Raw genomic sequence first — 143582 nt, forward strand, 5'->3', positions numbered from 1 at the left:
CAGAAATCTTTGCTTTCCTTGGTGTAGAAAAGTCTCCCCAGGGCCTTGGTTTTTCTTACCTGTCCCCAGCTCAAATCCATGCTGCGGGTGGTCACTGTTGGCCCTTACTGCTCTCGGCCATGCAGCTCTCCTCCTCCTCATGCAATTCCCACAGCCTGCGTTGCAATGTAAGACAAGACTTCCAGAAACACTTAAAAGGAATTTAAAAGTTATTCCTCTACAGTTAGAGTTTTACCCTGTTCTTAGACAGCAGCTGCTCAGCACAGCCAACACTCACCTGCCAGGTTTAAGTGTCACCTCAACATGCACACTCGGTTCCTCAGGAGCAGCCTGGCGCGAGGCGCCTCCTCCAGGGGAGGGAACAGCCGCCCGGCTCCAACTGCCCCTCAGCTCCCTGCTTCCATTGGGGTGAATATCGTTGCTCACCGCGGTGGGCATGGCCCGAGCGCTCCCCGTGGCTGGCGAGGGCCGCCTGCCACAGCCATCCGCTGAGCAAAGTGCAGAGAGGAGACAGGGAAGGCCGGGTGGCCTCATGCGGTGATGAGGGGAAGCTGGGAGGGAGCCATGTTCCCTCCTTTGGGAGGCACAGGATTGTACCAGACCAAAGAATAACGATTTTGTGACACCAGTGGGGTCAGCTCCTGCCTTAGGACACCAGCTATTGGTGACCTGGGCGGTTTTGCACCCCATACTTCAGATCAGAAATATAGCCCCTCATTCCAATCATGTTTTATTAGCTGAACTACATGTTAGCTGCTAACACAACCACCGTACAAGGGAACAAAACAGCACTAGTTTCTTAGGAGGTATTAACTATAGCTGTAGACCCCAAACAATATTATCAACATTATGCTCCCCTAAACTACCCATGTCAAGGGAAAATGTAGAAATAGTTGAAAATGTCTAAGAACATTAACTTTTGCACAATATATTTAAATAGGTTATCATGTGAAAAATCCAGTGTACTCCAGAGATGCACAAGGAACAAAATCTTCATTAATTGAGACAAGGATGCATTTGGCCTACTCTAAAGAAACAAATTTTTAAAGAATTTAAGGTTCTATATTGCAATGCAATTAAAGCTTTTATTTTCCCTAGCAGGTGGACAAGTCAGGACACTGTAAAGATACGAGCTGCTCCACAGCAAAGATGGATCCTGTGCCACAGGGAAAAGCTCTGTTGCTTTTGACTAGAAAACTGCTTGCATTTTAACCTCTACTTCTGACAGGTCCTTACAGGCTTTTGCATCTTGCAGAGATCACAGCACTGTTCCTCTTAAGAAAACAAAATCTGTTGCTTATATTCTGAAAATTGAATGTATTTTGGGGTGCTCAAGATGGAAAGTTACTCAAGTATTTACTCCAAATATCACATGTTTCAGAGAAGAAACACCTGGACGCTTAGAGCAGAAGAGCTCAGCTCTAATCCCTGCCTTGCATTGCTAGCAAGACTTTCTCACTTACTGCATGCTGCTCCAGAAAACTACTTCTACTATCTCCCACAGGTTCCCAAGTTAGAGATAAAACTTTTAAACATCTGAGGCCCTTAAATTAACCTTTGCGTCTATAATGCTAGTTATATTTAAAAAGGATACAATATTTTCACATACCTTCAAAGAGGTTATCGCATAGTTTAAATGACTGCTTCAGACTCCACTATAAATACCATTTGATGAAGCCTCATTAATTGTCCACTCTCCACAGCAACGGGTTTAAACCTTTTGACTTGAGGAACGCTTAGGTTTTTTTTTCCCCCCTTCCAATGGAAACATAGCAATTTAAAGCTTCAGACAATGAGCTTACTTTTCTTGGTTAGATTTCACAAATCTCTTCAAGGTAGTCCACAGACCCAAAGGATCTGCTAATCATAACCTGAATGTTTCACGAAGACAAAAAATTGTCCATATTATGAAGAGCAAAAGGAGCACAATGGAAAAACATTTCAGGTTTCAGGAAAATAACGCAAAATAAAAAACCAAACCAGATCCTAAGAAAATTTCTTTAATTTTCATTTTATGGAAATACATCTTTTGTTTTTATTTCCATGATACAAAAATCTTAAATATCAAACATTTTCGGAAATCTAACAAGGCAGATCTTTCTTAAACAAATAAAGGGCTGGTGCAGTTAGCAGGTTTGTCACAGGTACCTAAAACATTTTTACAAAAAACCCCATAAACCAGGGAAGGATGAAGGAAGAATCAGATCAAGACTTAAAAGTGAAAACAACAATAGATGTGAAAAAAAAAAAATCACCTCCCACCAAGACATTCACATTTGAGGAACTTATAAATTACGTTTTTTTTGAAAGGACAGAGTAAGTGGTAAGTTGGTATTTAGATACCAACTGGCTGCACTAAGGCAGGAAGAGAGAGGAGGGAAATGGAAAAGCAGAGATTTCCAGATGAAGTAACTGGTAGAAAGCAGTATGAGATACTGCAATTCTCCTTGTCTCAAGAACGCTGACAGCATATTGATATTGCCCAAAACAAATCTAAAGATTGGAGACTTTTGGTAACTCCCTTCAAGCGTGGAAAACAGCCTAGCACAAAATTTATACAGTGCCAATTCTTGTGTACACTTCATAGCCAGCATGCCGAAGTAGGTGACCACAACATAGTTAGTCTTGCTTTTCAAATCTAACATCATTTACGACAGCAAGGTTTTCACATGACCAACAACAGAATTGTAAACTAGTTTATATACACACAAGTAAAATTGACAGTGATTGTTCAGTAAACAGTTTAAAAAAATTAAACTGATTTTCAGGACACATACTGCTTTGTTAACACCACTTTATTTAAATAAAGTATGGCTTCCAAGAGATGTATTCTTGCAACTGCTTTGAAACAATCCCACTTGTTAAGGCTGTTGTTTCCTACCATGTTTCAGGGACTTCAAAAATTTCAGTGGAACTGCTTGTGAGGCTTCCTACAAGACAAAGCCACAGAACAATGTATTAAAAACTGGAAAGAACAGAAATTAAATCAATCACCTTTTTGATTCTTTCAGAGCATAAAAGGCATAAATTCTCCTCCAGACTAAGGATACATTGACACACATCACTGACAAGCCAGCACTTATAAAAAGAACCCAGCACACTATTTATATGAGTAGGTAAAATAATACAAAAATCAGAGTTAAATTTGTGAAGTTCATGAAGGCAAATTCTAGTTTGAATGCACTAAAGAGCAAAGGAGCAACAAGAGTCAATTTCAATTTTCTTAACAAAAGGCTGAATTTTACAATATTTCAAACCAGATATTGTGTTTTACAATATACAACATAACGTTATATAACACTACCTTCCAAAACACACTTGCTATTACTTTTTTTTTTTTTTTTTTTAAAGTGGCAGAAAAAAAACATTAAAATACTGCAGAATATTTCCAGCACAAAATAATTTTAGAAAGATCAATTACACATATACTGACAAGTTTTGGCTCATAGTAGGGATATCTACACGCACTAAAATACAGGCAGTGCTGAACAAACCCAAGAATTAAAGAGTTTTGAATTACCTAATTTAATATATAGTATTTACTTTTGGAAGTTGATTAGTAAGAAAAAATGAAACAGAATCAGCAAATAATAGATCAATAAAAAAAAACAAATCCTTTGTGGTTCATGTTACCCAACATGATTATTTAAATATTATTATTTTGTACAGGCTGCAACAACGCATCCAATATAGCAAAAATGAATAAAGGAATAGTTTTAATCAGACAAAGTTCTAAAAAAAGTTTAAAAGAAGTTTTAGAATTTTAAAAGAATCCTTAAAAACACCTATACATCTTAAGGTCATCTAAAACACACCCAGGTGAAAAGTTTTTTTTAACTAAATTAGAACAAAAAAGCGCAGAAACAGCACACACAACATTGCATATGGCTATATACAGCTCATAACAAAACACTTTCTAGAATACATGAAAAAGACTATTTGGGTTTATCAGTTCTTCTAGAAACACTTGATTTTCAAGCATAATATCTTGAGTTTGAAACTAGATTTTAAAAAGGAGAAGACTTATAAAATACATTTAGAAGAAAAAGTGATTTTATTTTCTGGGCAAATCCACAGCTTGGCAGTTCATTATAAAAGACCTACAACCTCTTTTGCTTTTCAGAAGCTGCAGCTCCTGGGAGCAGGATTTCTCAAGGTTCAACAACGAGCACCCATGAAGTTCACAGTGTGAACGGTCTGCTTGCGCTCCGGGAAGCTTTCTAATAAACAAACACTCAGAGCGTGTCCTAGACTACAAGGACTGCTGAGGGTGACTGTGATCCACTTGTGCAGAATGTCTGGCACCAGAGCAGGAAGGGATTTTAAAACATACTCACTTTTCACCACTGTCTTGTCAAGTTAACACTGAGAAAAAAAAAAAGTTAAGCAATTCACAAATGCAGAGCGCACCCAGAGAGATAGCCAGACCCATGTAAATATAAGAGCCCAGCAGATCAGCGTTTGTCTGGAATGTTCCTCCCTCACTGAATTGGCTCCGAAAGATCAACAGATGCTCAGAAAATGTTCTGCAGAGGCAGGGATATCGGTAGAGCTGCAGCCTAGTTCTACCCAGGGAGTCTGGCTGGGTCAAACTGCAGTTAAGCCGGAACAGCAGCCTGGAGCAGGCCGCGAGCTGCGGAGAGGCCAAGGGCGGCCCGGCACTGCCGAGGGCCTGCGCCAAACGCAACGGGGCAGGACACCAACGGCGACGAGAAGCCCACTGCTGCCTCAGCATACTGAAAATGCTGACCTCAAAACCTTAAACCACTAATTCAATGAAAGGCACATGCTAGCTTCCAGGGTAGCAGGTAGGTTTATCAAGACTGGGCTCATTTGCAAGCAACAGCTGAGTAGTGGCATGCGTCCCATGAGGCCAGGGCAAGATGTGCACATCCAACTCGGCCACGACACCACCCATTCAGCCTCCAGGGAAAAAGCCTACATCAGGCAAGGCTTTTAATTTGCGACAAACGTTGTTGAATTGACAGGGAAATCTACTCTAGAATCCAGAATTCTTTTAACTTTATATGAGAAAAAAAAAAAAAGGGTAACCTTAACTGGAAAAAAAAAACACATCAAAGAAAAAGATTAAAAACGTTAAAAATATTCAAATGGCTTTATTGATTACTTTCCTTCTGAAAATAAGTTAACTACCTCTTGGTTCCTTCTGTTACGAAACTTAAGGTTAGGCTCAGTTTTTAAAGTTTTTTTTTTTTTTTTTTTTTTTTTTACATTCTGTATGATGCAATCTTCTTCTGAAATAACTTAAATATGAAGATTTACTGCATTACATTCATAAGAGCCCAGAGAAACTGAGAGATTCGATATGAATTATATTCTGTTTAGGCCTAGAGCATTTCCAAATTCCTTTTTTTTTTTTCCCCCAAAACAAACAAATAAAAAACCCCCAAACAAACAAAAAAAGTAGTAACAGTGCTCTTACCTGCTGGAACTTGTTCTTTCTTGATCTTTTTGAACTTCTTGGCTCTCTTCTTACCATCTGGAAGAGACTCTGCACAGGAGTCTGTCTGATCGCCTTCTACATCTTGGACGTCTCCCTCTTCCATATCATCAGAACCAGTTTCTTCCTCAATAGGACTCATACTTCTCTTTCCCAATGTACTTGTACCTGTAAAACTGAAATACAGAAGAATTTTGACTATGAACAAACAGGAATACCACCTAATAGATGCTAGTTGCTGTACATCAATTAAATACTTAACGAAAGTAGCAAAATAAATCCCCTAGAAAGTGGTACAGCAGGAAACGGCATCACCTAGAAGAGCTGACTAGCTCTTCTATAATATTCTGTAACATTCTATAAGTATGCTACCTACTGTGTCACCTTGTGAAGGTATGAATCCTTTGTGGTATAGTTTATTCATACTTACCACTATTCTGATTAAATCACTCAGCTCAATAGCGTATAAAGTTGTTCTTCATTGAGTTTTTATTTTTATTCACTTCATAAGCATCTTCAGCTCTTGTAGGACATTCTTGACAGGCAGATAATAAGTTATCTTAAACTGTTAAGCCTCAAACAGACATTGAGATATTCTACATGCTTACTTCGTTCTCTCCATCTGCATGTAGTTTTAAAAGTATTACATAGAAGTAGAAAAACATCAAGCTCCATGTAATGAACGTTAAATCAGATGCGGGAGTAAAGATCCTTGACCTATCAGTGGGGTAAAGTAAAAGCTCAGAACAGCAGCACACGTTTAACTGCGGGCAAGGCCTGCGCAAGGCCTAACACAGTGCAAGCTCTCGGAGCTAACCCGGCCCTCGGAGCTCTCCCTCCTTCCGTGCACAGGAGTGACGCTGCGCGGGTCAAGTTTTGTCAAGGTTGTCAGGTCTTCTTCAATGCCAAACAACAATATTAAATTAAACAGGAATATGAAAAGAATGCAGTAGCAAAGGAGCTAATTCAAAAGCCATTCCCACTATGGGCTTCCAGGTATATGAAAGTCAGTTCCCTAAGTGTATGATTTAATATTCCTTTAAAACAATGTACTTAAAACTAAAGGTTCATAAGCATAAAATTGGTGTTTCTCTTCAGGAACTAGACAACATAGCTGTATTAATAATAGCCATTCTATATATATAAATAAAAGTCAGTATCAAGTTATAGAAAAATTTTACAAGCTTATTTTTCTTTTAATCAGTAATAGCAGAGGAATATGGTCTTTTACTAAGGTTTCAGCTATGGGGTTGTTATAGCAGTATAGTTTTGGCTTTGAAATTTAACTTTTTCAGACGAACATTTTGCAATTCAAAAACAGGCACTTTCTGGGATGTCCAAAGGCAACAAAAACACAAAACACATGATTTAGCCTCATGCTCTTACTTCCACTTTAGGAGCACAAACAGTGTTTGCTTTGATGAATTGCTGGCTGTTCCACCAGATGTGCACACACAGGCTGCCTGCTGCCACGGTCTCTTGCAAATCAGCATTTTGAGTCACGCCACGACCACCACCAATAAAAAGCTGAAAGCCAAAAAGATACAGAACTGCTTCCCCTACATTTAGTCTCAACATTGTAAAACAAATGAAAACTAGGTTGTGGGATGGTCGTGGCAGAATTCATTACATCTAGTAATGAATTAAGTTTTTAGAAAACTAAGAAACACTACTATATAAAAAAGAAGAAAACATTTGTAGGAAATCCTCTTCCAGAAAAGGTATTCTGAAAAAGTACACAGGGAAGAAAGACTGAGCAGCTACAAATGATTCTAAGAGCTTCTTAAGGAAACTGAGAGTACCTGGCTCTTAGAAAGGGACTTGCTCTCTCACTGCAGGAATATGCTCCCTTTCCGAGAAGAGACTGAACTTGCAATTTTTTTTATTTTTTTAATTTTTCAACTTAGACTTAGTCAGGAAGTTATTACAAATAAGGAGGAACAAGTTCTTCACCTTCAGCATGTGATTAGCTGCGTACCAAGTAAGAAAATTAATTTTAGGCCTTGTGTGTTTCCTGCAAATACCTTTAAAAAGCCATAAAAAACAACAAAAAAGACTAAGAGGCAGCACAGCCCAAAATACAGATGTTTTATAATCAGACCCTGTACACGGCTTGCTTCTGCCTGAAATATTAATTTCATTCTACATCCTTTCTTTGACTGCATGGATTCTACAGCATTTTTTCTTTAAGAGAAAAGAGGATTCAAAGCCTACAGCAACATTATTCACTGATCCAGAGTAGCAAAGCAGTATGGTTAAATATGCCCAAGTTATGGCATTACTCAGAGCAAAGACCAGTTTTCTACTTACACCAGCTATTTTGAAATATGTCCCTATTTTTGTCTCAGTTTCCTTCTCTGATGAGAAACAACTAACCAAAGCAGAAGTGCCAAACAAAATAAAAGTGTTTAATTCAGATATGCTGCTTTAGGATCTTCAACTATTATGTTATCTGCAGCATATTTGGAGATAGAGACTTAATTCAACAATTTACAAGGGCAGCGCTCCACAAAGTTTCAAAACATACATAAACAACAATTCTGCAGGCAACCTTTGTTTTTGATAAGATATTTAAAGAGGTTCCGAAACTTCTCTTGCAGGCTGAAATGGATTTTTGTTCTCATTTCTCCTAAAATTACTAGCCAGGTTTTTCTGAGAGGAGGAAGGAGCAAGGGGAAAGCTGCCCATGCGCTGCCCATCGGCGAGGCTGCTCAGTGCTCGCTCAGTGGAGTTTCCAGTCCTCTCCAAGGAGCGTGGGCCCAACCAGCCCTTCTTCCCTAACCTCTTCCTCCCACTACCCTCATCTCACATCAGCCTTCAGACACAACCGACCCAACGAATGTCAGTGGAAAAGGATGGTAGAACTCCAAAATGTGGGGTTTATTTTCAATTTCCATTCATAAGAAGTTTAAGATCAAACAAAGAATGTGGTATTTTTGTGAAATTCCAGCAGTATGACTAGCAACTTAGTGCTAAGCACAATTTGATGAATCAACAGGATGTGGTGGACTTACAAAAGCTCTCTGCTGGCACAGAAAGCGCCGCCACTACCTGGTCCAGCTGCTCGTGCGCTCTGCGGTGTCGTTTCAGCTAAAGGACAGCAGCCGGGCTGCTGCTACACGGATTGTTTTAAAAGAGTCGGCAAGCGGCACTGGGTGGAGAGGGGGAAAACAGCTGGGACAAACAGCATGAAACTCTTGCTGTTTTGGAAGCAGGGTGTCCTGCTGGAATCACCATGGATACGTGCAGGCCTCAAAGGCAGCTCGCTTAAACCGGGATCTAGATCCCGCTTCCTCACCCCTTTGGGCAATGGGGTCGGGCAGGTGAGCGCCCATCCTCAAAACCTGCCATTTCTGCTTCACAGCAGATGAAATCACCTCCAGCAGCACTAAAACACTAGAATATTATAATAATTTGTTTCCAAATGCATGAAATGCATGAAATGCATTTAGAGATGAGGATCAGAAAAACTAGAAGCAAGTACAAGTAGAGCAAAATATCAAGTTTTATATAAAAATTTTAAAAAATAACCTAACCTCATTTTCCATGCAATGGTTTAAAACTGTTTCACCACGGAAAGGATCGTCACCTGCGAGGGCAGAGCTGCCGGGAGCTCCTGATGGAGCACAACGTACTTGGTGCTGTACAGCGCACAAGGGGCCACGGAATCATTACGGATGGAAATGACCTTTAAGACCGAGTCCAACCATAAAATGAGCCAGGATGCAGCCCCTTTTACAAGGGATTGGGATACTGGCTTTAGAGGAGGAGAGCTTAACTACTTAAGTTGTGTTAAATGCATCAGTTTTCCCACCATTTCCCTATCTGACATTAAGCATCAGGCATACTTTTTTTTTCCAAAGATGACTTTTCATGAATACCAATTATCCTATCTCCTCTCATGGAAAAGATGGGCTATTCTATAGCTGTCCTTCCTAGCAGATATTTATGCAGTACATTTATTTACTAGTAAATAAACAAATAAAGGATGCAGTAACATAAAGCTATTATATGTGACCAGCTACAATACGAAACATTAAATACCAAAGAAGTTCCGCCTGTAAACAAAAGGAGGCTTTCTATCCAAACAGGATGCTGATCACCCGAAAACAAGGCTGCATACGTCAGCAGGCCAAGAAATCGTGTGGGATTTTTCAATTGCATAAAAACAGAATAAAATTATTCAAGGAGATTAAGTAATCAGGAAGACAACTGATGGGGGAATACCATAACCTTAAGGACTCATTCAAAGCTTCATTCAGCCATTTTCAGAATTACAAATTTACAGTAGTACTCAGCCTTATTTGAAAGGCAACTACTCTGCTTCACTTTTATCTGCATTTAATTCTGAACTGTAGGTAAATCACAACAGCATTTTGATGAGAGGAACAAAACCAGAGTGTGTGTTAAATAGCAAATAACATTTATAGGAAGATGTGATGAAAGCTCCAGTTTATCACACTATTCCCAGAGAAGAGAAAGCAGAAACAGCTCAGCAGCTCCAAATTGTTTTTGCACCCTTCTAATACGGTCTAACTCCAACAAGCTAAAAAAACATGATTTGCACTCCACTGCAACTTATTTGTAAATAAAATGGATAGAAATTAGGTGGAGAAAAAGAAACAGCAATAACTTGACAGTGTCTCTCTCTCTCTCTCACACACACATAAAAAATGCACAGTAAAAAGCCTTCCCCATTCACAGTCACACGGATCACTTAAAAGAACAAAAAAACTGTTACTTTCACATCAAAACATCTCATTAAAATGACAGGGTAAAGATGGAACAAGAAATGCATATGGCAGCTTACTGCACCTGAACCAAAAATCAAGGTCTCTACAGTTGGTTCTCTATTTATAAATGTAATTCAACTCCCTTTCAAAGTTTATTCCAGGCACTCAAAGCCACAGAAGAATCATTTATGCTCCTTCTTCTGAGGCACAGGAAAGGCTTCATAGGGCTAGTAGAGACAGTGGCAGCATCACCACCACGCAAGTCAGCCAAAGAAGAAAGGCATTTACAGGAAGAGTTTGCAAAAATGTTTAACTTTCCAATGACAGAAGCCACTTGGAGGTGCAAGCTAAAATGAAGCTTTTTTTAAAAAAAAAAAAGAAAAAAAAGAAACAATATTAGGTCAAGCTCAGAAGCTGCGAGTTGACTCATCCCAAATCCCAATAGTCTTGCAAGATGTATAAACATGTTTTTGATCAAGCTCCCTCTCTGCTCTTCTACCAATGCTAGTGACAGATGAGGTACCATCACTGATTTATAAGCAGATAAGAAAGCAATATGTAGAGAAAAATGCCACCTAACTATCCCGCAGCTGGTAGACTGGCAATAACAATGCAATAAAAATGTAAGTTGACAACAACAAGGTCTCACCTGTTAACACAGTAGTATCGACTCTGGGAAACATAAGGGGTGCATTGAGTTTTTAACCGCTTTCTCTCCATCTCCTTCCAACTATCTTCTGTACATTTTCTCTTTGCCTGTTTTTCTTCATGTTTTTTCTCAACATATTCTGCATATGTCTGGATCCTATAGCTTTCAGCATACCTGCTGGTGTTTACAGCTATGGGGAAGAAGAGTGACATTATATACAAAACACTGTTGAATGACAGTATTTCCTCTCTTTAAAAAGTTCACTGACCTCTGCTTTTCAAAATAACTCATTTGTTCTGTTCATATAAGCAACCTCAAGTACTTTAGCTAAGGGAGAGGAGAGAAAAAAAAAAAAAAAAAAGTACTCTCCTAAGCATAGTATTTTTGAATTGCATATTCAGAAAACTTCTCAGTCAGACTGCATACAAAGAAAGGGTTAATTCTACCAAAACTTCTTGCTTTTAAATTGGAAACCATCAATTCTTCACTCGAAACCCTCTCCCAGATTGCAAGTTGGCAAGAAAAGATTTCCTGGATTTTTTTCCCTTTAAGCCTCCTTACTTAAACCAGCAGGTTTATTTTGCAAGTCTGCCAGGAAAAGACGACATTTGCAAAGTTGTTGCCAAAACTTTGTTTGATTGCTGTGAAACATAAGCTTATTTGAGCTGCATTTTTTGTTGCACAAGATATCCATGGAAGCAGCCCTCAATTAATACCCAGCTGTTCTGTCCTCACATCTTTTTAACAGCAGGTCTCCACTTAACTCAAAATGACTGCTAATTCAAGGTAGAAGGATTTCTGTCAATGCAAAATTAGGATCACTTACAAAAACACTTGCACTGCTTTCACTTAGCAGCAATTTACCAACATTCCTTCAAGTCCCATCATCTTTGCAGCTCTCAGGCTTTCATGTGCAAGCCAAGCTGTGGCCCAAAGCCATCGCTTCAAGGGATGAATCAGCAAATTATACCGGCTGTCGGCTGGGGTCCTCTGCTGTCTGCAGCTTAATTCATTGAAAGAAAGTATTGTAAACTAACCAACACCCCCAGCTTAAGTACAGAACAAACTGACCATTTTTTAGCTGCAAAAGGAATTACCTACAAACCAGCTGTGATAAATAGACACTGCTTGCTGCTGAAGTAAAACCTTCCAAAGAACATAAAACTAGGCAACAGCCTCATATACTCAGTTTTAATCCCACGAACAAATAGCAGAATTTCTGATTAATAGTTTCACAAGATGGTTGCACTAACCAAAGAGATGCTACACAACCCTCCTTCCACATTCCTCGTATTTGCTTTCAAATATAAAGTTACAGGATCTGCCTGTAAAAATTGGGAGTGTATTTATTGCCCCTGAAGTTAGGGGACAGGCTCCATGAATGGATTAACGAGGCTTACTTGCGCCATTGCATGCCAGCTGACATCCTGCGAGTAAAATTTGTTTAGTTAAACCTCAAGGATGTTTTTACTCTCTAAAATCAAACACAGTTACCACCAATCACCAGTGATTTGTTAAAACACAGCCATCATATCATATTCATTTCTTTTGACCTAAATGAGGAGCCAAAGATGTCGCTCTTCCGTTTAATTCCCTGACAAACCTTGCCTGTGTTTAAGGTAAAGATCATCACAAAAGCCTAAAGCACAGCCTAAAGAACTTCTGAGGAAAAAAGGTGTTGTCAACTCTGCCTTCTTGAAATAAGGTCTACATTTTACATCAACTCATTCAAAAATATCATTTGCTTTATTAATTGGGCAAATGAAAGGAAGGCACATGGATAATTTTAAGGAGCCCTGCAGATAAATCAATCTTGTGTGGTCTCGAACCGAGTAGCTCCTTGTAGAAGTTGAAAATACATTCCCTCTGCAGCTCTTAGGAGATGTACTCTTCGTATCGCCAAACAAACCGCACGAAGCTCTCATTTTGCACGGCCAAGAGAAGCATGTTGCTAGATGCACTATGAACCAAGACGAGCTAGGAAGAAGGTGGCCTTTTCATTTGCATCTTGAGAGAAGACAAATTTTCCTGTCAGAAACCTGAGCTAGTCACCAGCACCCCATGGCTGCATGCAGTTCCACTAGCTGCAGCCATGAAGTTAAGTATCTGTCTTAAAATAGAATGATTGTCGTTGCACATTATTTTAGGGAGAACATTTCTAGACCACAGCATCTTCCCTAGTTACTGGGCGAGCTATTAAACAGGCTGGTGGAGGCCGAGTGATCCAGGAGGCATGGGTGCAAAGATCCTCTTTCACCAAGTCACCATTCTTACACAGAATGAAATTCTGGTACTCACCACGGCCATGTATCAAGTCTACTAGCCAGACAAATGCATAAATACGCTGTATGGATAGAAAAAAGTGCATATAAATTATATATGCACACAGAATTACATGGATTAATACACAATCTGCAACATTAAGCACACAAGTTTATGAAAAGCTAAAGTAAAAATTCATTTATGAAGCCTTAAAATGCTTCAGGTAGGTCACTCTGGAGACTATGCATAGGTACTGTATGTTAAACTTATCTAATAATGTACAATTTAAAATACGGGACACTTCCTCAATCAGATGAGCAGTGTTCAATTAATGAGCACCTACTCCAATATTTTGTTTTATTGGTATTACTCAGTGCATGGTTCCACAGTCTTATTGACTTCTAGGCCTATTTATGAACTGCTTCAAAATCAGAAATTTGACTGTACATTTTTTTCCTCACGATGTTTCCTCAGTGTTTTAAAGCAAAGCTCATGAGTTGAAGCAGTGCTTCATATGCCTGTGTCATAAACACAAAGCAGAGGTAAAGACTGAACACCCCAAATGAAAGAGTGTCTTTTAAATTAGCCTAAAACCAGAATTAAGCCTTGCAGGAAGCATTCAGTAAGCTGAGTTCTTGCACAACTCTGCTGAGATATTACCAGAGAAGGCCCAAGGCAGCAGCATGGGGATCTGCGCCGGCAGTTGCTACCCGCGCTGAACTGGGTTCCCTGTGCTAGGTTAGGTGCTAGTGAAGTTATACTCGCCAATACTGATGTGCTTTGCTGCAATTTCTGTGCAGTTTTCCAGAAAATTTCCAGTATACCTGGAAAATCTCTTCTGTAAGATAAGCCTAAGTAGCTGCAGAAGAAGTGTTAGCTGCATTTCTCCAACCTCTTCCATGTGAATTTAGGAAATTGCCGATAGCTGCTAGCGTTGACTCAATAGAGCGGATTAGGCACTCGGTGGTTCTCGGCATTTCACAAGAACGTGGCAGATTCTCCTGACTACAAAACAAGGACATTTCTTTAGCAGGCGAGAATGGCTCCACAAATATGTGCCGTACATCTACTACTCTTAGCTCTGACAAAAGGATAATTTAAAAGGGAGGAGAAAAAAAGAAAAAAAGAAAAAAAAAAGAAAAAAGACAACATTGTTGTCCAAATCCATCCAAAGCCCCACTACGTTAATTTACCAGAATAAGATAAATACGCATAAAAATAGGATTTTTAAATCCTTGATCATCAACCCATACTAGGAAGGTTAGTAATCTTCTAAGCTGGATACATTCAGGATACTCAATGTACTCAATGTTAAAGCTTTTATTGAGATGAAACTTCATGTTATAAATATTTTTCTTCACTTTCAAGGGCTGTATCTGTCACGAGTATGTTTCCAACAGAGCCAAACAAATATATTTCAGTGGTGAGCACTAAGGCTCATCACAGATTTCCATGAGCCTAAAAGCTGTGCTGGTGCATTCAAATCATGTCTTCCACATACAAGGCGGCTACAGCAAACTCGCACGGGATCACTAACACACTGACACTTCTTGCTTGAGTTTCAAGGCCCTTGTCCTCATGGAAAGTAAAATGAGAGGGGGAAAAAACAAACCAAAACCAAAACAAAACAAAACACCTTGCTGCTGACAGAGAACTAGAAATTAGAAAAAAGGCTCTGCAATCTCATGGGTGACTCTCTAGGATCATCCTACTCTGGAGCATCATGGAGGGCTTGCTTTGAGGTCAGGAGGTAGCAAAACTTCATTCAAAGTGTGTTTTAACTGATAAAAGCATAATTAGCTATGTGGAAAATGGACCCAATTGGTAGAAACCTGTAATACAGTGTAATTTTGGATCGCAGCATCATTTTGAAGGATCTCAAAAGCCTTGGAGAAGTTAAAAGTAATTACTTAGTCAACATAGTTCCAAAAATATAACAGGCCTTCACTACTTGACATATCATCAGAATGGTTTATTCTATCTTTTATTCAGATAGAAGGAAAGCAGTCTTAATGTAGCTATTAGAAAAAGAAGTTCTCAATCATTTCTCAGCATGCCTGCTTCCCGCCCTGCTCCCCTCCCCAAATAGAAGGAAATTTATTAAGCCTCTGTACTTGCCTCGCTTCTCCTCTGTGTCCCAAGTACTAACCAGACTGCAAGGTGCTGTATTATGAAAGTACCAAGTCTCACAGCACTTACTTTTATTAATCACTGTCACAACTGCACTAAGAAAATACAGTCCTTTAAGATCATCTGTTGTGCATTTACTAAAATAAAGCAACCAATACTTGACTGATCATTCTCACATGCTTAGAAATTCAGATGTTTAAAATTAAAATTACACATCATCTAATTTCCTAATTTGAATGCTGACTGCACAGAACCACAATTAAGGATGGTGAAGACCTACCCCCTTGCTCCAAAGGACCTATGGAGCAGAGCCTGATGATGAGGATTTTAACTGGGTGAGTTTATAGCCTGTCAATTGCGTGTTATTACAAATTACCTGCAGCCACCCCGAAACCGAGCACTCGCTCTGTTTTCCTCTCCTCTATTGGCCTAGGACAGCGAGAGGTGGTAATACAGATTTAGAAATAGACTAGAAACAGACTTCTAGTTTTAGAGACAGACTTTTAAAACCCACTATCTTGTAATGAAGATTGTTATCTCTTTTGACACCCGAACCCAGGTGACAGGAGTAGTAGGAATGTGGTGACAAAGCAGCCCTTCCCCTCACCACGGATGCCCAGCTGCTGGGACTGGTTGGAGGACAAACCAATCTGGAGGCAGTCTTTGCCTCTGAAAACTGTTTACATGCATATTCAAATATAAATTTAAAAAATGTAGAGCCCCGTTTGCATTCTTTGTGCAGCAGTTGTGCAGTTTGCACAGCTACAGCTTCCCACTGGACTGGAGAGAAATGCTTTAGCATCCCAGAGGGAGCTACTGGGGCGAGGGGGAGGAAATGTCCCTGGACAGGAAAGCAGATGACAGCACAGTCCCCGAGACATGTCACACTGCACACACAGGGAGGTTGCTATAAGGGTTTTTTAACTTCTTAAAGACACTGGTCTTTAAGTATTGGAAGAATTCATGCATTTAGACTTTACATCTTGTTTAAATACCTCAGTAATTGAAAAATGTGCCAAAAAGTGTTAACCTATTCCTCAGAAATCCCAGTCAAATGAAGAGACGGCCAAAAGAGATTCAACATTAAATTGCAGAAAAAAGAAAGTAGTATTGTATTCAAATTTATAGGATACATATATAAAAATGTTATTTACTTATTTTTAACCGAAGAAAAGAAAATACAGCTGCAGGTACCAGAGGGCAAGTCTATAATCTGTCCTCCTAATTCTTTGTCACAAGCCCTGGAAGTTGTAAAGCTATCTGCATTAGCATTTATACTAGGTTTTGCTCTAAGACCAAGATGAGACTGCACCAACCAACAATTCATTCCGTTAAATTCCAGATCTCCTGAGTAGAAATTCACCTCCCCTCATTCTCAGTATTTGCACAACGAGAATTTTGTTTTCCAAAAGGATGATGACCTGTTAGATCTGCTCCCTTACACCGCAGACGGCGATCGCAGCGGGGCGCTCCCCTTGGAGGGACGGGAAGCCTCGGTGTCTGCTCCAGCCTCCCAGGCGAGAGGCTCTTCAGGAAGCAGCAGAGCCCAGTTTGGCCAGACAGCTACGAGGTAACAGCTTGTTGCTACTAACCAGGAGATCCCATTCCCTGTTCTGTGGCCGCTGCTCCAAGCTCCCGTATGGCCTTGCTGGTGTTAATGGACCTGCTGATGAGCCAGTTCACCTCCCTGAACCAGCAGGGCTTTTCTCCCCTCTTCCTCAAAACACAGGATCAGCAAAACAAAAGCAGAGAGTGCTGCTGCTGCAGGAAGAATCATCCCCTTCATGCAACCGTGGAGTCTTAAGAGTGGCACAGACCACTGCGGGTATTTGAATACCATCAAGCTAAATATTTCAGCTAAGGCTGAGCAGATGCGTGACACTTCTGACACCAGCTATGAACTTCAGAACACAAAGCCAGTGAAGAGAGCTCGGAGACATCCTGAAGATGAGCAGGATGAAGACAGCCCGTTTATCAGCATCGGAGCTGCCAGTTCAAGCCTATTAATGTCCCGTTTGTCATTGCCAGATGCTTCAGAAGTAGCTGTCCAGATAACGAGTTCCCTCCTCACACCAGCAGATACTGCGAAGATGGTGCCCAAGTGCCAGAATTAACATTCTCGCTACTGCAAACAAGTGCATTTATACTCTCCTCTAAATAATCCCTGCAAAGAAAACAATCCGGTAACTTCTCCATTCTGATAGTCCTTGTTACTTCTGAGGGGTGGAAAAAACCTACAGCCATCCAAAACTCTTTCTATCCATCTTCGAATTCCCACCCAAACTGGGGACTCTGGCCCTTACCCGCTTTTCAAAAGATGTAAGTGATTTCTGCTATCTCCTTTATAAAATTGATGTACGTTAAAAAAATTCCAGCTTGCATTCTGATTGATGAAAATAACAGAAAAACACGCATCAGTAAGGAGTATGTATCTCATTACAAAATCTTCCTGCAGTAAGTTCCATTTTGATGCAACAAGCATTCAAACACTCAGTTAAAATTTAGAACTACCAAGTTTTATATACTCAAATGTGCATTCATAATATTCATATAACTTAAGAGTCAACACTGCAAATTTGTGTCAGTGGTTGTGCTCATGATGCAAAAGTTTGATTTAAGCTTTCCTACAGCATCAGAACTTTGTGGATCTTGAGAATCCACAACGTAATGCAAAAAAGTCACAGAAAACTAGAGAGCCACATTCAAGAGAGCACAGAGCTTGAACCAAAAGCAAACGTCCAGGAACAGAGAGCAGCTGAGCTGCGGCTGTCCTGCAGCTATGCTGGACCATGCTTAGGAAGCTCCCTGCCCGGAGTGCCTGCAGGGAGCTTCCCAGCACCCGAACGGTCCCAACAGGCACGTACAACACAGCTTCCCAAGCGACCTGGCGAGCAGGACAGATACTCCCTACCATTTCCCCAAATTACAGAGGAAGAAACCGATATCCACACAGCGTCCACGGCTGCTGCAGCTCCAGCTGCTGCACCTGCCGCGCGGCTCCGCCGCTGCCCAGCGCACTGCTGCAGCCAGCCCCGCAGGACGCGGCTCTCCGGCACGCAGACACTCTGCGGGAGCTCGTGTAGCAGGGCCTTAACACATGGAACGAGTTAACGTTACTCAATGCTTGCCATTTATGAAAAACAGTTGCTCTTCATGTGTATTAAGAAGTTCAGGTTCAATATACTTATTACATTTTAACACAGCAAGAGAAAATTCCCAGAAGATTGCAAAGTTAAGTCAATCTTAAAGCAAATCAGTGATCTTGAAAAAATATGCAATTATATATGTAATAGATGTAATTATATAAGTATATACAATGTATATAATATTTTTATATATAAATATACATATTTATATTTTCATGTACGTGTGTGCACATGTGTGTATATCTCTCTCTCTCTCTCCATATATATGTGTATATATATATATATATATGTATATATCTGAAACTGCAAACAGAACATCCATCTCGTCAAACTGTGCCTAAATCCTAGGTTAAGAGAATTATAAGCAAGTGTTAACTGCTAAGGACAAACAAACCACATACTTTTTTCTAGTCAGCTATCACTAACTTCGCCTGTTACTCCTATTAACATATAAACTAGGGAAGCAATGGAGACTCTGGAGATTCTTCATCACTCAAATGCCTCAGAACTGAAGTCCTCCTTTACTTTCAAGCATTTAAAATCTAACATTCTGTAAGGCTTCTTCCCTATTTTAAAGTTATCCCCCACTCAAGCAATGGAAATGTTTGAGAGGACGTTTTAAATGGCCTATAAAACCTCCATAAGCACACAGACCTCTCAGGAAATCCCACTTCTAAGAGGGCTTTCTGGTTCTTTTTAAACCAGTCATTTGGAGTTCCTGACACTTTGCAGACAACACTGGAGGGAATCACAAATAACAGGAACACAGAATCGATACAGAGCATCCAGGTTCCTTGAACTGAGGACTCATGAACACCCTCTGACTAGTTAACTGCACACAGCCGTTACCAAAACACTCCAGGTAATGTCAACAGAAGCTCCATTGAAACAAAATACCAATTCCACTCCAAAATAAAGGCAAGTAGAACTCTCACCACCTTCCCCGCCACTTTCAGACTATTTGTATGAAGGCTAGAACGCTCTAAGATACAAGCACGTAAACAGGACGAGCAGGCGAAGCTGGGAGCTTGCCAAGGAAAGTCACGCGGCGAGCGGCGGTGCCCACAGCCGGGGCGCCTCGCGGAAAGCAGGGGCCGCAGCTCCTCTCACTGCCCAACAGCAGCGCTTTATCTTCACACACTTCACAAGCAGGTGCTTCGTGTTCCACAGAAGTTTCAAGACCAAACTAAGTACAGTTTGGCAACAGTAAATGTGGTCTCCAATACATCCGGGAAAAGGAGGATCAATCACTTAAAGGCCTATTAGTTACCTGCTTTGAATAGAAAACCTGATCAGAAAATAAAACTGTTTTCACTGGGTCTTAACAGTTACCGTCCATGTTACTACGTAATTCAGAAACACTGCTTTAAAGACCACTACAATGAGTATATATATTTTGTTACCTAAGTATTCACAATGGATTGCCATGCATGTTAACTTGAGAAATTTAACATATTCCCTGTGTGCAAACAAGTTTTGAGTTTGTTTAAAGCATTCAAAGCCAAGAGGCTAGAAGCAACAGAAACAGCACAAAACAGCTTATACAAGACACAATTTATTAGTCCATCGTTTGTTTGATGTAAGGGCTAAAGTATGAGTATGAAAATTAGTTACATTGATCTGAAATGCAAAAGAAAAACAAAGAAAAAAAACCTTCCTCCAAAAATCATCTACCTCCTGCAAGGCTGACATGCAGCACCTTTCAAACCCTGAAGACATTGTTAAACAACACTACTAATACTAATCATTCTTCTCAAATTCTCTTTTAACACCTACAAGGCCCAACAGAAACAGGCACAGGAGAAGAGTTTATGTCAGATTCATCAGCTTTGGTTAGGCTGAGTATGAACCCTGTGACTGCAGATCACTCTTTAAATGATCTGCTGTTTTTTTTTTTTTTTTTGCACACAGTCTCTGGTTAAGGGGATTGCAAAATAAACCTGAGTATTTTTGCAATACTCAGACTCACATGAGGCCAAATCTGAACACCCTACCAGTCCAGGAAAGCATCTCACACCTACTCTCACCATTCTTGATTTATTTTCCACAGATGTTCTTGTTGCACACGCGTGCTCTATTCAATACATGTATTAGCCATAAGCACACACCCACAGCAACACCTCGCGCAGCATCATATTGTTTGACGGTTCTCCAGGGCTTTTTATACAGTCCAGAAGATGCAGACGTATTTCCATAAACAGGTTAAAAACAGACCACAATTAGTTCTCCTAGGTTCTCTGCTCGAATACAGCTCACTAAATCACAAGTACAAATAGTGGCTTTTACTGTCAAGGCAGTTCATTAAAGAAGTTAAAAGCAGGAAATAGAATAATAGAATTGACTTTACAGTGAGTTTATTATAGCAAGAAACAGGAAGTTTAAGCCATTTTACAGTAAAAATGGTCATAGCTCTTTGGTAATTGAGGTTGCTACAGTTTATCAGCTTGGCTGGCCACGTACTTCCCGTGTATGAGATTTTACTATCTCTATTGCATAATAATCCATGAAAAACCATAATCAACTGAGCTTTTAAACAAAAAACGTTGTTTCCTAGCACACAGCCTGCAGAACAAGCCTCCACCTTCATCAAAGCATATATATAAGAAGCAACAGTGCCAGAAAGACTAAATTTTAAATATTCTGCAACCGTGCAGTTCTTTCCACAATATATATTTGCTTCAACAAAATTATCAGGAGAGAAAGGAGAAAAACAAACAAAAAACCACACCACTTTTTCTTAGTCTATATCCTACGTTATGAGGCCAAACTCTGAGCAAGATTTACCAGGTCTGAAATAAAAAGCTTCAAATATTTCAGATAAGTTGCCGCTTCACAAACACAAAATTTACAAATGCCTGGATCAGAGCACATTTTTACTGAAGATGTTTTAGATTAAGGCTTATTGCCTCTAACCTTGTAAGGGTGCACTTATTACTGAAGATCCTCATGCACAAGTGACTGAATGCTACAGAATCAAGTCTTCAAATATACACCAAGAGGAAACTATAAAAACCATTAAGGACTTGTGCATTGAATAATAACCAAAAATCTAAAACCAAAATATAATTTTGAAATACTTAATTCATTTCCCTCATAACTGCTTACAGCATTTTCAATAAATTCAGAACGCCACCAGTGCCTCTGTGTCTTTTCCGGTTCACATCAAAGCAGAGAAGCAATGCCAAGCACCATATGGAAACCTGTAGTGCACTACACTTTACAGGACCATCATGACCCATAAAAGCCACAGTCACTTTTAACCTCTTGAAAAAGTAAATCAAAACAGCCATAAACATGTTCAAACTAACTATAGACACTTGATCATCAGCACTTGATAATTTGCCCTTAAAAGCTTACTCAGCAGGGCAGCTGTCCACCCTCTGTTCACCCACACAGGTGTTACTCCACTTGCATAGTTCTGATCTTGTTTACAGGTAAGCTCTCATTATCTTCAACAAGACACTTAATCACGTTTCCATCATTTCCTTTTACTCTTCAGGTAAAAAGATCTGAAATCTTAACACTTTCCATAGCATGAGATACTACCCCATCTACGGGGTAGTCATCACGTGTCTGACTAGTGTGTAAATCTGAGTCTTTCATGTAAAGAGTTAACAACAACATAAGCAGATCTGAAAATTACCACAGCAGTTTATCCCTTCCCATGAAAAGCCAAGTAGCCTGGCTAGCCTGGATGTCAATTCTGCTGCTGAACGAGTAGGAAACGGGGTTCAAATGAAATTAAAAAAAAAAAAAAAATGGTTGTCTGGAAAGATCACACAATTAACAAGCAAGCTGTAGAGAAGGTCCAACTGGGATTGTTGCTTTTGCTGCAACACACACTAATACTACAAACCTTTCATTCCTCCTATAGTTTCTTGACCAATTCAGTGATTCTGCTGCTAGGATCACCCATCCCACTGACTTGGAGAATTTTACAGGAGCCCACTTAAGTCCAGTGCTAACAAGGAAGCAACTGAGGAAGCACGTACCTATTTGAACTTGTTCTGGCTGGCTGAGCGATACAAACGCTGATGTATCATCAATCCACGAAACCTGAATGTTACCTAGAAAATGCAAGAGAAACAGTTGTGACTACTTTTGCCCCAGGTTTATTCACATCTTTTGTCTGATGACAGATAAGAAAAGTAGGTAACTAGCAGTAACTTCAGCCCAGAAGCTCTTGCCGAGCAGCTGTGTGGCATGCAGGCCGTCCTGCACGAGCTGGAGCTGTTCCAAAAGCACCTGTTAGACCTGTACACCCCCACGGAGAGAACACCCACTAGAGAGGGCCAAAAGGCAACATAGCTATTACCTTCCTAAACCCAGAATCTTTTTTAAAAAAATCCTGTTATATTTCCTTTCCTTTTTTTTTTTTTTTTTTTTTTTTTTTTTTTTTTTTTAAGATTACGTATTCCTATATAACCCTGCAACAATAACCGAGGCATTTCTTTTTCCTGAGAAATTTCACCTATGCATGAAAACCAAAAACAGCTCTTGGAGGTTTAAAATCTCTCCAACCTTCAGCAGAACAGTATTTCCTAAAGACAGCATAGACTAGCTCCAGCTCCCATGCACTCCTCCCTCACTAGGACAACCTCCCAGACTAGGAATTCCAATAGAGGAATCACAACCTATAGCGAGAGTGGAGAAAAAGGCTCCCATCACACACACAGACACACACACACACACAGACACACACACACACACAGACACACACACACACACAGTCTTTATGCAGTCAGAAATCCATCTATATTTCCTATCCTCATTTAAGTGTTCTACTGTCTGTACACTTCAGAGATTGAAAATTGGTGCATTTTTTTTTTCTGGCAGACAAGGAAATCAAGTTATACATAACGTTACACCACCATTTAACCTCCAACCATTACAAGGTTAGACAGTGATGCAAACTGTCTTAAAATGCATTTTATTTAATCTATTGAAATCTAATTTCATCTACAGGTTGCAAGGTTTTAGAGGTCTCTTCTGAAATCCAACCACATAATAAAAAGATTTTCTAATTATAAAAAAATACAAGGCTAGATAGATTTAGCTTATATGCTTTACATTTGAGCAGCCAGCCAGCTATTTTGGACATTAAATTCTAATCATTTTGATCATTGCCAAAACCATAGTTAATTCAGTATCTTTTCCTGACATTTCCCTACAGTAAAGGGCTAAAGTCTGTTACTATAAAGACCATATATGAGAAGTGTAGGCTTTAATACTTCATAAATATTTATTAAGGTAAATAAATTCAATTTCTAATAATTCAAACTTCTAAGAACACAGATGTTTGCTGTTCTAGGTGAAGGGCCTTTACTGTGTAGGGAACGTGCTCTTGACAGGCATTAACATTTGACAGGCATTAACATTAACATGACAACATTTCAAAACCCATAAAAAATACAAAGATGACTATTTCAATTCAAAAATATAGTGCATTTGGTAGGATAAATATGCAAATATTAAGCACTGGAAACTGGACTATAGTCTGAAGAGAACTGCAATAAATGCTGTTTTCATTCAGTTCTTCATGCTTAACAGCCTATTCAGACTATGTTGCATTTCATTATTATTATGAAATAGAAATTTTAGAGAGAAGATTAATAAACAAGAACATCCAGCAAGATTGCTGAGCACTCAGTAAATATTGTGCATTGCACAACTATGGTGAAAGGACAATAAAGGTCTGTAAAGCAAATGCATCTGGACTTGGAAGGACAGTGTGTAGCAATCAACACAGCCACGTGCCAATTCAGCAATGCTAGAGAATACCAGCTACACAGAAATAAGGCACATGATGGCTTCTCCCACACCTGAACAGAATCAGAGAATGGCTGAGGTTGGAAGGGACCTCTGGAAAGCCCCTGGTCCAAACGCCTGCTCAGGTAGGGCCACCTAGGACAGCCTGCCCAGGTCACATCCCATCGGCTTCTGGGCATCTCCTGCGGATGGAGCTGCCCATCTGTGGGCAACCTGCCCTGGTGCTCAGCCGTCCCCACATTAACCAACCTTTCCCTTCAGAGGGCCTGCGCTTCCACCTGTGGCTGTCACTCTTGTCCCGGCACCGGGCTCCTGAGGGGAGAGCGCCTCCGTCCTCCGGAGAGCCCTTGTGTATTTGCTACTTTAGGCAATAGCTCCCCTTGCAAAGGGGAAAGATTAACATTAAGTAAAGAACTATGAAGCAAAATAAAAGAAAAATCATCCAAATAGAAGCAGAAAAAAAAAATCTATTCTTTGCTTTTAACAAGAAATTAAAAGCCCTGCACAAATAAATTTGAAAATTCTCTCAATATGAATAACAAAAATGCAAACGGCACTAAAATCCACATAAAGCAATACTGATGAATTCCACCATTCAAGCCATTCAAGTAAGATTTTCTTCAGCTTTTTTACTGGAATGATCAAAGGTATGGAAATGCTTCTGTAGAGGAGAGCAAGTAAAGTGAGACTCAGCCTTCAAAAGAGAGTCTAGAAAGGAAGACAACCCCTATACATGTCTGAGGAAGATACAACAAAAGAACAGAAGCAGTATGAAGGACATCAAGGGAACTCATGGTTTCTTCACAAAACAGCTAAAGAACATCTCAAACTATGGAGAAGTTTTAAAGTCATTTTTCACATGTTTAATTACAGTTAGCCACGGCACGTTGCGTATGACAAGAATATGGGATAAAGAATGATTTTAGACGGACTTACAGAAAACTGCAAAAGGCTGTTAAAGACGCAAGTGTGACCTCTGGCTCATGAGGCCCTAAGTTGCAGATTGCCACAAGGCAGGAAAGTTGTTTTATTTGTCTCTGTTCTTAAAACGTTTCCTAAACAACTGCTGCTGGCAACTAATCACCTAGGACAAGATATTAGTATTACACAGCCATTCCTCTGTCCAAAAAAAGTTTGAGAGCTTATTCTACTTTCTTATACTAAAAAGAAGTTAACCACACTTACAATTCTTGATCAATAAATTATTACACCATGAGAAGATTGCAAACATTTTTTGGACATTCCTTGCATCAAACAATAGAAAGAGCTGAAGTTTTTATTCTATGAGCAAGGGATGAAGCATATAGGAAATGATCATTTGCCTGCTGAATAATCAGGAGGGTTAACAGACCTTCAACCCTTCTGGCAGGAGGACAGACTGGCAAAGAAACAAGAATAGCTGGAGGAAACACTGGCATGAGAGCAGGGAAAGGCCAGAAACGCAGAGAGAAAAGCAAGATTACAATAAAAAGCAAGTTACCACCCCCTTCACCTCCAGGTGAGCTTGAGCTACTGGCAAATACTCAGTACATTCCAGCAGGCTATAGCTGAAAGGAGGTTATTTTCATACGGGGGAGAAGGGAGAGCTGCCCCCCCTGCCCCGTGTTAGGCACAGGGAGTTTGCGGGAGCCTGCAGCACAGACACACAGACATCATATCCTCAGAAAGGCATAAATGAGCATTTAAGTGGCAGTAAAGAATATACCACAAGCTATTAATTCCAGCAAATGGTTTTAAGTACTCTCACTTTTTCTTTTTTTTTTCTTTTAAATTCTATCAACATGACTAAATAACCTACACAAATTTAAGAATTTAGTTAATATTGGCATTTAAGAGACTGCATTGTACCCTGCTGAGGGGATAGCAGTACTTACACAGACAAACCCAGACTGTAACAACATCCTGCACCAACAGGTGTCCACTTGGTATGCAGTACTGAAAGACCTCAAAACCCCAAGCACCCCCTTCTAGGGTAGCAAATGCAAAACAGTTCCAAGTTTAACACTGCAGCCCCTTCAGCTGTTTTGGTGCTTTCATTAGAAGCTCCATGGAAGATTACAACTCTGTTTCAGCACTTCCTAGACTAATGTGCAAAATATTTTTCTATAAAATTAGTTTAATATTGCTACTCACTTTAACAACTGATCTTTAATCTGCACGAGAGAGTTGAATTTAAAAACATTTTGCTTGGCTAGTGCAATAAATTTGGAAATAATTCATGGCTGCCACTGGCAGGATCTGTGGGGCCTTTGGAGTATCACAACCTCACGCTGCCTGTTCTCCGTCCAGTTACAACTGAAGCGGTCTGAGTTCTCCTAGAACTCTAGGAGGCAGCATCTGTGTTTTGCTTGGAGATGCCCATGTAAAAAGACCTAAAACAAAATCTAGATTTAGTCCTATCAATCAGCATTTTCCAAATCAAATTTTGAAAATATTACGTTCATTAAAAGTGTACAAGTGAGAAAACCAGTAATTTTAATCTACAATAGTGTCTTCAGGCATGTAAGTGTGACCTCTGGTGGTGTGATCTGTGCCTGCATTTCATGCCATCACTGAAGAGGAGCTGTTAAAATAAGATCAAGCTCTGTGGCTGAGTACCCATATAAAAATAATTAAAAAAAAACAAACAAAAAACCAATGTCCAAGATGTAATACTTCTTGCCTTCATAATTTTTCCGCTCTTGCATTCCAGAATGCCAACCACGAGTATTGAATTATGTCCAGCATTCTACTGGTATGGTACTACTGGCATTCTACTGGCAAGTACAGAAAGTCGGAAGGAAATGGGTTTATATCAATTTTATATACACTCAGAGACTCTGAAAAGACCACTGAATTGCAATATGATAATATTAATAATAAGAAATCATCACTAGGTAAAGCGGCATGGTGATCCATAAGGACAGGAGCCAAGGGACAGCTATCCAAATTGGACAGTAAAGCCTAGTTTACACAATTTCAGAAAGACAAGATGCACAGGTGTCTAAGATAGAGTAAGCTGTTTTCAATACTCCCTGTGGGCAAAGTATATCTAGAAACTCGAGCAAAACATTATTTTAATAACAATACACCATGTTCATTTTATGCAAAACAAAAACAAACAACAACAAAACAAAAATACCACCATATAGTTTAAGAAATGGAAAGAATTGCCTGTGTTTTGGTTTATGCCCAAAATAAATTATCTCTTTGCTTTCTAAAGCAAACTCTAAAGCAAACAAGCAAACTAAACAAAACTAAAACCTTTTTTTTCCATTTATGCATAGATAAGGCAATGTTTCAAAAGAGTACTTTAAGTCTTATGTAGTTTAAATAATTTTTCTATGATTTTTTGCAAACTGCAATGAAAATAATGAAACTAACACCCGAGATAGGGCTATGTTCATTATAATAAATATAAAACAACGCTCATTATTTTGTCTGCTTTGGACCACAGTCTTCTGCTGTAAGAGGTGGATATCAGGAAATCAGTATGAACTAAGCAAGCTCTTAATGGTTACATAATTATAAATCTGTCACCTTGCAGTAGATACTGAAGAAGATTCACCACTACTGAAGCCAATACCACAGATTAAGAACAACCTGAAACACAAAAGAACTTGCTAGAGACAAAGAACAAGATACAAGGAAGGACAGACTGTTTGACTCACCAAAGGCACTAAAGAGTTGATAAAGGTCACTAGTCTTCCACTCTTTGGGAAATGTAACATGAAGAACGTGATCGCGTTTTGGCTGCACTACAAAAAAAAAAAAAAAAAAAAAAAAGCATTTGTTTTTGTGAATTGCAAAGATCTCTCCAAGTCACAAGTTTCTGGAGTTAGTAAAAAAACAGCACATAACCTGCACTATATATCTGCCACTTTATACACCTCCTCTATACATCAAGGACAAGATGCTGAACAAGAAAGTCATTTAATCTCATGCAGTAAAGATTACTTGCATGTAGATCATCAGAGAGTAGATAAAATGGAGGTTCCTTTTGCTAGCACCTGAGCTTTTAAAATCTGTGAACTCCTGTCATATTTAAAAGTGAGCTATATACTACATTTTAAGGTGCAAAGAACTTGAAATGTTTTCCATTTTTCCACCTACTGATAACCAGTTTGGTCTCTCTACAGGTATCTGCAGAGTGGTATGTTTACACACGACATCTCACTAGGCTTTGCATTATCATTTGACTTTTAACACTACATAGGCTGAACTATTGCAGTGTCTTAATTCACTACTCCAGTTTGTTAAGAGGTGACAAAAGGGTTAACTACATACAGCTTTAGACTATAAAATTCTCACTTAACCACAAAAAAGCACTTTTGGGAAGAGCTTCTCTCTTCTTTGGGTCTAGAAGAAGCTCTGAGGTTAACTGCTAGACTGACTTCTAGCTTAGAGAATTTCCCTCCCAATTTTTATCTCCCTCCCCTCGCCCGGGATTACAAACGTCTCTACTTCGTGATCTCCTTTGCTTTGAGCATTAATGTAGGACTAGTTTCGCAGAGATTTTTTTTAATTAGTATTTTGTTCCACATTAGGAGATGCACACCCCTCCAATATCAGTATATTCCTGATTTTACCACATTTAGAATCCTATGTCTTACATATAAAAAAAGGTGATAAATATTTGATTCATGACATACTTTACAGACATTATATGCAGCAATTGCATTCTTTTTAAAGACTTATTAAGGCACAATGTTCAAATCACACAGTGAAAGTCATTTTCCTATGTTCAATACTGCCTAACACTGTGTTATTGGACTCCATTATTTCTGCAAGAGTCGCACAAGCTTGCTCTAACATTACAGAACAAAAACTGACAATAGAGCAAAACTTAGGGTAGATACCTACTTAACTGCACCTGCCTTTTTCAAAATGCCCCCATTTGCACATAAAACAGCCACCCCTGTGCAGTTTCGAGAGCCTTCCTGGTTCACTCTGCTGGCCTGGCTGTGTCAGTCTGCCACAGGAGCCTCTCTCTGATAAACACCTCTCCCTAGACAGATGCTTTTTGGCTCCTCTTCCTGGCAATCTAGCAAAATAAATATTGCGAATTGGGTAGCAAGTGGAAGTAGCATCTTCACAGCTTGGCAGCTCTGACACTCAACAAGCCAAAGTATGTACTGCCCTTCCACTCAGCACATACAGCCAGAGAAATAAGGCAGCACCGTAATTAGACAACCATTCCAATGGCTCTGCAGAGCACCGGCACGACGACGTGCTCGTGTATGGCATTTAAAAGTTAAATGTGCATCCTTGCAGCACACATTCTCCTCTCCAGCAGATACTTCCATCTTTCCAGAAACACATTCCACTACTATTTAACTTAAATTTATTAGACTAGTATCTATATAGAGTTGTTCTTCAGACAAAGCTTTTCAGTGGATAGAGTAGAAAAAGGTCTTCAGGAAAAAATGCCACTAAGTTGAAAGTAACACTAAAGACATTTGTGTACCTTACCATTTATCTAAAATTCAGTTTTTATGTAAGGCTTCACGTTTTCATAAACCCAGACATAAGTGGTAACACCCAGCCAACACTTTCTTCCTCGTGTTGTAACATCCCGTAAGAGTAAGGCTCTTTACGTAAGTAAAACCTGCTTTCATTTAAATATACTAGCAATCTGTTGCAGCCTGAGGTCTGTAATCTGAAATAACATTATCAATAAAAATATTTCAAGCAATACTTTTCTGTTTTATCTTATCACAATCTCATGTATCAAAAAAACATGATGTTTTGGTTGAAGTTAAGTCCGGTACTACTGCAGGCAATTTGTGAAGGAAGGTAACTAAAAAAAACATTAGCCAAAACCATTCTCAGGATCATTTACTATTCACTATTTTGCATTCTGTATTTACTGCAGAGCTCTCCCTCCTCTCACTCCCTGTCCCATTTAGGCATCACCTTTATTTTGGCCGCTTCCTGTACTCAACGCCACTACACTTCATTTTCAAGAGTTTAATCCATTCTATTCAGTCTCCTCTGTAATGTAGATTGGTCATTCAAAGTTGAAGGGAAGAGCTTATGGTTGGCCATGTCATTCAAAAGCAACAACATTTACCATTTCTTAAGTGGTAAATAACCAAAGCACAGCTGAAATCACATATTTTAGAGGCAAGACAATGAAACTCCACAATTCCTCCTTCAGAAAAATACTGTCAGAAAATAAATTTGTCAGCAAAATGAAATACTTACAGTCTGGTCCTTCCAAATTGAGATATGGTATGTCCATTACTCTCATGAGAAATAGCCTGAAGCAAAAGAGAAACGCAGCATTAACAAATTCATGTCCAAAGAATTTTTGAAAACCTTCATATAGTTATATATTGTATGTTCAAGGTAATTAGAAGAATAATTAATTATCTCAACCTTATCTTAGGCTATATGAAGATGAAAATACCTTCCACTTCAGTCAATCCATAATTTAACAAGTATTCCAGATTTAAGAGTTATTTAACATTGCGCTAGCAATTCTACTGATCCAACGACACAAGAACCATCCCCCCAAACACTCATGTAGCTGAAAATATAAAATAAAATGGAGAAAAGAACATTTAAGAAGTAACTTCGTGCAGTAAGAGCCAGTTATATTGTAGAAATACCTAAAGCTCTCATGTCACTTAAGATCCCACTTAGGCTTTGCTTTCCGAGCACTGCTTCATGCTCTAGACAGAAAGACTCTTAAAGTTCCTAACACTGTGCAAGCCACCATGACATGGTGACAACAAGCAAACAAAAACCAGGGTTTCACCCTTTAACATGTAATTACATTCAAAAAATACTTACCAAGTAAGATAAGCTCATGTTCAGTTTACAAAACTATCCTCCCCAGAATAAGAAACACAAGTAGCCCAAAAAACCTGTCACACGTATGTGCATGAAATGCATCTTGTTAACTGGAAAGCTGGAAAACACTTAAAAAAAAAAATGTGACTTTGGAAAATGGACACCTAAGACAGAGGATGTCCACAGAAGTGTCACCTACTATGGTGCACACTGTCCCATCTAACTGCTCCTCTAACTCTCTGGACAAACACAGGATAATGTGGTGCTGTGCCCTTCAGCACTGAAGATCTTGAGAAAAATCAATAAACACTAGAATTGATTAGCTTTAGGAACTTGCAACATTTTTACAAACGAGATTGTGTTTCTTCTAACATTTTGCCTTAGGTGACACTGGCTTGGTGACCTAAAAAAGGTCAGTGATGAGTGTGACATCCAAGCAAGCCTCAGAACACAGTTCGACAAGAGAGCAGAGATAAATGTCATGACTGACATCTCCCAGAGGTCCAGGATAAGAAGATACAGTACTCACAGGACAACACACATGGTGGCTCAAAATGAAATAAAACAAAAACAAAACAAAACAAAAAAAAAAAAAAAGAGAGAGAGAGAGAGAGAGACAGAAAGAGGGACACACACAACCAGCATTAAGTTGGACTTTACTTCAGGCTATATAAAAATACTAAATTCTGTTTATTGCTTAGAATTTGTCCAACACTCTGCTCAAGCAAGGTCACCGAGGGGAGGCTGCCCAGGCCCATGCCCAGTCGGGTTTGGGTACTTCCACAGGGGGAGGCTCCACCACCTCTCTGTGCAACCCGCTCCTGCGTTCAGCCACCCTCACTGTAAAGTCATGTTTTCTTGCATTCAAGTAGAATTCTGTTTTTCATCTTGTGCCCATTAGATCTCCTCCTGTCACTTGGCACCATAGAGAAGAGCCTGGCCCTATCCTAGTGCTGCCTTCATCCTCCCCATCAGATACTTACGCACCTTGTCAAGGTCTCCCTGAGCCTTCTCTCTTGTCCAGGTTGAACAGTCCCAGCTCTCTCAGCCTTTTCTCCCATGAGAGATTTTCCAATCCCTTCATCATCTTTCCAGTTCTTTGCTGGACTCACTCCAGCAATCGCAGAATTGTCAAGGTTGGAAGGGCCCTCTAGAGGTCATCTAGTCCAACCCCCCTGCACATGCAGGGTCACCTAGAGCACATGGCACAGGACTGCGTCCCAGCAGGTTTGGGAGATCTCCAGAGAAGGAGACTCCACGTGTTCCTTGTACGGGAAGCCCAGCACTGAGCAGGGCTGAGCAGGGAGGAAGGACCACCTTCACCAACGTGCTGGATCCTGTTGACCACCTCTGCCATGAGCGCTGCTGGCTGTGCTGCTGCGGTACCCCTCAAGAGCAGAAGTGCAGGGGTCAAGCACAGCATACAGGATTTCAGCTAGTTCAGCCCTCACTACTTGCATGTTCCACCACCATACAGGACAGAAAAGAGTTAAAGAAGAAAGTTTGTTTAGGCTTAGCTTTATGCAGAAAGTTTTCATAGAACTGTCGGAGCTTGCTATTATAAAAAGTACTCAAAAACATCTGGTTTATTCCCCTAGATAGCAGCTTTGATAAAACTCATTATTACAGATGAAGCTTACCGAATTATGCTAAAAGATCCAGACAAATAATAGTAAAAACACCTTCCCCAGGATTAATTGTTTTTAGGAAAGATAGTACTGTGACTGATGACAAGAACAGACTTATGCCATAAGCCACATTAATCAAGATCAGGTTTGGGGGTTTTGTTTTTCTAAATCTTCTGGGGCACAAATCCTGTATTTATTTGTTCAGTCAAAGAAACAGCACTTGCATACACACATACACACTCTAAAGAGGTAGTATAAGCACCGATTTTAATATTAAATCCATTTAAAATATGTTACAGCAGTGACTTCATCTATTACTAATAACTTACAACACGGATTTTGAACAGAGCTGCAGCATCCATAATTATGGCTGCCAGATTCCTCATCAATTTACAGATAATTTAAACTAGTAAGGTTGTTCTGTAGGACAACACAGTCCCAAATTTCATTAACTTGATTCATACCATCATTGCTGTGAGGTTGCTTTTTATTACATTAATCCATACTTACTTGTAAAAAGCTATACTAATCATGCTTTGTATTTCCTATGCTGAAATGTGCTTCCTACCTTGCTTAGGAGCTACAGCTAGACTACACAGTCAGTGGACAAGGACATCTATTCCTCAATATATGACAGTGTCTTAAGAACTTTGATGGTTTTGAGATAGACACCTGAAAAAGGTTTGTTTTTGTGGCAACTTAAGTAAAATATGGAGAGCGAGGTCATGACCATGACACTTCACAGCAATACATGAGCAGGCTCAGTTAGTTAAGATTACTGCTCTGCACTGTGACAGAAAAAGAGTTTTCATGGATAAAGAACTGGCTAGAGACACTGATGTAACTTGAGAAAGAGCAAGTGGTCTCTTCAAGAGCAGGACATCTCACCAATCCAGCTCGGAAACTAGCACGGCCTGGTGCCTTGAAGCACAAGGACAGCAGTTGTTTAATCCTACTTTGAGACTCGAAAGCTAGTTGTGAAACTGCAGAAAAGCATAGTAAGGGTCTTCTGGAATACTTTTGCCAAGAAAATTAGTCTCAGATAGAAAGAGAACAGATAAATAAAATCATTTGCAATACGTGCCAGAGAATCCAGATCCCTGGTAGGACATTCTTCACAAACATATCACAAAATCAAACTATTAGTACATACTTCAAACCAGTTCTGATATTCTTCATATGCAAAACTGTTTCCAAGTTAATTTGTACTTCTATAGAGCATAATATTACTCAGCTCAGTCTAATAAGGCACTCTCATTCCTTTAAACGTCTTTCCCCCTCCTTACTCCCCAAATAACTTCCTTTAGTTTTGATGTATCATTAAAAGTTAGAAGGCTATTTTAAGGGTGCAGAGCAGAAAAGGAGGAAAACAAAAATGTTGCAGTAAACACATAAGTCGAAGCTCCAAAGCAGGTAATGTGATTTAACATCCTAATGCAAGAATTAGATAGCTTTATATATCAAAATAGAAGCACCTTCATCTCAAATTGAGTGGTCATCAAGATCAGAAAGATTATTCATGAAAGGTGACTTTAGAAGAATGTATACAGAAAATGAAGATTAAAAGTAAGGAAATGCATTCCTGCAGAATTCTTGGCTTGCTGCTTTGTTTACCATGTAGCTTACTGTACTATGCCTAGAAGAGCCAGACAACCCCAATGCAAAGAGTGGTTTTAGCAAGTTCCAGTCTAACAAGAAGCTGAAATTAAGGATTTTACCAATGTTTCTTGCCTATGAAGGACACGCTGGTCACCACAGTTAAATGGTAGGCCAGGAAGCTTCTTACTGACATAATTAAAAAGCTCAACCAAAGAAGTTCCAAGTAAACAAACCCCCGCTTCCAGTGAATGCTAAGTTTGCAAAAATCAACACTTGCATTTTCAGTTTAGCTCCCACTGTTCACATTAGTAAAAGCTCTATTTGAACAGGAAACACTTCCAAAAATTCTGTCAGATATGCCCATTATTTTTAAATTTAGCTTAGTGGCTATAAATAAGTATCAAGAGTATTCCGAGATCTTGAACTTAAGCCTTTATAAACAACCCAAAGAATCATAAAGAAGTGTTTTAAAGAACATTTTCCAAACTTTACCTTAATTATAGTTGAAATTAAGAATGATGCTTCTCAATAATTGCTTAAAATAGAGAAACTACACTCTTCAGCTTCTTTCAGGAGAAACTTTTGTGACAGATCATGCAACTTTCATTTGTTCAGCTTACTGTTTGCATGTTGGAGTTTGTGTTTTGCTTGAAGAACATGACTACAGCACAAAGGAATAGGTTTCCTTGTTCTGACTGCTGCCCACAGGATCAGGTGGAACTTCTGGAGGAAGGAGGAAGATAGGTTTTTTTCTCCCCAGGAGAAAGGAGGATGCTCAGCTAAGGAAAGCTTCTAGAGCACAAGCTGGAGAAAACTAAGAGTAGCAGGAAGCCTGCTTGCAGCCCAAAGAGTACCTACAAGAAGGCCTCAGAAAACATATTTTCTACAGGCAGAAAACTGAGAATTGCCCAGCCCTGGATGGTACCTACAGTTACTAAACAGTGCTGGAAATAGAGAACTGGTATGCAAGGATGTACTGAACACAGCAGAAGACTTGTTCACTTAGGTATCAAACAGATCTAATTTTTGTTACTCATTTTTATTATTTAATAAACGAACTTGCCTTATTCTGGTTTGTTACTTTGTATTCTAGCAAAAGATAGCTTTGCAAAAACAGAAGTGGTGGCCTGCTCGTTGGAAGGACAGGGCAGGAGAGTCTCATCTCCAAGATGCAGCTGTGGTCAGATGACAGCCTGGCAAAGGCTTCTAACATCGCGCACAAGTACCACGCAGCACGACCACTAGATTCCCATGATTTAAAAATAATACATAAGCCTCCTGTAAGAACCACCTACCCACTCTGAATAGCCACACAGTGGATAAACACCTTTCATATAAAGTTTTTCATTTCTTTCCCCCACCCAACACACAGATACCTTTAGTCATTTCCCCTACTATTTATTGTTAACTTTCTCTTTTGGCAGTGTTGATTCTGAAGTCAAAGAACAGCAGTTTTACCCACAGGGCTTATGGACACTATTAGAGGACTTACATTTAGAGTGCTCAAATTAAAACTTGAAAAGTATAAATTTAATCCATTATTGTAACCGCAATATAGTAGTCTCAGTTTGTACTTGTTGCAGATACCCATCTCTGGAAAGAATGCAAAGCAATTTAGGTAATAATTGAAAAATATAAGTATATTTAACTACCTCAAATGGTACCTACTAGTTAGCTCATAATAGCTGGTGCTACGCTGATTCTGTCGCCACCTTTTGTTTAACTGAGTATTCACATTCAAATGAAATGGTCCATAAAGGTCTGTGCTGAATCTGAGAAATTCATGCACGACTTAGGATGCCTAGATCATAGGAAGCTACTGTCTTAAACACCTCATGGTCAAGCAGCCATTCAGCTTTCAGGCCAAAGAAAACAGAAGGCTCCGGGCCATGGTTGTTCTTTCATTTGTATAGACCAGCTGAAGGTACAATAGCCATTTTTCTCCAACTCCTATACTATAGGGCAGGATTTGAATAGATTCAGCTTTTCCAGAATTGGAACAAAAACAAACAAACAAACAAAAAAAACTAGCATTTTTTTTCTTCATTTTAACTCTTTTCACTTTACACGACAGGCTATACTACCTTTTGAAACTTCCAAAGACAAATTTACAAGCCAGCTTTAATCTTTTGAAATATTTGCAAGAGCACACAATTCAAAAGCAAAAATCATAGCATCATCTTATAAACTACCAAGTACATTTGTCTGCTGTGTTTGCTGTGCTTCCTGATACCATTAAGAGCTTTCTGCTGCTTGGATAGGCATATTTTTTTTTCTCTAGACTACTGGAGTGTGCTCTGTTTTAGCTACCGTGATTTTTTCCACAGTGCCCTCCAACACTAAGAACACTTAACCAGTTTTTCTCTTCAGTTCTAGTGTCTCCAGCTTTCTAAAGAAATATTTTCTAAATGTGGACATATCCAAAGCAATTCAGGTTCCAAACATCCCTTAACAAGTTAGTGGAAGGTAAAAGCATTTCCCTCATGAGAAAAAAAAATTATTTACTTTCCAAATTTTGGTCTTTCTGTAGCATTAATAGCATGAACCAGAAAATCAAAGACTGAGGTGTCAAGAAAAATGTCATCAGTTGTTGCTTAGACAACTCGACTTAGGTATTCTGAGCATTATGTTTCCATATTGTAGCAGGCTTTAAATACAGCAATTACTTACTTGTTAAAAAAAGGTTCGATGAGTTTTGATCTAGCAGACACGTGAGTTTTTGGAGGACTGAGGAATGAACCTGATAAAAAAGAGAGACCCAGCATATAATATGCAGTTACTGATAGCACTAAGGAATAGATTTGAAGATGACAACATAAATACCTAGAAAATTAGCCATGGAGATGAAGCACAGTCCAGTAATATAAGCATCGTAACCTGCTTCATGAAGTTGTTCAGAAGCTGTATCATAACTTGGAAATCCTTCTGCACTTTCTGAGGAGAGAAAAGAAAAAAAAAAAGAAAAAAGAAAAAGAAAATATACTCATATACGCTACAGCATAACACGATTTTAAGTAGCTCTCAACCAAACAGGATACTTTTCACAGAAATAGGTTCATAGGATAGAAACTCCTTCCTATTAAAAACAGGATTAATCTTCTATATAGCAGTTCACTCCCACAGACCCCTAACTACTATGGAATATTAATGCAACAAGAGCAGCACTTCCCACGCAGCATATTTGTCTCTGTCTTGCACTTAAGAGAACAGACATTCAGGCTCTACTACTGATTTGCTTGCTAAGCACCCAACTGACCTATGGCCAGATTTTTAAGGTATCTCAATAATGAAAAAGAGTGATTAAAGGTGTCTTTATTGACAACTTAGGTGTCCATATTTGGTAAAGACTTTAACAAGCATCCCTTGATTCAGCTCACAGTGGAAATCTTAACAGGTATCTGTCTGAAGAGAAGTGTGTGAGAGTGTGTGTCTAAGTCTCAGTAATAGAAGGATGCTTGAAAATCAAAGCAAGCTGAGCTTAAAAGGATAATGCTTAGTGTTCAGCTTTATCTATTTCCTTTACAGATGTACATCCACATGTAAAAACAAATATAAATGAACAGTCAAGAAGTATTTACAACATAGTATTTTAAAAGATGTTTTGCCTTAGATGTTCTGAAGTACATTAACCATTTCACATTACGTGTTAACACTTCAGAGTTAACTTTCATAGTCGCATTTTACTTAGGAAAACAACCAAATTTTGGAGGGAGGGGGCAGGTGTCATAAAATAGTTTTATCACGAACAAAATCACCCAACAGACACCAAATTATATTACGTTTTGAGAAGAAGTTTCTGTGGATGCACCAGTACAAGATATGAATTACTGTCCGTCCTGGCTGTGTGGCATTACTCAGGTCTAGGCATCTGCTCACTGCCCGAGAAGGCTACAGAAGTCAAATCTCATCCATTCTGCTATCCCTCCATCTTATGAGGGCTTAGGTACATCCACTCCACATATTCAACAATATGAAAAAGTAATGCTCATCTTCCTTTTGATTAAGCATACAGACTTCTCCTTCCAACGTTCAGTTTTACTGTTCAATTTTACCCTCCTTTTTTCAAGTCACAAGCTCAAGAAACAAATTCCAGAACCTTGATACAAACCAACTCTTTGTTTAAACATCTTTCCATTCCCCTCAAAACAGAGTAAGCTGTAAAGGACCTTAACTATTTTCTAGGACTCACAGTCACTGCTATGTAAATTTTCTTGCTTTTGTTTCTAAAGTACCTACTTGAATATTCTGTCTTTGATCTGAACAGTATTAAAACCCAAGTTTTGCAACAAAAACAGCTAAAAAAAATTAGTCTCCAAAATCTAAAGGGGAAAAAAAGTCACCACTAAAAGATGACAAAATTGTCCTCTGAAATACTTTCATTTTTCTGTCATTTCATCCAAAATAAAATACAAAGACTCCAGCTGACTGCATACAACTGCATTATATCCATATTGCATAAGCTCATGTTTAAAATCCTTGTCATCAAAATGATAATATTAACAAGAAAATTTCCATTCCAGGCCCAGAACAATCTTCCCTCTCAAAAAAGAAGCTAATACGTTAGAACGCAGAGCATCTTCAGGTATTCTTACCAACTTTAGGAGGGCTGAATGGCACCTCTTTTAAACGCTTTTCCAGTTCTGCGAGGGATGTGTTATTAATGATCTCCTGAAAGGAAGAACAGCATTAACGGCCAGTACATTTTCCCTGGAAACCGAAATCAAACAAGACAACATGGATACTTACTGCTGCCACCTTGTGTCCTCTAAGGATTTATGCATAGCCCCATTCCAAACTAATGAACCAGGATGTCCATCAAGTTTAAAAGTTAGCTTGCCTTGCCACAGAATAACTTTTATGAGCTGCAGGCCCTTAGCAAGACTTCTCGGAACTCTGCATTAACTTGGATCTGGTTTCTGACATAACATACGCGCAGGGGAAAAGATGGCACAAACAGCAAAGCAAAACATCCTAAACACTGATCCTAACATCTGAGGCATTCGGGGTGCTGAGCTAGCGGTTTCTGCTATAAAAATGGTTAGTAACAGCTTTAGGAATGTGATACAAAGACAGGGAAAGAAACCTGGCAATCTGAAAGCAGGGTTATTTGGCAAATTCTAGACTTCAGCTTGAGCTGCACTACTGAATGAATATAAAAAGTCATAAAAAGATAGATTATTATTATTTTCTTCAAAAGTCAAACCCAATTTGTGAATTTTCTTTGGCAATTAGTTTAATGCAAAAATGTGCAGAATCAACAGTAAGATAAACTCAAAATCTAGTATAGTCCTTATTAAAGAAAGTTGTCTGAACCAAAGTTCACTTTGATTCCAATAGACAGTTCTTAACAGTTATTGTAATCAACTCTACGGCCTGAACTGTGTCAAGAACTTGTTAGAGTGAGCAAGCAGTTAGTAACAACAGCCTAAAACTTGAGCAGCTACATAAATGCAAGGATCTACATAACTTTAACAAACATAAAACTCATGATGGATTATTAGTTTCCAGACTGCTATATTACTACAGTAATTGCAGCAATACTATCAACACAAACCTGAAAACATCCAAGTAACTTTTACTGAGATTTTCAATTAGGCAATGCTCTAAAATCAGTAGAGAGAGAAATGCTAAACAGAAGTTTTCATTTGAAAATACTCATTTATCCATAAAGCACAAAGGAAAGCAAGAAAGAATAATTACTCAGTGCTTATTCTTTAGAAGATAAAACTCACTCTGAAAGAATTTAGAGAAACCTATATGTATATTTTTTTTTTCTGCAGATCATCCACCAAACATGGTACAATAGAACCTAATGATGCTTGAAGATCAGTTTTTCTAGACAAATCTAAAATCAGAAATTGACAATATTCTACAGCTTTTGATAAGTAAACCAACTTCCAGGACCCATTTTCTGGGTCTCTGGAAGCTGCATTTTAAAGAGCAAAAAATTGAACATAATTTGAAATTGCAATGTGAAGGTAACTTGTCTGCTTTCAACAACTGCAAATCAGATGTATGTTATACTAGTAAAAATTTATATACTATTTTTTTTTCAAATTTGAATACAAAATGGATAAGATTTTCTTAAATCAAAACAAAGCATCATCCATCCAGAAAACTATATTCTGTTAGTCACTCTCCTCTATGAAAAGCATCATCTGTGTTTTAATACACACTTAAGGTAATTTTTTATTGTCAAATCTTTCCATAATTTTAATTTACCTTAAAAGGTTGTGTACTGGCCATCAGTTTAGTATCCAATAGCCTAAAAAAAAAAAAAAAGAGTTAAACAAGTTGAAATTGAATAATGCCCATTTTGCCAAATCAGAAAAAACTTCTCATGTATTAGCTGCGGAATAGCTAATTTCACAGCATTTCACACTACTGAAATGTTACTCTCAATGGCCAAAGCTCTCCTCAGCTTCGCACATCACAAAAAAAAAAAAAAAAAAAAAAAAAAAAAAAAAAAGACAATGACTAAACAACAGTAAGAAAAGCAAACCATAAGTAGCAAATAAATCTTGTCCTAATATAGCGTAGATTCCAAACCTAAAATACCTTGTCAAAAGCAAAAAGGTAGCTGAGCAGTATCTTTTGTCAAGATGTTGAACAATAACACTTCAGAAAATAAATGTTATAGAGTGCCTTTTAAGCAAAATTAGCTAACTTGGTCCAAATAATACTTCTGGTCACAGCTCTGTTAAATTGAACAACCGAGATACTGTTTGTCCTGTCAGCGTGATAAAACTGAAGAATATGCAGGTTTAAGCTGAGAACTTACCTGGGAAATACGCATGATGTCACTTCTTTAAAGTCACTGAGGTCCTAAATCAACATTAAATCAGAAGATAAATTCCTGATAAGTTACCTACTAGCCTGAGATTGACAAACTGATAACACCAACTACTACTACCCAAACAGTTCCTAGAATAGAATGACTGAAATCTCTTATCATAAAAGATGTACTCAGTCAGAATGACTTAAATACCATCAACAATTTTACCAAACTATAAACTATTTCTGATTTGCCCATGATTTGTAAGAGAAAATGTTCTACCAATGCAAATATTGAATCTTATTTTATATTTTATGCTACCTTCAACACCAACTGCATAACTGTTATGTCTTAAATGTCTTATACCTTAAATTCCCAGCATTTAATAAGTCAGTGGAATATAAATAGACACTCAAGGTGGGCAGGTTCTACTTGAGGTTGATTAAAACTCATGGGTTTAGACCACTGCCAACTACTTATGTTCTAATACAGTCCAAACAGGTCTGAAACTACATCTTCCTGCCTCAATCAAGTCTTTCCACACCACCCATGAGCCTTCATGCTCACAAGTAACATATGCATGGGCTGTACATCTCTCCAACTGGACCGTGGTCTTCCTCGGACACTGTCCTCGCTGCCAACAGTTGCTTAGTCTATCAGTTTAAAGCTCTTAAAGATGTTCTTCTCTCCTCCCAGTTATCCTGATATGCCCGCATTTCACCCAGTGAACATTGTCTTTAATTTCTGCTCTTAGCTTTCTTATTTTCTGTTGATTTTTTCTGTATGACTAACCCCCCACACACCATGCACCCTTTTCCACTTTGTAAGCCACACAGGCACAAAAATACCACACAACGCTCTAAGCCAGGATCTAAACAAAAAAGGTAGTCAGATTTACCTCATTATCCAAGTAGTGGCTGAAGGACTAACAGACATGACCAGAAAGCACAATTCAATTCCAACATTTAATCTGAACATTTTCAAAATGTAAAGGAGAAGAAATCAATCCAAGTGAGCCTTCTACATCCAGATTTAAGAAAAGGCAGCACTGGCCAAGCAATAGATCACGGTATGCTTCTATTCATCAGAAAGTTTAGAGATTAGACTGAAAGTAAATACTTTATCAGGAGACATTTATGCCATCACGTGAGCAGTGACACTTACATCAGGTAGGGGACAATAGAACTGGTGTATGGTATGCATGACGTCCAGTAGCATATTGTGTCCAATAACAAGTTTGCCCTGTGAAAAGAGGGTTAAGTGTTCATTACATCTCCATCTTGGCCTCAGCACAAGCAATACGTGACAAGCACTTGCCCCAGATGCCAGCTGGGCACAGTTGGGAACAAACCAAATCACATCTCCACACTTGCTCTCAACCTGCCCCACAGCTTCTTTCAGCCTCTCAGGGCAGCCATCCCTGCTCTTTCCTTTAATCGCTCCCCACTGCTTGTCACTACCTCCAGCAGCAGCTTGAAACTATGACAAGCAGGAGATACATTAGAACAGATGCTTACAACTTTGTTTCCAAACATAATCTATTTACCACTAAAGTCAAGAGATGTGTGAATCCACTACCTTTTAACTTACAACTTGTATCATGAATAATGATTTATTCTTCAGGGGTTTTGAGGACTTGACAAGTGTTAGCCTTTGCCCTAACACACACCAGATGTTGTAAATCCAAATTTCCTCTTGCAAAGCACCTGAAAGTTCTTAAATGTCAGCTCTGCTTCATCTAACACAATAACGCTTTTCTGCTTCCTTACACTCTCCACTTGCCAGAAAAAAACAAACCATTGTGCATAATTTTTTTTTAACAGCTGTCTTACCAAAATAATCAATCTTGAATTCATCTTACAAGGGGGAAGGAGAGGAGACATATGTCAAACTATAGCCTATTTTAAGTGCATAAATAGAAGAGACTTGGGTTACCTCCTGGGTTAAAAAAATAAAAAACAGCAACAAAAACAACACCAACAAAAGCCAACAATCTCTTTAGGACAGAGGGAAAAAATGAAAACTTAATTATACTTCACAGAATCTTGTTAACTGCCATTAGACATTTTTTATTCTCGACTCTTACAGAAATTAGGTAGTTCATGTCATTTATGAGCTTACTTAGCCTAGCATACTCTATCATCATAAACCATGAAGTACATAAGTTAAAAAAAATAAAATAAACAGAAAAAAATCTTCAATCTGCATTTCATTTCATCTCATCTCTCAAAAAGCAACAGTAAAATAGCTTATTGTAAGATTTTTTTTCTCCTTACAACTAAAGGTACATTTAAATATATATATATATAAACTCACAGAATTAGCAATGGCATGAACAACTCTGGAAAATCCTACAGCATCATTCAGTTCTTCCTGCAATTAAAGTTTCTGGCATCAGTGAAATATAAATACAATACTGTCATAATTGTATCTGAGATACACTCAAGATAGTAAATATTTTCAGCTATTATTTGTTAAAAATACCACTACAATGCACAAAAGGTTCTATACTGATTGTTATTTTTGTTAATCAGATTGTATACTTGCATTAACAGCGAGCCTGAGGAAGAAATACTCTTCATTATTCTTACAAGCATATTTAGATAGAAACAAAAACATGACAGGATTACATTTTAAGATGACCCAGAATGCATTTTGAGGAACCTGACTACAGTATCTATCTAGGTTCAACAACTTTTTTATAACAGTTTTATTTTTAAAGTTTAGAGAAGTAATTCCTACCTTACATACAAGAGATTTGTCTCTTTTTTTTTTACCAACTATGAAAAACTAATAAAAGCACTTATCTTTGTTCAATTGCTGGCACCACTAGTCTGAGTGACTAATGTTCCTTTAAAGAGTGCTTTAGAAAATCCACTGCACCAATAAGTTGTTTCTAACTTGCTTTTGAGAAGAGGAGTTCTTGTCAAAATTTTTGCAATTCATCTCAGGCAGTAAACAAAAAAAAGTGAGATCCATCGACAATACTGAGAGTGCCTGAATACCACACATGATCTTGCAGTCAGTTTGTTACTACAGTAGTTGTGTGCAGCACTTATCTACTAAGAAAAGTCAGATTATTTATAATTACACAGTATAGGTTAATTGAAACAAAGAAAGTTTCAAAATAGAAATACTACTCCGAAGACAAACTGTGAATACAAGTAGTGCAAAATTTTCTCAAGAAAGTTTATAGCAACAGCCATGACAAACTTCTACAAACAGCAGCAATACATGCAGTTGTAGTTGGCTGATGTTTCCTATAACTAGACTTTGCTTCTCTGACACAGCAGATTCACACTGCTCCTGAGGTTAAGTATTCTGCAATTACTCATACTTTAAAGTAACTTGCAGTACTCTCTTTGCTCCATTGTAGAGCCTAATTTATCTATGTAGAATTTAAAGGATCACTTTTGGTCATAGCCAGAACAAGAAGCAGCATTACTAAGTGTCATCATACACTATGTTGCATAATTAAAATTCCCACTCCTCCTTAAATTAATTCTCCATAAGTTCTCTGCAAATATTTACCTGTTCTTTGGCTTGTTTTTGTTGTTCTCTTCTTTTTCGTTCTTCTTCATCTACCTTACTAATGACAATGTATCTCTCCTTCTACAAATCAAAAATGTATAGGTTATGCAAGGAATGACAAGATCTGCGAGCTTTTTAACTCTAGATTGCAAAGAAAAGTAAAATCATAACTGCAATACACATAGCTTAGAAGTTGCTATGTGGCAACATAACTCTTAAGTACAACATTATCACCCACTCCCAAAAGCCTGTCTTATAAAGCTGTATTAAATGTATTCAAGCCTATTAAGTCTAAAGTTAAGCTTAGTAAATAGGCTTAATATAGCTTTACACTACATTCACCTTTTCCTTCTGAAGAAAATGGTACTTATAATTACAAATCTGTAGTGCTTTTTGAAGTCCACACTCATACTGTGAGGACATGCAAGGATACAGCATGCCATGCCACCACTGTTGTCTTAAGGTCAAGACTTAACTTTTCATCACCACCAACGGCGAGATCCACTACATTTTAAATGTTTAAGCCACACAAACACATACTTACACTTCATATTTTAGAGTCAGAACTAATGATTAGAAACAAATTAATTGCATTTTATTTAAAGCATTTAGCAAATGTCAGAGGCACTTCGTGCCTTAGTTTACCTTGTCTGATTCCAGAGTTTCAACATGGATACCTTTCGGATATCTACACCAAAACAAATGAAAAGTAAACATAAATAGTTATTAAATTGGGATTCTATCATACTGAGCCACAGAAATAACTTGGTGAGATTATGTTTCAAGATTATTATAAAACTTCAGTGCAAAAGAACTATTAAAAGTGATTCAATTTAAAATATAGAAAAATTTGACAAGTGACTTGATTTAAAACACTGGAGAATTTTACCAGTTAATTTTTCTTTACATATTTAAAACATGTTAATGATTATTAGCGTTAAATCCATTTGAAAAATGTCGCTTGCCATGCTGCTACTGCTGTGGAATCTCTAACTTCTTATTTTACTAATATTAAATCAACATCAACTAGGTATTTCATCACAATTTACAAGCAGCTTTTGAGGAACCCAAAAACCAAATCAGCGGGCAACTAAAGCTTTCATTTACCTGGAGCCACAAACTAACTTCTCTGATGATTCTATACCTTTAATATGTCATTTTTTCCTCAGATTTATAAATTTCCTTGAACTTCCTGCTAACAATAAGTGCAAAAGAGGAAATACTAATGCAAATGCTGTTACCACCATTACTGAGACTCATCACTCTACCACATCTATGTTTAACTGCCAAAATCCCAGTACATGCATCGCCCCAGAGCATGAACTGTTGGCAAGGTTAGAGGACAGCATCACCTTCCACTGCCTAACAAGCAGCTGTTTCTCACAAACTCCCAATATCATAAACTAGACAATTATACAAATAACCCACAACTACCATCTTTCTTTGCCACTGCTACTGGCTGCTACTGTAACAGCAGAATTGTATTCTTTCTGCCCTACTTCTTTAAATTCTTCTTTATAGGCAGGAGCTTTATTTTATTTACTTCCAATTCCAGTAACAAAGTGCCTAGATACTACAGCAACACTGAATTAAATATGTTGTACACCAGTACAATGAGAACACAAAGTCTCACCTCTACTGCCCTATTCCAACAGCCTTAAGAGATGTATTTATGCAGAAAAAATATAAAATACGCCAAAAAGTGAGAAAATAGCTACTAGAAATAGGACTTCAAGTCAGAAATGCTTAAACTTGCACACATAGATCACTTGCACAAATAGAGCACAGAAAATGCATGATATAACACTAGTTTAAGTAAATCCCACAACATACACAAAAATGTTCAGTTATTGTTTACCAAAACCTGTCATGTTGAATTTGTTTTGTATTCACTCCAGACACATATTGTGCCGTTCAGTTCACAGATTTTACATGAGAATAATAAGCACGGAGTTTTAAAATATTTGAATGAATCATCAAAAATGAGTATAGCGAAATTCATCATTATAAAACAATCTTCTCCTAGAGGAAGAAAAAAAAAAGATCTAAACGAATCATCGCTGAAGTTAAGCAGACCAGCTCTTAACAGGTTTTCTTATCATAAATAAGAAAGATACTGATACTACTTCCTTACTGTAACTTACTTCCAGTTCAAGGTCTGATAAATTAATTTCCTCTGAAATCTGAAAGTAAAAGACAATTGTGCTATTAATATTTTTACATAAGTGTTTCAAAGCAATAAAAGTCAATTAACGTCTGTTCCACACTCATTTTTGGACGTACATTTTTAAGCATATGTCACTGCTACCACAACCTGCAACTTTGAAAGGTATTTTCTGATATCCAGATGTCAAGCTGTAAAGGTGTTCACATCATTTTGCAGTTATCCACACAGCACTCTTCTGATAATGTTCTGAGACATTCTGTCTCTGCTATGATTAGTCCATACGGGTATTCACACAGTCTACTCCCAGCTCAACAGTTTTCTAGAACTTCTAAGCCTTATATTTTTTAAGCTCCAAACATCTGGACTTCAAAGCAAAACAGACTTTGAAAGGACACCAATTAAAAAGTTTTGACACAGCATCAAAGACTGTGACAGCTGATAGCTCAATAGATTTAACCAAAATTATCACAAAATGCATCTCCAAGGCTTATAGAGCTCTTCTACAATGGCAAATGTTTCCTTAAGTATGGAATACACTTCTTGGCTATGCTTAAGTATATTGACTCTGCCTGCAAAATTTATGGCCCTTAAAGAGGGCATAGCACCCAAGCAAATCATTGGGTTTTCGCATATTTCAGGATTTAGTCAAACAAGTTAACACTAGCAAGAGCTGCAAGTACAAATATTTATTCTTCTTCCACCTCCCTTATCATTCCCGTAATTCCCTATGACAAAGGGTTTTTTTTTTTTGTAAAAAAAAAAAAAAAAAAAAAAAAAAAAAAGACACACAATTCTAGAAACTGACCCTGTACATGGTTCCAGTTCTAAACTTTCATTTTCTTCATTCTTTAAGAAGTCTTCTATTTGTTCCCTGGTGAAAATAAATAAATAAATAAACCCAGATTAAATAGATTATATTTTGCTCCTATAGCTATCATTATCATTTTAAAATAGTATTTCTAGTTGTCTAAAACACAACAGGAACCTCCTGATTAAAACAAACAGTCACAACAAATGACTCTGCTGATATCTTTACTGCATTTTCAAATTACAAATCTCCTTTCAACTGATGTTTTATCATAGGTAAGTAGTTTGATACTGAAGTATGTAAAGTTATGACTGACCTGTACTGCCACCACAGGCATAATAAACTTCATTTTATACAACATAACTTTACTTACACTATTTTATCTATGAATTTTTTCTGATCCTCAGGAACTGTCACAGGACATTTTGTGGCATTAGGAGAAATATATGACAGAGCTCCTGCACCATTGGCTTGAGAACGTTTTTCATCATACTGTTCCCTTAACTGTCTTTCTTCTTCCTGATTTAAATATGGAATTCCTAAAACAGACATTTAAAGTATCATCATCAAAAAGAAGTTAGTGATACATAAATCGGCAAAGCCTGACTACTAACCACGCATTTGTAGTGCTACAGTCCTCAAGGCTGAAAACACATCCCTCCTTTTCAGCTACCTCTTTTAGATCTTATCTGCAGGCACAGTGGCTTTCTCTTAGCATATGCCAGTTAGCTGATACCTCTGATCTCCTCAGAACTACACATCTCATCTGGGCAGCGCATCAGCCTAAGAACTGTAGAGCTGTAGATCACGAACACTTCTCCTCCTTGATATCTGCAATCCTTGAATATTAGATTGCAGCTGCATCCATTGCAATGCATCGATACCTCTAAGATGCTTATGTTTGTGGACCTTACTACTCTCAATCACCAGCTATATAGCTCGTTTCTCTTATCCATCTTTAGTCACAAGAAAGAAGAAAGAAAAACAAAAAAAGGCTAGGCACTTATTCAATAGTAATTCTAGTGGATAGAATTCTTTATCAGGAATTTTGGAAAGGTAATAACTATCACCACAACTATTAAATCAGATAAGAATTATAAGGACTTTATTATGTGAGAATATCATGAATAGATGACTTTTTCTTTTCCCAGAAAGCAAAAAAAGAAGATGCTATCATAAAAACTCACCATTGCGAAAAACTTTATTAAAATCAAATCCTTGGTTTGCTAAAAAGTCTATACTTGAACTCTGTAACAAAAGGAAACAGTTTTATGATTAGCAAGACTATCAGTAGACCAATTAAGTTTAAAAAATAAATAATAATAAAAAAACCCAGCGTAGAGGACAGATAGACAGGTTTATTTTGGGGTAATCATTTGAAACAGAATGTTGCAAGATGAATGCACAAAACATGGCCTTCATCAGGCAAAGATTTTTGTTAAAAACAAAAGAAAATCCTACAGAATTATTGGTAGTAGCGCAGAAGCATCCTTCTCAAAACAGAGAAAGCGAGTGAGCAAGAAAAATCTATCACATAATTTTCTCTGGTGCCCTCTTGAGCTTTATCAACCTGCAGTAAAAAGCTTCCATAACTCACCTATTTGCAAACCTTACTTAGGCCAAACACACACATAGCAGTTTTTCCTCAAACTCTAACTTTTGCTCTAACGTCCTAGCAATTTTTTTATTTATACAGGAACAATGATACATTAAAGGGAGGAGGATGAAAAATGTGAACTGTATGGAACAAAAGAACTGAAGAGAAAGAAAACATGGCTCAGGAGAACAAATTTGAGGAAAGAAAAAAATGGCAACAGTCTGGAAAGCAGTGCAAATGAGATAAGCAGTTGGGAATAAAACATCAAACAGGAGCAGTGAAACAGGAAATCATAACAGAAAAAAAAAAGGAAATAGAATAATATTGCTAGATTTGGAACATTATCTCCAATTACAGAAACCATGGTGGCTAAAATTTAACGTGTACAAGGATTTAAAAGCTGAACTCAAAGACAAGCCCTTTATTTTTAGGGATTGTTCTAGGAGTAATCCTAACCGATACTTATATTTCTTTTTTCATAAAACAAAACAATCTCCAGAAACCTTATGCTTATCTGCCTTTTAGGATCTTAAAGGAACAAACCCGTTTTCATTCTGTGTGTACTGTTCCTGACAATATTCTACTGGCATACCTTAATTGGATAGGGGGAACAAAAACAGAACAAAATCTCTTTTTCTACTAACCTGACAGACAAACTTGACATCTGGTGAACTTCTGTTAAAGGGTTTTGGAAAAATATAGAAATTAAATGATTTCATTATATACCTGTGAAAAAGATGAGTTGCATATCAGTACAGTTTTTAATATCACATTGGAAATTTCTCAATTAAGAACACAAGTAACAAAGAGAATAACATACTTCTCTTCTTCATGGTCATATTTAAAAGTGCAAAGGCCAAACTGAAAGAGCAAAAAATCCATGGAATGCTGGAAAGAAAAGGAAAACCTTGCATGAGAATAAAAATCTTGCACATTTAAAGAAAGTTGAAGTGTACCTAGAAAAAGTATGGTATCCATTGGTTTTAAAGCTAACCAAAACCAGCATCTTCTTAAGCACTGTTGATTCTAACACTAATTTTGAATTAAATATATTAGAGCTTTTCATCCAGCTTTCATCCCCATGTAAACATCTTCCTGCTCATCCTAAGGAGATTCACAGTTCCCATTTGCAGTCTCTAAACACACAGAACTAAGGGAAGATTCATCTGTCTCCATCTCTTGTTCACACATAAGAAGGGACACTGTATAAGCATCATGATTTCACTACAGAAGCTGATCATCATTCAGGGCAAAACAGTCCTTTTAAATGCAAAGGGGCGGATTATTCAATTCGATTGCAGGCAGAGAGAAATCAGCTTGTCACCGAAATCATCTTGTCTGGGCTTCTCATAACAAATTGGCTACAGGTTATACAAAATTATAGTCAGCGTAAACATTTTACCTTTTTAAGTTTCTGATACCTTTCTTCTGGTGTGTCAAAGCCGTTGGTTAATGCGCTAACAGAAGGCCCATCGCTGATCCCTGAAAAAGCAGATTGGATTTTGGTTTTGACAACCTTTTCAAAGGTAGCCACAAAAAAAGAACTGTAACTTAAGAAAAATATTCTCTTTAAAATACGTGCTAAGAATACTCCACTTGAGAAAGATTTTCTAGAGTATAGCAGCACGCATCATCACATTACCCCTGTATTTTCTTTTCATTTAGTTAAAGAAAATTGCAGCATTCTAGCAGCAAGGTTCTACTACAAAAGTCTTACTCTCATCCTACATGACAGCAACATAAAAGCATCTTCTATCAGTAAGATGGTACTGACGGATCTTTACGGCCCAAGACAAGTTGTGAGCAGGGACAAGGGCGGGCGCAGCGGTGGCTGCAGCTTTACCACACTGCCAGGCCACCCTTGACAACATGTAACAGCAGCTGCATTTCCATCTGCACCACATTTAACACAGCCTTATTTTGTTCATATTTGCGTTTCATGGTTGACCAAGCTCCATTTTCTCAAAGCTGAAATATTTATTTTTAAGGCATTTTCACGCACATATCCTCGGGGCTTTATGAACTAGAAGCCCACACTGTGGTGTTTCCCTGCCAGGCTGCTCGCAGGCCCTTTGCTCTGCCCAAGCCCCCGGCTTTGGTCACACACACAAAAACTTCCTTTTTTTTCGGAAGCCTTTAGCATTTGCAGCCGGGAATCGATTAACCAATTCGAGTGTTTCTGTGGGGAGGGCACACGCAGAGCGTAGGCGCCGTTACCTGAGAACTCTCCGTCGATGGCCAGGAAATCCGCTTCTTCAATGGCTTCGTACACTTTATTGAGGTTATCCTTAAAATCTGCGGGCAGAGGGGCAGGGCACGGCTGAGGCGGATAACGGCTGCGACACGCAGCGCGCGCCGCGGGAGGCGCCGCCAGGTCCCTCGGGGGCGCTGGCCGCGGGGGAGGCGGGGAGGGAGGCCGCCCCAGGAGGGAGGCAGGGGAAGGGGCCGGGGAAGGGCCGCGGCGCCGGTCACTCACTGCTCCTGGTCACCTCCATCCCTGCGCCCGCACCAGCCCGGCCGCCGCGCGCGCCCGGAAGCCGCCGCTGCCCCGCCCGCCGCACGTGAGCGCGCACGTGACGGCGCCGCGCCAGCCGCCATCTTCTCGGGGGCCGGGCCGGGCGGGGAGGGGAGGTCATGGCGGCGGCCGGGTCCGCCCCGGGGAGCCGCCCTGCGGCGGCCGGCAGCGCGGTGGGGTCCGGGAGCGCTTAAAGCGGCTGGTGCCGGGGGGCTGTTTCTGAAAATAGGCGGGAGGGCACTGAGAGAAGCGATGTGGTCCGCTGAGGAGATGCGGGAGGGCCCGGGGGTTTCTCCTGCTACAGCAGGAACGGGCGTTTTCACGCGTGGCTGTGGAACAGCCACAAGGGCAGCTCCGCGGCCAGCCAGGTGTCCCCCCACTGTGGAGGACACGGCCAGGCGCCAGAGAAGGCTTCAAAGTCGTAGCCGTGGGCAAGGATGGCGGCTGGCGTGGGTGTGCACCGCAGGTTTGGGAGCTGTGGGGCGGGCAGCGTCTCCAGGAGGCTGTGCCGTGCAAACAGGGAAAACCCGGCACCGCAAAGGCAATTTCTGCACAGACCAGAAGATGAAAAATTAGGAGATATCAAAGCTCATCAGTCTTAAGGTTTTGCCGTTTCAGTATAAGCAATTTTATCCTATGCACGCACACACTCCACAAGGCCATGTGTGCTGTTAAATGGCGCTCGATAGGAGGATAGCTGAAATCGCAGCAGAGGTTGTTATACGGTTGCACTAAATGGGCCCAAAGCCTAACATTGATCTTATTTTACTTTTTTTTTTTTTTTTAAGAAACAATGCAGGAGTCTCAGCTTACAGAATTTAAAAGATTAACTGGTAGCAGCATTCAACAAGTAATTAACAGGCAAATAAAATATTTGAGATTTGGAGATAGGGGTATTCAGCTAGTAATTAAGAGGCAAATGAAGCCTTTCCAATGCTGCTGCTTGTGGCACGGTTCTGTCCCCACGCATCCCGCTCTGGAGAGGGCAGGCAGAGGCCTGTGGAGGGACAGGGACGGAGCTGGGTCTCCAGCGGGAGGACACCCGCTGATCTCCTTGCTGAACACACCATGTTTTTACTGAGTTACATTTGTTTGCCTGAGCTCATGTGCTGTGCCTGAGCACATGAGCTATTTTGTCTGCACAACAAATTTGAGAATCAGTAGCAACCCAAATAACAAAACTAACCATCCCTCATGAGCTGCAGATAGAAAAAGAAGAGTCTTAGATTTAATACCTAAAAAATGCAGCAGTTGTTCCAAGAAATGGTGTGTTGTAGCTTTGCTTTTCTAGTCTCTGAGATCCTCAAGGTGGTTACGGTGAGGATTGATTTGGTGTTTTTTAAACGGTTTTTTGGAAAGCCGTGTGGCTTTCACATGTTAACTGCTTACATTTTATTTTACAGTTACAATGAAATGTTTAATATTACTGCTAAAATACTGGAACTGCTACATTACTAATAGGTAGTGAATATAATTTTACTTATTTTTGTCCTCCCTCCCCCCCCCACCCCCCCAAAAAATACTCGGGGTTGTACTGTGTATTAAAGTAACTAGTATTACAGGTAACCTGAGTGTAAGAATGAGCTGGTGGCCTTACTTATGCCAGAGATTGCTGGCTGCTAAGTTTATCATAGTTGAAACAAAATCTGTTTTACTCCCTCCTTCTTCACCTGTCAAGTATATAATTCATTATGGAAAAAATGAAAGCAAGGTTTGGTGGATGTATTAGAAACCTAACATTTTTTTCCCCAAGCAACTAAAAAATGAAATCTTAGCTTCATATATTCACCTGTAAAATAACAGTGAACTGCAAGTACAAATGTAAACTGCTGTAAACAACTGCAGTTAGTAGGAATTGAAGGAATAGGAATTGAAATGCAGTTACTTCATAAGAAGAGAAACTGAATGTATTATAGATTAGAGAGGTTTTCTACTTAAAGGTATGTTTTGTTAGGTATTTAGAAAAAAAAATCAAACTTAGGTAAATCTTTTGTGTTTTTTTAAGTCATAAAGTTATTCTCAATATGGACATAGAAAACAATGTAAAATCTCAAGAACAGGACTTTTATACGTCTAATTTTAAATTAAGGATTGACTCCTGCTGGTGACAGTAACTCCAAAAATATTTACATGGTACAATAATCTGCACAAAAAATTAACCCAGCTTTACATTGGGCATAGTATTGTATTTTTGGTTTGTTTGTTTTTTACCCTCATTTTAGGAACGTGCCCTACAGATAGTTTTTCTTTTTATGCTAGTAGCAGAATATTTTGTTGAATGGTGTGTTTGTGGTGTCTGGCAATTACTCATCCCAACCAATTTGTACCTCAACCTACATAAAGTAAAGCTGCCTATGCTCCATGCTTTGCTACTTACTTAAGTTAGGCAAGGGGCGTGGGATTTTGAAACCTTACACACTTTACTTGGCATCTTTTTTGTTGTCTTTTTGATCCTGTAGTGTTGTTATATTGCTCTTTACAGACAGTATATGAGAAACTAGATGACTTCTTTCAGCAAGAACTACTTTAGGAGAAGGCTATGATGAAATAAATCCGACTTACTTGGACCTGAACCTGGTAATTAGAACTGCTTTTTGATATTAAACCACATCTCTCTGAAGGCCTGATATCAATTTAATCATTTAAATCTATTTAATCCCTTTGGAATTACTTCTGTTCTTCAGATTGATCATTGCTCAGTTGACAGCACAGGCTCTTCATTCTCTGGCTGACTTGTTCCTCTTAAGGAACATGCTTTATTGTCTGACATATATAATATATTGCAATAAAAAGGAAATCCTATTAAGAGGAATTTAAAATTTTATGATGCTTTTCGAAGTCTTAATACTTTTTACTGTGTAGGTTTTCCTTAATTCTCTATCTGCAGTAGTATGTAGTGAGAACTATCTCAGACTGTGCATATATCTTAATTTCTGCTTAGCTTCAGAAGGTAACATCAAGTTAATTAAGCACTGGTTTGCTTCTTTTCCATATATACTAAAAAAGCGTTAACATGAATATATAGTTTGTGATATTGCAATTAGAAAGTTCTAAGTGCTTCAAATCTCTAGTTTTTTTAGTGACTAAAAAGAAAAAACAAAAAAAAATCCAGAGCAGTTATACCTAGAATTTTGTGCTAAAATATCTGGAAATGACACATAGTCTTGAATATAAGTGACTGTCCCATGTTGATGGGAAATGTATTTTGTTTAGTACATTTGATAGGTTATTTTAAAGGCAGCCAGGATCTTGATTTTTTTATCAAACAGATCTGAGCGACTGTACTGCAATGTGGAAAACAGAACTCCATGGATAAATAAAGAGGTTATAAGTGTTAAATAAAATAACAAAGTAAGTGTGATATTCATTACTGCTCAAGCAATTATGTAAACTTGGCAGCTATGTGGTTTTCTATCCTTTAAGAAATCAAACTAGAACAGTTTTAAAGCAAAAAAAAAAAAAAAAAAGCAACATATGTGTCACCATAGTAGTAATTTGCATCTGGAGGAATCTGGATGATGTGGAGGAGGAAGTAACACTTATTACTTTAGTGAAATATGCTGAAATAATGAAAATTAATTATCTGCTTTAGGCATCTCAGACATTAGAACAGAATTTCCAGATTTTTATGAAAAACTGGAAAGAACAATTTATTTTAGGAAAATATCACTTTGCATTTCCTAGTGAAAAGAACATTATCTCCCCTGTACTCTTAAAAAAAAAATCAGAGTTCGTTGTGGCCTCGAGGGGCAGCCGCGTAGCGAGGCCGGGCCCGCAGTAACGGCACGCGGCTGTTTGCGCCTCTATTTATAGAGGAGACGCGGCGAAGACCGCGGCCGCCCGCGCGCAGCCCCGCTCTCGCCTCAGGGCCGGGCGGCCCCGCGCGGCGGCGCTCGGGCCGGGCGCGCCCCGCGGGGCGGCGCGGGCACGCGGAAGTGGCGCGGGGCGGCGGGGCCGGTGCGTGCGGCGGGGCCGGGGAGCGGGGCCGCAGCATGGAGGCCTTCCCGCTCCTCCGGGGCGGCGGGAGGGCAGCGGCGCCCGGGGAGCCCTCGGCTCCCTCGGCGCAGAGAGCGGCGCGGGGCGCGCCGCTGCCTCCCGCCCCTAGGGAACGCGCCGGGGTGCAGCGCCGCGGTTCCGCTCCCCCCGTGTAAGTAACGTTTCGGGTTTGTCTTCCAGAAAGGCAACGAGCTTTGCTTCCCTAGGAAAGGCCGTGCCTGCCAGCGGCTAGAGGAGCCTGGCTGCACTGCTGGTACGTGTCTGTGCGCCGCCTGCGGTTGGCTCGTCTGCCGTTAGCTCCCTGCCTCCGCTCGGGAGAGGGGGAAGCGCCCCGCCGCGTGAGGAGGCGGGGAGCGCCGCGGGGCGCCGCGCGCGGCTGCCCACGGGCTGTGTGCGATGGCCCCGCGCAGGGCGGCCCTGCCGCGCTCGGCTCGCGCTGGGGCAGCTACTCTGTAACAGGAACAGGGAGCAAAGAGGTTTGTAATTGTATTCTAGTAAGCTGGGGAGGGGAACTTTAAATTCTGTCCTAGCTTTGTGCTCTCTCAAATACTAAAGAGTAATTACCAGTTAAGAAGTTAGTTTGGAGCTCCGTTCTTTACAGAACCGGCAAGCAGGCCAATCCCATATAATTTTGAATCTTAACGATTTTGCAACATTGGAAAAGTTTATCTTCTAGTTAGGAATGCTAGTACTGACCTATGTTAAAAAGGTTTTATTGCATATGCTTGGAAAGAACAGTGACACTGAAAGTTAATCATTGTGTGTGTGTGTGTTTTTTTTTTTTTTTTTTCCCTATGACTTCTTATTACATTTCTTTGGACTTGCCATCTTTCACTAAAACCTTGATTAAATATACAGAGAAAATAATAATTAAAAAATGTGACTCACACAGTGAGTCTTTTTGGTTTCCCTTTTATGTGGTGTGTGTGTGTATATATATATGTATCTATATATGTAACCTAAATCACTTGCAACAATGGACAAGAAAATACATGGAGGGTAAGCCCAACATCTGGAATCTGATTTTGATTGTACCTTACAGTATTGTTGCACTGAAATGTGGGAAGTGATGTTACAGTTTGGGAAGAGCTAATTTTGTTAAAAAGCCAAGGAGCTTAAAGCCACCTGAGTGATAAAGGCCATTCCACTGATAAAATATGTTGCTTTCAATTCTAAACTTATACAGGAGTTTTTTTCTTAATAAAATTTATTTTGTTGCTTTGCAGAAGCAATGACTTACCTGATCTGCTTTCAGTTTGAATAAGGTATAAAAGCAAAATGGATGAAGACGAAACTTTACAAAGTGAACCAGAGGCAGCGAAAGTCAAAACTCATGAACTCGGCCGCCGGGTATCAGTTAGCGAGTTCCTTTGTCACTGCTGTTACGACATTCTGGTCAATCCCACCACCTTGAACTGTGGCCATAGTTTCTGTAGACATTGCCTAGCGTTGTGGTGGGTGTCCTCCAAGAAGAATGAATGTCCAGAATGCAGAGAAAAATGGGAAGGATTCCCCAAAGTCAACATTGTCCTCAGGTGATTGTAATATGCTTTTAATTGTATGGTTTCTTGAGTTTGCTGTGGATTTTCATAGCTTATTGGTAATTAAGTTTTCACAAAGATCTTCAAAGCCTTTCAGGTCCTGTAATTGTTCTGAATTTTCTTCTCTGTGGAACTGAGCAATTTATTTTTGTTTGTTTTGAAACGCTTCCATCTTTTAACATAACTGATTGTTTCCTAGTAATTCTAAATTAGAATGATCTTTGATAACTGTGTGGTTATTTCTTCGTTGGAATTGTGTATAAGAATAAATGAGATCTTACTGTAGAACAAAACTAAAAATACTAATTTGTTGTTTTGAATTATCCCAGAAATTCTTGTGCCTTTTTAAGGCACGGTTGATTTATGTTAGTAATATTTTGTTAAATATTATGATTCCAAGAATGACAGTGGGCTTTTATGTTGTCTTTTGCCTAACATTTTTGAATAATCAAGGGTTGTCAGTAGTACACAATAGCAGTTTTATAAATTAAATAAGGACTATTTTCATGCTTTCAAAATTATCTCTGCTAGAGGCTGGAAAACAAACATCTAAAATGCCTTTTTTTAATGTTAATCATCAATGGATTACAGTACAATGACAAGTATATTTCCCATTAGGGATGTTATTGAAAAGCTATTTTCTGATGCCATTGAACAAAGAAAAGAAGATATTCAACAAAACAGTGATGTAGCACGCAGTTTAGCAACCTTCCAAAAATACGGGAATGACCAGATTCCTACAGCTCCAAACATAAGAAGAATTAATCCTCGAGGAGGAGGATTTTTCTCAGGCGTTCTGACAGCTTTAACTTGTGTAGCAGTAAGTTTCATCTCGATGCTTTTCCATGTTTACTTCATTAAGTGTGCAATCAAATATACTTAAATTACACATACATGAAAATGTCATTAGCATACAAGAGACTGTCACTGAGCTAAGTAAATAAGGTGGTGTTCAGAGCTGTTTGTCAGAAACATAGAGCAAATAGAAATCAGACATAATCAGGTAAAATTTCAAGTCTTTCTTATAAGCTAAATATTCTAGGGCCCTTAAAATGGATAATTTTACATGTTGGGCACTATAATACACATCTGCTTTCCTTGTATCACTAACATATTTGCCTTTTAGGTAAAGAATCTCCCTTTGTCTTTTATTTATAATGTATGTGTAGGTAGTTCTGCTTGGGTATCACTGGAGTAGCAGAGAATTTGAAGATGATCTTCTTGTCCAAAAGCCTGTTGCTAAATGGACTGCTGAAGACGTGATCCTTTGGCTAGAGCAGCTCGGCCCATGGGCATCACTTTATAAAGAAAGATTTTTGCGTGAGAAAGTCAATGGAAGGTGAGGAGTCTCGCTGGCAAGAACAGCTGTCGCTTGGTTGGGCTCCTGGATAACATTCTTTAGGCATGGAGTATTGCAAGTTTGGCCTGCAGACTGGGGGAGTATTCTGTTGATGTATCAGACTAAAATTCAGGAGAAGTTTAACACATCTAGTTAAAAAACTGCAAGTGGTTCCCTTAATATTTATTACTGAAGTTCTTCTAATATGTTTAAATGCTGACAATATGGATTGAAATGATATTGAAAATTCTACTTAATGCATCATCAGCACCCACAGTGTGCATTTCCCCCCCCCCCCCCCAAAAAAAAAAAAAATACATATGCTATTTGCATTGTTGTAGTCCACCCTAGAGTTACTGGTTTCATGTCAGGAGGCCAAACTAGGTCTGTGAAGTGTTGTGTTCAATAATACCTAACATGCAGATAAATGTGCATGCTGAGCACAAGCAAGAGGAAAGAGGGAATATTCTTGAAAAGAAGGATATTTAAGATCTAGGTGCTGAGATGCAGTTGATTCATAATGTCTGGTATGGAACGTCTCATTGCTAATTGTGCTAGTCATTGTGGGTTTTTTTGGAGGGGGGGAGGGAGGGGGAGATAGTCACTGTTTACCTTTTAAATTCTTCTGTTTTTGAAGGCTACTTCTAACCCTGGCAGAGGAAGACTTCTCAAAAGAGCCTTACAATATAGAGAACAATAATCACCGAAAAGCGATTATGTCAGAATTGGAATGTGTCAAAACTTTGGGGGTTAAACCTCCACAGAACCTTTGGGAATATAAGGTAATTTTTGTATGAAGTCTATCATGTATCCTAAGAATCTTTTAAAATAATATTTTAAAATTAGAAGTTAAGTTCAGGAGTAGAATTATCTCTGTGAAAACTTCATAGTTAGTTACCATTTCTTACTGAAAGAAATGGGTTGTGTTTGAACAAAAATATAAAGATCACCAGAACGGTCTAACTGCATTTTACAGTGTTTTTGTTGTTTGAAATTTGATACCTTTCAGGCAGTAAATCCTGGAAAATCACTCTTTCTTCTATATGCGCTGAAGAGCTCTCCGAGACTCAGTATGTTATACCTGTATTTGTTTGATTATGCAGAAACCTTTTTACCTTTCATCCACACAATTTGTCCTATGCAAGAAGATGAATATGAAGATATTGTCACAAAACTACTAGTAAGTGTTCAAAACTTTAAATCCTCTGCTTGTTTTAATTTGAAGCATTTAAGATCTGGCAAAAAGCACATGACGTAATTCTTCACCATTTCATCTTTTACAATAGAGCTTTAAAAATTCTTTTTGAGTAAGCAGTTCCTTCGCTTCATGGTCATCCTACTGGTAATCCCATGCAATAACCCTTGATAAGATTAGCTTAAGGCTTTTAAGACTTTAAATATGTAAAACTGATATACACACACACACACATATATATATATATATATATGTATATTTAACATTCAAGTGCCTAAGGAAAGGCATTTCACTCTAAATATCTGCTTTTTGTGAATGACAGTGTAAAGCCTGACTGTGATGTTTTATGCTCGCCTTAAGGAAATTATCATATATCGTCTACCAGATAGTACAATAAAGGTAAAATATTGCTTTTATTGTAGGAAAAAACAAATGTTAAATATTTCAGTAGTGGAAATAAAACAGTGGTTTATTTAATATGAAACTGATTCACAGTCTCTTTATCCTAATTTATAGGACCTTAAAGACCCTACATGGAAACAATGGAGAGAATTCGTTGTAAAGTATTTATTTTTGCCATACCAGCTGATAGCTGAATTTGCTTGGGACTGGTTGGAGGTGCACTACTGGACATCAAGATTTATCATAGTAAATGCCATGTTGCTTTCTGTTCTGGAATTACTCTCTTTTTGGAGACTATGGTCAAGAAGAGAATTGAAGTAAGTCTCACTGAGCTTGTTGAAGAGGATAAGAAAATAACTATTTGTCATGGTTTCATGATTGCTTGTTGAAATGGCTAAACACACCTCTGGGGTTGGTAAGAATATATTGATCTGAATCTGCACTAGTACTCATGCTTGGGTATCTTTCTCCTGTGGATACTTTAGGATTCATTATAGCTGGTGTTACTGTTTAGGTGTAGCAAATGCATTAATAGTGATATGCACATTTTTAAGTGTTAGTTATATAGTAACTGTTACAGTGAGAATCAAGTTTATGGTATTTGGAATAAGTTGTCTGCTGGGAGATAAACATAAGAATGTTGTTTTGATATGCTTATCATACAGTTATTGAAGAATGCTTTCTCAAGATCATAAGTAACAGACTAGTTACAGTGATATTTCTGAGACATGATCAACAAAGTGATCACAATTACTGTTTTCAGTCATTACTACTATTTTTTTTTTCCTAGGGGTATTGATATTACTTCATAATTGCTTCATTTTGGTGATAGGTGTGTTAGAATCTGCTTGGGAGCATTTCTTGCTTTGGAGTACAGGGCTTAGTTTTCTCTGCTTACAGTTAGGGGGCAGGACATCCTCATAAGAGAACAAGGTGTGCGGTGACCAATCTGGAATACGGCCACTTTAACTTGTTGTGTTTTGTGGTCAGAATAAATTAGCTTAATGCTTCTTCATATAAAATTTAATATTACTGTGATTTAAGAAAGTTTTTCTAGAGTGCAAAATGATATTTTATAGATAAGAGGGTTAATTTGAAACTACAGCACATATTAGCTCTTCTCAGAGTGGTTTAAAACAAAACAGAAAGTCCCTCTAAGACTCTCCCTTTCCTTTTTCACAGGACTATTCCTCACAGAATGTGGAGGCATTTCTGGAAATTCTCAACCCAGGGTCTTTTTGTTGCCATTTTTTGGCCTTTTATTCCTCAGTTTGTCTGCAACTGTTTGTTTTACTGGGCCTTGTACTTTAACCCAATTATAAATATTGATCTTGTGGTTAAAGAAGTGAGGCGACTGGAAACACAAGTGCAATAACTGGCATTGGAACTATTAAGGTGTTTAATTTCTAAAAACTGGTATTTGATTTGCTGCTTTTCTTTATATACGTAGTAGTGAGAGTGATTCAAACATGCAAAAGAAAAAAAGGAAAAAAAGCCTTAAAGTAAGTTACTGCTAAGCAAGCTAGATTCCAAGCTAAAAGTGGGCTTTATAATTCCCCCTCGCCCCCCCCCCCAAAAAAAAATCTGAATTAGCCTTTAAATACTGACACTGGCATGTCCAAATTTAGATTAACAAAATCAAACTTTTCCATTTTGTCTTGTGATATCTGATTATTTGCAAGCCTGCTGGGTAAAGCCTTAAAGCTATTGTTTGCTGAACAGCTACAGTGGTTTTGTACGTGAGCATTTCACACCAGCACCGTGTTTCTCAGAACTGAAGTTTGCCAAAGGAACGCTGTTCCTGGGTAGGCTTGATATTGAAAGTACTTCAGGGTTTTCAGTTGGCTATAAATGTGAAATTCTGACAGTCAAATACAAAAATCTCACAGTAGCACTTATTTTAATATTTTTCCCTGTTGAAGGCAGAGAGTACTTGAGAGTTGTTTTGGAAAATGTGGCAGTTGCCATTGAAAATTTTCTTTGTTCAGATCAGTGGGACTTCATCAATAGCATGTTTAATGCTGTCGTCTTAAGTGCTAATCCTCAAAATAAATTCAGGGTTATCCCTTAGAGGATTATTTTGGGGAAGTGACCTGACAGTGTAATTATGCCTTACTGCAATATAATGTGTGTATCTAGATCTGTGACTACATCCTGATGGAAAATTTATTTTGTATGATCAGAATTGCCATTTAATAATGTATGCTTTTTGACTGAAACAAAAGTTAACTTGTTTTTTCTTTCTTTTTTTTAATGCCATGTCCCCTTACATTGTCTTGTCTCTTTTTTATTTGTATCATTAAAATGAACTTCATATTTGCCTATGAATATTTATAAAGATTAAAGATCTCTTTTAAATCATAGTCCTTCTTTCTAAAGAAATTTTATTTACATTTTTATTGAAATACTTAGCTTTGGGTTCTGTAAATTTGTCATCTAGCCCTCTAGCCTTAAGTGAGTTGAAAGGAGACAAAACAGACTTGGAACATTCCTAGTTTTAATCTTACAATTATTGCTAATGAAAACTATATTATTCAGCAACTCTGTTTTCTTTTCATAGAAGACTTCCAAAAATTTTGAGATGACTCTAACTTAAACCTTCTCTAAATCCTTGTGAGTTCTGAACTTTGCAAACTCTTCTTTTCCTGTGAGAGCAAATGCTTAGGGGAAAGGTAGCTGGTCCCAGTAGCTTCTCCTCTTTTCAGTATCTGTCTTGTTGCCAGTTTGCCTTTGCACTCTTAATCTGCCTCTGAAGTTTTATGGGTACAGTTTTTAGTCCTGTGTCTATAGGAAACTCAAGGTGTTCACAGAATGAGGAGCTACAGGTGTACCAAATGAACAACTTTGAAGTCTTAATTTTACTTTAAAAAAAAAAAAGGCAAAAATATATTAAGCAATGTCTCATATAGGTAAGACTTAAGTAGAATGAAATGCAAAAGGTAAATTAGGCTTAGTAGCGAGTGTTTCATATAAATAAGAGGACTCTGACAGTGTCGCTTCATGTTTTTTTTTTTTCCTTGTCAGCTAGTTAACAAATTTTTTTCCTTGTCAGCCAAGTTAACAAATGGTAACACGTCACAAATCAGTGTTAAATGTCAGGGGAAAGGATGATATCATGCACCCAGTGTGGGGAGTGGATGAAAGATTTCAGGGAATGATACAGTGATATGAAGGTAAACCAGATAAATTTTAAGTCAGTTATTCCTTAAGCTGATTAAATTCATATTTAAGCAGTAAAAGCTTACTTTGAACTTGCTTTTAGTCCAATGAAAGTTAAACAAGAGGACAAATTTTTGATTTGGCTAATCTGGGCTGGGGTGGTAAAAAAAAGAAGATTAGGAAAGAAGGGGAAAATTCATTTGTTTTCTACGATAATAAGAAAAAAAATGTCTTTTTAGATTTAAATACGTATAGAGTTTTCATAAAGACTGCTATCCTGTATCTAATATCTACAGAAAGGCTGAATCTCACCACAATTGAAATCTGGCCACAAAAGGTACTTTGCATGGTAGGGAGCTTTAGAAAAACACTTGGCAGCTTCACGGTCACATTCACATGCCATTTTTTGACATCGGTCTTCTAGTGATTCTGAAAGAAAATAAAGGTTAGTCTGATATTAGTTTGAATTAATACAAAATATTAAAGGGAAATATAATGATTATTACTTTCCATTCAATGTTTGCCACTTACAGCTGTAATATTTTATAAAATACTGTTGATGCTTTGTTTTGCTCTCACCATTCAAGTGTAATATGTTCTGAGTTGTAGTAAGATCTATAGCTCCTTCATGTTCTTTAGATGAAGCTCCATGGTAGGACATCTCATTATTAGAGGGTACATAAGCATTGTTTGGTTTAGCAAAAATTGCTTAATCATATGAACTATCTCAACAGAAGAAAATGCAGTCATTGGGTAAAGACGTTAATACTCTTTTTTCCCTTTCCTAAAAAGAGGAAATCTGACACCTAATTCCTCTTTCTGAAGTGACGTGACCTTTCCTCTGCCAGCTGCTCTTGTGAATCTTGTGTTTGTGAAGTTTTCTGTTCTCCATACTCTATTACCTGTTGAAGGATGTAGCATTAAAATTACACATGTGAAATAAGAAGTGCAAATATGCTCAGCTGAAATTGCCCACCTTTCTTCCTAAGGTGGGCAGTAGAAGGACAAGATATTTTTTTAAGTACAATAAAAATCCATTTCTGGATTTTTTTTTTTTTTTTTTACAATATAATTGTAGTGTTATAACTGAATAGATTTTGTGGTGTGAACGGTTTATTCTACCACAATAAACTTTGGTTTAATTATGCCAATCCAGACGTGTGATATTTTCTCTCTGTGATTCTCTGTAAACTAAAAATCCATGGTAATGTCTTACCTGAATATGTAGCATTTTGAAAGCTCGGTAAATCTCTGCTTGAGTTTTGCCTTGGAGCAGAAATAAGTGTTCAGTTTGTGACTGAATTTGAATCCTGCTATAAAATGGAAGTGTTCTTAATGTATATATTCTCAAGTTGTAACTAGCTACCTTAAGAACCTCTTAATAGCATAAATAAAACATTAACTAGGAGCAATAAAGGCGAACTATTGCCTTTCCTCTTTTTGCTCCGATTTAATCTTCTCCATGGTATGGCAGGTACTTTGTTTCAACTTCTGTTTATTGATAACATGCTTGCTGTCAACATCTAGATTGGAATAGGAGCAGTAATGTTTAAAGGCAAATATAGGCCGACTGTTACTTGACTGTTAATCAGTTTGAGAGGCAAGATGCAGAGGAGGAAAGTAGAAAAGCTGTACATGAAAAGGAGGAAAGGAAATAATGTTAAAAAGCTTGATGTAATTTTAGGTCAGGCAGATTCTTACTTGGGTTGTGAAATGGGTTTTGAGATTTGTCTGAATTACTTTCTTTGCCTTTAAGTATGGGGGTCAGAAACACGGACCCTCTGCTGTAAACAGCTTTATGTAAAGGTCTGTATTTTTGTGGTGCAGTCCTCAAGCTGATTTGCATTATAGGTAGCAGTAAAGAATTACAAGCAAAATAACTTTGATTTGCCACCTGATTTAAAAAACAAAAACCAAAAAACCCCCTGTAATTTTAGCAGCTTTTGATAAAAGACAGTTTCAAGAAGTCCTTCAGGTGTATCAGAAAATTTTTATGAAGACTGTGTTTAAAGCTGGTGGGAATTGTGAACCAAATCATACTTTTTGTTTGTTTTTTTAAATCTCTTATACCTTTCCACCTTGTTTCTTTGTCATATTTTTGCCCCTATCTTTTACACTATAGATTAATAGTAATAGTATTACAGTTGTATTTTCAAGCAATTAAACATAGCAGGATGCAGTCACTATTGTATGGGCACTTGTACACTGCTTATATAAATACTGCATTTTAAAATTCATGTTTTTTGGCTTGTGGACATGTTACTTCCATAAATAAACTTAGTCATCAAATACACTATTACCTCAGTGTGTTGGAAATAGAAGTTGTAATTGCAAATTCATTCATAAATTGCAGCTACTAACAGTCAGACGATCAAGGAGGAGTAGGCCAGAAACTTGCCCATCAAACTTACAGACAGGTTGAAGTATTTTCTGTATAAAGTATGAAAAAAGATCCTTTTAAAAGTTTTTCTGGCCTCCTTTTTGTAGTTGCCGTCCTGCTGAAGACTTAATTTGTGGCCCATGGCAGTGTAACGTAATGAAAGAATCCGTTAAGTTACAGGGCATGTCCACGGGTTAAGCAGGGAGCTTTTTGTGGTGCTTTCTAACAGGTAGATGGGAACGTGGCGGAGCTGGAGGGGTGTCGCTGTGCTTCCTGCACAGCCTACGCTGCCCAAAACGCCCTCGGGGCAGGGAAGGCAAACCAGGAACCCAGGTCCTCAAGGAGACGCTGCGTGGGGCCCGCAGTGACGCCCTCCAGGCCGGGGTAAGGCGCGGAGCTGCCACTCACCGCACACGGGCGCGTTGTCGTCGCACTCCCAGGCGTAGCTCTCCACCTTGGGGTGGCAGCCCGCTTGCTCGGCCCTGCCATAGCAGCAGTCGTGGTCAAAGCAGCACCTGAGAGGTACACAAACAGGCCTGGCCTCAATCATACTGCGGTACTTTACGGTTTTATAATCTGGATATTTTGTATCACCGTGTTTCTACAGTGTGTGAAATAATGATTAATTTATCTGTGTGTTCAAACTGCTCCCTGTGGGGGAATTGAAAGAGGAAAATAATTATTTAATAGATCACTTGAACAAATTAATGTAATCAGTGATGATCAAAATTAGCGTCTGATGTACATTGAATTAGGGGAGGTAATGAGGACCTGAAATTAGCTTGTGACTCCTTGCTGCAAGCTGTAACTCTGCCCTGATTCTGTGGACAGACCAGATGCATCAGCAAGTTCTTTGGATTCAGTTACATGTTTCCTTCTGGTAGCATAAAAACAGCGTATTACAGAAAGCACACGATTTCTGGATGGTGTTTAGATTGCCCAAGGAACGTGTGTCTGCATGAGAAGTAGTTAATGCTGTGAGCTCTCACTTTCTCCTTATGCTTATTAACTAGTTACTTGGTAATTCCACACCTATCATCATTTAAAGACCCTGAAATACTTTATTTATTTATTTTTAAGTGACTCCTAGAGGGCCTTTGTGGCAGGGCTAAGTAAATCAACGGGAAGCTGACTTGTTTTGCTATCGGGGTCTGTTGTCATGAGTTTACAAGGAAATAGTAAACTCTGTAAGAAAATATTGCTTACTGAAGTTTTAAATAATTCTGGTCTTCGTTAAAATGTAAGTGCAGGCACTTCAGGATTTTACACTGCTTTTGTAAGATCAAATGTAAGGTTTGTTTTTGTAAACAATTGATGCCTGCCATTTATGCAATTATTCCAGTGGAGCTACTGGAAAGAGTCCAGCGCAGGGCTACAAGGATGATCAGGGGCCTGGAACATCTGCCCTATGAGGAGAGGCTGAGGGAGCTGGGCCTGTTCAGCCTGGAGAAGAGAAGGCTGAGAGGGGACCTGAGCAGTGTCTAGAAGTACCTCAAGGGAGGCAGTGAGGAGGATGGTGCTGGCCTCTTTTCCCTGGTGGCCACTGACAGAACTAGAGGAAATGGCCACAAACTGAAGCACCAAAAGGTCCCCAGGAACTTAAGGAAAATTTTTTTACCAGTGAGGGTGACAGAGCCCTGGCACAGGCTGCCCAGAGAGGTTGTGGAGTCTCCTTCTCTGGAGATCTTCAAACCCGCTTGGGCGCAGCCCTGTGCCACGTGCTCTAGGTGACCCTGCGTGTGCAGAGGGTTGGACTAGGTGATCTCTAGAGGGCCCTTCCAACCTTAAGCATTCTGTGATCCGTAAAAATGTCAACTGCAGTAACCTACTTGAATAACTCAATTATAGTTATTCTTGCTTGAAATGAAGTATTCCTGAGATTTCATTTAATTTGTTTTCAAGGATAATCCTTAATGTAGACAGCTCACAATGCAGACCAAAACCAAGAAAAGCTGGTAAGCATGTTGGACTCTGGGTGTTAACTAATGCAGTTTTTTTGGTTGTTGCAGCTGCTGAAGTAGATCAAATACACTGACTTTGGACTTTTTCCTCACGTGCAGTTACTAAAACCTAGACAACAAATAACTAGCTGTAATTCCTGAAGCTGGAAGTTTTTTGCTGCTTTGGGACTGTGGTAAAGTGAAAAATATACCCACAGGGAAGATTTGCAGGCTGCAGATACTCCAACATTTGTCTTTGGGAGGAACACAAGGATCGGGTTTAACAACAGTCTTCTCTTTCCATGTGTTCCCAGTCATTAAAATAGCAACTGCATTTTACAATATTGTGTCTAAAATAACAGATTTCATAAGCAAAAGCCTAGAATACCTAGACAAAGATTATAGGAGTTCTAGTGTAATGACAGGTAGAATGTCTAGGCAAAATGTTCAAGTGTGATCTTTCCATATATTCTACCCTAAGTATGAGTTTCATGTTTGTTTCTTTTTTTGTCAGTCTGTGTCTGATAATACAGCACTTCAGATAAAATACATGATAGGTAAGTATAGTCCTATAAACTTGGAAGTATAAAACTGTTATTTAACTAATCTAACCAGGAAACTATCTTCCTCACAACTAATTTTCCATTATAAAATAAATTCATGGTTGTCAGTATGCTGAGATATAGTATTAAATGTGAAAGTTTTGTTTTTAGAACTATTTTAGGAACAATTCCTAATTCCTTCATTCAAAAGCTGTTTTTTTTCAACAGGCTGATTTTATGCATAATTCTGGGTGCATTATTTTGAATACTTATAAAACAAGGTGGATGAAAGTAGCAGGAGAACAGTTTCAATTGTGGGTGTTCTCATAGCTGGCTTGCAGCTGCGAAGACCCGACTCTCCAGGGTTGCTTCGGGTCTTGCTCTCGGCCAGCAGCAGCAGCCGGTACCAGTGCAGTCAGAGCTGGGGTCCAAGGCAGGCTCAGGCAGGTACACAGCAATACAGTTCTAATGTTTCAGATTTTCTCAACACTCCCGGGTGCATTTAAAGTCCAGTTCTCTCACATTAAATAACTTAATTCTTATTTTAGTCCTTTTTACTTGGTCCTCTGTGTAAATTCAGCATGTAGCTAATCATGTAAGTGGATACTCTTACCAGTCAACTCTGTCCTTGGGCCAGCCTCTTCCTCCCAGGCCGCAGTAGCAGCCGTAGCGCAGGTAGGCAAAGGGAGAACGTCCCGTAGTGCATCTGATGGCTCCAGCTAATTCGAGAATTCCTCTTCGGTTCCTCGAATGAGCTTCTCCAACAGTGCCTTTATAAATTGTGGAGGGAGGGAAAAGAAACTCTTTACTTGGTATTGGATCATTCCTCCAGTACTGCAGTTACTTTTTTTTTTTTTTTTTTCATAATGTTAGTAACAAATGCTAGTATTTAATACAGCAATATGTTGTTTTGGTTCTGGCTGGCTGTCCTTGGCCCTGCTCTTTGCGAGCAGAATACTAACTAGCACTCTCAGTAGCTGCAGTGGTTTCCTCCCATCAAGGCAGGATGTAATAGCAAGGTTAGTCATTCCTATTCTTAAAACTGTGGCTACAGCAGGCATGTGTTCTGTGGTGCAGATCAACTAATCTGCTAAGACCAGATGCCATGAGCATTACAGGATTTTCTCATAACCCTAAAATGCTATTTTGCCTGTGTTGTTGTTCTGCAACGGTGTCAGTTTGCAGAATGTAGTGCTTTACACTTGTTAAATTGTCTTCTGTAGATGGGTGGGTGCTTTCCAACCATGGAATCCTTGTGTCTGAGCTAGCAAGTGATTATTTATTTATTTTGTCTTGAAAACATGGCCAGGGAAATTTGAAGAGGATTTTCCTTAAGGGAATTGTCTCATCATTATTTCTGCAGAGCAAGGACATATTCAGCAACTTTTGTTTAAGCCATGTCACGTTGGCACTAAAACCATAGGTCAAAGGAAGTGGATAAATGTTCAGACACCCTTTTCTTAGGGCTACTTTCTAATTTCCAGCAGTTTGGCAGTGGCATGTGGATGGAAGTTAGAAAATGTGTGTTATCAAACCCTGCCCTGCTTGTTTTTCACGTTGATCCAAGACCCTCAATGGTTAAAGGCATCATTTCTCAGCTGTGCAGGTCTTTTCCAGGTTATTTGCATCAGTTTTTACAAAGTCAGATGAGTATAAACCAAGTTAATGGAGGGCTACTAGAAAGAGCTGTCTTACCAAAATAAACCCTGAGCTTAATCAGTGTTAAGTGGAACAGTGTATAAGCCTTACCCGTCTGTACTGGAAGAAGGCTAAGTTGTTGAGTGACTGCCAATGCCCATGAACGACTGAGCGCAGAAGAACCCTTTGGACTTTGTCATTGAGGGCTTTGATATTTATTTTCTTACAGAGACTATCATCAGGTACTGGAAGATCTGTCAGAAAACTACTGTCCCCAAGGCAGCTTTTGCAGTTGAGTAGCTTGAGTAGCTTGGGCGGTGAAAAACCTCATGCAATTCAACAAGGCCAAGTGCAAGGTCCTACACCTGGGGAGGAATAACCCCAGACACCAGTACAGGCTGGGGACCGACCTTGTGGAGAGCAGCTCTGCAGAGAAAGACCTGGGTGTCATGGTGGATGACAAGTTGACCATGAGGCAGCAGTGTGCCCTCGTGGCCAAAAAGGCCAATGGGATCCTGGGGTGCATTAAGAAGAGCGTCTCCAGCAGGTCGAGGGAGGTGATCCTGCCGCTCTACTCAGCCCTGGTGAGGCCGCATCTGGAGTATTGTGTCCAGTTCTGGGCTCCACAGTACAAGAGGGATGTGGAGCTGCTGGAGAGAGTCCAGAGCAGGGCTACAAGGATGATCAGGGGCCTGGAACATCTGCCCTATGAGGAGAGGCTGAGGGAGCTGGGCCTGTTCAGCCTGGAGAAGAGAAGGCTGAGAGGGGATCTAATCAGTGTATATAAATACCTCAAGGGAGGGAGTGCAGAGGACGGTCATGGTCTCTTTTCAGTGGTGGCCACTGATAGGACTAGAGGAAATGGCCGGAAACTGAAACATCAAAAATTCCATAGGAACTTAAGGAAAAATTTCTTAACAGTGAGGGTGACAGAGCACTGGAACAGGCTGCCCAGAGAGGTTGTGGAGTCTCCTTCTCTGGAGATCTTCAAAACCCGCTTGGATGCAGTCCTACGCCACGTGCTTTAGGTGTCCCTGCGTATGCAGGGGGGTTGGACTAGATGATCTCTAGAGGTCCCTTCCAACCCTAAGCATTCTATGATTCTATGATTCTATGATTCTATGAAATGTATGGGATGTTGGTGACCTCCAGCACTAGCAATTTCATGAAACTAAGGGATTTAAATACCCTGTGAAATCACCCCATTAAGGAACGAGGAGTGTTTGGTGCGAGAATGGTAAAAAATGCTTTAGAAAGTATGCTCGGGGCAAGTCCATACTGACCACCCTAGCTAGACTTTCTGAGACGGTATTTTAGGACTTTTCTCACTGGTGACTATTCACAAATACTGTTTTCTCCTGATTCATAGATGTGACACAGGGAGAGGAGCGAATGGTAAAGCAGGAGTGCTTGAACTTGCTTTTGCCATTAATTACCAGTAATCTCATCTTAAGGAATTAAGCTTTCTTGGCTGTGCGGTCACTTGCAGCTCCATTTGCACTAGAACTTGGGAGAGTGGATAGCATATATGGGGTCACTGCTCTTGCTGCATGGAACAATCATACCATCAGTTGTTGAAGCACCTGATCCTCTCCCTCTTCCCTAAAGAGTGCAAAATGTCCTGAGTCGGCTCTGGGAATCCCTGTGGGTCTGGGTGCCAGATGAGCAGTCACGGTGTGCAGCTGCCACGCGAGCATCTCCCTCCTTCACCTCTGACCGAGCACTTGAGCTCTCGGTAGCAGAAGGGTACGTTTGAGGTATTAACAGGCTGGTACATTTGTGACAGCACTGAAGTGTTGTCCTCGCTGCCAGCTACAGGTTCAGTGAACTCCTGTCTGCAAAAAACTTTGCAGTAGGACTTCAGCATTACAAGTGACAACCACTTGAAAGTTGACAGAATTCTGGCTATGCTGTTGTTGGTAGCTAGTAAGGACTGAAGGAGCCGTGTTAATAATTAATGGCCAAGATGGGCTTATTCTGCATTATGGTAGGAATTTTAAAGAAATCCCTAAATGAAGAACTCACGCAGCCCTGTTCCTGGCTGCAGAGGAAGGGTAGCACTGAAGTGCTACAGGACAAGAAGAGGGAGCCAAGCATTTCCGAACTGCATGCCTGGCTGCAGAGGGCTGCTTGCTAACTTTTGACAAATGCCCATCCCTTGATTTACATCTGTGCAACACAGAAGTCATCAACCGTCCCCTCTGGAGGGCCCAGGTGTAATTCTTTGAAAGGTGCCATAGAAGTTAAACAAAGGAGATAAATGTTTCATCCCTGCTAATTCTTTGTATTACAACATCTGGAAAGCTGGGTAAAGACCACTGTATTAGATGCTCTAAACATGACTGAAGAAAAAATTCTATCGCCACAGCTTTGTAATCTGAGTATAATACAGGAAAGAAGAGACTGTCCTCAAACCAGCAGAACTGCGGAAACAACCAGCATATCGGTACAGTGATGGCACTAGTGTGTTGGCAGCACAACTGAGTTTCTGAAATCTTTATCAGAATTTGCATGGAATGAAAACAGAGCGATGTGACATATTGCTGCATGTTTCCAAACTTGTTACTACTAAGGTACATTTTAAAAATCTTTCTACATGCTTTTCCTGCTTTTTGCAGAGACTTCTCATTACCTTTATGGACAGGAATATTCCTCTAGGTTTGATTATGCATTCCTAAAAAGCAGTATGATATCACCACTATTATCTGCCTTATACAGGTACATCTCTTATTTTTAATAGCAAAACACGTCTTTACTGATTTGTTTTTGCCATGCATCTGGTGTGCTGCTGTACCAGAATGTGGCTGGGGAAAACGGCAGGGATTTGGATTGTTTTTGTTCCTTTATAATGTGCATGAAAAGGCAAAAAAGACGGTATTTGGAGGTCGTAGAAAATAGGTACAACTGAACACGGAAAAATAATTCAGTCAGTTTGCTATGATTCAAGCCTAGTTTTGGTATGGCTGTGTACTCCAGTGGCTGTGCACGTTGCTGCTTTTGTTAAAGGTTCAGCAGTTCTTGTTCTTGAAAGAAAGCTTTAAAGACAGGTATTTGCAAGGAAAAAAACTTGTAAAGTTTTTATGTACAGCAAAGTCTGATATAACTGGATAGAAGGTGCCTGCTTTAAAAGTTGAAGGGAAAGCAAAACTTTACCAATTTTGAGACTACCTTAAAAAATAATTACAGAGGAGAGAAAAAAAATATGAAGTTGTTCTTGAGATTTTAACAACAAAGCCACAGAGATCAAAAGGCAAGAGGCGACTTTCTGAAGACTGAAATTATATAAACATTAAAGACAGCCTGAGAGAAAATAACAGTAAGGAGTCACTATGTTCTTCTGTTGTGCTTAATTTCAAGTCTGTAATTTCTGTTACCCAAATTAGAGTCCTGCTGCACATGGAAAACTCAAACATCATTGGTTCATTGTCTGTATAAGCCCTTGAGAGTTCAGATTTTGCTGTTGTACATTACCATGTAGTAGCTACCATGTCTTTGAAAGATATTTTTCACTATAACTTGCTGCTGTCATTTTTTTTCCCACACTTTTCTGGTCACATAGTTTTGTTAAAATGTAAAGTTAAATCCAGTCATTTCTGTATATGCATGGAGGAAATAATATGTTTTAGAGACATAGCCCTTCACACAAGCTCTTTTGTGCTTCCTATGAGATTTTTCTCTTTGTAATTGGCACAGTGCAAAAATAAAGTACATATTGCAATATTTCCTTTGTAAAGTCATAGCACTCCAGTTCTTCGGAGTTTGAAACGTGGAAGGACTTTGATGCATGTCCAGTGTCCAGCTAGAAGTAGAAACCTGTGAACAACCGTCCGCATTGTGGAAACCTGGATCTTTGCTTTGCTTTGCAGTGGTTTCATGTGCCATCAGGAGTGGCCGTTCTCAGCCCCTCTTTCTGCCTGGCTGACCGGTGTGCTAACTCTCCAGACCGTGGTGATGTGGTAATCTGTTTGAAAGGATAATTTGCCTGTTTTGATTTTTGTGGATCAAGCATTGAGAAACAGGTAAACTGTGTTTTTCTTCCTCCTCGCTCGCTGCCTCCAGAGGGGTGACTGTGATCTGTGACTCAGGGCCGTAGGAGCGGCGCCAGGCTCTCCCCACAGCTGTTTCGAGGCTGGTGGGAGCAGCGAAGCCGAGCGCAGCCCCGCGCCGCCCTCCCTGCCGCTCCTGCCGAGGTCTGTGCGGGGCGGCGGGCGGCTCAGTCGGGTGCAGGAGGGCTAAGAGGGGCAGCCTGCGGTCAGCGAGCGGAGCTGGGGCGCTCAACTGCCTCAAACGGTAAATTGGCCCCACTATGCAAGTACCTTCTTGATACTCGCCTGACTGCGCTGCTTTTCCTTGGACCCTGCTTCGCTCACTACACAAAAAGGATCTGCTGTAAGCATGAACTGAAGCATTTGGCTTTAGGATTTTTCTATTCGCAGGATTGGTTTGGTGAATTTGCAAGCTGGGGGAATGGCTAGAGAGTGCAAGAAGACATAAGAGATCTTGCAATTAAGGCAGCTGAATGGGTTTCTGGCAAACTGGATTTCATCCTTGCACAGAGACTCAATATAAGGCTAGTTTGGTCACTTCAAAACAATATTTACCAGTAGTATGTTCCCAACCTGCTGCATATGCAGGGCTATATAAGATACCATGCTACACCAGTCTTAGGTGGGAGATGGCCTTTGAGGAGGGGGGATTCTTAAAAACTCATTTTTAGTAGTAGGGAAATGCAGCTTGTAACATGTCCCCATGGGAACTATTATCCGTGGATGGTTTTTAGTGTGCCAGCCCAGCTCCCTCTCTGCAAAGCTAAGTTTCACAGAAGTGACAGGGGGAAAAAACGTAATTCGGGTACCACAGTGCTAATGCCCCTCAAAACCCCGAGGCCATCGGGCCGGGCGCCGTTAGAGCCGGCCTTTCACCCTGCTCAGCGCGGAGGGCGCGGGCTACGCGGGCGCTAACGACGCGGAGCGCAGCGCGGCTCGAGGCTCCTCGGAGCGCCGGGGCGGCCGCGCTCGGGGCCGCTCGCACCTCCCGCGCTCGCGGGTCGCCCCGGGACTCACCGGCCGCGAGCGGGAGCAGCAGCAGGAGCGGGAGCAGCAGGAGCAGCAGCGGCGGGGGCGGGCGGCGCGGCGCCATGGGCGGCTGCGGGCAGAGCTCCCGGCGCGGGGCTCTGCGCGGCGGCGCGCGCCTATAAAAGGCGCCTCGGCGGCCGCGCCGGGGCCCCCGGCGGCTCCGCGTCCTGCTGGCGCGGGGAGGAGCTGCGGGCAGCGGGCGGGCTCCCCGCGACCCCCGCGGCCGCTCCCGCCCCTCTGCTCCGGCCGCGCACGGGCCCTTCGGCGAGCTGCGCCTCACGGCGGGCGGCCCCGCGCGGACCGGGGGCGCCGCGGCCTCCCCTCACCGGCAGCCGCGCGCGTGAGGCTCCAGCGCGGGTCTCGCGCTCGCTGTTTTCTGTTCCACCTTCCGTGCCGTTTGGAGAACTCGGCAGCCAGCGGCTCTCCCCCAGCACGGGCTGCGCTGCCCTCGCGGCCGGCGCACGCCCCTCGCGCACCCCTGGCTTCGCTTGCGGCTCCGCGGGGAACCGGCCGCTCCAGCGCCCCGAAAGAAGGGGGCCCTGGCAGGTGCCCGCCCGCAGGGCCCTGACCGTGTGCACGAGCTTTTTTGCATTTGTTTTGTCATTTTTTATAATCCTGGATATGATCAGGACTTACCAAGAACTGTCAGAGAGCAGCTTGTAGATTGGTGTAGTGTCTGTCTGGTATTTTTCTCAGATAGGACTTTTTTTTTTACTTGTATATACCGAAAGCTTCCTACTTGTGCATTAAATGTGATTTCTGTTTTAGATTTTTTTCCCCTTTAACCAGAAGAGCAAATCATACGCGGTCTGATTGCAAACAGCAAAACCATGCGCAGACGCATCAGGTTTGGTTTTAGCCTGCTCTCAGTCTTCACACTGTGAAGTGGCTGTGCTGGCACCGGAGCTAGGGCAGCACAGGGTAGAGGTGCAGGGACACCAGTGTAGGGTAGGACAGTGACATTTCTTTGTATCCCTGTGTGCAAAATACTGGAACTGGTGCAGCCGCCCAGCCAACACTGTGCTGGAAGGCACAAGCAGAAACAGCTGGGCAGCGTGGCAGGCCAGAGGGACGCGGGGTTTGGGAGCCCCTGCTCCAGAGCGGCCTCTGCCTGGGGTCGCGCGGCTCCCGGCCGCAGGGGTGGTGCCAGGGAAGCGCTGCCAGCCCTTATCTCCCTTGAGGCTTTGGGGCGTCGCAAACGTGGTGGCCGCGGTTGCTGCTGCGCTTCCTGGGGGAGGTGCAGGCGTCTCGGGCAAGGATGAGCAGTGTCCCGGAAAAATCGCATTCAGGGTGGCCACAGATGCTGTCAATGATCGTGAAAAAGTCTTGGTAATATACTAATCATACAGAAGTCCTACTCATTTGAGATCAATTTTTTTTTTTAAAGTCGTTCTTGCTATTGCCATCAACTAGGTCAAGGTAACTTAGCTATTACTCATGGAGTCGCATCACTAATTACAGTTACTCTATTTTCATACTGTCACTTACATTGTGTTTGTTTACTGACTCTTCCGGTCCATAAGTCACAGCTATTAGGATGATTTAATAGTGCTCAACACCAGTTTAGTGAAACTTCCAGTTGAACAGTGTCCCATCCAGCATGCCATTGGATATGACAACAAAAACAGTATCCAGAGGAGCAATTTGAATTACATGACGTTTGCCCTTTGGACTGATGCAATGAGTTGGCGCGCTCGGCTTGGGTATGATTTCAAAGCAAGTTGATTATTTTTTTTTAATCTAACTTGGTTAATGTTTATGTAGTTCTTATGGGCTTATTATAAAACTGTCACAAAGTTTCACACTCATGGCATTTAATGATGGTGGTGTGTGCACAAGCTGTACATAGACTACATACAACATGCAATGTGCTGCTTGGAGTTATCTCACAGATCTATTTCAAATACACAAAACTGAGCTTTGATTTAAGAATGTACCAGCCATTTCTTTGCCTATAGGTTTTTCAAGAAATTCTGCCCTGCAGGCAGGGCAAATAGACTGTGCAAATACACTGGGGGAATAGCATGTATGGAACGGAAAGATTTTTGACATTTTATTGGCTGTTCTTATTATCTATATAGTTTTGTCATTAGAAAATGTAGCACCCTTTTGATAAGGAACTACTTTCCCACCACTTTAACTAATTGTTTTGAAATTCCTTTTTTTGTAATAAGCTGTCTTTGATTAGAAAAGGCAGATTCCAACCCTCCTGCTCATAATTTCCATTAGAAATAGAGTTCATGTCAGCTTTTCTGTTAAGTTGTCCGCCATCTGTTTGAATCCACATAAGCTTTTAGCACCAACAAGCAAAGAGCAGCAGAATTCTACGCTTCAAGCGTATGTTGCATGCAGAGATGTATCCTTTTTGTTTGCCTTGCACGTGCTGCCTGCTACCTTAAATTGATTTCTCTCATTCTACAGAAAATGACAATTCGATCCCTATTCACCGTCTTCATGCTGGTCATCATTTTATAGAGCTCTTTTACATCCTCCTTCTGTCATACCTCCTCCAGACTTAGCTGACTGTATGTAAAACACTCTATTACTTTTGTCCATGTTGCCGTTCTCTTAGTCTTTTTCCAGTTCTATTATATTTATTTTCTCGGATGGGGGAAACTGCAGAACTGTATGTGGTATCCAAGATAAGGACTTACAGAGACTGTGTGGACTGCATCCCACAGACAGGGAAGAGCAAGGACTACACAATAATGGGGGTTTTGTGCAGCTCTTTAGTACTGTCTACTGGTTCTTCATCCTCATTTAGTGTTTTAAATTATCATACAGTTTTTGTCTTATTCATCTCTTATTGTGGTGGTCTTCATTTGTACACGTGGATGCTTTAACACCTCACTATTCTGCCTCTATCGTCCAACTTGTACTTCGCTCCACCTAGCTCTATCACTTCCACTGTCTGCAGAAGTTATTACTAGTAGGGAAGTAAATACCAGAAAACTAGTATGTTATGATCTGTGGTGCTAAGGCCAAGGGGGTTTCATAGTGCTGAAGAACAAAATTGTCACTTGTCAAGCAGGTCCTGGATCTTCCTTCATTGTGGCTGGAGTTTTCTCATTTTTTTCTCTTTGCTTTTTCCATGTCTAGCAGCACAGATTAAGGGTTGACCTGCTGAAAAGCAGCTCCGTGGAGAGAGATCTGGGAGTCCTGGTTGACACCAAGTTCCCCATGAGGCAGCAACGTGCCCTCGTGGCCAGGAAGGCCCATGGGCTCCTGGCTGCAGCAGGAGAAGCGTTGCCAGTGGGCGAGGGAGGGATCCTGCCCCTCTGCTCAGCTCTGGGGAGGCACCTGGAGCATTGGGGGCAGCTCTGGGCTCCCCAGGACAAGAGGGACATGGAGCTGCCAGAGAGGGGTCAGCACAGAGCGACAAAGATGATGAAGGGACGGGAGCATCTATGGTGTGAGGAAAGACTGAGTGAGCTGGGCCTGTTTAGCCTGGAGAAGAGGAGGCTGAGAGGAGATTTGATCAACATGTTCAAGTACCTGAGGGGAGTGTAGGGAGGATGGGGCCAAACTCTTCTCTGTGGTGGCTGGTGACAGGACAAGGGGTAGCGGGTGTAAGTTGAAACATAGGAAGTTTAATCTCCATATGAGGAAGAACTACTTTGCTGTGAGGGTGCCAGAGCCCTGGCACAGGCTGCCCAGAGAGGCTGTGGAGGCTCCTTCTCTGGAGATCTTCAAACCCGCCTGGATGCCGCCCTGTGCCCCTGCTCTGGGTGTCCCTGCTGGAGCAGGGGGTGGGACTGGGTGATCTCCAGAGGTCCCTGCCAGCCTCAGCCACTCTGTGACTCTGCGATTCTGTGTAATGTCAATACCAGTCATTTGAACCAGAGAACCTTCAGCACCAAAATCATGGCTGACTACAGCTGAATTAGATCAGATGCTTTCAAGTCACAGAGTGATTTGCAGAAGGTTAGGCACGGAGCAGATGTACCCAACACACAGGTCAACATGCAGTGAAATGTTTGTTTTAGCCACTAGCTGCTGTTTGATTTCCAGTAAGAAGCTGGAACTGCAATTTCATTGGAAGGTAGGAGTATAAATATGTTTTCAAATCTGGGCCAGTCTTCTATGCAGGCTGTTTTTCACTACATCTGGAAAGCAGCAAATGCCAACATAATATAAACAATTTAGAACAGTTTTTATATCCTGTAATTATAAAGACTTAAGCTTATACTTCCTTGCAGTATCAATTACTGGATTAAGAATGCTTTTCCTTAAAATTAGGAAAGACTTTACGATTCTGTAGGCCTACTACTCCTGTAAAAGAGATCAGATGTGGGCCAGACAGAGACATGCTCGGGACGTTTAGAAGAGGAGGCCTTTGGTAGACTCCCTGTCAAAGAAAGCTACGGAAACAGCTGGTTCCGGAGGGAGCACCTGAAGTACCCAAACCTTGTAACTACTCTAGCGCTCTGGGGAGGTGATGATTCTTAGCTCTTGCATAGCTCAATGAATCTTCAAAGAGATACACAAATATTGCATACTTTTCCATTGTACAAACTGAAAACTAGGACACCAGTGACACTTTTAAGTCTTAAGTATTGGTCATTCTTTTTGTTGTTATTTATTTTTTAATACAAGGAAGATGACCTAATCTAAATACACAAATTACTTCCTTGTTAAAAAAAAAATCCAGTGCTAATATTAACTGAATTTAATAGGGAGCAGTACAGAAAAACTTGGTCTATTGGTTTCAATATAAAGAAATCTGTAATACAATGAAGTTTACACTATCCTATGCACATAGAAGGGCTGTATGCGTTAAAAGAGCATTTATAAAGAATGTTATGTTCCTGTGTTTTCACTGCGTATGAGATGCCACTATAAAAATAACACACCAAATGTCATGGAATTGCCAGTCTGTTTGCATTCATTACCCAGAGTCAGGGAGTTTGCTATTCTGTGTGTAATACAATTTGTCAGTTTGCATCAAGAGGGTGAGATAGATAGTATCAAAAATCAGATAAACAAGGAATTAACCATAGTAAAGCTTTAAAAAGAACAGCTTTCCATTCATTTCGTATATGTGAACCTTGCTAAGTGGCTTTGAATTCTTTAAAGCATTTAACTCTAAAACTGTATAACATCAAGTCACAGGTGGTCTCAAAAACAGCACTCACACAAGATGTCCAGTAGCAAAGCAGTTCATTCCTGTGAGCCCTTCTACGTTGCTTCAGATTTATGCAATGCCTTCCACTATTCTGTAGAAAGAAACACCTGTAGTCACAAACAGCCACTTAAACTCTCTTCCGATGGCAAATACTACACAAATTTTCCTTACTCATGATGCAGAACATAGTACATTCTAATTGTTTCAGTTACTTAAACATAAGCATTTCATTAAAATTATTTTAAATGCTAGAAATTGGCTTTTCATGACCATAGCAGCCAAAGTCGGGATACTGTGGTGCTGCATATAAAATTATATGTCAACGTTTCAGATTATCTTTTTAAAAACTCAGCTTCTACATACTTCATGTTTTTATTTCACTGAGCAGAACACTACTGCATACACGGAGTACTGTGAATTTCACATGTGCTGCTCCAGATAGGGGTTGTATAACCACAATGGTGATTCAATAGTGCTGTGAGAATTTATTCAATTCCCTTTTGTCTTCCACATTTGTAATTTTTTAATACGATATTAATGTTTTTATGTTACTGTAGTTGTTTTCAATCTCAGAGAAAAGATAAATGTTCATTAGTTTATGTTCCATGTAATCCTTAGGGAGGATTTTACAGGAATGGATAATCTTTGCTTATTTCCAAGTCTTAGGAAGCATGGAGGGTCAGGGGGAGGCATACCCAAACTTAGTTACATAAGCAATCCCAAATCATATTTATTCTTTATAAAAATATATTGAATTTTCATTTGCATGTTTTTTCTGGTAGTCATCAATGAAAAAAAAAACTACTCAGCATTTATTTAAAGAAAAAAAAATGAATACCATACATCATCATTTCAAATGAATGTTCACAAAGATATCATCTTGAGTTGTTGCTGACAACTCATTTATTTTCATTTCCCTTAGAACAGTATATTATGAGCAATAGTTTACTCCTGCATACAAACATAACTGCATATGTATGCAATGAAGCAGACGTTAAAACGTAAAACAAAGTAGTTAATTCTCTGCAGCATCTTCATCCTCGATCAAAGGGAAAGGAATGCATTCTCCTTTGGATAAGAATAGTAAGCGCTACATGATCACTTTTACATAAAGAAAGACACATTTTATACCAGAACATCTATATTACAGCCCCCTGCAGTTTTCTGTAATCAGCATAATTAGCTCATTACCCAGCAACTGGAAGGACTGGAATTGGATAGGTGGGTCCTTTTATGATCACTATGATCACTTCCTCTTGAGGAAGAGGAGCAGCAGCAGCAGTCCTCATTTTACTTGAAATACTGGACTTGTGAACCCCTGTGAGAACGTCCAGCAGCAGAAGCCTGCAGAGAAGGGTCACCATCAAAACAAGGAGTGCAACTACTTCGTGGTATGTTGCTTCTATCCATTTTCTTGGCTTTTGAATTTTGCATTTTATACCATTAAATCATTCACTTGGTTCCAGCCTCTGCCCACTGTCTTTTCTTCTTAGGTCACTTGTCACTTCCAAGAGCTTATGGTCAGATCATCTCATCCGATTTGTGTGCCACAGGCCCTGAAATTTCTTATACCGGACCACTTTTGTTTGGGCAAGCCATATTTTCTAGCTGCCTAAAGCATACAATTCATTTTGGAGCTGACAGCTTTAGGAGATAAAGAACTTCCCCTTCCATTAGCAGAAAGGCTTCTTATAAGAAAGCTTTGGCTAGAAAAAAAAAGTCAATACAAGATTAGGAACCAGCTATAGGAAAGGATAGCCAATGTAGGAGAGGGTTCATTTAACACTGACCTAGAGTTACATGAGACTATGCACACCTCAAGTCAGTCACTTGATAAAGTGACTTGATAAAACTTAACAAACACAACTTAGGTTTTCTTTCTGCAATCAAAGCTGTTTTATTCATTAAAATATTTGATAATATAATAATTTGCCTTAGCAAAGCAGAAGATGTGACAGTAAATTAAAACTAAAACATTTCAGGTGCCTACCACAGAAACTTTATGTTAAGACTAAATAATATGTCCTCTGTCTTTCTGTCTTCGATTCTGTACTCGGTTAAAACAGCCTATGCCTATTCAGAAGCTAACAGAAAGGAAAATGAATGAAACCAATATCTGGCATTCAACAGTTCTCAAAAGAAAGCACATTTTAATTTAAACAATCCATCACAGCACCAGCAAGGTAATTTTAAAAACTGACATTTAATAATGAGACACAGGAGAGAGAGATGAAGGCATATACAGAGTCAGGGAAAGCAGAGATAGGCCCTTGGAAGCTGGTAGTTCTCTGTCCTATTTCCTATGCTTTAAAGCATATTATTGTTACTAAATTCATTGGGAATAATAAAGCTGTACTTTTTAAAACAGAAGTTGCTGAGGCTGATATGCTCAGTACACACAGTACACCCCCAAATGCATACACACAGGGTAGCCAACATTTTCTTTCAAAATAGCATCTGGCAGTGACTTGGTGTAACTATATGTGCTCCTCGCTGAGGTCTGCAGAATGCTAACTCTCCTGTCAGTGTAAACCCACCTTCTGTATGCAGCCAAGGGCTGGGGTGCCACATTTATTTAGTTTGAATGCAGTACACTAAAATATACCATCAAAAGTTTGTTTCGTTTGGGTCCTGTAGCATATAAATAACCCATTTTGTGCCAGTGCAAGTGATCGGACACTGGGACAGCTTTATAAAATAGATTAAAAGAGGGCGAAAAAATAATAATAAAAAAGGATTAATATAAATGTATGAGAAACAGCAGGACTATAGCTGCTTGGATTAACTTCTGCGTTAAAAGAATTGCAGTTTCCTGAAAAGATTTGCTCCGTTACTTCCTGTATCCTACACCCCGCATTGCAATACATAATACTGGGATGCTCTAAGTTTGTTGCAAAACATTTGGATGCTCTGTCTGTACCATTATTCCTAACTGCCGCTGTGGACTGTCCAGTCATCACCTTCTATACTTCAAAAGGAGAACTCTGTGAAATCAAGTATGTTGTGCTGGCTAATATTCATGCTGTTCTTTAAATGACTTCTGAAATGACACCGAAATTGTTTAGGTGTCCCCACATTTTGTTCTCTATGCTGTCAGACCACAGCAGTTAAGTCAGTGCTGCTAAATTAAGCAGCAGTAACACTGTAGTTGACACCTGCTGACACCTGCTTCCTGAATTCTTAAGCAGGAAGTTATGTTGGGGCAACAGACCCTTTCAGATGAGGAGAAAATGAGCTAACCATATTCTTCCAGATATTAATTTCTTCAGAATAATTCCACATGGAATCATTAACTTGTTCACATTACTTATATTTCAACTTTAGTAGTGAATCAATCAAATTCCTGCGCTTAGTATTTTATAGTTACTGGCTTGAATATAAAGAAAATAGAATGACGACTGCAACAGGAAATTCTTGTAGAAAGTACATCTGTGGGGTATCCATGGCAGCATTCATTCTCGTGTTTTTCTGCTTCACCGATATGATTTTGTTAAAGTGTTAATTCTTATTGTTTGACAAACAAGAAACAGAATACTAGTTTCTAATACTTCTCTTTGGAAGAGAAAGTGAAAGGAAAACGTGGCACAAGTTTCTAATACCCATTTTTTTTTTTAAGTTTACAGTTGAGGGCTATCACTTTGTGAAATGAATGTTGAAGACATTTGATTTACACATCCAAATTTTCTTGAATCCCTGTCTGATAAGCTAGATCGAATTTAGCTGCTAAATTCATTCTCTCAAAAAACAGTTTCTCCAGAAGTCAACATCTGGCCACACAAAGCTTTATTTACATTCACTTAAGAGTTTTTCAATGTATGCATAGGATTGTTAGTTTCCTCAGTGCTGCTTTTGGTCCACTGTAGCAGACTTACTATTACAGTGATTTTGTTTTTTCAGCATGTTCTCTAAAATTAAGTGGAAGGAGGAAAAATTGCCATTAAGAACTTGAAACTCTCAAATCTTGTAATGTCTCAATGTCAGAATTGAAGAATTAAGCCTGTTTTTCAACTCTTGACAACTTTGCCATTTTTACTAGTGCTTACAGCCCTGTGTTTTGGATAGCTACTGAACCTTTTAGTTATGATATGATGATGAGTAACTGCTTATACTGTTTGCAGAAGTTGAGCTATTGGCCTATAACTGAGCATTATGACGCTGCTTCTTTGTGACGTGCCTTGGTTTCCTGCATACTATATGCAGAGAGTTAGATTTTAAAAGCCAATATAGTGTTTGGGGACTTCTAGTTTTAGCCATGTGGATATGACTTAGCAGGGATAAGCTGGGGAGAAATAAAACACTTAGCCATTTCACTTAACGCCTACAGGCAAGCAGACAAGGTTCTGCTTTGTTAATTCCAGTCTTTGAATTATCATTATTATTGTAAATGTGCATATATAACAATATAACTTACACATAAATACATTATTTCATATAATATTTTAAAATATAAATATAGTTATGTATTTTAACTATATATGCAAAAACAAAGCAGATATTACACTTTTTTTTTTTCTTTTTAGAAGTGAGAAATTAGATGTGTGTTTTCTGAAAATCAATTTAGCTATTACAACTTCCAGGATATTAAAGAGATACTAGAGCCTTTAAAGAAATTTAACCTCCTTAGCTTAACTACCAAGAGGATAATCTGCTCACCAGCCTAAAAAGGTTTATACAAAGTTTTCTTCAGGAAGATCATTCCTGCCAAGACCCATCTCTGGTAAAGAGTGTGTGAGGGCTGTGCTTTAGTTTGGCTCAGAAGTACGTTAAATTGATTGTCCCCATTTACAATAGAGACAAACAAAATGTGCTTTGCTTCACTTTAGAATCAGAGCATGTGACCTGGATTCCTTCGGGGTAAAAATCAGACAGGAACGTGTGTTCCTGATGTGCTCTAAGCTGTCATGGACATTCAACCTATTTATCCAGACTAAATGTACGAATTAATACAAAACACCCAATGTCTTCCCTTTTATTTTTAAATAGCTTTTTGTAGCTCTCTTCATCTTTTTACACCTGTCTCAGATTTTCTAGTCCAGAAACAAGTTTTATTTGCATCTTTTAACATACTCTGGACAAGTAATACTTAGCAAGGTTGTCTTATCTAAGTATCTTTGATCGTAGTGATTTAAACAAACAAACAACACACCACTACTGTGTTTTCAGGACAGCCTACTTAGAAGAAGTGGTTTTAGGTAGTTCTTCAGGGTATTTTCAGGTATGGCTTCATGTGGTTCCAGTTTGGCATCCTTCCTATTTAAACAACATCAAGCTAAACTGCAGTATCACTGGCAGCCTAACACACACTTTTTTTTTTTTCTCCTTTTCCTTCCTTCTGCCAGAAGGAGGTGTGCAATTTGATTGTTTCCCAAGGCAGATCTGATTAAGACTCAGATATATTCAGGAATAAAGCTTGCTGTGAAAAACAAACAAAACTAGATAACAGGAAAACTCGATCAAACTCCCATCTATTTGCAGAAAAAAAAAACCCAGCTATTTATCATAACCCTTACTATACATAAGAAAAGGTAACAGCAGTGACATGCACCAACCTCTTCTCTCTTTTCTTCCCAACAGGAGGCTTCTAACAGGTTACCCATTTTGGATTTTGGAAAATGGTAATTTTTTTTGTTCATATCCTCATCAGACCAGTCATCCAAACCTTTGTCACACTGATACATATTTTCCTCATGAATATCCTCATAGTCTATTTGAAAGCCTGAAATTAATGCTCATGGCTCTGGCAGGCATTAAAATATTTCTACTAGCCCCATGCAAATACATTGATCTTCAGTGTGTGCTGAAATTGCTTGTATCTCCTTCTTTGTTAATTCAAGAAGTCATTTCCAATTCTGAACCTTGCAGCTTAAAAGGAATCTTACCTTTCTGCTCTTAGATGGATTTAGATCAGCTGAAGCAGATACACCCTAGAATTGAACTGATCCTAATGGTGGGCATGGCCACCACTATGGAAAGCACAGGAGTGGGAGTTGTGCCCTCTACCAAGCCCTGACTCTGCTCATGAAGAGGGCCAATACTCAGTATTTGATTTAATGACATAGTCTAGATGTTGCTGCAGGGCCTTGCAGAATGACTGCTTACTAGATTTTGCCTTTTACTGCAGATTAGTATTGAAACAAAAACAAGATACTCCACACTGTATACTAACATAAAACATATTAAACATATTGTATAAGACAGATGACTCATTTCTATACTAATTCCAAGACAAAAATCTGTAATTGTTTTACTGGCTTATACATTTTTGAACAATGTTGTAAAAATCAAGGAATACTAATTTTAAAAAATGCTGAACTTACTTTGTAGCTATAGATGAGTGCTCATATCTGTATGATATGAACTCACCTGACATGAAAATATCTTTGATAGTATAGTACTTTACTATGTTGAAATATATAAGGAAAAACTAAAACACCTATGCAGTCAGTGAAGAATTAGGAATAATCCTAAGAGTTCAGATTCATTTTTAGAGTAGTGGACTTACTTTCTCCAGGCGCTAATGCTTAGTATTAGTCTGGTCCACTAATCATAGCTGTCTTAGTGCACATGCAACTCAGCATGTTATCCGGGCATACTGTTGCTATAGTTAGGATTTTCATTTAAAATATGTGCTTAGCATATCTGGAGATTTCCACCTTCCTGGGCCAGATTCAGTGTATCCTGGTTATTTTCAAGCCATTCAATTACTGATAAAGTTCCTTGAATATCACCAAAATTTCTTTACAAGTTACGTATTTCACTCAATAAGTTGTACTTTACCTAAAACCAAAAGGTATACAAATAAGTCACACACAGTATCAATGAAATAATATCATTTTATGAAGATTAGCTATAAGAGAATTTATGAGCTTCTCACAGCAAATCTAGCATTCCGAAAAATTTCAAAGGCTCCCTCTCTTTCCCTCTTCCTTCTCCTTTCTCCAAATAATCGACTGTATCTCCACAACCATCAATTGCTTAGCAACAAAAGAAATCACTGTTTTTTGAAGACCAAGTCAGAAACACACTTTTTAACATGCCATTTCTGTAGGAAAATAGTATTTTACTATGTTAGCTCAAGTCTCTGGGTGACTAAATAATGATATATAGATGTTTAAAAAAAAAAAAAAAGAATGAGCAGGTTAAGTACACACACAGAACATATGTTTTACTTCTAACAAAAGTGAGTTGAATTTTATTTAGTATCAGATATTCTGTTCTCCCATGGCTCTCAGAAGAGTCTAAACTAGCTAGCTACAGGAACACATGCAATAAATATCCCTATTTTGTTCTAGGAGATGCTTATCTCTCGCTAGTCAAAGCCAAAGAGGGATGTTAAACAGCAACAGAAAATAGAGCAATAATAGTGTACAGACACCCCAGAATAACAAAGAAAAACAAACAAAAAAAAACCCAAGCACTATGGATTATGTTAAACTGTGTTAAATCTACACATGATTATTTAAAATAAAAGGCATTAATTTAGTTTAAGCCCCTTGCCTTTGGAAGGCAATTGCTCATAATCTTATTTAGCTCAGTTTAATTCTGCAGGTTTGCCTTCTTATAAAGATTTAATAGGGTTTACCTATTTTAATCTGGTTAATTCAGGCCAATAATGCAGAGCAGGCCTTCACTGAATGAGTCCTGTATTTGTACTGTTGTTTTATATCAGGCTGCACCTTGGTAATTATTTAGGACACTTATATTTACATTCTTTGTCAGTGAAGATTTCTTTTTGTAGTAGCTATAATATATATTCATATCTCTCCAAAATGGACTGGTTTTCCATATGCTTTAAAAAACAACCCACAAACTTTTCAAAAGTCTTCTATTTGATATTATTCTTCTATTTTGATATTATTCAGGGAAAGTATTTTTTCCTCTTTTAAACACATGTGGAATTGGAATAACCGCATAATTTAAAAATAATATAAGAAAAGGGGCTTGATGTCATAGAATCATAGAATGCTTAGGGTTGGAAGGGACCTCTAGAGATCATCTAGTCCAACCCCCCTGCATACGCAGGGACACCTAAAGCACGTGGCACAGGACTGCGTCCAAGCGGGTTTTGAAGATCTCCAGAGAAGGAGACTCCACAACCTCTCTGGGCAGCCTGTGCCAGGGCTCTGTCACCCTCACTGTTAAGAAATTTTTCCTTAAGTTCCTATGGAATTTTTGATGTTTCAGTTTCCGGCCATTTCCTCTAGTCCTATCAGTGGCCACCACTGAAAAGAGACCAGCACCATCCTCCTCACTGCCTCCCTTGAGGTACTTATAGACACTGCTCAGGTCCCCTCTCAGCCTTCTCTTCTCCAGGCTGAACAGGCCCAGCTCCCTCAGCCTCTCCTCATAGGGCAGATGTTCCAGGCCCCTGATCATCCTTGTAGCCCTGCGCTACATATATGCATATGTCATTGTACATATGTATGTGTGAGGGAAATTTGCATTTGGGAAAAGAATCAGGAAGTCTTTCAAAACAGCAGAAAACGAAATAGTTTTGAAGTGAACACATTCCTGGAATTATCTCTATCATGAACAACAAACTTACGTCAGAAGTTCCTGTCGACTGTAATCCTAACGTCAGGAAGTGTTGCATGATAAGGATGAGGACTTGGCGCAGATAAGAAATGCACCACTTACTAACTGAAAAAAATGATCCATCTTCCATGCATCTAAAACTCTCATGCACAGCTTCTCAGCAGTGAGCACATAACAAATACACCGTCCAAAAAAAATTGTTTCGTAACTTTTGAATTATAAAAAATAGACTTTGTTTTGTTTGCCAGAAATACTTTCCCCAGAAATACTTTGAGCTCAAGAAAAGCATCTTTTCCTATTTTCTTTTATAAACTTGTAAAAAAACACTAACTCTACTGTTTTTTAATAAAGTCCATGTTTTTGAGCAAGGTGTCTGCATAAGTAGCTTACAATCTCAAAATATCATTTCACTAACCAAAGGAACAAATAAGCATTTTTAAAATTATGCTACTGAGATACAAATATAGTATTACAAATCCTAACTCTAGATTAAAAGCAAGTAACATCTACTTGTAACAAAGCAGTGAAATGAATGGAATATATATGTTGTTACACAACATTTTGGGTGCAGTACATCTCTTCTTCTCTTGCAAAGTCTCTCCTGTCCCTTTGAGCAGCAACAACTCAGGACTTTGTTCAAATGCTGCTGTCATTGAGGCTGTTTACGTGGCTGCAAGAACTGCATCAAGGAACGTTTAATTTGAAATGTAACCATTCATCTTCTGTCAGATCAATTCCCTCTTCTGTTTCACCACATACACAAGTCCTAGCCCTTGCGAAAGAGGAACAAAGGTGAAAACAAACGTGTGGGAGCAGGAGAGCCTACTGTCAAATATCCAAACATGGCCTGAGACATTCCCATTCATACTTCTCCCTGAAAGGGTTATTTTATTTTTGCAATTGCTGGCTTGGATTTCATGCAAAATAACGTAAAATTGAATTGCTTACACTGTCTTTCCGCAAATAAAAGGATACTGGTAAGGCTGCCTGTTGTTCAGATTGAGCCCTTTGAGATTTTATAGGAATCTAACAACTAAAGGAGAGATTCTCTCAAATAAATGGTGTTCTAAAACAAAATGTTGATAATAGTAAAGAAAAAAACCTTTAATAATCATTTCAGAGAGAAAAAAAATATTAAATGTAATAATGTATATTATGACTTCAACGTGGGTAAAGCCCTTCCCATATCTTCGTTCGCAAAGCTTAGCCATGATGATTATGACTTTACCATAACCTGTCCTTGAATCCCCTATTTACTTTTCAGCTTGAAACTTGAGGGATAAATTCCTTTAACTCGGTTCTCTTTCAGGCTTATAAAAGCAAATAAAACATATACTTCTTACTAACAACTCTGTAATGGTGCTAAATTGACCACAGAAAATCTACTGTTCCAGGAAGCATGGGACAGCCCTGGGACTTCTACTTATATCTACTTATATCCACACGAAATTTAATTATCAAATAGTTTGTGTAGTTTATTTGTTCAAAATCCTTACAAAGAACAGTAATGAAAAGCCTCTTCTGTCAACTTAAAATAGGTTTTGAGTGACAGAAAGTGAGTTTCTAAGATAGCAACTCAAGATTTTCTAGTGGTCTTTAGTTATATTTTAGCAGTGTACAGGGATATTTCCTTCTTGAGACAGAAATATAACGTTCCAAAGTACATTTTGGAATATTTGGAGCTTTTTTCACTGGCAGAAAAATTTCTATTTTTCATCTCAGTATATTCAGTCAGCAATTAAAATTGACAAAAATTAATCTGAGAAGTTTGCTCAGGCTTCCACACGCAAGATTTTGAAGTGAAAGACAGCCAGATTATGTAACAGAATTAACTCTCGTCTAGTCACTCCTGACAAGTTAGTACAAGATAAGATAGTGATACATCAGCTATGATTAGTTATTATATCCTATAATTAAACTACCAAGATAACTGCTACTCCCTTCCTGTTTAATTTATGTAAAACCAATCTCAAAGTATCAATGAAATGTAACGATTATTGAAAAACTACTCCACAACTGGGCGAGCTGCAGCTGGCTAACGCTGTGCTACGGCTGCAATTCTGCGCCTCTTTTGTAACGCACTAAGCATTACAAAACCTCAGGAACACCTTAAACTTTGTTCAAACAAAATTTGGTTTGTTTTACATGTGCAACGAGCACCGAACTTACGGCCGTTTTCAGTGATACAGCATTACCTGGAAAGTACTTTCAGGCTCCGCTTTGTGGTCCGCCTTGCCCGGGACCGCGCTCAGCCCGCGGCCGCGCTCCCCACAGGCTGTTTCTACAGAGCAGGCGGACGCGGCCCATCCTCCCGGCCGCCCCAGAAGCACCGGGACAGGCAGCGCTCCCGTAACCGGCAGGAAGAGGACGCGGATGAGCAACGCGCCACAGGCGGCCACGAGCGCCGGCCGCCGCCTCAGGGTCGCCCCGCCGCGGCGGGAGGGCACGAGCGGGAGGGAGGCGGCGGGGCGAGCGGAGCATGCGCAGAGCGGAGAGCCGGGGGTGACGTCACTGGGATCGCGGCCTCCCCTGAGGCGAGGAGGGCGGACCTTGATGCGGGGACCACTCAGAGGCCTAAACGTCACCGCGGCTGGGGCGGGAGGGCTGGGCCCGCTAACAGACGCACTCAGCGCCGCTCGTCAGGGCCTAGGGAGGGTCTGAACCCGCTGGCCAATAACAAAGAGAGCGGGTAGGCGGCCCGCCAATCATCAGCCAGCATTGAGCAATCGTCACCAATCAGAAGTGGGACTTTCCCCAAGCAAAAGCGTCCAGCCAATGGGAGAGCGCGGCCTCCTGCCGCGGCGGCCAATGGCGTGGGGCTGCGCGCAGCCTCCGGGCAGCAGGGGGCGCGCGCGGCGGGGCGGGGCGGCCCGGGCGGGGCGGGGCGGCGGGGGAGGTACCGCCGTTGTCGCCGCCGCCGCCGCTGTCGCTGCCGCCGCGCGCCCGGCCCGTCTTGGCCCGGCCTGTCCCGCCGGCCCCGCCTTCCCCGCGCCGCGCTCCCGCGGGGCCGAGCAGCAGGTAGGGGCCACGTTGAGGCCACGTCCGCGTGCCTCCCGCCCCGTGCAGCGGCGCCGCTCCCGGGGCCAGGCCGCAGCCGTGCCCGCCCGCCGCGAGGGCTCTCGGGGCCGTTGGCGCCGACAAAGGCGGCCCGGGAGGCCGTTGCGCGGGTGCCGCCCGCCCCGCCCCTGCAGGGAGGCGGGACTCGAGGCGCGGCCGTTACGCGGGCGCGGAGCGGGGGGCCGCGCCGGGAGGGTCCGTGAGTCCCGCCCCTCCCGCCGCCGCGGACGGCCCCGGCGGCGCCTTCCCGGCTCTTGCCCGAGTAACGGGCCGGCCCCGAGCCCGGGTCGCCCTTGATTGAGGGTGGGCTTTGTAATTTACGCGGTTTGTTTTGTGTCACCAAACCTGGTTTGTTTCCAGGGTGCTCTTCTGTCTCTTCACGTTTTGGATGCGCTCTGTATGGGTGAGGGAGCCATAAACGGAGCCCGGCTCCTTGGCTTCCCGGCGCTGTGGAGTGACTTTACAGAGCTCTCTTGTGCTCTCGGCTTCCCTGTTGGTTGAAAATTAGAGGAAAGATGTGAAAGCAGAAAATAAACTTTGAACAATGTGTCGTTGTGCTGTGGGAAGGGGAGAGCGGGAGGAGCTGTGGCAAAGTCCTGCTAGTAAATAATGTAGGCTGAGTTAGTGTAAAACCGTTACTATATATTCTGCTTTATTTGTTATTTTTGGGTGTTTCACAACACTGAGGTTGGTTTCAGTCTTTATTTCTGTCAATAGAGAGTTGTTCACGGCCGTGCTGTGGAATTCCCTCGTGTTTGGCGTGACAGAGCCCTGCGATTGTAACCACAAACGTTCAACTAGGAGGGGAACGTCCTCACAGCCACCGAAATGTGTGTTCCCTCCTCTCCCCTGCGCGTGACATGTCTGAATTCCCTTATGTAACAGCTCGGTGCTGTGCAGCCCTGCACGTGAAGTTGTTTGTGGCTCTGGTGTTTGAGGAAGAGGTTTTTAAAAAGCTTTTGTAACTGTGAGCATAACATTCCAGAAACGTGCCAGCTTTATGTGTGTCCTTTAAGTCGTTAAGTGTAGAGTGCTTTTTGCAAATGATGACTCTAGGCATTTGTGCCTCGATAACTGCAGCTATGGTTAAAATAATGCTTATTTCTTACGATAGAGCAAGAACTCTTTAATCGTAAATGTTGCATGGGTAAGAGCAAAACAGCTAACAAGCTTTCATGATTTACGTTGCAACTACTCCTTTTAAAGTCCAGTATGGAAAGGCTCAGTGTAGTGTTTATTTATTTATTTTTTTTTCTCCGAAAGTCTTATTTTTGCTATTTTCTGTCTTTTAAACTCCCCAAACTGTGTTACTGAAACAGTGCTGTGACTGTTGATAGGAACTGTTAAAAGATAGGGGAGATACTGAAGAACATCAATGGAAAAGCAGGCAGGAGCAAATAGGCCAACCTTAATGCTCCTGGGCATTAAGATTCCTGTTCTCATTTCCTCAGCTTGATTCCAGCCTAAGTCTGTTGAGCAGTTCCTGTAAAGCATGTTTTGATTTGTGTTGCAGTTCTACGTGGTTATTCCTTGTCAGGTCGCAGATGAACAGCACAACTGCTTTGAGAGGTCTCCTCTGTTGGATTTTCCTCGGCCGAGTGGACAGACACCTGATGCCCAGCTGGGCCCTGGCGTGGCTGGCGCTGGAGCTGCGCGGAGGTGTCGCTCCAGGACACGTGGCTGAGCAGAGCGGGTAGCTGGGGGCGCGCGGTGCCCCTGCCTCGCCTGAGGTAGGGCTGCTTCCCTGTGCCCTGGAGGTGGAAGTTGTTGAGCCCCTCAGAGCCAGGGGCCCGAGTTCGCTCTGCCAGCAGCCACAGGACGCAGTGACAGAGGCGTAGACATAGGCATCCCTGGGGAGAAGGGGCTGTGGTGCTGCCCTTGGTTCTAGCACTGTGTTTCAGTCTTCCCCCTTCAATTTGCAGGATCTCCTTCATTCAGGGAGCTAAACTGTGTGCAGATTTCCTGCTCCAGAAAGCAGTTTTCTATACAGAAAAACTGCTGAACTGTTCATGCTTTCATTTTACAGAGTCCTGGTTTCACAGTTTCTGATTTTGCTAATCACTGTTTTGAAATATGAAGGTATAAATGATGGATTAATTTTGGCTGTGTTTGTCCAATGTTTTGAGTTTCTTGCTCTGCTATATATTATCTTCTGCCAGTGCCGTGAAGAAGAGCAGAAAGTCGATACCGTAATACGTAATGAGGTGTGGTAGCGCAGAGCGGTTCTCATCAGGTCTGCACCTGAACCAGGCCTTGTAAAGCAGCTTGTACTGCCATTGATACTGCTCATGATCTGCAACAGTCCTATCCATGATCTGCATGATTTTATTATGATAAAATTTTTCAATGGCATTTTTGCTGTACAAAGATCTAATTTGATTCCTGTAGAATTCACTCAATTTGGTGATGTATGGCAAGAGGATATGCCATCTTAAAAACATATCTATGCAGTGTTCATGTTTTACTTTTTAGCTTTGTGGAGAAGTGTGGGCAGTGGTTGGGCTTGAAGGTGAAGGTTTTTAATGGCTGTTGGGAATATTTGTAATATTGGGAGTAGTCGCTGTCAGCAAGGAACAGCTGAGGCAGCCAAAGGTCCTCAGTTCCCTGCAGGAGTAGCTCTGGTGCCCGTGAAGTGTACATGTTTTTTCCTCTTTTCTTCATTTGTATCTAAGTAAATTGGCTGGACAGATGTTTGCCATAAGAGAGGGAATTAATCTCTCCTAGTTCCCAAATCTTCCTGGCTGAATTTGCAGTGGGGCAAGTTCCTGGCGGGGTGAACCGCGTGTCTTTGCCCACAAGGCTTGTGTGTTTGGTGCCTTGGGCATCTTTGAGAAATGCCACGTCAGGCCAAAACAGTGGCGATTGCCAGACTTCGGGTTTAGAAGGGAAAGTGACACTGTCCACAGTTGTCAGCCCTTCCTTTTCAGAATATCCAAGGCCAGGGTCGTGTCTGCAGATAAACTGAATCGTCCATGTTCTGCAGAAAGTTCTCCCTGCTCTGGTCGAACAGGCTATGTGAAATCACTTGGCTTTTGTTCCAAAGATCAATTTTGCTTTGCAAGCTGCTCTAGCACTTGTTGTGTTAAAAGCTTTTGTGCCTAAAGTGTTACCACAGACATGTCCTAACTTATTTGGAATGTCCTTTAAAACTTACCTTGAACACATCAGAGGTGATAAAATATGGAAAACAAGAAAATTGTCGTGCCCTGTCTGAGAAGGAAGAGGCACATGGAGTGGGCTTTTCCTAGGAGGTTTTGCCTGCACGGGTGCTGGCACACGCCTGTTTTCCTCCTTATCTCCTATTTATATGGCTGGGTCTCTACAATGTTTGTTGCCTGGCCGTGTAATTCCTGATGCTCCGTAGGGTGAGTTAAAACCTGTGATAAAATAACCAATATAAATTGTTCTCTGACTTGTTTGGTTTGCTAACTTTCTTAAGTGGAGCTTGCAGTGCTGGCGTTTGCAGCAGGAGCTGCAGAAATGCAGGGCTCGTGCAGGAGCGGGGTCCGTGGGGAGCGGCGTCGGCGGGGGGCTCGTCTGCTCCCTTCGTGTCCCATGCAATTCCTCCCTTTCCTCCCTTTCCTTTAGCTGTCTTTCTCGGTGAATCATACAAAGAATAAAGTGACAATATTGGCTCTTCTTTTTTGATATTAAGTGAGTTATAAGCAACAGAGTGAATTTTTGTATGTATGGTTTTGCTTTGTTTTGTTTTTCATCCTGTTTGTAGATAGAGAGGAAGAAATGTTGATAAATAGGTAATTTTCTGACTTGGAAAGTAGATGACAGTAAGAGTCAAGATACCCTTACTATTTGCCTTGTGTAACTGTTTATAATTGAAGCAAATGAGTTTCCGGTTGCGTGAGAGGTTGTAAGAATAATTTGGATGAAAGAAATGCTTTTATGGTTAACATCTGAGACAGTTTTAATGCATCTGCAGTGAAATTGATCACAATTGAGGCAGTGTTGAGCAATATACTCAGCTGTGAAAATTCATTAAAGAAATATATTTTTGCCCGAACATCTTGGGGGTGCAGATAAAAAAGTAGGAATAAACCACGTGCACATGGCCCCTGCTCGCCTGCCGTCCTTTTACCTGTGGTGCCGACTTGTAAGAGTTCCTCTGCCTTTATTGTTATGGAGAAGTGTCCTCAAGTGTCAATATATGATTTATTCCTTGATATTTATGTTGAAAGTGATAAACAGATACAGCTGTTGCTCCAAAGGACTTTCTTAATGTCTTTGCAAGTCATTGGTGTGGAACACTGGAGTTGCACGAAATGGGCCAACTAAAGCCAACCTTAATAATTATCCAGCTCTTGACATAGGCAAAACATTTGTGTTGATGGGATATTGCCAGTGTTAATTTAGTGGTCCAAAATACACTTTAAATACTTTTCTTGATTTTGTAGAGAATAAATTTCCTCTTGGCATTTGTATTCCTATTTTTTTACAGATAAGCTGTTGTTATTCAGAGTAGGGATCGATAATTTCTGGGAGAAAATCTGAAGTATAAAATAATAAGAAAAACACAGTTACAAAAGATTTTCATGGTTATTTCCTTTATTGGAAAAAGAGACTGAATATATTTGTATACTAAGCAGGCCACACCTGAACAACTCGTGTCAGTGAACTGCTCTGGCCACTAGGAAGAGTTCCCTGTGGGGTCTGACTCTTGGCTGGTTGGCATCGAAGCTCACGATGAAACGCGAGGCGAAGCGGGGACCTCGCACCCCTTACCTTGCTGCTGGCATCAGGGGAAGTCATTGGGCTCTTAGGCTCGTTTTGGGTTTGTGTGTTGTGATGGTGGCGCCTCGTAAGGCCTTGGCATGGTGTAGCCTCCTGCCTCCGCAAGGGCCTTCAGCATTCGTAGAGCTGAGAGCTCTCCAGTGGTTTCCATGTTCCAAATCATCCTGAGAAAACACGTTTCTGTTCCCAGGCGGGACTTCAAGAGTTTCTCTGTGTGGTTTTTGTTTGTTTGTTCTGGTATGAAATTGTACTTTATTCAAAAATACTCTTTTTTTTTTTTTTTTTCCTCCTTCTCTTTTGGTTTCAGCTGACTCCTTTGGTTTTTTTCCAGCTGACAAAAATGTACTGCATGCAAGCTGTTTTTTGTTAGTTTTTTTTTTCCTAGCTATAAATCTTTACACACAATATTTTCTTTTCCACATTAATTTCCTCAAATTAGAAGTTTTTGTTTGTTTGTTTGTTTTTCCTCTCCTCCAGGATAAAAGTTTTTCCTGCCGACTCTTTTTATAAAATAAGTTGCTTTTGTATATTGCAATCAGACACAACTATGTGTGACCTTGCAATCATACTTCAGCTGGCATTTAAGGTTATACCTGTTATTTAAATTTCAGACTGCTTAACTTGAATAGTTGTAAGTCCATTACATGAGACATGAAGAGAATCAGTAACTGATGTGGACTGTTTTGAGTCAGATGTAAATGACAAGTTGGCAATGTACAATTAGGTTAAAGGTTCAGTTTTCCTAACGTGACTCTGCATCATCTGGAGTAATCAATCAGAAAGGCAGCGATAAAGTAGAAATTGGAAGGGAAGTTTTCTGGCAAAATATTATTTAACTCCACGCACTGGTGAGGGAGAGATAAAAACCCGTATTATTGATGAAACTTTAATCCTTGACTGAAATTTCTTCAGTGTGTTTGCTAAAGCTGTAGTGTACTTTAATGTCTGTATGATGTACTTGGTCTTGCTGTGAGACTTGATCCTTCTGACACAAAGGCAATCTATTACATATTGAGCCTTTTTTTTCCTTTATTTCAGTATCATCTCTGCATCTCCAGAAAGTGAATGTTCAGGATAACATGTCCAATGTGTCAGAAGAGAGAAGCATTAGACAACAGGACATTAAGAAAGGACTGCAGTTTATAGAGTATGAGTTTGTATTCTTACTCTTTAATGTTTATACATATATGTATATGAGATGGATGGCTCTGGGAAAGTTCTTTTAATATCGTGCAGGACTTTTGTCTATATAATTTTGATAGCATGAAAATCTTCCTTCAGCTACATCTGAAAATGCGTGGCTGCTAAATGGAGTGGGTTTGCTCGCTGCTACGTAAACGTCTCCACTCTCTGGAGCTAAAATTTGATGAATTAAAAAAAAAAAAACTTAAAAGTTTTTTTTACTTGGATCAGTGCTAAATCCAGAGGTCTTGGATAGCTTAAGCTGATCATGAAACTTCATGTTAAGTCACTGCTTGTTTAAGACAAACTCTTCTAAGAGGAGAGAAAAAAAAAGGAAAGAAAGAAAGAAAAGACATTTAAAGGAAACTGTTTAGAAACAGATTCTCAGAAGACCTGAAGAGGAGGGATTCCTATCTTCCTTCCTGAAGGGTAAGGGGAAAAAAAAAAACCAAACATTAGTTCTGTGCTGTGTCATAGGAAAGAAGTCTTCTAAGTCCCTTCTAGTGTCATTGATAATGACTTAATTAAAATTTATATGTTCTTTTGACAGATAATCTATCATTTCCTAATACTTTCAGAAAGACTGCAGTTCTCATAGATAAGTTGTTTCTGCACAGTGGGGAAAGAAAATATTTTAAACAAGCAACACAGGCTTTAAATCCAAACTTGAAAATTTTAGTATCTTGTACAATAGTGTTAAAACTGGTTATATAACTTTAAATCAAAATGCATCATTTGCATTAGGAAAACATACTGCTGTTTAATGAAAACTATCCCAGAGAACTCTTGTCTTGTTTGGTGCAGACTGCAGATAATATTCACGGATTTAGTGAAACTGTCGTGTATGAACCGGCATTCTCCAGGGTGGTTATCTCTTGAGCAATGTGTACCATGGGATTTTTTTTTTTTCCCCCCCATAGGTCTACTTTGCCCTATCCAGGGACACAGGAACAATATGAGGTAATGAAGTTACCTTTGCATTTCCAGAAGGTTTTTTAAATTGAACTATCTTGTTATATTCTGCTTGGTTGTTTTTAATCATTGTTTAAGTAATTGTTAGGGAGTAAAAAATAATTTACAGTGTCGGAATCCAGGAACTGGATGAATGTGATATGGATGTTCATATACTCAGTGCTCAGAAGTTGCTTATATAGCAGCACATTAACTTTACTGGTGCTAAGGCTGAATTTTAGTATGCATTGAGTAAAAACCACGTGCTGTTCTAAGTGAAGTTCAGTGTAACATTGAAGAAGTGAGATAGCAAGTGTGCGGAAAATCTCGCTGTCAAGAACTGAATGTCCAAAAGGAGACAGAGGAGTCCTAAAACTTTATTCGAATAAAGGGAGAGTCCACCGGGCATATCCCTGTGGGGTCTCTCAAATTGCTGGGGGACGCAGCCCCCCTTTTATCCTAATTTCCCGACCGAGGGACGCCCTCTCCTTTTCCCCATTGGCCAAGGTACTCAGAAGTTACAGCCTTCCCGGCCGCCTACACCGAACTCCGGCCTCCCGCCATCTGCTCTCACCTGAGCTCAGCAACTCCTTTGTCCCCCTTGCTGAAGAATGTGGGGCAATTGCCCTATTTCCCTCCTTTGTAAAGGCCCCCATCTCGTTGCAGATGGCTCTTTTTGTCCCACTGGGCTCATGGCTCCACTCAGTCTCCCCTCCCTTTGTCCTGCTCTTCAGCCAAACTGTGGAGAAACCCCCTTATTGATGAATACAGAAACTTGAGCATTCCGCTCACAAGGACCTCAGTCACAGAGATCTGTGTAACATCTTCTTTTGGTTCTCTAAGGATGATTGTTTTAGAGGGTTTTTTTTTTTTTTTTTTTTTTTTTTTTTTTTTTTTTTTAGCCAATAATTACAAACTCTTTCATCCAAATAGTAGATTGTTTCATTATGTTTGATAACATTAGATTAGAATGTAATCTTTCATGCTTTAGTTTAATGCTTTTTGCTGCAAAAGCAGCTTTTCTGTACTTGTGATTTGCCCTTTGCTGTGGCTGCTCTTTGCTAAAAGCATGCAACAAACACACATATCTTTTTCTTAATTACATATTCAAAATTATTCTTCTATCAGTACTACAACATGTCTTTTATATCCATATATTGAATATCAGAATTTTTCTTAGAGAACTTCCAGAAGAAAAATACAGGAGAATGATATTTTGGCAGAATACTATCAGAAGAAAAATGTAGATACAAGTTTTGCATTTTATTTTGGTTCTGTATAAATTTGCTGTTTAAATACATTGGCAAGTGTAGAAAATTTGCAGCAAATATTGCTGTTCATGAGTGTTTCTTCTCTTTATTCCAGTTATTTATACGAGAGCTTGTTAGAAATCTCTTTAATGAAGGAAATGATGTATATCGAGAAGGTGATTGGAGGGGATCACTGAGTCACTATACAGAAGCTATAAACATAGCAGATTATGCAAATTCTGAAGAAATCCATGTTTCTGACGATGTCCTAGAGAAGCTGCATGTAAACAGGATAGCATGTTACTCAAATATGGTAAGCTTCTTTTTAAATTCTGACTTCTCAAGGTGAGTGCATTAACAGAGTATAAAGGCACATAATTTTATAGCGAGTAAGGAGTTCTTGGTTTTGGTTTGAGAATTGGCCTGTTTCACATCATCTCTTTGACAGATGCTTTAATTCTTGTTAGAAGTACAGTCATCTAGATATCTTTAGTTGCTAATATTAGAATAATCATATTAATATAAGAGTCATACTAGATTTGGAAGTGAACAGAACAGTATTTTAGTCTTTACATTTATACTGCTGATGGCATCAGAATCTGCCACTTTCTCTGTTAGCAAAGGTGGTTCTTGTGAAATAACTGAACTGTCTTCATCTTTTTTATTACCTGATGCTGATGGATGGATGATAGCCCAACCTCTTTTCAGTTGGGTAAATTGGTGACTTAGCAGAATTCATATATGCAGTCTACAGTGGCCTTGGTGAATGCTGTGTGGTGTTTTAATACCTTCGTCTAATACAGTTCGAATTCTGTTTCAAAGATAGTTCTCACAAACTATTTCCTCTCTTCCCCTTATAGGGTTTGCATGAAAAGGTTCTAGAAGACTGTGAAATAGCATTAAGGCTGAATGAAAACAATTTCAGAGCTCTCTATCGGAAAGCTAAAGCTTTGAATGAGTTGGGAAGGTATAAAAAGGCATATGATGCTGTAGCAAAATGTTCCCTTGCTGTGCCCCAAGTAAGTTAACTATATATATATTGATTGTTTTAAAATAATTAATACAGAAAATATATAGTCACCTCAGGTATCATGAAAGACTTGTTTTCTTACGCAGTAAAACATTCTGCCAAGCGTTGATGTTTGTTGTGAAAGTGATGAAGACTGATAGCAGGGATTAAAGCCTCCAAGATTTGTTTTTGGCACCAGCTTTCAACAAGAGAAATGAGAAATTCCACTTTACAATGTGGAATTTGCAGTATATAAAAAATTGCATTATAAAATGCAAATCAGAATGTAGTGAGTAAGGATGGTTAGGAGATTCCCTTCAGAAAGGGTTTGAACTAAAATGCTCATAGTTATCCTTATAAGACCTGCTCAAAATAGAATCACAACAAGACAGAATACCATTTTTTTTTCTTTCCTCGTTTCCTACATCCAAATTCTAGTGAAATGACTAGCCAAACTGAGAAAAGGTTTCATTGTATTTCCAGAGTTTATCTGAATGCCTACATTTGGACTTAGGAGACTGAATTAATACCTCCAGATCTGAATGCTTTGGCCTAAGGCTTCTGTGCCTTTATTTAAGTTTTATAAATATTTCTTTCACTACTTATGGGACATGGTTTGAAAACTAAACTTTACAATAATGTAAAGAGGTGACTATTCTTACTAGGAAAGAGTGCACTATCACCAGTGTTTAACTCAGGTTCTCTAGTTGTATGATGCAATTCCTGCCAAAATACAGGGTTCCTATACTCAGCAATGTTATCAGCTGAAATGCCAGTAAGAAATGTGGCTCCCAAATTGTAAAAGTACTTTAAAAATATATAGTATGTAACTTTCCTCACATAAGATGCTTAGAACTTCTCCAGTATTAGAAAATTTTTACACTATTTTTGCTTTGAGTAATTGGAAGAGAAGGATCTTATCTGTTTCCTGGTGTGTTTTTCTCATTGCAAACACAAGAGAGAGTTTGCTTGAAGGTAGTGTCTCTATTTTCCTCAGTTAGTTTGCAGTCTTTTCTATGCATGCAAGAATAAAAATGTGTTATGAGACATTCTATATAATAGGGATCTTGCAGAATATAAAATGGATGCCGTTGACTAGGTGCATTTAAATTATCAAATTTTAAGTGTTTTTTTTTTTTTTTTTTAGGATGAAAGTGTGATTAAGCTTACTCAAGAACTTGCTCAAAAACTAGGATTAAAAATAAGGAAAGCATATGTAAGAGCAAAGGTAAGATGTTGAAATTTTGGAAAAACTTTCTGTCCCCTGATATCAATTTTGAACTTAATAAGGGTATGTTTTTGTTGCAGCCACCTTCTTCAGGCCCGATTTCTAATGATATATCAGCTAAGGTAAGGTTTTTACGTGTTCCTAGTTCAAGCTACCTTTAAATTACAGCAAATAATTGTTTCATAACTTCTCAGTGAATTAAAAGAAAATGGTACAATTAATATTTTATTTGAAATATTATTTTGGATGACTTTGGGGTTCTGCCAGTCTTTGTGTTCAGTTTTGCTGTGTATTTATCACAGGTTATAATTTAAGATATCTCTGTAGAATAAACATTAGCTAAAACATTAATGCAATGAATATATTCGCTTTTAATATTTTGAGGCAAGGCTGTAGTTAACAGGCATGTCTATATTTAATTACAGTAATCTAAGTGAAGGGTGTTGGGATAAAGTACCTTTTATTTATTCTTTTGTCCAACTTTGACCTTTAATAGCAGCTGAATTTGCATTTATCTTGCTATTTGTAATGTGTTTAAGAAGAATTAATTATGAGTTCTTCTTCATTGTTATTTCATAGACTTTTCCTATAGGAATATCTGCAGTTTAGCTATAAATGGATAACTGGCCAGAATGAGTAAATCTGGGAGTAGAAAACTTAAACTACTATTTAGACTTTTTTTCATTACGTGAAGTATCAGCCTCATTCCTCTTGATTGATCCAAACACTCCAATATTTAGCAAAATATTTGAGTTTTAAATTTTATTGGACTTTTTAACTTCCAATTATATAAGCCCTAATTTTGAAGACTTTTGCTTCATATGTAAATGTATATATTTGGGAATCTTTAATCACTCTTGTTCAAAGTACTGAGAGATATTTTTTCTCATTTGCAGAATTCTTCTGTAGAAGATATAGAGTTAGGTGAGTCTGGTTGGATTACAGCATTAACACTGGGAAGCTAGATATACCATGTGTCTCTAGTTGCATTTGTTACAAGTTTTCGTTGTAAGAAAATTCATCATGTTTGAAAGATCTGTGACAAAATGCCTGAAAGCACAAATGAAAGTGGCTGAACTGATCTCTGTTGGGTATCTTAACTTGATATGATCACAAATGCCACTAGTGTTAAGATAGTCTCACGGTGTTCTCCTGGAAAAAATAAGGAGGGGCAAATATGGCAAAGATTTAGGAAAACATAGTCTGTAGCTTTTTTTCTGTCTTTTTTGTTTGAGCAGTATATAAACAGCGCATCTGTATGCACATACAAGTTCTGAGGTTAATGAAAGCTGAAAACATTTAATTTTGTTTTGCTTAACCATCTTTCCTGTATCTTCATCTCCCCTTACCCCAACCCCCATAATCAGGTTAAAAATTACGGGAGTTTTTTTTACGTCTTTGAATAAAAATTCTAGACCTTCTCATCTTACCTGTTTCAGATTTATCTGAACAGAAGCAAGAGATGATTGCTGCTGCTGCTTCATCCTCCAATTTTGCTTCTGAAGTATCTAAAGATTTGGCACCAGTACCTGTACCATCCCTATCTTCTGTAATGCCTCTTCAAGTGGAGAAGGTTTCTTTGCCTTCTGCAGTATTGGCAAATGGAGGAAATGTTTCTTTCTCTCTGCCAGAAGCATGCTTAGATTGTGGAGATGGAGATATAATTATTGGGGAAGAACTTGATGAATTGCTTGATTCTGTGCCTGACCCAGATGAAAGTGTAATGGTAATATTTTTTGTTTTCCTTCTTATAAGACTGTTCTTTTTTTTACGATATCTTGTATTTTTATAAATACTAGGAGTGAAGTGTGGGTTATCTGTCCAAAATTCACTGAGCTGTATTTGGATGTGGCCCTCAGCGCTGGCAGGCACAGATGCTCGTAAATGTGGCTGTAAAGGTATTGGGACCCCATGTACCTCCAAGGGCAATGATGCTGGGTTTATGTGTTGGAAAACCTGAGCGAGGTTGCTGGGGGAAGGCTTCAACTGCCAGAAAGAGAAATAACTGTGAGAAGTGAAGCAGACATTTGAAGCCTGAGCCAGTCCGTACTTGTGCAGTGCAGATAAAGCCTCTGGGAGGCCGCAGGTGGTGGCCGTGACAGAGCTGAGCACGGGCCCGGAGCCGGGGGCTGCAGGTACTGCCACCGTCCTCGCGCACCGGTGCCTCTGCAGCGTGAGCTTTGCCCAGCTCTGTGGCCTCCATAACCAGTAGAAGAGCATTATTAGTCTGACTGCCAGGAGTCTGATTTCTAGAAGATCCTAATGGAGTATCTTTTAGTAGAGTACTGAGGCACTTGAAGTATTTGAAATTTCTCATTTCAGAGTTAAAAGAGAATATGAAGTATTTTGAGTTTGTCAGCTGCTGGTCAAAATGAGAGCCTGACTGCTGAGCAGAGGGCTGAGCTTATTAAAAAGGCAACTGACTCCCTGCAATGGCCCTGCTGTTCAGCTCTCACCTTACCATCGCACTGTTAAATGAAGCTGGCAGATGTAATTCTCCACTTCATTGTGGTTTTAACTCCTGTGGATGTAGTTGTAAATAAGGTTGATCTGAGAACTTGTTTTGTCTTATGTGTTATCTTTAAATCCAGAGTGCTTAAAATTTAAAATTAGGAGCGCATATGCTCTGTTTTACGATATGTATTTCAGAAATGTGGAAAAAAAAAAATTTAAGTGAACCTAGGAGGTTTGCCATAGTGAAAGCCACTAGGACACCCAGTCTTCCTAGACAGGTTGCAATGGAACGCAGTGTGGAAACTGAGAGCTGAGACTGCTGATGTGGGGACCGGGGGAGTGCGACGTTGCCCCCAGCTCTGTGCAGACTGATTTAGTCAACCTCTCAACTGGGCAGGAGCTTCTCGGGGTGGCAGGGAGGAGGAACCAAAACTCCCCTGCTTGGTTGTGTCCTTAAGAAAAATGTTCAGAGGGATATGTTACTTTCTTTGGAAAGAAAGGTGAATTGGCCTATAACTACACGCTTATCTAAGTACTTATTCTAAAACTATATATTTTTTTACTGTATTACAATTTGAAATATTCATTAATCTTCATTTAGTGGAATTCCTTTAGGTTTCTGATTCTTCCTAGTCTTTCCTATGGGCTTGTGTATTTAATATTGAAAAGTCAGTTCTGGTGATTTGAATCAGAAAAAAATGTAAATCTGTTATTAAGCTAATGGAACTTCTGAAGTAGTTGATTTTTGGGTGAGTCCTTGCAGGATTATGATATTGAGGTTTGATTGCTGTAGTTATAGATAGTATACCATTTTACTATTTTGCAATAAGTTTATAAAAGCATTACAAAAAAGAGCCCTACTGAGAGCTAGTTTATTACAACTAGATTATTACAAATTATTAGGGCGTTTTTTTTTTTTTTTTTTTTTTTTTTCCTCCTGTATGTGAACTTTTCTTTTTTCGTCTCTCTTCAGCAAACTACAGGAGCCAGAGGGCCTATTCCCGCGGGAGGCGTAGCCGCCAGCGTCCCTTTCTCTGCCCCTTTGTTGGGAACCTTGCCAGTTGGTGGAGGATTTGTGCCCTCACCTTCTCTTTCAGAAATCTTTTCACAGCCTTTGGCTTCTTCACTGGAAAATTTTTGTTCCTCATTAAGCACCTTTTTAATTAGTGATCCGAAAAGAGGTAAGAAATGAATCTTGAATCAAACATATTCAATCTTATATTTTGAGAGAGAATTGTGAATCAACCAGCTGACTTTTCTTTAACAAATGAGTTTTCACCCCTCGGTAAAATTTAACATTTACGTAGAATTTGTTTTATATTTTTGAGACTATTGGTAATCAGTGTTAGTTATAAACAAGGACTTAAAATACAGCGGTTTACTTGGGGTCTGCATAAGCAATTATGAGGCATCTTCTACGGGGTTTACTTTGTGTTTTTTTTGTGCAAGTTAGTAGTTTAAAGTTAAAAAGTATAAACAAGGAAACACGTTAGCTTCATGGCCTTTTTAAAAACAAAAATACTCTGACAGTTTAAACCATATGTGATAACTTAGCAATGAACAAGAATTACAAAAGGGAATTCCAAAGGGGTTATAATTGCCTGCCCTGATGGATACCAGTATTGCATACTTTAGGGATTATGATTGTGTATTAAAATCAGATAATATATGAAATAACCAGAAGTAGGCAGTGAACTGGAAAAGATGGATTTTAATCATCAATGAAGTCTATGACATAATAAAAGAACACTCTTAACCCTCTTTCATCTCCTATCTCTTGAAGATTAGGTATTGCTTATTTAGCTACAGTTTTTGTACCGCACTGCTCTTTTATGTAGCTTCAGCGTATGTCTGGGAAGCTACTGATGATGTTAATCAGATGATTATACTGAAGATTACCTAGTAATTTTTCAGCTTAGATGTGTACAAGGTGCTTTCAGATTTAAAAACAAAAACAAACATAGCAAGTGATGTCTTTGCTGTTTGTCAGAAAAGCAAACCTTTGTGGCTTTTACATCTAAGGAAGGATTAAAAAAAAAAGTCTTGAAATAAAATGTTTTGGGGAAGTGAAATAATATATTTTTTTTATTCCTTTAGATCTCTCAAATTCAGTTTCTAGAGATGCTACACCAACACTTAATAGCAATAATTCCACTTTGTTTGTAAGTATTTTTCATGTTTTCTTTCACATTGATAAATCTTTAATTGCTTGATGGCTTAAAGTAGATCTGAATTGTTATGGCAGAAATTTTATTTATTTGCTTTAAGGTGGCACTTTAAAATATGGTTTTTGGCATGGGAACTGCTGTACAGTAGCTCACAGCAACAGTGACTGAACTCAGGGAAAAATGAAACAATTTACTGTTTTTACAATTTTTCAAAGGTTGTTTAGATCGGCAAACCCTGACCACTGTTGCAGCCACTTTTCCATTCTGGGGAACTTACTGTAAAATACTGTGGAAGCTTAAAATGGTCAAACACTGACAAGATGGGATCTCTCTTGTGATTTGTGTTCAAGTGTGAGGAATCCTGAGGCCTGTCTTAGTACAGGAGTTGAGCTGAGGCGGCCTCCTGCCTGTGAATCCCCCTGCTCTGTGCTGTGCAGTGGATTTCTGCAGACCTGCTGGCTGGTGATTTTGTGGGGAAGGGTGGCAGGAAGAATCTCAGGCTCGTGGGCCGGCTTCAGAGCAAGGGCCCCAGGTTACACCTAAGAGTAGGAGGCTTTCGTAAAAATCTCATGCCCTCTTTTCAGATAGGTAGTTAAGTTTGTTGGAAGGTATGTATGCATAGTCTTGCTTATGCTTTGAGGACAGACTTCAGTAAACAAGTACTAGTTGTAGAGAAATTAAAATAAGATTGCTAGATCAAAGAAAATATGCTTTCTTCCAACAGATGAATGGCCCTAGTAGCTTATTTGGGTCCGAAAATTACGTGGGAATTGCAGGTCAAACTAGAAATGACTTCTCAAATGTTTTTAGCAGTGCAACTGCTAATATACCTGTATCTTCAGCATCGATGGGAAGAAACCCACTAGAAGGCACACACGAGCTGAGGCAGGCCTGCCAGCTATGTTTCGTCAAAAAAGGTAAGGGGCTCTGGTGACTCACTTGGGTTCCTTATAAAAATTCATAACATACACTTAAAACATTAGTGTTCATAACTTTAAAATACTGTTGGCTTACAAATAGTGTTCAGTTCTGACTTGTTCTTAAAAGATGCAGTATGATTGTATTAAGGAACCAGTAAAATGTTTCAGCCACTGTTTTATCATCTTCCTTCCTGTCTTTGTTTCTTATCCTAATAGATTCTTGATTCCTAAAACCACTGCAAGTCACTACATCCTTTCCCCAGCCTGTAGGTTTTCTGTGTAAGGTCATTCATGTTCTGTATTCACTTTCCTCCCAACGCCCAGGGTTCTGTGAAGAATGACTCCTTTGCTCAAGACTAAAAATTTTGCAATACCCAGTCTGATTGGCCTTGGGGAATTGAACTGCAGTTCAAAGTACCTGGTAACCTTCACCTCCCATCTGTTTTATTGTTCTTTCCAACTAATTCTAAATCATAATCACGAGGCTTCCAAACCTTAGTAATAATTAACTCCACTGTGTTGACTTGGAGGATCTTAACCTGTTTGGGGGTTTAATATAACTAATCTTTTAGGTCTGAGCTGCTGTTATTACAGAGCTGTATTCTAGAGGCAATAGCTATTATCAAGACTAATCATAAAAATAAGCATTGTGTTTCAAGTTACACCTATCATTGATATAATTACAGTAATACACTACAACAGATACTTCGAAATATTTTTGACACGTTTAAGGGATGACTATTGTAGTTTCGTGAACTTTTAAATTATTTTAATTTTTTTACAAGAAAAAACAATAAAGTGAGGTTTTAAAAAACATAGGACATGTTCTACAAAAAGGAGCTATAAAATACTGGTGGAATCACTTAACATGTCCATATCTTGACTTTTTGTATCAAAGCATCTATTTCTTCAGTTTCTTTCTATCTCTCAATGCCTTTGTCCCCGCTTTTTCTACCTCCTCCTGAAACTGTACCGTTGCATCGACTTCTTGGCTGAGTCACAGTCTTGTGATCATAAGTCCTTATGTAGAAAAACTCACTGAGTATCGATAATCCTCAAACTCACTCCACAAACTCTTCATTTTTGTGGCAATGTAATCTTCACTATAGGAGCAACCTAAGAAGAGTTTACAGCTAGGTTCATTTTTGCTTACAGAGTTGCAGAGTCCTGGGACTGGCATTTATATTTTTTGACGTGTTTACTTTTTTAGCTAATATGTTTTATTTCCTGGACATAGTAACTGTTGTAATATAAAAAAGCTGAAGGCTAAGGGAGTCATTTACTGAACCTTCAAATTTATTCATATGCATTGACTTATAAATGAGGGCAGTTTACATCTTAAAATAATGTAAGAAAAACATACGCTTTGCCATTTGAAAAAACATTGTTGTGCAGAGGTATTTGCAAAGTTTAAAGAGGGAAAAAAAAAGGCAAGAAATAATAGTGATTTTTCGTATTTGCTTTTCAAAACTGGTCCTGTTGTAAGTATTCAGTTTTCTGTATTCTGCTTAACTTGGTTGTTAAAGACCTTTGGCTCTTCAGACTTGGTGTTGCAAGTCTATATATTCTATATGGCCATATACACATTGCCCATGTGTATATGTTGGTGTTAAGAGTATGCTGTGGTTTACATGCTGATGACTTTTTGTGATTGTTTCAGGTCCTAAATTACTGGATTACACTTACCATCCCAGCTTAGAGCATAAATGTAAGAAGGATATTTTAATTGGCAGAATAAAGAACTCTGAAGATAAATCATGGAAAAAAATACGTCCAAGACCAACAAAGACACAATATGTGGGACCATATTATATATGCAAAGGTATGCGTCATATAGGTAATGCCTATATGGTTCACTAAATTCAGTGCCTATGCTGAAAGTAATATAGCTTGCATTTTTACAGAGGAGTGTGCGGGTCACTTTTCTTGTTTATAAGAGGCTTTTATTAAAAATGTTTGAAATAGAGTTTGTAAAGGTTTTATCGAGATAGACTTCCAGTAGAAAGTGTATGAAAGCAATTTCCAATTCATGATTATCATTGTAGATGTTGCTGCTGACGAAGAGTGCCGCTATCCAGGCCACTGCACGTTTGCATATTGCCAAGAGGAGATAGACGTTTGGACACTGGAGCGCAAAGGAGCATTTAGCAGAGAAGCTCTTTTTGGAGGAAACGGAAAGATTAATTTTACTGTGTCCCGACTTCTTCAAGAACATCATGGATTATTTATGTTTCTTTGTGAGGTGCTGCCTTATTCTACTGTTACAGTAAAAATCATAATAGATGATAAAATTGCCTAATAAATGCTTTGGTTCGTGACTAGCGTGAAATATTGAAGTGCACGTTTGATTATAACGTGACTAGCCTTAGGGTTAGAGACTAGTTTAAGTCTCTGTTAGAATCTTAAAGATGAGTTTTATTTTTAAATGTATAAAACACATACTCTATGACTACTTGTTTTTTGTATTCCAGAAATGTTTTGATCATAAGCCCAGAATAATAAGCAAAAGGAATAAGGATAATTCATCTTCGTGTTCTCACCCTGCTATGCATGACTTCGAAGATAACAAGTATGTCTGTTTAAATTTCAAATCAAAAGCAAAGGTTTTGGGTCATTTTTGACAGTACTGATAAGACAAAGTTACTGGACAAGGATTGTCCCATATAACTAAGTCGAGAGTGAACTACATCTTCATTGGTGTATTCAAGAATAGGAACATTAATCCTTTTACTTCAATCACACTGCCTTTACTATCGCTTTATTAATAGCTTATCTACCTGGTGAGCTGCATTGGTATAATTACAGATGTGGCATTAAATATAGGATCCTGATATCTTAAATGTGCTCTTTCTTCAGTCTGATTTGCTTATTTTGCTTTGGACTTTTGCTTTTTCTTTATTGGCTTGGACTAACCAATTAATTTAATTGCCAGTTAATATAGTTGGTGAAAATTAGTGTGCTGAAAGGTCTTTTAATGATTCTTTGAGAGCCAAGAGAGTCGTAATATTGCTAATAATGTTAAATAAATTTCAGTGATTTAATGGACTTCAGTTTTTACATGACAGGAACTTAGATTTTTATCTAATGAGAGCATTTTAATTGCTTTGTTCAAGTGTTATCACTTTCCTGTACTGAAGAAATACCACAGATTCAAGAGCAAGACTGTTGTTGTGATAAGGCTAAATTGGTCTTTAATGATGATCTGCAAAAGAATGAATACTTGTGTTTGTAATTAGGGCAGGATTTATGCTTAGAAGTGGGACATGATACGGTTTGCCTCTGGAAAGAAAGATTGCTTTGCAGAAGCAAGACTTCTAGATTTCACAAAATACTGATTTGTGATGTTTGTTTACTTGGACTAGAAAAGATATTTCAATGATACTTGCTTTTGGAGAACATGCAGTTTGATTTTGAGTAAATTGTATATGAACATATGGTGTGGCTACTCCAGTATATTTGAGTTATCTATGATGAGGAATGGTTATTTTGCATGTTTTTTAAAACGTGAACAAGGTTATTTTAAGGAATATTTAAAATATCGAATCCTTTGAAACAGGTGCCTTGTCCACAGCTTGCGGGAAACTATGGTGAAATATTCCAAGATCCGCCCGTTTCAAAGTCGGTGTCAGCTTGACCTGTGCAGACACGAGGTGCATTATGGCTGCCTGCGAGAGGATAAATGCTTTTATGCTCACAGTCTGGTAGAGCTTAATGTCTGGATAATGCAAAATGAAACTGGTATGTATGTGGTAACTCATTCCCTTATTCTTCACCCAAATCCTGCTGCTGCTGCTTCCGTGTCTCGGCTCTGCTCTGAACTGGTTGCCTGTGATGGGCTGGAATCTTTCGTGTATCACGTGCTTGCCTCACAGGCCTGTGCTCACATCTGTACTGCAGAAACAGCTCCGTGTTAATCCTGCTTCCTGCGTAGCCAGTTGAACAGGCCAGTAGCTAATGCAGATGTCATGTGGCCGTGACAGCTTTGACTAGGGAAATCGAAGGCGTTGACTGTTTCTTGGCTGGTTTCGCCTCTGTCTCTTCAAGGCTGAACCTTTAGTGGTCTCTGTGTGGAAGGAAAGGAGTTACTCCTTCTGGCTTCCCCTACAAAGCTAAGGATAGCAAACACTTTTTCTATAATTTCTAGTGTAAAATAAGGGTTGGGTTCTCCAGCAAATTTGACCACAGAAAGCTTTTTTATTATTATTTTCTTATTTTTTTATTTTTATTTTTATTGTAGGATGTATGTGTGCTGCTCTCACACTTACCAAACTCAATTAAGGCTCAGTCCAGGCTCTTTCAGTGAGGCATCTCTTCAAGATCTCAGATGTGGGAAGTGGAGGGATGCCACCTTACACCTAACATGCTTCATCCAGCCCTCAAATGCAAACATAAAGGACAGTCTGTGTTTGTGTGATTTGCAGCAGTAAATGTTAGCACATGTGAGTGCATTGTATAGGTTAGATAGGGGCCTTGCTAAGGATGGCTCTTCTGAAAAAAGAAGTAATTAACAGTGATTCTTTAGCTCTCTGAAAGAAGGTATGGGCAACTGAGCATCTCCTCGTTGGCTGGCCTTTTCACACTGAAAGTTGTTTTTTCTGTGGTCCAAAATTAATGTGGGCTTTCTGATGGAATCTGCATTAGAGGAGTAGTATATTAAGTAAATACTTAAAGGAAGATTTCAGTTTAGAAGATTTCAATTCATACTATTTGAGCAACCTGTATTTTAAAAGCTATTTTATGTTTTGCTTTTTAATGAGATGATGGGTGGGTATAGTATTTTTAATTTGGAAGACCTCATAATGTTCTTAAGTTTAGCATGTATTTTTATATATATTTATACATAGTGCATGTGTTTTAATATGTTTATTTCTATACAGACGTACACATGCATAGTATGTAACAATATAGCATATGTGATACATAAAAGGCCTTGCAGCTTCAGTAGCACTCCAGCATGGCTGAAACTTCAGAGTAGCCATAATTGCTCAAGAACTCTTCCCCACTGCTTTGCAGGTATTTCTCATGACACCATTGTTCAGGAATCAAAGAAGTACTGGCAAAACATGGAAGCAAATGCACATGGATCACAGGTATTTTCATGTTGCCAAGTGGCTTATTCTCTAGCTACTTTAGAGTGATTCTTTTTCTGTCTGTGCATAATATACCTTATTTCAGAAATTACTTGGTAATGATTTCTTCAAATGATCTCTGTCACTTTAACCTTTCTGTACATTAATCATAGGCTTACTCTGCTTTACTTCTAAGCTATTCCTTTGTTTTTCCTTTGTTTATTCGGATTATATGTGAAATATAAAAACATAAATATCACTTTAAAGTCAGCCACCAGCTGACTTTTCAGTGTAAGACTTTTTCTTATACTTGTTCAGGTTATACACAATACTCATGTTGTCACAGCTTCTGGGTAAATTTACCTAATTTAGAAATAAGTGAAATAACAATTTGTTCTTTAAGAAAGGTCTAGTTTTTGGGATTACAAACAAAACTACCACAAGATGGCAGGTATTGTAACACCTGCTTCCAGGCATGTGTTGTGACTCTTCAGGGATAGTTCACGATTATGTATGGATTTCTTTGCAGATACAAAATACGTTTTATTGTTGTTATTTTTTGGCTTAAGATCCTTGGGAACCAAATGAAACATGGATCACTCAATTTGAAGATGAAGTTTGTTTGTGGCCAGTGCTGGAGAAATGGTCAAGTTAATGAGCCAGACAGAAACAAAAAATACTGTAGTGCAAAAGCAAGACACCCGTAAGTAAGACAGAAGAATTAAAACTTTGTCTTTTAGCCATTTAAATTCTCTTCTGGGAATATTTTTCCATTTATGGTAGAAATTATAGTAATATTTAGCTAAATCTTTTGTTGGAATATTTTCTTGTGTTGAATGTATCCGTTTCTATGTAGGTGGACCAAAGATCGCCGTGTGGTGCTAGTGATGTCTAATGAGCGGAAGAAGTGGATGACCATTCGTCCTCTTCCCACCAAGAAACAAGTGCCTCTGCAGTTTGATGTATGTACCTAAACATATATACATATATACATGTGTACACACACATACACGCGTGCACACACACACACACACGTGGGTAACTGGAAGGGATTAGTGCTTGGGCTGGTTTCATCAATTCCATGGAGGCTGTGGAAGCCTTCTAAGGCTGAGCTGTGTAGAAGTACCATCAGCAAAGGGCTGAGCTCCTACTTTATTGAAGTACTTTGTCATCAGTGGAGGTTAATCACTTAAGTGATTAACTTGAATACAAATGTAGTTAAATGCTTAATATTTACAGTAAGCATTGCAGAAATAGTTTAAATAAATCTGCGGTCTGGTAATAAGAGGCAAAAAGTATTTGTGTTAATTGTTTCGAATAGTTTATTTTTCATGATCTGCAAGAACTTTGTTGTTATTCTTTTTTAATAGACATTTTTATATAATACTTATGTCTGATGGGATGGGGGAGCACAAACCAAAACTAAAAGTCATTTTTTATTGTCATCTATTCTATTTTATATTCATAAGGAGTATTTTTTTAAATTCATGTTCCAGTTGTGCAATCATATTGCTTCAGGCAAGAAGTGTCAGTATGATGGAAACTGTTCATTTGCTCACAGTCCTGAGGAGAGAGAGATGTGGACCTATATGAAGGAGAATAGCAGTAAGTAGAAGAATAAACATATTAAAGGCATGCTGTGAATTTAACTGATCTATTTTTCCTTCTTGCTTTTCAATACTTTTTTTTTTTTTTATCATCTTTCTTTTACTGCATTTTGTAGGAAACCTTGCAGGCACTTTTTTTATTTGAGTAAGTCCAGAACAGGTATTCAAAACTGGTGCTAAATAAAATTAGCTAAATAATGATGAAATAGTTGGAGTCAATTTAGGGGGAAGGTCTCTAAAGTAGTATGTTGATACATCCATCAAAATTGTTTGATATTTATATTCCATGTTGCCATGTGAGCACATAAGATTCTCTTGCCAACATATGGGGGCTGTTTGCAGAATGACCCTCTCCCATGTATTGACTGTGACTGTTTACTGTCTGTTGTTGATTTGTTTTCCCATCAGGAAGTTATTGGGGAGAAGTAATGAAAAATAATAAAAAATAATACATGCTATAAAAGGTAGTGGCACTCTCTCCAAAAAAGCAGTCTAAATGTAACAAAAATTTTAGCACACACAATATTTATACTAGTCCTACTAGAAATCCAGATATTAGTATGTAGTAACACAGCTGTCATCTGTGCTTTGGGTGCCTGTTGATGAATATGCAATATCTTACTTCACCTAAACAGCCTGAAACGAGTCTTGGTAAGTAGCCAGAGATTCATGTTGTGCTACTGTCTGTGCTGTGCAACTTGCCACAGGGTGGCTTGCCTTTTTCTTAAAATAGTTGAGGGCTGAATTATGCTTGCAAACTCAGTCATTTATCTAGTATTCTCAGACTCTTGCCTTAATTGCTAATTACTTATTTTAGCTTCTGCTCTCATTAGTTCAAGACTTGGAGCAGTTGTATGACATATGGCTAAAAAGTCAAAAAACAGAAAAAGGAGATGATGCAGCCGCTCAAACAAACAAAGAAAATGGGAAGCAAATTCACATGCCAACTGACTATGCTGAAGTAACAGTAAGTCACTTAATTCTATTTATTTTCTTCCTTGTCAGTCAATAATAGACACTGCTGTCCTGTAGTCCATTGGTGCTCCCTTTTGATTATAGGTAGCTACACTACATGGAAATTTTAATGACTGACACTGTTAATGCAGTTCTGAATCCTCTGAAATCAGCTCTGAAGCTCCTAAACTTCAGTTGATCATTTCAATAACATACCCGATTAGCTAAACAAAAATTTACAGGCTAGCACAAAGAAAACATACAAAATGTGTTGTTAGGAGCCATTCTGTGTTTGTACTATTGACTTCTCAATGCTTTGTTTTCAAACTCCCTGTAAAACAGGTGGATTTTCATTGCTGGATGTGTGGGAAGAACTGCAATAGTGAGAAGCAATGGCAGGGTCACATTTCTTCTGAAAAGCATAAAGAGAAGGTTTTCCACACGGAGGATGATCAAAATTGCTGGCAATATCGCTTTCCAACTGGATATTTTATCATTTGTGATAGGTACGTAGCTTTAAAGATGATAATAATGCTGAAAAATGACGGTTCATAATGTAAATTGTTACTGGAATTATTTTTTGATGCATCTAGGATGTCTTCCTTTGCATGCGTCTTCTAATAAGAAATGAAGTAATTACCAGTATTTTAACATGTGCTACTAGAACCCAGGGAGTGACAAGCTGCCTAATTGTGGAACCAAAGTGTGGAAGTAAAGCCCGTGTGATGTTAACAAAGGTTCACGGGTTTAGTGCAGCTGCACGAAGGCTTGTCTGAAAAAGGAGGGTGTTGTTATAAAGGGTTACTGAAGCACCTGTGTATCAGCTCCTTGTGGAATACAAGAACAGCACATAGCTGGACAGTGTTACTGGAGCTTTAAGGCAGGTATAAATTTGTTGGCATCAAGCCCAAGTTATTAAAATCAAATTTGTTACAAGAACTGTAGTAGGAAAAGGTGGACAGGAGCTTCTGAGACCTGCTGGTTTTCCTCAGCATTGATCATGTTGCTGTTTCCTTCAACTCTTAAATGCACTCTGTTAAGCTGACGGCGGTAGATTTTTGGTAGATCTGTTGAAAGTCCATTCTGCTTTTGGAATCCTCTTGACTAAGAATTTTGGATTCTGCATCCTGGAGTTGGAGGTTCAGAACACAAACTCCAGTTGGTTCATTTGCCGCCTTTTTTCAGTATCAAGTTAAAGATCTTGAATACTGTGGTGCTATTGAGAGATTGCACAACATATAACACAGGTTATTTTTTATTTGCAGTCTCTGCATGGAAGTTCATATGCCCTTTTTACTGAATTTTAAATAACATATTAAATGTATGGATATATACAGTAGAAAGTGAATACAAACTGCTAACACCACCTTAGGGTTAGGGGTAAGTTAGATGTGTTGTACTTGAGCAGTTTGAAAACAAGTATGAAGGGAAACTAATTATTTGGGCTTCTTAACAAAAGTATTTCTTAATGAAGTAAATGTTAAGGTATTAAGGTATAAATGTTAAGGTATGTAACTAATTAAATACTTTGATTCAAGTTGCCAAGCGAAAATAACTCTGTAAAGTAGGAGCATGAAGAACAGACAAATATTATTGTCTTTTGCCAATTCTTGGCTTTCATAGGTGTTAAGTGTTACTAAATGCCGTACAGAGTTTGTATGGTCTTATTTTAAAAGCAAGTATAATTCTAGTGAATTGTCTTTATTAATATTTCTATGATGCGAAAAACTGGGTTAGTAGGAAATACGTAGCTACAGCAGCTGTCAGGATAATTGTATAAGAACACTATCTGAAATGTGTTTTAACAGATATATGGCTGGTACTTGTACTGAAGGAAACAACTGTAAATTTGCTCATGGAAAGGCCGAGCTCCATGAATGGGAAGAACGAAGACAAGTTTTAAGAATGAAGCTCAGCAAAGCAAGGAAAGACCACTTGATTGCTCCCAGTGATAATGACTTTGGAAAATATAGTTTTTTGTTTAAAGATTTAAACTAATACTGAGACGGCACATACATATTACCAGCTGGAAGCATAAGCCAGAAAATTTGACAATAATCAAAAGCATGTGACAGAAAAGCTGCAGATTTTCTGCTTTTATTGGCGTATATTGTTCCTCCTGGACAGCAAAATATAGTAGATTTAGGGGGATTGAGCAGACCTGTCTGTGCTCTCATGGAACAGAAGGGTGATTAAAAGAATCTGAAGTATTACGTGCTGATTCACCTTCTGTTGGACAGAAAGTTAGGAAATAGGAGGGGGGAGAGAGGTTATAATGTCTAGGAAGCCTCCCAGGACCAGTCCTTCCGTTGAAAAACTTCAAGGTATTACGGTGTTAAAAAGAGTGTTGTGGGCTCCGAAGAAAATGATGGATGAAAATTCTTCAGATGTTTTAATGGAGAGGATTTGTTTAAAACAAAGTTTGCTACTTATCTATACGTAGGTTGCTAAAAAGGATTTTCTTATTAAAGATTTTAAGCAAAATAACCATTTAACTGCAGTATATGTTGAATGGGTATTTTTTTCTCTATTTGTATGTTTCAATATAATTTACTGAAGGAAAAAAAAAGGATCTTGCAAGGAAAAACATAATTTTTGAAAATCAAGTAGTTAAAAATCCTGTTTCTTGGTCGTCTTTGCTGTTTCAATGATGATTTTGAGAGATTACACTTGTATGTCAGTATTGTGTATTGTATGGATGAATGTTGCCTGTAATAAAAAGATCTTTACATAAAAGCTGTTTTTTTCTCTTTGCAAGCTACCGTAAGGCTGGGAGAGTTTGTTTAAACAAAATAAAGGAGGGATCCCGAGGAATAGTCACGCAATCACCTCAGCGGCTGCCGCCCTTCCCCCGCCCCGCGGGGCTCCCCGCGCGCCTGCGCGCGGGCGGGACGTGGCCGCGGCCGATTGGCTGCGCGCTGCCCCGCCCCGCGGCGGCGGCAGCGCGACGTGTGCGCGCGGCAGCGGCGCGCGGCCCTGCCCGCCCCCCCGGGGCCGCGGCCATGCCGCCATGCGCAGCCCCCGGCGCCCGCCCGCGCCTCCGCGCGGCCCGCATGGCGCGGCGCCCCGAGCTGCTCTGCGGCGCCGCCATCGTGCTGGGCTGCGCCTTCCTCGTCGCCCTCAAAGTCACCTGCAGGTAACGCGGGTGCGGGGGGGATCCGGCGGCCGCACGGCTGACCCGGTGCCAGCGGAGAAGCGCCTGCCCGCGCCGCGAAACGCGCCCGCCCGCGGGGTGAAGCGCGCCCGGCGCGGGCTCCCGAGGCGGCCCCGCTGCTGGGAGGGCCGGGCCGCCCGGCGCTGAGCGGGGCCGTTCGTGCGCGCCTATAACGGTAGTGGGTGTCCTCCTGCTGCCCTGCGGCAGGCCGCGGCCGAGCTGCGTTTCGGTGCGCCCTGTGGCCGGGAGCTCGCAGGTGCCCGGGGGATCTGCGCGCCCTGCCCTTGCTCTCTGCAGGAAACTTGGGGTTTTCGGTTAAATAGGCGAGCTCCGATCAGGAGAACCTCTCCCTGTTAAATTGCTGTCAGGAAGAGGAAATACACTTTTGTACGTACTTTCCTATTGCACGTCACCAGTACGATTCGAAAGCAGAATTTCAGCTCTGGGTGGCAATAACAGCCACCAAACTCAGGAACAAAACCTACTGACCTTTAGGGCCAGTGGATAGGAAGTATTAAAGGGGATAATCCCGGCAGCTCTTTAGTGGGAATTGCAATGCAGCCGCTTAAGAAATAGCCAAAGGGAGCCAGATCTGACCTGTGCCACTGTAAAACTCTTGCAGGTTAGAGCCAAAAACATTTCTGGCCCTGTACAAATGTCTCTTTGAGGAAACCTCCCTCTGAGCACATGCCATGGGCTGACCCTGCTGGTGCGCATATATACTTTTCTTTAATCTGAGATTGTCCTGTTGAAATGAGTTTAAATTTTGTAAGCTGTACCCAGCACGTGAAGAAAACCATCATTATCTTAATAAACACCATCTTACGTTTGCATCATCATTTATTATGTAATTCTCATTTTAGTCCTGTAAAATGTGTAATTCATGTATAATTTGTCAAGGTTCAGACCACGCAGTTTTCAAGATTAAAAAAGTTCTAGCAGGGAAAGAATTTATGAGAAGGGAAGGTATGAGCGGCCATCCAAGAGTGATCTGTGAGTAGCCACGCTGGAATTTAACGTGACACACTTCATGCAACAAGGAAACTATTCTCTGTATAAAACTGGGAGTTACATAAAAATACTCTTGTACATTTGGTACTGCGGAAGGAGGCAGTACTGAGAAAATCAGTTTAAGAAGCTGATAGCTATGGGTTTATTCTGTGGTGTATTCTGTAATTACTAGGCATTTTTGTCGTAGTTGAGAAGGGCCACACATTTTTACCGACCTATATCACAATACCTCTTTTGTCAATATATTTTCCATTTTCTTGCAATTTAGAGCCAATTTTGTGTCTTGTTGTCATGTAAGGCGTGGTGGTTGATGACGCACTCGGCACAGCTTCTGAGCTGGCTGTCTGCTGTCGCTTTCCTTGGGTAGAGGAGGCAGAGGCTTCGAACGCGCTCATGCTGTCAGTTTGTGTTAGACCAGATGAATAGGAGAGATTCAAAGAAACGTCCCTTAGGAAGTCGGTTTCGGTGCGAGTCAGCCTCCACCCGCCACGTTTGGCTTTTGGTGGCTGGTCAGCACAGGTGAGTTGGTGTTTGTGCAGCCTCAGCCACCCATAACACATCCGTGTCCATGTCCTGGAAGCTGGAGAACATGGTAAGAAGCTATAAAACGTGGGAAGCAGCAGCTAGTGGTTTGTGTGAGAGTGGGACACTAGATGTGGGAGAGCATAACCAGAGACCACGGTTGTGAGGATGAAAAAGGGAGCGGGATTGGGGCAGCTGGGGGTGCCTGACCGACTGGGGATGAGCAGAAAGGAACAAAGGCAGAAATGCATCAGAGAAGTCAGATTTTTGATCATATGTGTAAAAACAAATCCATTTTGTGAATAGTGGAATTAAAGAAGTGTAAGCATAAGAAACTAAATATTTTAAAGAGTCTGCTTTTTGAAGTTACATTTTTTCTTGCATATGAATTAAGAATTTCTGTAGCTTTTAGAAAAAAGCTGTGGGGATAGTTCTTATATATTTAGCTTTAAGCATATGCTTAGTGACCTGGAAATGAGTACAGACTTGTGGCTTTTTGGGGATTTGCTTCGCAAAAACACAGATACTTTTGACGAACCAAAATATAGCACCATTATTAGAATGTTGCTTAATATTTGACAGTGTTTAAAGTTTGACAGTATTCAGAGCATGGTACTTGTATCCCACTCACTAAAATTTTAAGCTAAGAAAGAGCAATGTAGATTTTATTTGTTAACTTTTTACTGTAGAGTAATACCTTCCTTACTACAATACAGTATTGCATACTCTTTCCCAGAACTTTCTGTCACTTGAGATACCGTGGCAAAATTAAGTCATACAGTGTGCAGTCCAGTTTTTAATCTAATTTACTATAGCAAATACAGCCAGAGAAATATTGTGGATTTAAGAGACTATAAAAGAGAGAGAATAGGGTCATTCGCTTGCATTTGAGGCAGGCTCTACTATAAACACTTCTGGACATGCTGGGAACGACGGGTGTCTGGATCGTATGATTGCTGCTTGCTGATTTGATAGAAAGCAGTTTCCTGTGTAAATTCGCACAAATCCATTTCTCTTAAGAAAAGAACCTGCCATAAAGTCACGTTGTATTGTCTTGAAATCAAGATTCGTTATTTGTTGATGCTGGCTTTACACTGAAAAGGAAACCTGCCTGAACAAAGTTCAGAGTCTCTGTTCCAATTGCTGAGATCAGCAAGCCAGCACAAATCTGCATACTGCTAAAAGTCAGTAAAACAGGATTTTTTACAATATAAAAGAATAGAAATATAGAATATTTTAAAGAAAGGCAAAAGACACAGTAACAGCCTATGTTTACACAATGTAAACAGATCACTAAACTTTGTGACTGGCGTCTTTTTTCTACTAGGGTGCTGTTACCTAAAGTGCAAGTGTTAAAAGAGGATGAGGCCAGGGAAGAAACCCAAAGAAATTACTCTTCCTGGTAATTTTATGCTCTACAGCAAACAGCAATAAGAGTGTGAGCTAATGCACACCTAAATATAATGCATGGTATGATGTGGAGGATGATCTTAAGATTTCTGTGGTATTTCATGTGACTAACAGAGACAATGTAAGTTGTAGTCATTTGCATTGAAGTTTAAAGTTTTATCATTGCATGACTTTTGTTAGGATTAATAAATGAGCTCTTTGGACACTTTTTTAATTACTGTTACACAGTCTCAGTAAGCCTCTTTGATTTCCTTCCTGCAGCCGAGCAAAAGATGTAACGATGCCAGCGAAGCTTCCAGTGAATTTCTTCTCCACAAGATCTCCAGTTGTTGATCTTTATCGGGGACAGCTAGATTATGCGGATCACCTTCGTCAGGATTCAGAAATTGTGCTGTATTTTTTCTATGCACCGTGGTGTGGCCAGTCTATTGCGGCACGAGAAGAAATAGAGCGTGTGGCCAGCAGATTGTCGGACCAGGTAATTCCAGAGACTAATAGATTTTTAAAATATGACCTCTTAGCTTTATAATCTCCCAAAAAAGACTGATTTCTTTCTTCCCACAGAAGCCAGTTGGACTAGGATGCTCACATTTCAGGTTAATTCTGCCAGCCATATTATTTGTAAAATTACATATGGAGCATTAAAATAATGTAGAGAAGATGTGCCTCCTGTTTGGTTGTGTGTTATTTCTGCCCCCGGATAGGGACCTCTAGGAGTTTCAGCTTGCAAAGTATTCTGAGATTTATTCTGGCAGGGATTTGTGCCATTTCCAGGATCCTTGGAGCCACTGGTCATGATGTAGAGGCCTTGCAGCTCTAATGGTGGTACCTAACAGTTAGTTACCCCTGAACATGTCAGATTGAGCTGTCCTGAAACTCTGCTCTTTGGGATCTGCTCTGCAGAGTGAGCCATCAGTAGGGGTTATGACCAGGTTAGTAAATCTGAAGGATTTAGATTAGGAAGCCGAAAGTTTAATGCCTTTGTGACTTTTCTATTTCTGTTGCAAAAAGCAGAGGTGGAAAAAGAGTCTTCAATGAAAAAAATAAAGGGAGCATGTGTGGAATACTGCATTGTGAAAGTAGCAGATGGCATGGGTTGGGAAGATAAAGTTTGGTCACTTTGTCAGGTGAGAATTTTTATCTGTTCTGCAGGTGCTATTTGTGGCTGTTAATTGCTGGTGGAACCAGGGGAAATGCAGGAAGCAGAAGCATTTCTTTTATTTTCCTGTGATACACTTATACCATCGGAGGTAAGAGCTTTATAATTATGCTCTGAGTTTTATATTGCTACTTTGGTAAACAGAGGTACCATCTAAAATGTTGCATATTGAAAGTGTTGCACCCATAGCTATAATGAATAGCTGCAGAGGAGGAGATCCTGGGTGAAGTTCATCCTATAGACTCATCTTGCATCAGGAAAGACTGTAACTGTCAGTTAAATGACATGCTGCTCAGTTCTTCATCCTAAAGGAAAACTGTTGCCTATGAAGCTCCTGCATCAAGTGAAATGTAAAGAATTCAGATTTACATTTTTACTTTAATTTTCTGCTTGATGTAGGTGGATTGTATCAACTGGTCCATGTTTAAGGCAGCAGTAAAGTATGTGCTTATGGGCTTTTGGAGTTAGAGGAGTTTAGATGCATGTTTAAAGCATAATTGTGTGCTGAAGACTTTTTTCTAAATCTGGGCTTCTCTTTTTTATGGTCCAAATGTTGAGATATCACTATATCATGTTTTATGTAATGCCACTTTTTTTTTTTTAATATTTGTGTGTATTATGCGTTCCTTTTTGTGTGCAGTAGAAAGTAGGAGGGAATGCTCGGTACAGAGGAGGTTGCAGACTGCTGTGCAGACTCTGACTTGTGTTCCGTAGCCCTGCAGCTCCCTTCCATCAGCAGAGGGTCAGGGCATTTATATGTTGAGGAAGAACAAGCCTGATCTTTGTTGTTAGCTGAACTTGGAATAGAGAGAGATTGCATTGGCATAATTTGAGCTATAATCTGGAGGAAAGAAAAAAAAAAAAAAGCTAAATCAGTGCAGAATGCTCATTGTATTTAAGTTGTTTTACACTGAGATAACACACAGTAGGCTGAAACATCTGGGTGCGAGCAGTAACCAATTGGAATATTTTTAAACAGAGTTAGAGCCAAAGGAGATAGGAATACATAGTGATGCTTTGTAACCCTCCTGCAGCCTCCAGGCACGCAGCTCTCGCTGCGGGATGCTGGGCCCCTCACGTGGTTGCTGTACATGCTCCCTGTTGAAGCAGTACTTGCTGCTCTGAAGGCAGAGACTTGTAATAAAGCAGTGTGGGAAGTGATGCAGTTAAGAGTGTGTGTATATATGAATTATATTTTCAAAATTGCTTCCAATTCCCAATTATATTCTTCTGTGGGTCTAGACTAATTCTTCCAGCTTTCGGTGTTTAATTTCACTCTGGAGCGTGATGCTCTGACCAGCCTGGTGGCTGAAAGCAGCGAATCCCATGCAGGACTTCAGAGTAGCGAAGGACACGGGAGCCCTGCGGCCCCCCTGCTTTAGCAACACGTGGATGATGTGAGCTGCTGGTAGGGGTATGGACGTAGCATAAAGATATGTATATGCTTATATGATTCACACCCACCCTCTACCAGCTGCTTTAATGGGGCTCAGAGGTGGTCCCCATCCCTGGACCCCCACCAGCCCATGGCACTGCCCTGTGTTAGAGCCACAGCTCCTGCCAAGGAACACGGAGAGCGCTTGGTCCCCGGGCTCCCGCCTCTGCCGCCCCCAGGAGGGACTCTCTTTCACTCGTTAACGTAAGTCTTAATGCCTTATTATTTTTTTTGGTACTAGTTTTGGACCAATTGAATACAAAGGCCCTATGAGTGCTGTTTATATTGAAAAGTTTGTTCGCCGGGTGATGACACCACTACTCTACATCTCGTCTCGATCAAAATTACTAGATTTCCTCTCAAATTATGAGGTACTTGTCTCTATTCTCTAGCTTTATCACTGTGGTTCAGAAAGCATTTGACTTGTTTCACGGTTAAATTTGAGCTGCTCCCAAGTAGTTATTTCTTGCCAGAATCTTGAAATCAGTGCCCTGTATATTCTGTTAAAGTTATAAAAATAGGAAGTGACAGATTCATAGTACTGGTACATAGTGACTGTTTAGTGGTTTTACTGGTATGGTTTAGTGGTGTCACTGATTTGCAGAACGTTAATGTATAGAGCCAGCAATCAAAATTGCTAAACCTCCCCAAGGTGTTGCATCTAAGCAAGTGAGAAGGGTGAGCCCTTCTCCTCCAGAGCTCACAGACTGACTCAGAAAGGCAGTTCAGAACTATATAATAGTATATAATAGTTGCTTTAATTTTTAAAGGAATATTAAATCTTGCCATTAAGGGAAAGGGTCTTACGTGAAAACAAATGTGAAACCAGTTGAAATAATGGCTTCCATGTATGATGTGATTCTGTGATTTTTCTGCACTGGCGCATTGTGTTTTATTAATTTTTAGCCTGTTGTGTACAGAGGCCAAGACTGTGGTTTAATAACTTTTAAGTAGATGACATGGATTTGTGGCAGAACCATTTAAAACCTATTTATAACTGTATGTTTTCTTTAGTGCACAATGGAGAAACACTATAATGTACCTAAACCCCAAGCTATAGCAGCAGAACAGGAACCACAAACAACGGGCTGGGGATTTTCCAGCATTTCTGAATGAAACACGGTCCCGTGTCGAGGTGCCGTCGCATTCCCAAGACGGACCCTGCTGCACATGGAGCACAACTCGTGTGTCTGTGGAAAGGTGCCCCAGCGTGAGGGGATGCACGCTGGCAGTCACCTTCACTAGCTGCTGTTCACAGTCCAGTTTACCTGTTAGCAGCTGGTCGTGGGTTTAGTTCTGCAGTGTTTCAAGCAGGGATTTTGAGACAGGAGTGGCAAGTTCTGCTCCTCTCTCTGATGCTGATCCCTCTGTGATCATGAGCAGTTCTCTAGTCCTTCCTCTGCTTCAGTTTAGTCATTCTGAAAGTTGGTTTTATTTTATCTCCTTTAAAAACTTGAAAATAGCCACGCTTGCTTTCCAATTTTTCTGAATTACCTCTTGGTTGTCTCCAGTGAGTAATGAATAAGCACTTACTTTAGAATCGGATGTGCGCTTCCATTGGGAAAAAAATACTAAGGGAAAAGACGGATTTCTGGGGGAACCCAGAAAATCAAATTTTCGTTTTGGAATACTGCTTAACAGTTCAACATCCATTTATATTTGCTTTTTCTCTACCTGAAAACTCCATGGCTTTGGGAATTCCCAGTCTGTATTTTATATTCAGCATTTGTTGGTGAACTGGACTAAGAATCGAGTCTGATCTGTTACACTTCCCTCCTCCCCAATTTAAGGTTGATGTTATTCCCCAGTCCATGGCATTAGGTGCTCAGAGTCTTGCTTTTATAAAATAAAAGAGGAGACAGAGGAGGCTCTACAAGAATAACAGCCACCTCACACACTCACGTTGAGCCAGACAAGGTGCACGCTCACGAAGGGCATCGGAGCGCGCCGATGCAGGTGAGGGCGGGACGGATAACCAGCACTCTGTGATCACCAGTACATCTGGAGAGCAGTTCTGCGGAGAAGGACCTGGGTGTCATGGTGGATGACAAGTTGACCATGAGGCAGCAGTGTGCCCTCGTGGCCAAGAAGGCCAATGGGATCCTGGGCTGCATTAAGAAGAGCATCTCCAGCAGGTCGAGGGAGGTGATCCTGCCCCTCTACTCAGCCCTGGTGAGGCCACATCTGGAGTATTGTGTCCAGTTCTGGGCTCCACAGTACAAGAGGGATGTGGAGCTGCTGGAGAGAGTCCAGCCCAGGGCCACAAGGATGATCAGGGGCCTGGAACATCTGCCCTATGAGGAGAGGCTGAGGGAGCTGGGCCTGTTCAGCCTGGAGAAGAGAAGGCTGAGAGGGGACCTGAGCAGTGTCTAGAAGTACCTCAAGGGAGGCAGTGAGGAGGATGGTGCTGGCCTCTTTTCCCTGGTGGCCACTGACAGAACTAGAGGTAATGGCCACAAACTGAAACACCAAAAATTCCACATGAACTTAAGGAAAAATTTTTTAACAGTGAGGATGACAGAGCACTGGAACAGGCTGCCCAGAGAGGTTGTGGAGTCTCCTTCTCTGGAGATCTTCAAAACCCGCTTGGACGCAGTCCTGTGCCACGTGCTCTAGGTGACCCTGCATGTGCAGTGGGGTTGGACTAGATCCTAGAGGTCCCTTCCAACCTTAAGGATTCTATGATCAGCAGCCACAAGGCCTAAGAAGTCATAGACCTGTGTGCAAAGATGGAACAAGGGCATAAAAGAACAAGGAGTTTTCAAACAGAAATAAGCTTGTTGTTTCATCTTTTGAAAGAGTTAGAAATGTGAACATTTTTACTGTTCCTTATGTGAGTGAAGAACATATACTTTGTAAGAAAAGATCATCCAGGAGGTTATTGCTGCACTCTAAGAAGTGAAAAAGCTTGAGAAATCTTACTATGTTTTGGCACAGCTTACAGGAAACACATGCATGATGCACACCAATTGCTATTTCAACAGCTTATTTTCCTCTATAGTTTCTTGCTTTGATTTTCATCTTTCATGTGCTGGAATGTTAATTATCAATAGGAAGGAAAGCAGGGAAAGCTACGAGTTGGTTGATCGTTTGAGCATTGTCTGCTAGTTTTTTTTTATTATTATTATTCTTTTTTATTATTATCTTTTGGTGATTTCTTCAGTGCTAAGCATTAGTTTGAAGCTCAGAATATCTTACCAGAGATTCGTCAGCAGCAGCATCCCAGCGCTGGTGAACACTTCTCTTCTTGCCAGGACGTTTTGTTGTTGCTTGTCCGTTTACTTCTGCTCACGGCCAGGCTGTATTCCGGGCCGTAGTGTCCTTTTCCATGTACCCTTCCAGCTCTGCACGTTTGGAGCTGGCGCTCGCGTTCCGGCTGCCAGCTGTGGCCGGCAGAGCCCAGCAGGAGCCAGCCCCGTGGCTCGTGTGACAAGGGCAGTGCGTGAGGGCAGGGAGGAGCTGTGCTTGCTGCCACCAGGGGGCCCGCACGCTCCGTGGGGAAAAATACCCTCCTTTGCTGATGTGAAAGTTAAAATGCTGCTTTTTCTGATACTAAGCAAGTTTAAAAATAAAAAAAATGTGGAATGATACTAGTCTGAAATTAGAGCAGTGAAAATATTAGAATTTCCTGTTTGAGGAACCCCCCTTGGAAAAGCAGATACAATCTTTGTTTTGAAAGCACTGCTCTGTTCTCACAGGTTCTGCGAGCTGAGGACAGGGGCTGGCACAAGTCATAGCCTGGTCATTGGAGTATTCCCGGCTGCCTCGTGACTGTGTTCACCAGAACTACCCCCAGATGGTGGCCTTCAAGCAGCTGATCATCAGTCACAGCTTTTGTGTAATGCACTTGTTGCCAGAACAGTGAATTGGCATTTTTGCGTTGGTGTTTGGAGGTGCTTATGTGAAGTTAGTGCAGTCAAGCTGCTGTAAACATAAATGTATTCAGAATTAAGAACCTCTTGTTTACAGGGAGATGTCTCTCTGTACTGAGTGAGGCATCCTGGTAGTTGCTAACACCTTAAAGTATTCAGTTTTGTCAAAATCAGCAGTGTAGTTTTGCTGACAAGTGAATCTGTTTGAAGAACAGGAAAAAAATGCTGAGGAAGAAATGCAGTACTTTAGGTGCTTTTTCTTCTTGGGTATAATTGTACCGAAAAAAGGAGGAAATTTTCACTGTTCTGGGGTGATCATTTAAAGGAAGCGAATTAGCCAGGTTACAGAGTGGACATCCAGAATTACTAGATTCTCCTACTACACTTGTTTTTTTTCTTGAAGAAACATAGTTTTTCAAAGTGTCTGATGGAAGTGGTTAGGAATCTTAAGCCACAAAGAGTGTGTGTGACAGAACAGTGTTCAGAATCAGAACATCAGGATATTTTTTAAAAATAACTTTGTAAATGTCTATGAATTTGACCTTTGGCAGCTTCTCAGACTTTACCCTGCCGCTTTTACCTTTTCTTTCATTCACTATTTTGTGCCCTATGGTTTGAGTACTGTAACGAAACCATATGGTTTTGCTGTCTTTTTTACCCTTTAAGGAAAAAGAATGATTGCTTTTATTTTGCTGTGTTTTCCACTTCTCATTTATTTACATTCTTATTTCCTCCTGAACAGTGTTTGCAGAAATCTCATTATTATCTCATTTTTATCATTGATATTTTTCTAGCGGTACCTTTTAAAGAAACTATGAACAAGAGTTTTGCATTCAGTATTCTTAAATAAAAGATAATCCTTACCAAAAAGGGCAGATGATTAGATGATACAGGGAGTGTTGTTGTTGATGAACATCCTGGGAGCAGATCCCCTAAGTAAAAGTCAAATGAAAGGTAGTGGTGAGAGACAAAGCCCATTCATGCCACGAGCGCCCCGGTTCTCTGCACTGCTCTCTGCGTGCACACAGGTACAAAGGACATGGCCAAATTCCACCCCTGAGCCTGGCGTGAGTGCCGTAAACTGGTGTGCGAGTAGTGAGAACAAATAATTTTTAGTGGGTTGTAATTTGCAAAATTTAAGACTAAAACTGAGTTTTGATTTTGGAACAAGAAAAGGTTCAGACTTGGCTTCCAAGGCAGAGTCTCCCACTTTCTCTTCCTGACTCAGACTTTGTGTCTGGTGAAGGGAATAGGCCAGTGAAGGGTCTTTGAAGTTGTGAACTTTGAATTTTTGAAACCTGGCCTATTTGGCCACTTGAAGAAATTCTTATGGATGTGAATGTGGAAAAGGGGTTTCTTCCATTATTTTTGTGCTATTGGTCTCCCACTGACTTCTGCAGCCAACACTGGAAGAATTTACCATGATTGATAGCTTGATCATGGGCTGATAAAGTAGCTTAGCAGCTCAGGTATTCGCTTACGACAGGTGTGAGTTCATCTGCAGTTGCTAATTATGTTAGCACAGTAAAAATGAAAATGTTTCTACAAGTTTGTTAATATTCTGGCAAACCATATTCCATATTTCAAAAGATGCCTTTATGATGCTTCTGGTTCATATGATGGTGCTGCAACCAACACATAAAATAGTTTTAAAACAAATATTGATCATATTTAGAGAACTGTAATACCTAATGTGGGAACAAGGCAGCTTGCAACTAATGCCTCTGCAGCCCTGAAAGGTCTCTCATTAGACATGTATTTTTTTTTTGAATTACAGCATTAGAACAGATTTCCATTCTCTCTTCAAAATTAATTTTTTCCTTGCAGCATAAAATGATTGCTTTCATTTTAAATGGAGAACAGACCAACAATGTTTAGTCTGTTGTGTTTTATTATAGGCAAATAATTGCAATGTTCCGTAGCTTTATATTTGAGAATAACTTAGCCGACTCTAATTCTTATTTTTCAGCCTGGAGTTCTGGGATATTTTGAGTTCAATGCTTCACCTCAGCCTCCTGGTTACTTAACATTCTTCACCTCAGCATTACACTCATTGAAGAAAGGTAAAAGCATCATTTTTCAGAATTGATGGCATCTGTGAACCATCCCTGTAAATGGATTCGGTCCTTTGCCATTTTTATAGTTAGGGAGGGAATCACTTTTGAGTGTGTGTCTTAATGTCAGTCTAATTATGAAGCTCTCCTTTATTACCATAATGGGGAAATAATAGGAGGATTGCTTACAGAAGAGGTTTTCTGTGTATTTAGTAATCAGCCACTATGGAATGATTTCATGGCAGGCTTCTGTTCAAGGCTACATTAAGATACGTTTTCCTCTGTAACCTGAAGATGTAGCTGCAGTCTGAATAAAGCCATCATCAAATTAGCATTTATTTAAGTTGAATTTAAGTGTGCTTGTCTGGGGCAGCATGTGAAACAGGAGGCAATAAGGTGAACTTGGCCTTTGGTCTAGACTTCAGTAACTGAATTCAGCCCCCTCAGGGGAATCCTTAAACTACTTTCCTGTATGGAGTTAAAAAGCTGGCAGAAGATAATTTAATGAGAAGGGATTTTTCCTTTTGTTTTATTTTAGATTATTACTGTTTTTAAAAATTGTGTTTAAATACACAAAGTTTTCATATTACCAACTCATTAGTTTCAGTTATATTTTGCTTTATTTTATACTTTTTTCCCCTTATCTTTTACAAAAAGCAGGCATCGAACAATAGTGATTGAACCTGTTTTCTTTCCTTGTGTAAGTGAAGTCCCCTAAACAACACAGGGGAATGTTTAAGAAATGTAGTAACTTTTTAAATATCAGTTATGCACTAAATGTTCTATGCAAAGCTCAAATTTGAAAAGCAAATTTTAATTTGAATAACTATTGGTGGGAAAGGTTAATAAACTGAAGGAGATTACTCAGCATTTTTATTCCAAATATGTTTACTTGAAATAAATGTATATTAAATCAATTTCCCACTTCAGTAGTGGCTTTAAAACTGCAAAAGGTCAGCTGGAAATTAACTATGGATGGAGTAATTTTGTATGTACGAGCTGGTACGTTTAGCTGCACTGAAGGGTGTTTCCAGCTGCCAGACCCGTGGCCTGTGCAGTGCCGGGGCTGGCGTGGGCTGCTCTGCTGTGACGCGCAGGGCAGCGCCTGCCCCCTGCTCACCCCTGTGGCACAGGCACTGCCATCACCAAGGCCTTGGCGTGGAGGTGGGAAAAGCAGGCAAACGCCCTGGCACTCCTGATGGCAGTCTGCAAAGAGAGCTTGTGGCTGCTTTTGTAAGCAGCTAATTACGTGAGTTGCTAATTGATCTTGCTCAGTCTTAGAATACTAGGCAAGAGCTGTGCCAGTGCACAGTGGGCACTATTGATGTTCCTTTTCTAGAAGCCAGGTGTTTTAAGCCTCACTGAATGCACTTGCAGTCCCTCATGCCTGCCATGAATTTGTGTGCAAAATTTTCTCATATTTTTAGAAATAAATTATCTTGAATGAGTTGCAGCTGTCAGGGTGCCCTGCTATATATTGTTTATAAACGCTTTTATGTTAAGCAATAAAAGGGCTGCTGGTGTCTATGCTAATGGAGTTCAACAGCAACAAAAACACTCAGATTCACTGAAAAAGTTAATCATCCTCATTATCTTCAAAATGGTAATTTTATTCTGACAGATTTTTTTTTCCTTCAGAAATCCTGGATAAAACAGTAGAAAAAAATAAATTTAAGATTAGCATATTTTGAGGATATTTCTGCCTATCAGCAAATAAAGTAAATTGATGCAAATCTTCCAAGTTTTACTCTGTCAGTGTCGTGGAATGCAGTATGAAGCCTGTTCTCCTATATTTTTATGTAATTTTTCATTTATATGTCAGGCGTATAGTTCTTGACAATCTAAATATGAAAAGCATCCTTTCTTTGTGGGGCATTGTTATGGTATGGAAACATCATAATAAATATTTAGATCATATCATTTTTTACTGTAAATATATGTAATATGAATAGTTCCATAGTATGTTATTGTCTTTGTCTTTTGGGTGTCTTACCTTGGTTTTTTAGATGCTATAACATGTAGGAAGATATATCTGAGATACTAAATTCTATTTTTAATAAGTGAGTTAAGAAATTGGATGCTCCACGTTAACATTTTTTATACTCGAGTGAAGAGGAGGAACACATTTGATTTCCCTGCCTACTCTCCTTTCCTTACTTCTTTCACCTGTTGCTCTTCTAGTGACGTTTCTGTGCGTTCAGCTTGGTTCCAGGGTTTGCTTTGAAGGTGTGCCAGGACATTTGTTGTTACATGTCATTTCTTATAGCCATTAAAAAGTAAGATCCATATTTTCCTAAGGCTTTGAGGAGGTAGTTCCGTGTGTGCATAGCTGCATTAAACACTGAAAACTTGCCCTTTCAGACTACCTGGGAACGATTCGCTTTGGAGTGATCACGGCGAAGCGCGTTGCCGAGGAGGTCTCCCTGGTGCGCTCGGGCAGCCTGTATTTGCACAGACACGTGAACACGTCCCTTGTGAGTGTTACTCTTACTTGGCAGGAGCTTGGAGGCAGTACGTGGGTACTGAAGCTCCATCCTAGTAGGCCCTGGGCAGTGCAGGAAGTGGCAGTGTTCGTGACGTGCTGTTCGCAAAGCTCTTAAGTGCTAGAATAAAAAATGTTTTAAAACTTCCTTTATTTTTTTTTACAGTAGTGTACATTTTTATCCCCCTTTCCTAAAGGGAGAGGATAAATGAAAGCTGAAGTTCGCTGAATAGTGTCATTAAATAAAAAGAGCTTTAGGCATTGTATTAACAAAGCATGCTATATGTGATTCCTGCATTCATTAGTAAAGAGTATATTTAAGTAAGTGATAACAAATAATTCCTTTTTCACTTTTGAAGGTTTATTCAAAGGATATCATGAACTATACGGCTGAGAACATCTGCAAATGGGCTCTGGAAAACCGAGAGATGCTCATCCGCTGGCTGAGACCTCATGGTGGAAAAAGCCTTCTTCTGAACAATGAGCTGAAGAAAGGACCAGCACTTCTCATATTTATACCTTACAATCCCTTAGCAGAAACTCATCCTCTTTTAGATGAAGTAAGTGAGAGAATTGTTTTTAACTTGAAACTCAGTAGAACTGGAGATCTCTGGATTAATTGTGCTCATATTGTACAATATGCTGGGAGGGTGCAGTGCTGCTAAGATCAATTTTGTGCTTAAACCCTCTTGCAAGATCTGTTTTTCTACTGTATGCTCTGATACAAATGGGAGATCATTTATATTCCAGAGTATGGAAAATATCTTTTTAGGCCTGCTTGAGATTTTAAGTTTGTATATAGTAAGTAGAAGAAGGTATAACTGAGTTGTCATGAGAGACAGATAAGTTATTTGAGCCACAGAGATTTTATGTTTAATAATTGTGTAAAGGAGATTTTTCTGTTGAGAAAAGGAAGCTAGCTTCTCTGAAAAGAGAGAATATTTTCTAAGAAGATGATTCTATAGGTCCTGAAATGCCATTTCAAGGTTCAAGGTTGATTTTAGTAGTGCTAGAATTAAATTTCTGTGCGTGTCGCTGGTAGTCACTTCACTTTTAATCAGAGTTGTTTTCTGGAATTGGGAGAGATTGCATTCCATTCCGATTGCTCTGCTTTGTATGGCTCATTGCTCGGATTCCTTCTCCTTTGTAACAGTCCATCAGTTCCTCAGTTCATCCCAAAGATTCTTGACTTGCTGCTTGAAGAGAGGAGAGCTAGAAACATGTCCTGTCTGCTGCTGGTCAGTCTTTCCTGCCTGCATTTGGACAGAGAGCTTTCCCTGTCTCTCTGCACCAACTCTGAAGATTATTGTCTTGGACTGCTTTAAAAAGGGCAGAGTAGAAGAATAAACATGGGTGGAATGGGCTGCATGTAGCATTCCTGCTATGATCAAGAGCCCGTGTGTCTTGGTGTTCAAAAATAATCTTTCAGGACAGATACTTCATTTTATTTCACTGCTTTAAGCAGTCGCATACATTGGAAAGCACGTTTTTGATATGAATTATTACAACTCCCTTGTCAGCATAAAGGAGGTATTGCCCTGCATATTGTGCCTTTGGCATGAGGCAATGGCCACTCAAGGCAAGGAGCATTCTTAATTTCCCTTCAAAAATCCCCTGCTTAATCTTGTATATCTTCACTTTAATAGCAGAGGGGTATTACGCAGCTTGGTTACCGCTGGCAGACGTGTTTATTGCAGCCCGTTCAGGGGCTGCCTCTTGAGTGTGTGCTGAAAGCTCTCACACCGGTGGCTTTTGCCTGGTAGTAGCTCACTGAAACGTGATATCATATTGCAATTCTGTTTTTCTGTTCATCATAACCTCTCAAGTTTCCCTATGTGTATAGTCAAAATTTTTAGAGTAGATTATAGTATGGTTGGTCGGTTTCTTATTAGTATTTTATTTTATATTTGGGTATTTAATTGAGCATTTTCCTGACCTGCAAAACCACCTAATCATGAGTTCTCAAGGACTAACAGAGGCTGCTGCTGCAGAGCACACGGAGTGTCCTGAGGCACAGCGGCCCTCCTAGACACGGCCCTTCGAAAACCCTTTGGTGCTGGCGTGGTTCCTGTTGGAATGTGCTTGTGTAAGCAATGTGTGCACCGTGCTTTGTGGTTTCATTATATTTAATGTGACAGATAGATGGGTGGTTTTTTTGTTTTTTTTTTTTTTTCCCCCTTCCTCTTACTTGTCTGCTGGAAAGGGAATCCCTCTTTGCATGTGCCTTCCATTTTCCATTTCCGCTTGGTTATGACAACTGAAATGGTAATGCTGCATAAAGAATGGCATTGAATGGCAGGCTAGGTTTTTGAAAAACTATTCAAAAAAATCCCCAAAGTATCCATGCAGGATTGCAGCCATATTTCCATGACTGAGAGATCAGTGTCACTGCTTCAGAACTGTTAGTGCTGGTGACAGCAGTCAGGAACCACCACACCACGAAGAATCTCCCTTCCCCTTTCGGATGGGAATGTTTTTGTTTATTTTTTTCTCATTGGGAAAACAAGTGATTTGGGAAACCAATATATTGGTTAAGGCTTCATGTAGTAGGATTTAACCTTAAAATGTAGTGTTAAAGAACTGTGCTATGTATGATACAGAGAAGGCTTTAGATTTGTGTAGTGCACTAAAAGTATTTCATTGGCTTTTTTGTTGTTGCTCTGAGTGTTTAATTCTTACATACTGATATATCTATAAATGTAAGTTTGTTATTAAGTTAGAGCCTGACGTGATGATGATGGTGATTATTATCATTATTTTTAAGAATGCTCAACTTTGATTTGGAAATTCTATCTAAAAGTCCATGTATTTTGTAGTCGAATCTGCGACAAATAACTTCATTTATGTGTAAATGGGCTCGATGATCTCAAAGGTCTTTTCCAACCATAATGATTCTGTGATTCTAAACGTGCAATTAATTAATTTTATTTTGCTTGTTTTGTTTCCCCTTCACTCCCCCACCCTCTGTAGATAACCAAAGTGGCCTTGCGGTACCACAGCTGTAATAAGAGCCAGGCAGCTGAACGAGTTCTTCGGCGCTCGGGAGATGCGGATTCACCAGCTTTTGATTCTCCTGTGCAAGATGCACCGACAGAATTGTCAGACACATTTTCAATAGCAAAGTACCCATGCTGTAACACAGTGGTGCTTCCTCAGTGGCATTCGATATCTAGAACTCACAATGTCTGTGAGCTTTGTGTTAACCAGACACTTGGTGTCAAACCAAATAGAGTCAGTGTGCCACACTGCAACTTTTTAGAGATAGAAGCAGCTCTGGACTCTTTCTACCTCCAGGAACGTACCTTTTTTCAAGTTATATCAAATACCATAGAATGCAGCAATTTCTTAAGTTTCTATAGTCCCTTTAGCTATTACACTGCGTGTTGCAGGACAGTAAATAGGCATTTTTTAAGTTTTATTAGTTCTGAAAAGACCATCTTTCAGACCCCTAAAGTACCATTTTCTTCCCATGGGAAGAAAGATAAGGATGACACCCCAAATTCTATTCCTCACATTGAGGATAGTAATTATTTTATTCCTGACCTCCATGATAATGGCACTAACATTACTGGTCTGAGCTGCCGGACCAACAAAACCTTGAATCTTTATCTACTGGATTCAAATCTGTTTTGGATATATGCAGAGAGATTAGGAGCATCAAGATCTACTCATCGTAAGGAATTTGCTGCCATTGTTGACCTGAAAGAAGAGGTGCACTATGTCCTGGATCAGAATCAGTTACTTATTGGATCTACTTTGGGTACGGTATCCACAATAGAAATGCTCAAAATATGAAAATTATGAATTGTGAAATGAATCATGAATTGTGAAATGAATTGTGAAATTCGAAAAGTTTGAGAGTAAGTTTTTGAATTGAAAATGTGTAGCCTTCATAAAATGACCACTTATAAAGCGAGACTGCAGATAGCATTGTGACTTCAATGTAGTCTGCTGTCAGAATTTCCTAAATGCTAAATACTGAATATAAAATTGAATGTGCTGCTATTTGCATTTCCAGAGGTAAATTCAATAATCTGGTATGAATGTACAAAAGTTCCCGTTTTACTTGGCCCTAGTTTTGGGACTGAGAGTACCATCAAAGTAGTTTCTGTTGGAACAAGTAACTGTTCAGTATTTTGGGTATTAGTTCATTTGTCCTGGTTGAATCTTCTTATTTTACAATACTGCCTGAATCTAAACTGAACAGAGATCTTGCAGCAACTTAGAGGATGTAGTCCTGGGTCCAAGAAGCTAGTGAAGGTAGTTTGAGAAGGGTTGATTTAAATTACCACCTCGGGCCAGTTATTGTCAAATACCTTGAAAGTTGCATGGAGAGGAAAGTGCTCACTCATGAACACAAAGTGGACAGTCTTGCTGGCGTGGAAATGGCACATTCTTTGAAGGTCTAAAGCAAAAGAAAAATAACAGGAAAGGTACTTAAAAGAATAAATTCAAGTAAGTGGAATGTGCTGGAGCCTTCAAGATAAAGGAGCAAATGCTTGAATGCAGTGCGGAAAGTCAGACAGGGTGAGGATCCTACTTGGGACCAACCAGGTATGTGGTTAGATTAGGTGCAGGAATTATTATTACAGTACATTGAGGAGGAGTAGAAGCAAGGGAAAAAGCAGGAAGGAAGTGGAGATTACAGCAGACAATTACACTTTGTATTGTTTCCATGGAAGTGGTGGTTACTCAGGAGTTGATAGGGCACTGTCAGAAATTAATTAATGATTTGAAACCAGGTTTGAATTTTTGTTTTCTCTCTTAAATTCTTCTGAAAACCAAAATGTAAATGGCTGATATACATTTGTGAAACTAAAATAACTTTGTAATGTGTTGATTTCATTTCAGAGAACTTCATAAGAAATTTCAGCGTTCTCTACAGTCCCTTGAAAAGGCATCTTGTTGATGACCCTTCAGTCCCTTTCCACGCACAACGTGTAATCACCGAGGTGACTACCAACACCTTCCATGATACTGTGTTCTCGAATCAAAAGGTACACCTCATCACTGAAATTCTTCCTTGCAAATTCATTTTGGCACTTTGAAGGAATGGGATTCATTCTTTTTGACACTCATGTGCTTGTTCTTACTTGTAACTTAAAGAGTGTTTATGTATAAAAGCAATTCACATAACATGATCTTAAGGGCGTCTGTGAAGATGGTAGTAAAACATTCAAGGAGTTAACTGTTTCCCTGGCTCAAGGTTTTGGTCATTTTTGTTTTCCTCTGTGTTAGAAATATAGATATAAAAAAGAAGTGATGACGAAGTGTCATTTTCTCCCACCACCTTTCCCTATGACAGGAACGCATTTTAAATGCATAGGACTCGAGGTTAGTATTGAAGAACACTGGTTTCTGGGGCCAGAGCTCAAAGGAAATAAACATGTCACAATTTTTTTTCCTTTGTTTTCTAATATATATTTTTTCTTTTAAAAATAAACTTTATTAAAAGTTAGAAAGGTGATTGTAAAGTAAGCATAATATAGAAAAAAGCCCAAAAGGTTGGAAGGTAAAAGTAATATTTGAAATCACACAGTGAAAGAAAAAAATAATCTCACGGTTAAAAGTATTCTGATTGCATGCCTAACATTCTTTTCTATACGATGTCATCCCAAAGGGAGTTAATTTCCTGATGCTTTAAAGATGTGCTGGTCGGGACCACTGCCCGTTGGCTGCGAGGACTCGGTGGCCTCAGGCAGATGTAGGACATGGCCCCAGCACAGGGACCAGCTGCAGCAGGAGAGCAGCCTTGGGAGGCTTTTCCTATATCAAGTGTGCAGGCACTCAAATAGGAATGCAGGACTGTAGAACAATTGTGAAAAGTTTAAACAAGTCTGGTGGTGCCTTTTTCATTAAAAGCAAACTAAATAATACTCTACATTTTGTCTTTTTATTTGTGGAAGGAGATTTCTTAAGAGTTTCTGAGTTCTCGCTCAGGAGACAGGGCATCAGTAAACTATAAAGTTTATTTACATTATGATGTCTTTTCCTTTTAAAGAGTTCAAAATAATTTAATTGTTGTGTGGCTAGTTCTTCTTTAGTGCAGATTAATACTGTAAGTAATCAGACTCTGTTATCTTGCAGAATGTTTTGCTGCTCTATTATGCACAGTGGTGTGGATTCTGTGCTGCTCTTAATCACATCTTCATTCAGCTTGCTCGGCTTTTGCCTCCAGATAATTTCACTGTGGCAAGGTAAAAATAAATAATTTCATGTATGTTAATATATATTTTTGTCTCTCTAGAATCATTTAATTGAGACAGCCTAGAAAATAAATATTGTTTTTTCTGTGTGCAAACACACAGTACTGGATGTGAATGTAATCTCTGTCATTTTTCTTTGAAATTATATATTCTTCTACGTAAATTTGGTAGTTTTCAGACTCACTACAGTAGCTTTATAATTAGATTAAAACAGATTTTTTTTTTCAGTGCAATTACGATTGTCGTTTCATACCTTTCAGAAAATGAAGCAGTAAAACATGGATAATAGCAGATCAGCATTTTTACTTCTGACCTTGATAATGTGTAGCAAATAATGTAATATAATAGAATAGGGTTATTTTGAGAAATGGTGTGTTTTGTGTGTGTGTGCATGCTTAAGACAAATATTTTTGTTTGGCATTTCCAGAGTTGCTGTGATTCTCTATGATTACAAATAAAATTCTCTTAATTGATTGTAAGTACTATTAAAAAAGACAAAGAAAAGCTTGAAGTTGAAAAAAAAACACAAAACATAAAACAAGTAGTTGAAAAGTTGTTTCACTTATGTTTTGTGTTCCTTTGTATGTAAAGCTTTAGTAAAAATTTTGCCGTAAAGAATGTGCCTGTCCGTGGAAGAAACGGCAGAGCAATTTTTTTCCACAAACTAGTTTCTTAGAGGAAAATATTCATGGAGTTGTACGAGAAATGTTCTCTTTATCAGTATATTCTTTTCTTGCCAGAATTGACACCACTCAGAATGACCTTCCATGGGAGTTTATGACAGATCGCCTCCCAACCATTTTATTTTTCCCTCATCAGAGGTAAAGTAATTCTTTTCCCTGTGGGTCTTTTACTTTCATTTTACTAAGTTACAAAAATTAATCTGGCTGTATACATCAGTAAAGAAAAAATTTGAGCAATAATTCATTTCCATGTATGCATGGTTACTTAAAATATTAAAAAAAAGGTAGTACTATGCAGATAGGTCATTATGTAATTGTAAGTATTTATTTACGTGCAGCAGCATTAATAAATTAATAGCCTTATTCTTCAGTTAATTTTCTTTTGTATTTAAAATAATTATTTTGGCATTGCTCAGACAAACGAACAAGTGGTTTCTGGAGTGGAAACATATGTAACATTTCCCCCTTGGATAAATTGAGAGCACGAGATCTCAAGAGATAATATAATGGATCCTTGCAGCAAATGCAAGGATTTGCTTCAGGTGCTCATTTTTCCTTGGTCTCTTTTATTAAACAGCTCTAGACTTGTCTCTGCTTTCTCTCTTGCTCTTCCTGTCCAGTCTGCTTTATATTTTGCTGCATCTAGATAACCAAGAAAATTAATTTTGGATAGTATATGTAATACCTCTTACTAGTATAGTCTTATTTTAATTTTGAATTAAAAGATGCCCCACTTGAGCTCCTAAGGCATAGGCCTTATGAGACAATTTTTGCAGTTTGCCTCTGTCCCACTTAGGCCATTGCCCCCCTTTCATGCTCTGGATTCCTGGGTTTTGCTTTTTGTTTTAAATAGTGTTCAGTGTTTCTGGTGCATCCTGTGCTTTACGGCAGTAAAGAATTGATAGAGTTAAATACTGCCATTGTGTAAGCAGTCAGTTTCCTCTTAGTATAGACTGTGTGTTAGCCAAAATCATGACGTGATTGTTCAACTTGGATGTTGAAATGAGTGTCAGTTCAAAACTGCTTATGGTAATTCTGGGCATTACCTGGTCGATCATTAGAAGTCCACATGGGTACCCATCAGGGTACTTCCTCTTCCAGAATTTTGAAAGACAGGAACTTCCTCTGGGTCAGGTCCTTAAATTACTGATAAAATGCGATATTTCTCTTCCTTCGAAGTACAATAAGTAGCTCTCAGTAAATGAAGTAAACAAATATAATATGAATATTGCATATATTAATAAATTGGATTTCACACACAACATTTTTGAGGTAATTATCTGATAGCTCGGAAAAATTGCTGTGTTCCAGCTGCACTGTGTAAGCAGTTTTTACATAACTTCATATATGTGGAGACGTGAGGGTTGTCAATGGCATTTATTCTGTAGAAGCAGTGGGGCACACTTCTAGGGCCTTTAAATGTTACATTTAAATCTGTTTTTCTTGCTTTAGAATAATCTGTGTGTGTGTGTGTAACTTATTCATGTAGGCTTGGCACTGCAGTCTGCAAGATGATAAAGCTTGTCTTACTTGACAAGAATCAATATGCCTGTGGAGAAACTACTGTGGATTATAGTCATAAACCTGCGGTGCTTTCAGCAGTGCTGCTGCTTTAAGTCTGTTCAGAGTTTGTGGGCAGCTCCATTTAGTATTGGCTCTAGTGCAGGTGAGTCAGTCAGCAGCAAACTCCAGTTGCGCTGGATGCAGCGTGAGTAAGCAGCTGGAGCCAGGCTGGTTCAGAAGGAGGGGCAGGAGCCAATTCCTGTCTGCTCCTTATGTTGCTCTCTGTCTGTGCTAAGTGTGCACACGGGGTGCAGGACGGTGAGCTTTACTTCTGGTGCCCTTGATGGTTGGTGACTCCAGGTGCTGGGTAGCCTTGAGGAGGGGGCTTTGTACTCTCTGCTCTTGAAGCACATTGGACTGGCACCAGATGAAAGTGGGTGCTGTTGCAGAAGTGACAGGGCTGCCACCTTCATGTGTGGAGATTGGTATTTACAGCTGCACGGTGACACAGCCAGCCAAAAAAAGAATTGATTTGGCTGGTTTGCTTCCTTGATGTGCTCAGGAGCATGAAGGCAAGGCAGCAGGAGGAGCAAGTAGCAAGATTTTCCTCAGCAAGGACTTGCTTCCGAGTAAGGCAACTTAACTCTTAACAGCAAACCCCTTGTTAACTACCTTCACTGCTTTTCTAACAGCGGAGTAGTTATGCAGAGCTGGACTTTTCTTAACATGTGCAGGGTGAGGAATGCTTAAATCTTATTAGGAAAAAAAATCACAGAGCAGAGATGCTTATGGCACCTAGGCAAACTGGAATACAACTGGAAAGGTTCATTAGGAGACAGTAATCTGTGCACCATATCTTAATTACAATATTAATCTGATATGCCTTTCTAGGAAGGAGCAGAGCGTGAAGTTCCCTGAAGACTTTCCAGTTAACCTTCCTAATCTTCTGAAGTTCATTTTACATCACTCAAGTCTCTCTTCATCAGACCCCTGTACCAAAGACTGCCTGCATAAAGAGACAGCATTGCAGCAAGGCCACATCTCCCACCTGGAGAGAGAAATTCAGAAGTTAAGGGTGGAAATCAGCGCTCTACACCAGGCCCATGACAAGCTTGAAGAACAACTTTCTGAAGCTAGAAGAGAGGAACAGCGACTGCAGCAGCAAAAACATACTCTGGAAAAGCAGCACAGGACCCTGCAACTCCACAGTCAGCAGTTACAATCGACGTACGAGCAGAAGAACCAAGAGTTATTAGCGATGGCTGAAAAGCTTCAGGAATTAGCTGATGCATCTGAAAACCTCCTTAAGGAGAATACTTTGCTGAGAATCCTCATAGCATCAAAGGAAGGAAAACTACAGCTCAAAGATAAAACCAGAGACCCTGTTCAGTCAGAGCAAACACTTTCTGATGACAACGATGTATCAGTTCCAACGGCTGCCACCCCATTAGGGGAAAAAAGAACTGAAAATATTGATCCCACAGAGACAGAGCACAGTAATGAAAGCAGGACAGGATGATTGCTTACAAAGTCAAATTACAAGCTTGGGGAAGGTATTTATGCAAATTTTATTGAAATTCATTGTAAATAAAGACTTTTCTCTCAAATGACTTAAAAAATCAAAGGAAATATTTTTGTATAACTTGGAACAACGTATTAGATACCCCCATCAAAACAGAGGAGGAAAATGGAAAACACTTTCTGCACTTTACTATTGCACTAACTTGCAAACACCTATCCATTTCACCTAAAGATAATTTTTTTAATTTGTTTAAAGAACGGGCAGCACCATGAAGCACCTCTGATTAAGGACCAGTTCTTTTTCATGGGCTTCCTCTAACAGCTGCTGGAGGAAGTGTTAACTTAAGACTTTTGATTTATATTTTTCTGGTAATTTACGAAATTTGCCTTCTATGCTCTGCATTTTTTGTTTGTTTGCAGAATTAAAATGGAGATATTTCATCTATGTAATTAGTAAACTTGAATGGACAAAATCATCTTGGTACAACTCTATTGCAGAATTTGTGTACTTTGTATCACTTTTGTACACCCTTTATATCGCTCTAAAGTCTTCAAGAGTCATGTGTGAACTGTTCTCTACTGAAACAAAACTAAAGAGAATACCTTACTGCATTATTCTGTTTCTCCTTGGGGTTAGGAGGTGTAGAATGCAGTAGTCCAAGTGGATGAGGCTGGCCCGACAGGCAAGTCACATGAGAATTGCATCTTATATAAGTGCTTATGCAACAGAGCAAGGACAGCCAGCTGTCAGCTGTGCCCCGTGCAGGAGGCAATTCCAGGAGCTTTTTGCTTACTGCCACTATTAGTTTTTCTTCAGGTTAGTCTCACCTTTAAAAAATACAGCCCTACAAATGCAAGTCAGTATTTTATTTCAAAGACTGCTGCCTCAGTCACAACTCCTCTCCTCACCACGTCTTGGGTAAGCTCAGTTTTTCCTTATGTGTTGGGAGCAGTCCTTGAATGCTTCCTCCAGCGCTGAATGCCTTGGACTTGCCCATTACTCGTAACTGATCTCAGAAGAAAGGGAGCATGTGGTGGAGCTGCTTGCTGGGCAGCCCAGTACTTGAAGCTTGACATCAGGCACCAAAAAGCTAAGTCCATCATCACAGAAAGTGTTTTGGTGGCCAGGGCTGGGTTAGGCTAGACTCAGCACAGAGCTGCCTCTCCTGAGGGGTCTGGATTATAGAATCTCCCTTGGGTCCTTCAGTGTTGGCCCTTCCCTCCCTCCCCCCAGCCACTGTCACAGAAAGGTTAAAGGTAGAAGGGACAGTTGGAGATGACCTAGTCCAACCCCCCTGCACAAACAGGATTGCCTAGAGCACATTGCTCAGGATCACACCCACACAGCTTTTGAACTTTTTAATTTGGGGTCTAGAACTTACTAAATATGTCTTTACAGTTTTCATAGTTCAGTCTTAGCTCTGAGCAGGAAAGGAGATGTCCTTATGTGAAAGTACATCCCTGTTGCTAGCTTAAAACACAACATCAGTTCTCAGGAAAGACTTCTAAACTTATCTTGCAGTAGCCAAGATACATTAACTACTATATAGTTGAAAGTCTG

General features: G+C 39.7%; 5 protein-coding genes across 8 annotated transcripts; 3 read left to right on the top strand and 2 right to left on the bottom strand.

The window, feature by feature from the left end:
* Positions 1-1984: 1984 nt before the first annotated feature.
* PARN (poly(A)-specific ribonuclease) lies at positions 1985-51545 on the bottom strand. The gene is made up of 24 exons (XM_010214411.2): positions 51509-51545; positions 51250-51327; positions 50435-50514; positions 49853-49920; positions 49677-49758; positions 48623-48683; positions 47809-47974; positions 47433-47498; positions 46605-46643; positions 45106-45148; positions 44461-44541; positions 43246-43302; positions 42094-42171; positions 40936-40979; positions 40377-40419; positions 38747-38822; positions 36978-37088; positions 36825-36894; positions 30337-30392; positions 27801-27887; positions 22374-22448; positions 10844-11033; positions 5444-5637; positions 1985-2930 (listed from the first exon to the last, which is right to left on the bottom strand). Exons 1-24 carry the CDS (start codon positions 51525-51527, stop codon positions 2878-2880), a joined length of 1917 nt encoding a protein of 638 aa, XP_010212713.1. The 5' UTR covers positions 51528-51545; the 3' UTR covers positions 1985-2877.
* Positions 51546-56785: 5240 nt separating this feature from the next.
* On the top strand, positions 56786-61433 carry BFAR (bifunctional apoptosis regulator). 2 transcript variants are annotated; one of them, XM_088524585.1, is made up of 7 exons: positions 56786-57078; positions 57703-57908; positions 58258-58423; positions 59061-59205; positions 59433-59603; positions 60135-60337; positions 61203-61433. In XM_088524585.1, the coding sequence occupies exons 1-7, from the start codon at positions 56822-56824 to the stop codon at positions 61393-61395; spliced, it is 1341 nt and encodes a 446-aa protein (XP_088380711.1). In that variant the 5' UTR covers positions 56786-56821; the 3' UTR covers positions 61396-61433. The 2 variants fall into 2 exon arrangements, with proteins under 2 accessions (XP_088380711.1, XP_010212714.2); XM_010214412.2 differs by having other exon boundaries at positions 56787-57078; positions 57703-57904; positions 58254-58423.
* Positions 61434-63370: 1937 nt separating this feature from the next.
* Positions 63371-74818, bottom strand: PLA2G10 (phospholipase A2 group X). The gene is made up of 4 exons (XM_088524608.1): positions 74775-74818; positions 68655-68828; positions 65968-66074; positions 63371-63608 (listed from the first exon to the last, which is right to left on the bottom strand). The coding sequence occupies exons 1-4, from the start codon at positions 74816-74818 to the stop codon at positions 63463-63465; spliced, it is 471 nt and encodes a 156-aa protein (XP_088380734.1). The 3' UTR covers positions 63371-63462.
* Positions 74819-91396: 16578 nt separating this feature from the next.
* On the top strand, positions 91397-117745 carry ZC3H7A (zinc finger CCCH-type containing 7A). 2 transcript variants are annotated; one of them, XM_088524586.1, is made up of 23 exons: positions 91397-91432; positions 97256-97364; positions 98320-98359; positions 99716-99913; positions 100461-100619; positions 101757-101837; positions 101918-101959; positions 102734-102761; positions 103277-103563; positions 105265-105472; positions 106389-106453; positions 107184-107376; positions 109040-109201; positions 109425-109621; positions 109851-109948; positions 110936-111117; positions 112393-112469; positions 113018-113151; positions 113305-113410; positions 113945-114053; positions 114889-115022; positions 115352-115515; positions 116818-117745. In XM_088524586.1, exons 2-23 carry the CDS (start codon positions 97297-97299, stop codon positions 117005-117007), a joined length of 2922 nt encoding a protein of 973 aa, XP_088380712.1. In that variant the 5' UTR covers positions 91397-91432; positions 97256-97296; the 3' UTR covers positions 117008-117745. The 2 variants fall into 2 exon arrangements, 1 of the variants encoding a protein (XP_088380712.1); XR_015913359.1 differs by lacking the exon at positions 116818-117745 and having other exon boundaries at positions 114873-115022; positions 115352-115420.
* Positions 117746-117999: 254 nt separating this feature from the next.
* Positions 118000-142623, top strand: TXNDC11 (thioredoxin domain containing 11). Of its 2 annotated transcripts, XM_088524587.1 has the most exons (12): positions 118000-118145; positions 121368-121584; positions 122259-122356; positions 123942-124071; positions 129542-129635; positions 131988-132100; positions 132468-132668; positions 135079-135868; positions 136960-137105; positions 138196-138305; positions 139055-139135; positions 141392-142623. In XM_088524587.1, exons 1-12 carry the CDS (start codon positions 118012-118014, stop codon positions 142017-142019), a joined length of 2742 nt encoding a protein of 913 aa, XP_088380713.1. In that variant the 5' UTR covers positions 118000-118011; the 3' UTR covers positions 142020-142623. The 2 variants fall into 2 exon arrangements, with proteins under 2 accessions (XP_088380713.1, XP_088380714.1); XM_088524588.1 differs by lacking the exons at positions 118000-118145; positions 123942-124071 and having other exon boundaries at positions 121473-121584.
* The last annotated feature ends 959 nt before the right edge of the window (positions 142624-143582 follow it).

Source organism: Tinamus guttatus, unplaced genomic scaffold (genome assembly GCF_059628265.1).
Source record: "Tinamus guttatus ecotype Peru unplaced genomic scaffold, ASM5962826v1 Tinamus_guttatus_pri_ptg000212l, whole genome shotgun sequence".
NCBI classification, from domain to species: Eukaryota; Metazoa; Chordata; class Aves; order Tinamiformes; family Tinamidae; genus Tinamus; species Tinamus guttatus.

Excerpts from the sequence above, each read along its gene's own strand:
- BFAR (XM_088524585.1), top strand. The coding sequence starts at position 56,822 with ATGGATGAAGACGAAACTTTACAAAGTGAACCAGAGGCAGCGAAAGTC. Across the intron at positions 57,909-58,257 it reads TTTAACTTGTGTAGCAGTAA|TTCTGCTTGGGTATCACTGG; the intron begins GTTTCATCTCGA and ends ATGTGTAGGTAG. Across the intron at positions 59,604-60,134 it reads ATATTGTCACAAAACTACTA|GACCTTAAAGACCCTACATG; the intron begins GTAAGTGTTCAA and ends CCTAATTTATAG.
- PLA2G10 (XM_088524608.1), bottom strand. The coding sequence starts at position 74,818 with ATGGCGCCGCGCCGCCCGCCCCCGCCGCTGCTGCTCCTGCTGCT. Across the intron at positions 66,075-68,654 it reads CCCAAGGACAGAGTTGACTG|GTGCTGCTTTGACCACGACT; the intron begins GTAAGAGTATCC and ends TGTACCTCTCAG. Across the intron at positions 63,609-65,967 it reads CGACAACGCGCCCGTGTGCG|AATCACTAGAAGACCGATGT; the intron begins GTGAGTGGCAGC and ends ATTTTCTTTCAG.
- TXNDC11 (XM_088524587.1), top strand. The coding sequence starts at position 118,012 with ATGCCGCCATGCGCAGCCCCCGGCGCCCGCCCGCGCCTCCGCGCGGCC. Across the intron at positions 118,146-121,367 it reads GCCCTCAAAGTCACCTGCAG|CCGAGCAAAAGATGTAACGA; the intron begins GTAACGCGGGTG and ends TCCTTCCTGCAG. Across the intron at positions 132,101-132,467 it reads GACACGTGAACACGTCCCTT|GTTTATTCAAAGGATATCAT; the intron begins GTGAGTGTTACT and ends TCACTTTTGAAG.
- ZC3H7A (XM_088524586.1), top strand. The coding sequence starts at position 97,297 with ATGTCCAATGTGTCAGAAGAGAGAAGCATTAGACAACAGGACATTAAG. Across the intron at positions 101,838-101,917 it reads AAGCATATGTAAGAGCAAAG|CCACCTTCTTCAGGCCCGAT; the intron begins GTAAGATGTTGA and ends TTTTTGTTGCAG. Across the intron at positions 109,622-109,850 it reads TATTTATGTTTCTTTGTGAG|AAATGTTTTGATCATAAGCC; the intron begins GTGCTGCCTTAT and ends TTTGTATTCCAG.
- PARN (XM_010214411.2), bottom strand. Across the intron at positions 30,393-36,824 it reads ATCGAACCTTTTTTTAACAA|GCTATTTCTCATGAGAGTAA; the intron begins GTAAGTAATTGC and ends CTTTTGCTTCAG. Across the intron at positions 22,449-27,800 it reads TCAACTCTTTAGTGCCTTTG|GTAACATTCAGGTTTCGTGG; the intron begins GTGAGTCAAACA and ends TGCATTTTCTAG.